The following is a 144179-nucleotide window of genomic DNA, read 5'->3' as shown; positions in this document are numbered from 1 at the left end:
TGATAATACAGCGCGGGAGCAGGTAAATATAAGGGTAAACACGGCACACGACTTGGTCTACGGACTTGGCAGGGTGGCACTTGAGAGGTGCCTGGTGTTTTGTTTATATGTCCAAAGGTTTACATTTTTAAATACCTGCGTACGTTATTTTTTTAAATATATGGCCACGACAGTATGTTCCGCTTCTGGTCATCTGCTAGGGTTTCGGAATGAATATCGTGACCCCGGGAGTCACGGTAATTCGGGTACCACTTGAGGCTGCACAGCCTTAGCGGTGCCAATTTCTTTACTTAGACAGTGTGAGCGAACCAACTAAGTAAAAACCTTTTAAAATGACGAGGTTTATCATCGTTACTTCCCCCCCCCACCCCTCCGAGCGATAGCCACGGGTGAAATGTCTCCGGTCCGGCGCAATGAAATGTCATAGAGAGAGGTGGCACAGGGCAAAAAAAAAACTTTAATTAAAGACTGGAGATGTGACTTAGAAGGTGGAGAAAGGGCAAGCACTTCGTGGGTAAAGATACCTCCGCATTAGCGCGGTTGGCTACGTACGGTGCGAAAGAAATTCAACATACATACAGTTCAAAGCTTACACGAGCCAGGTAGAATCCAGCCCTAGCAGTGGTGTACCAAAGGGATGTTTACTGATGTTTACCAGAGGTAATGCATTCAATGTTTTAGTATTAATGTAGGGTTGTATTTAAAAAGCTTGGAATATCTTGACAAACTCTCCTTGGGAAGTGTCTGCTGTAGATGCGCCTCTGAGCCCTACGTGAACCAACTAACCAATCATCCAAGAGTGCTATCCCTCCGTGGACCCTAAAATAACACTACAGCATAGTTTACAGCCCTTTGTCAAGCCTCTGTTGGATGAAAGCCTCCCCATAACATGTCAGTCATCATCGGGGTTGTTTGACGATACTGCATCGTGTGCGGGTTCGTGAAGAGCAGTCTCTAGGCCTGCTTCCTATATCACTTACCACAGATGGGAGCTGTGGCTGGAAATTGAATTCGGCTCACAGGTTTCAGAGCACAGTGCGCTAAACCACTGCACGACGACTCCATCTACTGTGCCACTGAACCTAACATGAACTTGACATTATGTTAATTAGCCAACCAGCCACTCGTACTAGCCTTCCCAAACACATTAACCAAATAACTAAAATATCTACCAGTACTAGCCTTACTTTTGACCCTAACCAGTGGCGTAGGATGGGGCCCTGGTGCATGAAATTGAAATGGGCCCCCCTTATCCAATTTCGCCCTCTCTCCGTAGGCCCGGTGTCTGTGCCCCGCCAAGCCATGGACTCTTGTGCAGTTGCACCGCCTGCACACTCGATGTCTTCATCACTAACCCATGCATCAGCAGTTTGTCTGTGTTCATTTTTTGTTCATCATTCAGTTTTGGGGTTCACTTCTCATTGGTGCCGACCATGGATCAGTGAGCATACGCAGGCTAAATAAGTAATTCTACTTTTAAAGGAATGTAGGTGGGGTTGCGCAACATCGTGGCTCGAAAGGATGATGGCCGATAATGTATGATGACAGAGTCCAGACCAGTGCTGTGCTCACTCCCACACCTCGGCTGGCTCACATCTTGCCCCACTCACACCTTGAGCTCACCTGCCCTCCCCCGGAGGCTCGTCACATCACGGCTGATCAGGCGGATTCCGTGGCCTCTCTCACTCTAGCCTGGCCTCCCTGGCGGACCGCGAGCCTCGCTTGGGGGATGCTCCAGCCCTGCTCTATTTCTGCTGGCTTAAGCCCCCCGAACTCCCGTGACCCCCTCACTGTCCCTATCACCACCGCCGGCACCACCACCACCGGCACCACCACCACGAGAACAGCAGCCTCCTTGACCCGTGGATAAGTGCAAGTGCATGCACCAGACACATGCCCTCTTGTCAATGCTGCGCGACGCAGTACAGGTCAATCGACACGCGAGGGGTGGTGGTGGGTGGCCTGCACCACGCCCGGCACACATAGCAGCGCACAGATACACAATGGTTCATGACCCTCAACACCACCAGTTATTGCTCGGGATATTACCGCAGTGTCAGCACACACGATCCACACGCCGCCGGCTCAATTAGATGTCCAGGCGCAGCAGCTACTTTCTGAAACAGTGGGGCAAGTGCCCCCAGGTCGGCGCGTGGCGGGGTTAAGTGTGGGTCTCTCTGGAGCTCCCTCGAGTGGAGGCCCTTCCGCAAGCAGCGGCGCTTGCAAGCAATTTCAGGGCTGCGCCTTTAACCTTTATCCAACATCGAGAGGTGCCGAGCAATATCTGACTACACTGTGACCCCAGACGTGCCGCAAGAACACGAATTGATGATCATATTTGGTAAGGTAGATTAATTTATAGGTGGTACCAGCCGTTATTACCTGGTGGTATCGGATCACGATGCATGGCTCTTGTACTCTATCATCAGGTCTTGCACGGTAAGATCTGGGTGGTGAAGTGAGTCTCCGGGCAACCAGGATACACCGTCGTCGTCGTCGTCGTCATCATCATAAGCCATGATCTATTCATTGCTGGATGAAGGCCCTGCCGTCACCACCTCTCACTGTCTCGCGAGGCATCAATCCCCCGAGCTGCTTCGAGTGCTCCATCTGCACAGTTTATGGAACCTCGCAGCACGTCCCCCCAACCACCTCTTTGCCTGCCATTCTGGCGTTAGTCTCGACCAAAGGTACATTCGAGATATCATATTTCCGGTTAAGAACATTGAGCGGGCTTCGAGCAGGACACTTCACCAAGAAGAGATACTAGCCTGTATCTCCACCTCATCAATTCCGATCATCAATTCACCCCCCCCTCCACCCACAACTCATTTTCATCTCCAACTTAGAACAACGTTGATCAACCCACCCCCAAACTACCCAAAAACAAATCGAAGGCACGGGCCTCCTCAAATCTTCTCGACCGTGACACGCATCGCGAAATCCACGGCCACTGTCGCCTGCCCGGGCCCTCTGGGCCATGAGCTCTGTCCGTTCGCCATTCCCCCCTCCCGACGTGGCAAGGAGGCGCTTGGAGCCGGCGTGGGGCACGGCGCAAAGTTTCCCCGTCGGGAGGCCCGCCACCGCAGCCGCGCGTATGCCGTGGTGGGGTGATGGGAGGGCGGCGGAGGAAGCCCACGCGCACCGAATTATGCGCCGTGAGCGTAAATGCATCGCGCTGCGACGAGGCGGCTACGGGACCGCGCGCATCTCCACGCGCAAAGCGAAAAAAAAAATGGGTTCTGGGCCCGCCGCCAGAATTTCACTTTGCATTTGTAGGGACATAGTTCATTGGTGGGCTCGGTCCGGGGAAGGGCTCTCTGCGCGGGGTGAGACAGACAGCCCAGCGCTAATTACGTCTGCAGCTGACGTGCGGAATTTCCAAATGCATCGGGGCTTTCATAAGTGATGCTCTAATGGTTCGTCGGATGTTTCTTTGGAGTGGGGGTGGATTTTTTTTGTTTTACTAGGCCCGAGGGTTACGCGGGATATGTACGCGCAAAGGAAATGTAGCAAATGTTTGCGTACAGTAAGCCCGAAAAATTGATTTGATCCGAGACAGAGAGAGAGAGAGAAAAAAAAACAACGAGCAAAGCGTTGCGGCGTGCGTGAGCGATGGGTTTCTCCGAAAACATTAGGCGGTGTCGTGTAAGGTAATGGGTTTGGTTCTCAATCAGAGGTGGCGTTCGTCTGCGTGATTTGCCTGCGAAAGAACACGGCGTTGTTCGCCGATATTGTACAGCCTGGCTTTAATTTGTTTTTATTTTTGAGGACCGCGTTTTCAGATGCACGTACGTGGACTCGCACTGCGTGTGCACTCCCATTTGACATTTTGTGACCGTGAGCGCGACGCATAAGAGATGTGCGTGACCTATAACTACCGCGCCTCTTCATTCCAGACAGAACACGTGCGTCTGGAGTGACTGTGCGACTGCAGGGTCCCACCAGAACCCTCCTTGCAATGAGACATTCAATCGGTTGTACATCTGGTTAAACGTAAGACACGTGACTGACTGATATATACACGTCCCCGATTGCCGCGCCTCCGATTAGCACGGTTGGCTACGTAAGGTGCGAAAGAAGTTCAACGCACATACAGTACACACACACTAAACGTAACAAATGTAAGCACTCTCTCTAAGTTGAAGAGGCAGAGAGAGAGATAACAAGATCGCGTGCACTTCATAAGCGAATGAAAATGTCATCTTGACATCTCAAAGCATGCGGAGATGGTTCTTTGTTTTAGTTTTTGCACCCTCATTAATTACGCTGCTAGATGAAGGCCCCGACATGCCATGTCAGCCACAGTGGTCGTTACACCATACTTCACCCATGCTGCTCAGTGTAGGCTGGCGAATGGGAGGGCCCAGGACAGGTTCAGATATCACTCGCCACCTACGTATGCTAGCCATGGGCTGGAATACAACCGAGGTTGCCGAGTTCATATGGCAGTGCGCGAACCGCTGAGTCGCCACATCACCCCTTGCCTATAACATAATCACAATTCGACGGAATGATTAACCGGCTGATTATTGAGCAACTATAATTATCGAGTGATAATATACTGGGCTGGATCGCTCCCGAGAAGGAATGATTGCCAGTTGCTTAAGAATCACTTCCAACATCATTAGACCTCCTTTACCAGTACCAAAATGTAATAATAGGGTTTTTCCCCTTTTTCTGGCAATAAAACTGAAACCTTTTTTTACGATTCATGTCTGCATTAACCACAATACCTGCAGTCAAAATGCAAACAAAAAACACACTATGATAATATATGCATTGTCCTTGAAACTGATTGGTCCACACCAAGGGACGGCTTTCTTTTGAGCCTCGACCCAATTGGTGCTCGACCAGATGACGCCAAAAGGCGTCTGGTCGAGCACCAAAAGGCGTCATCTGGTCGAGCACCAATTGGGTCGAGGCTCAAAAGAAAGCCCTCCCTTGGTGTGGACCAATCAGTTTCAAGGACAATGCATATATTATCATAGTATGTTTTTTGTTTTCATTTTGACTGCAGGTATTGTGGTTAATGCAGACATGAATCCTTGTAAAAAGGTTTCAGTTTTGTTGCCAGAAAAAAGGGGAAAAAACCTATTATTATAATCACTTTCAAGTGACGGCCAAATAAGGGAACTAGCCGAGAGAATGTTCACAGTGGAGATGGAGCGATGTAATCGGCTCGTGTGCATGTATGTATGTGTATGTATGTTGAACGATAATCTGAACCAGTCCTGGGCCTCCCCTAGGTCGACTCAGCCTCAACTGAGTACCTGGTGCGATGTGTAAACATCGCCACTAGGTGGACAAAGGCGGCCGGGCGTGGTGCTGGCCACCGGTCCCCTCGTGTGCCGTGCCGGCCTTCATAGGTGTTCACTCACGACACTTGCCCCAAAAGTCTGTTATGGCTATAAGGGGGATATTTGTCTTTTGTATGTTGAACTTTTGTCGCACCGTACGTAGCCAACCGTGCTAATCGGAGGTGCGGGAGGTGGGGGACAAGTAAAGGAAACGTAAAAAAAACAGTTTCTAAAGAGTAGCACCGTGGCGGATGGCGATCACTTGGGGGGGTGGAGGGGGTGTGAGGCTTCATCCGGCAGTGGAATGACAAAATTATAAAATACAAGCATGTCTGGAGGCCTTCATCCAGAAGTGGGTTAGCAAAAGTGGCTGGCTGTACGCGTAGAACGTTACTGTTGAACAGAGTTGTACTCGTGTGAGTTGCCGAACACAGCTAGGCACAAACGTGGCCACTCATCACGTCGTCGGAAGGGACTCATCCAGCAGTGGACTCACAGAAGCTGACACCGCATCGCAACGAATGTCACGTAGCGGCGTCACAGCGAGCCGGCCTTCTCAAAAGGTCGCCCGCTGCTCTGCGGGGAGAGGAATCTTCCTCGTTTATAGTCGTCACGCGGTTGTTCGTGAGGCTTACACTCCCCCCCCCCCCACCTCGGCTTGCCCCCCCCCCCAACCCCTTGCACCCCCCCCCTTCCTCACGCACAGCGCCGTGACAGCAGCTGACCGCGGTGCTCAGGGAAACGGTGAGGTCATGAAACGCTTCGGAGAGATGACACGTGTGACGGGCGTCACGGGACGATGGGCCCTCGCCTCATCAAACGGGCAGCGTCTCGCGCGCCGTTTAAAGGAGCCAGCCCCGTGTGTGTGTGTGTGTGTTGAAGTCAGAATCGGAGTCTTTATGTATACTGGAGGAATCCGATGAGCTTAAAATATCTTTTTTTCACATATTTCCAGTCCGGGCCTGGTCAGAAAATAACAACAACAAACAATACAACCCACGACGGGAGTGCAAAGTATAGGACAGCTAAGCAGATCGCTTAAAAAGCAAATAACTTAAAAACGTGTATTTTTATTTGACCAGGTAAAGCTCACTGAGATATTAGCTTTCATTTTCAGAAGCGACCTGGCTATCCCAAGTGATGAGCTCAACGAAGTGGCCTATCGTGTGCAAATGTATGGCAGCCAAATAATCAAAACCATCTAAACGCATCTTGATTCTAAATTACCTGAGGTGGGACGGGTGGGGGTGGGGTGAGGTGGAGATGACTTTCTCGCAAAAAAAAAAACGTTACTCATGGACGGGCGCAAAAGTTGGTCTTTCTTACCGGTCATAAGGGGCCGTCCATAAATGACGTCACACGATTTTGGACGATTTTTTACCCCCCCCCCCCTCTCGTCACACGGCGTCACAAAGAGTCAGACCTCCCCCCCCCCCTCAAATATGACGTCACAAAGCTCTGCCCCCCCCCCAAAACCATATTTCCATTTTGAAAATAAAACATGCTTCAAATCGCTTTAAACTATTGCCATTGTAGTGCGTATTTAATGTGGCGCAGCACTCTGATGTTGTAGTAGAAAACATTTATTAAAACGTTTATATTTATTTAAAGTTGCGCATTTATACGTGACGTCACATTTCTCAACCCCCCCCCCTCGTCACACATCGTCACAAATGTCTGACCCCCCCCCCCCACCCCCCATAGGTGCGTGACGTCATTTATGGACGGCCCCGAAATTATCGGACAGTTGTCACTTTGCCCGTTCTCGTCCGCCCGTTTGTGGTGTCAAACAAGTCAACGTTTATTATTGGGTTGTATTTATCTCTCTTTTTATTTTTTCTGCCTGCGCAAACGCATTCTTTGTGTTTTTTTTACCCCCCCCCCCCCCCCATACGTCTATGCTCCAAGTCTTCACCGTCCTATACTGACCCGGCGTGGTGAAGTATGGTCAAACAACCCCTGCGGGGCCGGGCAGGTGCTTGAGAGGCCTCTCTACGACCTGCAGTGGCTTCATGAAGGGCCGTGCACGATGCAACCACGAAACATTTTTTTTTATTTGAGCAGGCAAGGCCCACTGGAGCTATATAGCTCTTTTTTTAGAAGCGAACTGCCCACAAATGATTGCGTGATGTTGATTCTAAATGTGGAGAGGAAAACCGGAGGTCTCAGAGAGAAGTCCACGCGATCATGGGGAAAACATCCAAAACTCCAACACAGCAGGCGTCAGATTTGAAGCCACGACCTCCTGTACACGAGGCGAGGTAGTCAACCTCTCGCCACCGTGGCACCCACATCAACAACAACAACGACATCATTATCATCATCATCACGGCAAGGCACCGCGCCTCCGATGAGCACGGTCGGCTACGTACTGCGCGAAAGCAGTTCTAAATAATCTATGGGGTACATGCATCCTCACCGCCGTCAGGTTTTGTTGGAGGAAGTTTCGTTTGAGGAGCGGCTTGGACTGGGAAGACGCCGCGTGATCGAGGCCCGATGTCGGTGCCAGGGAAAGGACGACAACAACAACAACATTGGCAGCCATTAGTCATGCTCTGAATATGAAAAGAGCCATCTATGATATATGTTGTGTCTTTTACGGCACAGACAAACAATGACACTCGCGAGAAAGAGAATTTGAAATGGCAATTTTTAGGTCGATAAACCCCCATAACGGGATTGAAGGGAACCGATGATTTCCACGAACTTTGTTTAAGCAGCTACCTACAAAATACTCAACTCGTTCGTCAATAACACTGTGTTGCATTAACAGAATAAATATATAACTAGGTGACGTTTCGGGCAATGGCCCTTCTTCATAGCTCATGCATCTCTATAGCGCATACATCACATCAGCCGTTTTAATCATGTGCGTCCTATGAGAAGGGCCACTGGCCAAAAACGTCACCGATTATATACAGTCTATTATTTGAAGGTCACTGTGTTGTTTATAAATGTGTCGAGTTGCTTTGTTCATTGTGCTTGAGCAGCGTTGGCAACACCGCAGCATCACCACCACCATTACCACCACAAACCACCACCACCACCAACGAATCCTGTTTACTGACAAATGCTGCACACAAAGTGTGCTCGAAGGACTACCCGCCCATCGCCCTCTCCCTACCCCGCGCGATTCGATGAATTGTCGCGATGCAGGCTCGGAGATTTTGTTGAATAATCGATTAATATTGTTTTGTTTAATGTTGCACTCAATGTAGCCCGGCCAAAGGGGGTGATGGCGAAGCACATTACGTGCGACAGACACGAATTGAATAAAGAACGGTCGATTCTAATAGGCGCCATTCGTTGCGTGTAACCTCGTAGATGAACAAATCGACATTGATCAATGACGTGATGCACTCCTGCCACGTGCCGTTATTTGTGAGCCGTGATCTCTCCACTGCTGGATTGAAGGCCTTCTCGAGCTGTCACCACCTCGCAACACCACAGCCCATTGAGCTGCTGCACGTGAGCTGATGCTTGCACTTTGTGTTTTCACTGTCACATCGCCTTTGTCATTTTCGTGACCCGGGTCACTCTTGCAAATGAGACTCTATCCCCGGTCTCTCGAGTTTTCACCTGGATGCACGAAGATGAATTTAACACTCTACACTTGAATCGTTTCGTGACTATTTAATGTTATTTTTTTTTACGTTTTTCGATTTGTTAATCGGTTTTGTCCGATCTGAATTTCAATCACACGCAGTGCGTGATTTGTGTCTATTCGAGCATTGGAACCGATCTGCCTGCCCGGCACAAAAAAAATCCAATTATAAACCGAACCAATGATCAACTCTTAATTATCCTGTACAATATGTGTATTTAAGAGCTGCGTCTCACTGCAAGTTGCCTAAGTCACCACCAGAGCAGGTTTCGGGTTGCTGATGATTCGGTGTGAATGCCACAGGCTCCGAAAGCCAAACTAAAGCAATGTATCGAGAAAATGAAAGTGGGGAGACACTCCCCACGCAGCAGCACGCGGCCGCAGACTTTTATTTGTAAAAAAATAATAATGAAGGAATTCACGATATCTCTGCATCGTTTTGCTTCGTCTCCGTTTATTTTAAAGTCTCGTGGCCCGTATTTATCTGACCCAATATACGCAAGTACGCAACGTCAATTAGTTGCATTTGTCATGTGTCATGAAGAGCCGTAAATCACGTGGCATTTAAATAAAGATTACAGATTGCACTATTATTGTAAAATGCCATCTCATCCAATGATGCTATTTCTCTGCATTACCGCATGGGTCAGAGAACAAGCGTTTTAGCAAAGCAAGCAAGCCAAACAGAGATAGGGGTATATCAATGATCAGTTCAATTTCACATCCGAGTAAACATTACAAGAGGATTTACGTAAAAAAAGTTAATAAGATCTCTCTCTCTCTCTCCCTTCTACCTTGTCTGTATTTTAATGTTGTAACCCCACTACGTTTCCATATTTTTCTCAGCTCAGTCTAACACGTCGACTGTCGCTATTAATATTATCCTGGTTATAATCACCCAGCGAAACGTCACAGTACTCAAATTGTAAATGTTGTGGGTTTACTCTCCAACATACCGGTGTGCTGAAGTAGTAACTAATTGCCACGTTTTGTTTACGTGACAAACCTTACTAATTGGCAGTGTCGGGTGGTGATGGGTTAACGACACATTTATACTTACGTGGTCAACTCCCCCCCCCAAAGCTTTATTTCTCTCACCTCGCTCCTCGCTACATCTCTATGTCGTGACTGTATCGCTTCTGTCATCTCACGAATGTGTCACCAATTGAAAGAGGAGCTCCCTCCCCCATCCCAATAACAATGTCTTCTTAAAGCCCCAATGGGCCAGCACCATCACTGAGATATACTCTGGGATCGGGCGGTGTGGCGGGGTTGATGGTGGGGGGGGGTCAAGCGACACAGACATTCGGGCCATGAAGTCATCCTCTGAGTGCGTCTGTGCATCTCCTGAAGGGGTCCCGTGACAAGATGACTCACACCCCCCCCGCCCGCCCGCTGCCACCGCCTCCCCCTGCGGGCTTTCAATTTCAATTTGAAAAAAAAAACTCGCACGAATCCTCCCTGGATCCTCGGAGAGCCCCGGCGCACCGCGCAACGTCCACGTGTCGCCGAGTTGAGGCCCCCACGCCGCCGCTGTTGCTGCTCCCTCGCCTGCTCGTGCACGTGGCGGCTTCTCTGCGCGAATGGCGTTAGCGCGGGAGAGCTACGGAGCAGCAATTGGTAGAGGCGCGGCCCTGCAATAGCTACCTCGCGCCACGGCTGGTAGAAGGGAATGCCGCTCTCGTCCTTCCACGCTGACCAGACGCCTTGGAAGAGGTGTGAGACATCCAGGCGTTACCCCCACCACGCGCGACCTGCCGATCGACCAGTCGCGGTTTTTGTTTCCTACTTAGGGTACTGCTGGGTGTGCAGAGGTTGTTGAGAATTGTGTTTAACAAAATAAAAAGTAAACTTGCCCCCATCGTTTTATCTGCCGCGCCGGGAGATAGAATCGAACGGACGACCTGTTTCCCTGTGCGTAATTATAATCATTCAATAGCTCTGCATTAGCGCGCGGATGTGGCAGCTGCCGCATTAATGATCACGAGGGGTCAGATCGATGCGCCGAATACGCTTGACCTTGCCGACCTTTGCTTGCCGTGTAACTCTTCGATGGCGTGGCGAGAACAAAGGGAATGAGCTATGAGGCGCCGCGATCAGAGGTCTCCTCGCTTTCTTGTGACAAGTTCAAAGAGTCACGCCGTCAGATAGAAGTTGCGGTCTCTGACCACTTTACGAAGGGAAGAGAGAGAGAGGGAGGGAGAGAGCACTGTTGTGACATTGAAGACGCGCACCTAATGGGGGTGATTCTGTCATTAAAAAAAGACTAAGACACAGGTTCCTAAAATATAGCGTTGGTGTGTCTTTAGCGTGGGTGGGTTTTTTTTAGGTCTCAATAGCTAAGCTTATACTGGAGTATTATTATAACCACTTAACCTTCGAACTGGGTTTGAATTGAAATAGCATGCAATTACCTAAAATGAGACCATGAAAACCCAAAGGACCTCAGAATAACGTATAACATCCAGCAGGAAAATGATTAGAACCTAAATATCTCTCAAAGATCCTTCACTAATTAGAATCCAGAACGGATTAAAAAAAAATAACTGCTTTGCAGTCAAGCGGCCTCTGAATACTCCCGTGCGCGACGCTGCTGGATGATCTGGCTCGGTTTTTTGTTGTTTAAATTTAAAATGAGATTCTGATTATATTCCGCTTCTAAGAAAACCGTGCGTCTGTGATGCGAGCGGACAGCAACAGCCCTGTGGAAAAGACAGGCGCGTGACGTGCCAGAGCCGGTCGCCTCTTTCCTTTGAAAGGGGCCCCCCCAGAAGGGATTGAACGTTTACTGGGGAGGAAGGAGGCGGGCGTGGCGGGGAGGCAAGCGAACGGCGCGCTCTTCGCCTCGCATTTCCCCGACTCGCATGGAGATGATGTCTCGGTGCCACTGGAAGAGCAGCAAAGGGATAGCCCCGTAAGCCAAGGAGATTGGTCGGTACCACCTGGGGTGACTGATACTACCAGTGTCCACCATGGGCAGTGTCCACCATTGGCAGTGTCCACCATTGTCCGTGTCCACCATGGGCAGTGTCCACCATTGTCAGTGTCCACCATGAGCAGTGTTCACCATGGGTAGTGTCCACCATGGGCAGTGTCCACAATGGGCAGTGTCCACCATGGGCAGTGTCCACCATCGTCCGTGTCCACCCTGGGCAGTGTCCACCATGGGCAGTGTCCACCATTGTCAGTGTCCACCATGGGCAGTGTCCACCATGAGCAGTGTCCACCATGAGCAGTGTCCATCATTGTCAGTGTCCACCATGAGCAGTGTCCACCATTGTCAGTGTCCACCATTGGCAGTATCCACCATTGTCAGTGTCCACCCTGGGCAGTGTCCACCATGGGCAGTGTCCACCATGGTCAGTGTTCACCATGAGCAGTGTCCACCATGGGCAGTGTCCATCATTGTCAGTGTCCACCATTGGCAGTATCCACCATTGTCAGTGTCCACCCTGGGCAGTGTCCACCATGAGCCCACCCACCACGTGGAGTATGCACCAAGGACATCTCGACGTTTTCACCGTCTGCTTTGCATACACGCGTTATATTTATTCCCGTAATCCGTAGACGTTTCGTATCACGTTAGGTTACTCTATTGTTATTGCAAAATATATTCTCTATCAAAAATGCTTTGCCAACCGTTTGACGACACATTTATCATTTTAAGGTATCGCAGTGACCTTGCTTATCCATACGTGGTCGTGATCTAGCGATGCAATTCTTCCTGATCTCGCGATGCAATTCTTCCTGATCTCGCGATGCAAATCTCCCTGATCTAGCGATGCAATTCTTCCTTTGCAAATCGTTGTTCTCGCATTTGCCACCTCCGCGTTGGCACCGATTTGCCACGTTCGTGCCGATGACCCAAGGACCGTCGAGATTGCAGCCTCCCGCTTCGAGACAGACCGCACGATTTCCTCGCCTCACCACGCTCCCGGTCGCGCCGTTCGTGGCAGCGCGAGTGGGCGCAGATGTCTTGAAAGCCACGCCAATCGACATCACCACCACCGCTACCGCTACCACCCCCTACCCCCATATTGTGCCTAAACCCCATTTTAGCCGAAGCTCATACAATTATATTAAGTGGCCAGCCCCACGGCTACAAGAGGTAGTTCGTTCGGTGCAGGCAGACGGAGAGGCAGAGAAGAGAGCGAGAGTGAGAGCAGTAAAAATAATAATAACGGAGTGATTAATATTTAAATGGACTGCAAGTATACATTATTCACGTGCTGTGTGGGGGGAGGGGAGGCAGTGAGTGCTCGGGGTGTCTGACCGCGCGCGTGGGGGGAGGTGGTGGTGGTGGCGGCGGGGGAGATGGTGGTGGTGGCAGGGGAGATGGTGGTGGTGGTGGCGGAGGAGATGATAGTGGTGGTGGCGGGGTAGATGGTGTTGGTGGTGGCAGGGGAGATGGTGGTGGTGGCAGGGGAGATGGTGTGGTGGTGGTGGCGTGGGAGATGGTGGTGGTGGTGGCGGGGGAGATGGTGGTGGTGGCAGGGGAGATGATGGTGGTGGTGGTGGCGGGGGAGATGATGGTGGTGGTGGTGGCGGGGGAGATGGTGGTGGTGGCAGAGGAGATGATGGTGGTGGTGGTGGCGGGGGAGATGGTGGTGGTGGTGGCGGGGGAGATGGTGGTGGTGGTGTTGGCGGGGGAGATGGTGGTGGTGGTGGTGGCGGGGGAGATGATGGTGGTGGTGGTGGCGGGGGAGATGATGGTGGTGGCGGGGGAGATGGTGGTGGTGGTGGTGGCGGGGGAGCGATGAGCGGCCGTGGTTTTGTCGACTGAGCGGAGCGAAGTGGAAGAGGCAGCGCGCTGGCCGGGCGGGTGCCATGTCGCCAATTAGCGGACGGGAGCGCAGATGCGCGGCGTCTTCCAGCGACGCGGAGACTCCGCTGGGGGCTGGAGGCTTCCAGGAAATGAGTCATTCCCTGTTTATTAAGGTGTCTTGTTTGTTTCTGGGTGTTTTTATTTATTTACTTATTCCCTCACCAATGTTTTCTCCTCCCCTCGTGGATACATTTTTTTGAATTGCGGTGTTGTTAAATTATTATTTCATGAAGTTTTTTTTTTTTAAATCTGTGCATCCGTTTACTCTGTTCGGTGGGTACGCGGTGTGTGTCTGTGACGCCAGTAACGATCATTAACTTGAACCGGTCCTCGGCCTCCCCTAGGTCGACTCAGCATAAAATCGGTACCTGGTTCGCTGTGTAAACATCGCCACTAGGGAGACAAAGGCGGTCGGGCGTGGTGATGGCCACGCACCCCCTCGTGTACCGTTCCGGCCTTCATAGGTGCTCGCTCACAGCACTTGCCCCAATGGTCTGTTAAGGCCATACGGGGGATCTTTGTCTTTGCGTGTGGGGAGCGGTGGTGTGACGGTTAGCACGCTGCACTACGAATCCGACAACCCGATTTCAATTCCCTCTAACGGCGAATACCAGCGAATATTATCTGAACGAGTCCTGAGCCTCCCCTAGGTCGAGTCAAGCCTCAAACGAGTGCGGTGTGTAAACGTCGGCCACGGGAGAGGGGAGACAAAGGCGGCCGGGGGCGCTGTTGACGGCAACAGTTTCATTCATTAAGACCGCCGCAGACAGTTTTTACAAGTCCACACAGACTCAAATTCTTAACTTTACGTTTCAATAACATCACGAAACATAAAGCGATTTTTACCGCGTGATTCGTCATAGTCGTAACGCGTCAGTCATGGAGAGCCATGGCCAGCTCAGCAACGTTGTGCGCCCCATTGCTGTGGCCCACGTGTAGCCATCAGTGGTCTGACTTCCATGGACGTTGTAGTCCGGGCTGGCGTTGGTCAGGGTGCCACGGGGTTCCCCGCCACTGCAGAATGTCCCTTGGACCTCGCGACCAAAGGTCTCGCTCCTTAGTGGTGAGTCACTGCTGTAGTTGCACAATGACAACGCGACAAAGGTCCCCCAAGCCCGCCCCCTAACAGCCTTAACAGACTGTTAAGGTGCCCTTAGCGAGCAGCACCAATACACATGCGGAACGGCGCACGAGGGGGTGAGTGGCCAGCGCCACGGCCGGCCGCCTTTGTCTCCCCCCCCCCCCGTGGCCGACGTTTACTCAACGGTGGCGTTCACACACCGCACCAGGTACTCATTTGAGGATGAGTCGACCTAGAGGAGGCCCAGGACCGGTTGAAGATAATCGTCACCGGTGTTGGCCGTGAGTGGGAATCGAACTTGGGTCGCCGGGTTCGTAGGCGCAGCGTAGCGCTAACCGCTACACCACCACTCCTCAGCCCAGGTGCTCGCTCCTTAACGACGAATCACTGCAACAATGCCCCCCCCCCCCCCACACACCAGCTGCAGACGGGCCTGCGTGCAGTGAATGAATAATAAGTCCAGTTTGATGAAGTTTGTGTGAAGCCAATAATTTCACTTCCATCGTTGTATTATTTCGTTCAAATGTTTTGAAACATTGGTCAAAGGCAACGATATCTGTGGGTGCAGGCGATTGTTGGTGTCGTGCGTATGCCGCTATTCTGTTTTCAGAACTGTTTCCCGAAATTTACATAATTATTTTCTTCCATGAATAATAAAATGCACGCTTGCGCGTGGAAGTCGTTTTAATTAAACATTATATGGAGCACGGCTTTCAGTAGAAAGTGGGTTGTAGTTTATAATGGAAATTCTCACAATTGAACAGCCAGCGAGGGCGCTCAGTAAGAAATCATTGGCTGCGTTACCGCTCGTAAAAAATACCGTAAATGTGTGCGAGTGTATGTTGGGTCAACTAGGTCGACTCAGCCTCAAATGAGCACCTGGTGCGGTGTGTAAACATCGCCACGAGGGAGACAAAGGCGGCCGGGCGTGGTGCTGGCCACCCACCCCCCTGGCGTGTCGTCCCAGCATTCGTCAGTCCTCGCTGACAGCACTTGCCCCAACAGTCTGTTAAGGCCATCTCGGGAATCTTTGTCTTTGTAGTCTTGTGTGCTTGGATGGATTTCCTACAACGCAATCACCGTAAATACTCCCCCATCTCATCGGATCTTTGAAGCTAAGCATGATGGAGTGGCGACGTGGCTAATTGGTCATTGTTTGATGCTTTTTGCAGAGGTTTGCAGTTCGAGGTGACTGCCCGCCCCGGTTAATACGGTGTTGAGATGTTAACTACTTTGCCTGGTATACACATCGTTGGTTCGATCTCAACCCTGACGCCTGCTGTATATTTGGAGTGGATTTTTCTCTGGGTCCTCCGGGTTTTCCCTCCACATTCAGAATCATGCTATGACAGTATTTTGCTTCTATACATTCCACACGATGATAAACCACTTCGTAGGGCTATCATTTGTGACCAGGTCGCTTCTGAAAAATAACTATATTGCTTAGTGGGCATAAATTGTTTGTAGTTTTTTTGTGTGTGTGTGTATATACCGCGGGTGCATTAGCCATAAAATGCACGCAGTCTGCTCCACGGTCTACGTTAAAGATCCCGTGACGTTTTTTGAAAAAGACTTGGGTCACGTGTGCCGGCGTCACGGCCCAAACACCCCAACCCCTCCCCCCCTTTGCTGGTAAACAAATGCCGACTTGCAGACCGGTGCTGCGTTCACCTTGTGCCACGCGGGGACAGCTGCCATTGGGAGTCCCCTCAGTCGGACTGCAGCAGTGCACTGGAATTGTTCGGATGAGATGCGATGTTAAGGCGCTTTGGGTCGTTGAGGCATTTCAGCAACCGCTCTATAAAAGCAGATTTCTCACACTTAGGACGTGGATGGGGCCAGGAGATGGTGGTGTTGACTGTTGAGTGGCACCCCCTTCTAAGCGTCGTTGGGTTTTCTCCGAACCCACGTTAAATTAATGGCATTTGGTCAAATGTCCCAATGCAGGACCCTCTTGAAAGAGTCTTGAGACTCAGTGAGGTTTTTCTCAGTAATTAATTGCCAATTATTATTTCTAGACATGAACCATTATATTGGTGTCAACACCATTGTGTCCAGTTATGAATCTGGCCTCAGAATGATCGAGCTTGAATTAGCAAAGGTGGCCGGGAGTTCATGGTGGCAAAGGTGGCCGGGAGTTCATGGTGGCAAAGGTGGCCGGGAGTTCATGGTGGAAAAGGTGGCCGGGAGTTCATGGCACCGGTCTCACCACACTTTGCGTGCTCCATTGGCCTCGGTATGAGCTCGGTGACAGCACCATTACCATAAGAGTGTTCAGGTTATACATGGGGGCATCTATCAAAGCTGTATGGCAAGTCCACATCAATATCATCATCAGATATAGATGAACATCTCCCCAAACTACCACCATCTCCTGCTATGGTAGTAATCAACCGAGCAGGTCCACACGAGCCAATTACATCGCTCCGTCTCTTCGTTGGACGTGCTGTCAGGCGTGTTCCGTTCCTGGGCTGCCACCTCGTCGGTGTTCTTGAACACCGGCCATCGCGCCTTTGGAATTACACGGAGGGAGACAAAGAGAGCCACGTGGATTCAGAAAAACGCGTGCAGGTTAACGACATCGTTGGAACTCCGAAGAAAAGTCAGCGGGCCTGAGAAGGACGTATTGCCGGGAGGCAACATCAATGTACATCCTATTACTGTGACACATTTGTTTTGATATTCATGAAATGTAATTTATCATGAAGCCCAATGCATCGACTAAATAATTACATATTGAGCAAAAGTATTGAGTCACGTAATGTCATAATGGCTTAACACTCAATTATTCTGAACAAAATCACGACCCACCCCCCAAATCCCCCCCTGTCAAATTTGTATTTAGCAATGCTTTTGAAAATAGCATCTGTAAAAAAAAAACCCCTCTAAAACATCCATAATTGATAAGAGATGTATTTGTGAAGCAATGGAACTGATCATTTGGTTTATGTCCTCGTATGTCACGAATACTATAATGATACATGTTACTTGTCAACTTAATCTATGGCCATCTGCTCTCTCATCTCTATCACTCACAACAGCATACACATTCCTACTTTATATGGTTTATGGTTAAACTAAAATTTTAATTTTTGTAACAACCTGTTGCTATCTTCAAAGTATTGTGTACATAATAATAATATATATAAATGCCCTTTACTTATTCACCGACGAACGCCTCAAGTGAATCGCAGGACCCTTACTCAGGAGGGTCCTGCATCGGTTTTCAAAATTAAACTTGTTCATTTGAACTAATTTATTGAAAATAATTTATTTGAAACGAATTTATTTGGTGACGCTGCTGCTGTGTTGGCAGTGGTGCACTGGTGCACACGCAACAGCTCACAACAAACTCAACACACTCATCATCTTCTTGGTTCTTTCGGTAAAGTCACGTAGAAAGGAAACAATGAAATAATAAAAATATAAACAATACAATTCTCACATCGATGTTGGCTCCCTTTTTTCATTTTTTTCCTGCTGTGGTTTTCACACCTGATGATGATTGCTTGTGTCGCAGTCGAAACGTCGTGATAATTTTATTGTTTTATGTTTGTATGATTTTATTGTTTCCGTTCTGCGTGACTTTACCGAAAGAACCAAGAATATGAATCTCTGCAGTCACGAAAGCTCTAAATCAAAGTACAAACATCATCATCATCATCAATAACGACACTGTCGGCTTCAAAGGGAAAACAAATACAATTGCGAATATTTCAGGCAATGGTCCATCCTTTACATCGAAATATAATTGGTACACTGGGTTTGGCAAATTACACAGGTAGGAGGAAGTTGGAGTTCCTGGAGACAACCCATACGTAATTAAAGTTTCAAGAACCTATTGCTATCCTATCACCTCCTGACGGTGCGATACACAATCTGTTATTTCAAAGCAATCTCCCATTAAAGTACAGCAGAGTACTAACTATAACATTCCGTTTCAGCTTTTGAAATCTGCAGCATCTGATTTGATCATCACCATTTATTCAGACTAACGTCCAACGCAGCACTTCTGAATGCATCTGCTGCTTTCAATAAAAAGTTTGCAGTTAAAACTACAGGGGCTGAATGTTGTTTTGATCATTGGCTACATTATTGATCATTCCGCTGACATTTTATAAAGTTTTCCGACTTCTTTGTTGCGTTCAATTGTGTTCATGTGTGCAGTTGTGTTTGCCTCCTGGTCATTTGGTAAGTGATCTTGTGACTAATCAATACATAAATAAAACCAATTGTACGGGGAAGCGGCGACGCGGTGGTTAGTTCGCTGTGCGATGAATCGGGCGACTCGAGTTTCATTCCTGGCCACGGATTACGTTAACGGCGAGTGAAATCTGAACTGGTCCTGGGCCTCCACTACGTTGACTCAGCCTCAAATGGGTACCCAGTGCAGTGTGTAAACATCGGCACCGGGGAGACAAAGGCGGCCGGTCGTGGTTCTTGGTCACAACACCCTCTTGTGCACCACATTGCCTTTAATAGGTGCTCGCTAAGTGTAATCATAGAATATCACCTGGGGGGCGGGCGGGGGAGGGGGGGTTAACTATCGACACATTGTGCAGCAATCTTGGGAAACGTGGGTTCCATTCCTGACTGTGATCCCCGTTATCACCGGTGGCAGTTGGTGCCTGAATCTGGCTTGGGATAGATGCCTTTAGGTCGACTCGGCATAAACTGAGTACGTTGGGGTTGGCGTGTCAACATTAGCGATGGGAGAGAAGTGAGCGTGTGCGTGGCAGTGTAGCGGTAGTGTAGCGATTAGCGCGCTGCGCTACGAACCTGGCGACCCGGGTTCGATTCCCGCTCACGGCCAACACCAGTGACGATTATCTGAACCGGTCCTGGGCCTCCCTTATTTCGACTCAGCCTCAAATGAGTGCCTGGTGCGGTGTGTAAACATCGTCACTAGGGAGACAAAGGCGGCCGGGCGTGGTGCTGACCACCCACCCCCTCGTGTGCCGTGCCGGCCTTCATAGGTGCTCGCTAACAGCACTTGCCCCAAAAGTCCGTTAAGGCTATATGGGGGGTCTTTGATGCCGACCCTGTTAATCTACCGGGCATCTCAATCAGCCAACCCATGGCACCTGCTGGGTCTGTCCCAAGACCTCCTCCTGGCAGCAGCGAGCCTTCGACATTTCACATGGCAGCCTCAAAGTGCACCTAGCCTGGCACAGGCGCCGTGCTCGACGTCACCGTCACTGAGTGGCGAAGGGCGGCGCGGCTGTTGGGGGGCCGTGTGAGTGTTAATTAATAGGCGCTCGCAAACAGCATGCCCCCCGCAATGGCCTCCTAATGCCAATGACCTGGAGATACTTAGTGCACAGATGAGAAGCCGGTCCTACTATTGAAGTTTACGTTTGATTGTAGCATAATTTATGAATATATGCGTTTGCTTGTTTGAACGGCTATTTAATTATTTATTTCAAACGTCGAACGCGCGCAACTGCGGATATAAACCCGAGACATTTTCAACTCCTGTGATAGCGGCACGGAGATTAATGAAATGATTGATTAAGTGCTGCTCACTGGATTTCACGGAATGCACCATTTTCCTAATGAGTTCAGCTGGGTCACGGGGCCCTTTTGAAACGTATCGACAAACCTTAACGGTAGTGTTCAATTTAATCCAACAATGACAAATTCAACTTTTAAATACGAGCCCGCGGGTGCGTCTGAGAGCTTCCCCTTTGACAGATCGTTCTCGGAGTGGTGTCAAACATTCATCCGTTACGCTCCTCGCAATGTTGTGCATTTTTTATTTATTTTACATTTTGGGCGCGCAATTATATTCGAGTGGCGATGAAGCGGCCTCGCTTTTGGGGACGGAGCTGCAATCCGGCAGCGTGGACCTTGCTTCAAGAGGGGTGATGCGGGTGCGTGCGTGCCGCGACACCGTCAATGTTAAACAAATGTTAAATGCTAAACCGAATGAGTAATGATACAATCGGCTCTTGTCTACGGTGCGTCCTGCTCTGCCTCTCACCCCCCGCCCCTTCCCCCCGTGCGTGTGGACGAAAAGGCTGAGACGCGCATCAATTAATCGAACCGATTCTGAGACCCCCACCCCCTCACGGTACAACGTCGCAGAATATCCGACTCGCTGGATCGTCCAGATGCAGGCGGGATTTGTGAGAGAGAGAGAGAGACACACACAATCGGATACGCATCTCTCTAGACAATGACAATCGGATAAGCATCTCTCTAGACAATGACAATCGGATAAGCATCTCTCTAGACAATGACAATCGGATAAGCATCTCTCTAGACAATGACAATCGGATAAGCATCTCTCTAGACAATGACAATCGAATAGCATCTCTCTAGACAATGACAATCGGAAAGCATCTCTCTAAACAATGACAATCGGATAGCATTTCTCTAGACAATGATAATCGAATAGCATCTCTCTAGACAATGACAATCGGATAGCATCTCTCTAGACAATGACAATCGGATAGCATCTCTCTAAACAATGACAATCGGATAGCATTTCTCTAGACAATGATAATCGGATAGCATCTCTCTAGACAATGACAATCGGATAGCATCTCTCTAGACAATGACAATCGGATAGCATCTCTCTAGACAATGACAATCGGATAGCATCTCTCTCGACAATGACAATCGGATAGCATCTCTCTAGACAATGGCAATCGGATAGCATCTCTCTAGACAATGGCAATCGGATAGCATCTCTCTAGACAATGACAATCGGATAGCATCTCTCTAGACAATGACAATCGGATAGCATCTCTCTAGACAATGACAATCGGATAGCATCTCTCTAGACAATGACAATCAGATAGCATCTCTCTAGACAATGGCAATCGGATAGCATCTCTCTAGACAATGGGAATCGGATAGCATCTCTCTAGACAATGACAATCGGATAGCATCTCTCTAGACAATGACAATCAGATAGCATCTCTCTAAACAATGACAATCGGATAGCATCTCTCTAGACAATGGCAATCGGATAGCATCTCTCTAGACAATGACAATCGGATAGCATCTCTCTAGACAATGACAATCGGATAGCATCTCTCTAGACAATGGCAATCGGATAGCATCTCTCTAGACAATGACAATCGGATAGCATCTCTCTAGACAATGACAATCGGATAGCATCTCTCTAGACAATGACAATCAGATAGCATCTCTCTAGACAATGGCAATCGGATAGCATCTCTCTAGACAATGGCAATCGGATAGCATCTCTCTAGACAATGACAATCGGATAGCATCTCTCTAGACAATGACAATCGGATAGCATCTCTCTAGACAATGACAATCGAATAACACCTCTCTAGACAATGACAATCGGATAGCATCTCTCTAAACAATGACAATCGGATAGCATCTCTCTAGACAATGACAATCGGATAGCATCTCTCTAGACAATGGCAATCGGATAGCATTTCTCTAGACAATGGCATTCAGATAGCATCTCTCTAGACAATGACAATCAGATAGCGTCTCTCTAGACAATGACAATCGGATAGCATCTCTCTAGACAATGACAATCGAATAACATCTCTCTAGACAATGACAATCGGATAGCATCTCTCTAAACAATGACAATCGGATAGCATCTCTCTAGACAATGGCAATCGGATAGCATCTCTCTAGACAATGACAATCGGATAGCATCTCTCTAGACAATGACAATCGGATAGCATCTCTCTAGACAATGGCAATCGGATAGCATCTCTCTAGACAATGACAATCGGATAGCATCTCTCTAGACAATGACAATCGGATAGCATCTCTCTCGACAATGACAATCAGATAGCATCTCTCTAGACAATGGCAATCGGATAGCATCTCTCTAGACAATGGCAATCGGATAGCATCTCTCTAGACAATGACAATCGGATAGCATCTCTCTAGACAATGACAATCGGATAGCATCTCTCTAGACAATGACAATCGGATAGCATCTCTCTAGACAATGGCAATCGGATAGCATTTCTCTAGACAATGACAATCGGATAGCATCTCTCTAGACAATGACAATCGGATAGCATCTCTCTCGACAATGACAATCGGATAGCATCTCTCTATACAATGACAATCGGATAGCATCTCTCTCGACAATGACAATCAGATAGCATCTATCTAGACAATGACAATCGGATAGCATCTCTCTAAACAATGACAATCGAATAACATCTCTCTAGACAATGACAATTGGATAGCATCTCTCTAAACAATGACAATCGGATAGCATCTCTCTAGACAATGCAATCGGATAGCATCTCTCTAGACAATGACAATCGGATAGCATCTCTCTAGACAATGACAATCGGATAGCATCTCTCTCGACAATGACAATCGGATAGCATCTCTCTAGACAATGGCAATCGGATAGCATCTCTCTAGACAATGACAATCGGATAGCATCTCTCTCGACAATGACAATCGGATAGCATCTCTCTAGACAATGACAATCGGATAGCATCTCTCTAGACAATGACAATCGGATAGCATCTCTCTAGACAATGACAATCGAATAACATCTCTCTAGACAATGACAATCGGATAGCATCTCTCTAAACAATGACAATCGGATAGCATCTCTCTAGACAATGACAATTGGATAGCATCTCTCTAGACAATGACAATCAGATAGCATCTCTCTAGACAATGGCAATCAGATAGCATCTCTCTAGACAATGGCAATCGGATAGCATCTCTCTAGACAATGACAATCGGATAGCATCTCTCTAGACAATGACAATCGGATAGCATCTCTCTAGACAATGACAATCAGATAGCATCTCTCTAGACAATGGCAATCAGATAGCATCTCTCTAGACAATGGCAATCGGATAGCATCTCTCTAGACAATGACAATCGGATAGCATCTCTCTAGACAATGACAATCGGATAGCATCTCTCTAGACAATGACAATCGGATAGCATCTCTCTAGACAATGACAATCGAATAACATCTCTCTAGACAATGACAATCGGATAGCATCTCTCTAAACAATGACAATCGGATAGCATCTCTCTAGACAATGACAATCGGATAGCATCTCTCTAGACAATGGCAATCGGATAGCATTTCTCTAGACAATGGCATTCAGATAGCATCTCTCTAGACAATGACAATCGGATAGCATCTCTCTAGACCAGTGGTTCTTAACCTGGGTTCGATCGAACCCCAGGGGTTCGGTGAGTCGATCTCAGGGGTTCGGCAGAGCCCCCCCACGGAGGTCCGGACACACTTGAATTATTGTGTAAATTTGTGATGACACACACGGCCCGCTTGGCCATCACTGGCTGCAGATGATCATGCTACACTGCTTGGCCAATCAGCGCTGTGGGGAATTTAGTGCGTACTCAGTAGTCAACGTGTGACTGTTGTTGACGTACGTCGTGTGATTTCTTTAATATTTTATCCATACTAACTATGTCGGGCAAAAGAAGAAAGTGGTCGGACGAATATGTACAACATGGATTCTCATGTATCACGGAACGTGATGGGAGTGAGCGTCCTATCTGCATGATTTGCAACGCCAAGTTGAGCAACTCTAGTCTTGCACCGGCAAAACTAAAGGAACACTTCTTGAAGCTGCATGGAGATGGGGAATACAAGAACACAACACTTGCTGAATTCAGGGTGAAGAGAGCCAGATTCGATGAAAGGGCCACTCTGCCTGCTCTTGGATTTGTACCTGTTAACAAACCGATCCTGACAGCATCATACGAAGTTGCTTACCTGATCGCAAAGCAGGGCAAGCCACACGCCATTGGTGAAACACTTGTGAAACCAGCTGCATTAAAGATGGCGAATCTGATACTCGGAACAGCGGCCGAAGGTAAATTATCCCAAATTCCCCTTTCAAATGACACCGTCAGTGACAGAATAGAAGACATGAGTAAAGACATCTTGGCTCAAGTAGTCGCGGATCTGATTTCAAGCCCGGCAAAATTCAGCCTTCAACTCGACGAAACCACAGACGTTTCTGATCTAAGCCAGCTTGCTGTTTTTGTACGCTATGTGAAAGACGACATGATAAAAGAAGAGTTTTTATTTTGTAAGCCTCTTACAACAACAACGAAGGCAGCCGATGTGAAGAAGCTTGTGGATGACTTCTTCAGAGACAACAATCTTTCATGGGATATGGTTTCTGCAGTTTGTACGGACGGAGCTCCAGTCATGCTGGGAAGAAAGTCTGGTTTTGGTGCGCTAGTAAAGGCCGATGCACCACACATCATTGTGATGCATTGTATTCTGCACAGGCATGCGTTGGCAACAAAAACCTTACCTCCAAAAATGGCAGAAGTATTAAAAACTGTGGTGGAATGTGTGAACTATGTGCGAAAAAGTGCTCTGAGGCACCGCATCTTCAGTGAGCTGTGTAAAGAAATGGGCTCTGAAATTGAGGTACTTCTGCTCCATTCTAATATTCGGTGGTTATCCCGGGGACAGGTGCTGAATCGTGTTTTTGCCATGCGTGTGGAATTAGCCGTGTTTTTGCAAGAGCACCAACACTGCCATGCAGATTGCTTCAAAAATCCTGAGTTCATTCTCATTTTAGCGTACATGGCTGATATATTCGCAGCTCTCAATCATCTCAATCAGCAGATGCAGGGTGGTGGAGTCAATATCATGGAAGCGGAAGAACACCTGAAGGCTTTTCAAAAAAAGCTACCGTTATGGAAACGACGAACAGAGAACAATAACTTCGCAAACTTCCCGCTTCTGGACGACTGTGCAAGTAAGATCGAAGATGTGTCTGGAATCGGAGATATTTCTGTATCCACGGAACTGAAGAAAACAATTGCCACACACTTAGATGAGCTTGCAAAGTCTCTCGACGGATATTTCCCTACAAGAGAGTCATATCCAGCATGGGTGAGACAGCCGTTCACGTTTGCTGTTGAAACAGCAGATGTCAATGATGAATTCCTCGACGAAATCATTGAAATTTAGCAGAGCCAGGTTCAACAGCAACTCTTCAGAACAACAACGCTCTCAACGTTTTGGTGTCGACAAATGAACAAGTATCCAGTTATTGCTAAGAAAGCCCTGGATTTTTTATACCATTTGTTACAACATATCTTTGTGAGCAATCCTTTTCGAGGATGCTGGACATAAAAACGAAGAAAAGGAACAGACTTTGCTGTGAAAATGACATGAGAGTGGCACTTGCCAAGGTGAAGCCACGCATATCTGAACTGATCTCTCAAAGGCAACAGCAGAAGTCACATTGATTTCCAGGTATGTAATTTGTTGTGAGTTTATGCATTGTGTTGATTTTATTCTTTTAACAAGGTAATGTTCATGCACGGCTCATTTTGTGTACCAGTAAAAAACATATCTATGTCTTGAATTTGAAAAAAATCACATTTTATTTTTCACTAAAGAGGGGTTCGGTGAATGCGCATATGAAACTGGTGGGGTTCGGTACCTCCAACAAGGTTAAGAACCACTGCTCTAGACAATGACAATCGGATAGCATCTCTCTAGACAATGACAATCGAATAACATCTCTCTAGACAATGACAATCGGATAGCATCTCTCTAAACAATGACAATCGGATAGCATCTCTCTAGACAATGGCAATCGGATAGCATCTCTCTAGACAATGACAATCGGATAGCATCTCTCTAGACAATGACAATCGGATAGCATCTCTCTAGACAATGGCAATCGGATAGCATCTCTCTAGACAATGACAATCGGATAGCATCTCTCTAGACAATGGCAATCGGATAGCATCTCTCTAGACAATGGCAATCGGATAGCATCTCTCTAAACAATGACAATCGGATAGCATCTCTCTAGACAATGGCAATCGGATAGCATCTCTCTAGACAATGGCAATCGGATAGCATCTCTCTAAACAATGACAATCGGATAGCATCTCTCTAGACAATGACAATCGGATAGCATCTCTCTAAACAATGACAATCGGATAGCATCTCTCTAGACAATGACAATCGGATAGCATCTCTCTAGACAATGACATTCTTGCACCTTACGAAGTCACCGGTGATGCGCGTGGGCCGGTTCATCGGTCAACTGCGGATATGCAACGTTGTACTGTCTTACGTTAGAAGGGATGCGAGGGGGGTGCTGATCTCACGATCGGGGGAGATCCCTTATCTGCAGTACATCCACACGGCACGATCACGAAAGGTGGCGATGGCTTGGGGGTAGGCCTTCATCCAGCAGTGGATTGACCACGGCAGCTGGCGAGGATGAATAATACAATGGCACGAGCTACTAGCCGCATTAGCGAAGGCGAAACGCGGCGGTGTTTGGCAGCTCCTGTAACGCCTTGTGCATTATGGATGTTGGCAAATGCACAGCTACAGCTCAAGAAAGATTTTTTTTGCAAATGCAGGTTCGCTTATATATATGTGTGTGTGTGTAAAGGAAATAGGCTATTACACTATATATAGATACCAGGAGTATTAAAAAGTAATGCTATTCTTAAAGTTTATATTGCTTAAATTTATATACCGTAATAATAGTTTATGGCCCTTTGTTAAGCCACCGCTGTCCAGGGCGGTTATTTGACTATACTTCACCACGCCGGTCAATGCGAGTGGGTGAGGTGGGTGAGCCCAGGACCGGTTCAAGTATCACTCGCCACTGATGTCAGCCATGGCCAGGAATTGAACTAAAAATTGTATTGAGAGTTTTACCAGGTGAGGCCTATTGAGCTACATCGCTCTTTTTTCAGAAGCGACCTGGGCACGAATGATAACTCAACCACTTTGTGGGTGATCAACGGGAGTAGTTGTCCTCTTGATAAACTCGCCCCCACCCTAGGAATGTGGAATTTCCACTGCTGGCAACGGTTGCAAACGGAATTCGAGTACTTAGAATAAAAATAAACCGTGAGTGACAAATCTGGCAACGGATGTCTTCTCTGCTGTCAAGAAGGGTCATTGACTGAAACGTCGCCTATTGTAGTGTAAGGTTTCCTCTTGAAGGCAGCGCTTATTGACACATCCGTTTAGTTTTTGCGTGGTGCTGCGTCCGTATTTATGCATGCTGCGTATTCATCATTTGTGTACCAGGCCCCGCCATTAGCGCTAATGACGTGCGATTTGCCCCAATTCTGTAGCCGGAATGTAAATGAATGAATCCGCTGGGTCGCGGGGAGGCGAGTATTTCCCCAGGTAATTTGCAGCTAAATGGCCTCGCAATGTAAATAAACATATAACCTGTTCATAAACACAATGAATAAAACCCATAGGGTTTTGGTAAACTTGAAACACCCACATGATACCAGGCGTGTGTTAAGCATGTTTCACTTTGTGTTGGCATGTGTGTGTGTGCGTTTCTCAGTTCACGCGTGCCTGCGTGCAATAGATATGTTTTACATTGAGTTAGAAATGGGATTTTAAATTATGCTTTGCATCATTTCAACTGTCACAATTTGAGGCCAAGTTCAGATACCAAATGCCAATCATTGATGGATCATAGCACAGTGTTAGCGCTACAAATACAGATATCTATCGTTGAAGTTATTTGGCGGGTGCTGTTAGTGAGCACCTATTTTGGCCGGAGTGACAAACTAGTGGGTGGTGTGACCAGGACCCATGCCCGCTCACCTTTGTTTCCCCAGTGCTGATATGCGTCCCGCAAGGTGATCATGTAAGGCTGTGTCATCCAAAGTAAAGCTTAGGATGTTGGCCTCAGCAGAGGAATGCAGGTCACTGGGTTCGTCGCGCAGTATGCTAACCACTAACAACCCCACTGTTCTCCACAAAGACAAATAATCCCCCAATAGCCTCAACAGAATGTTGGGGCAAAGTGCTGTTAGCAAGCACCTATGAAGGCCAACACGGTACACGAAGGGGTTGATGGCCATCACCACTCCGGGCCACCTTTGTCTCCCCAGTGTTGATGTTTACACACGGTATCAGGTACTCATTTATGGCTTAGTCGACCTAGGGGATGCACAGGACGTGTTCGTATGTTCGTCGCCGATGTTGGCTGTGAGCGAGTCGTGTGGTTCATAGCGCGACAATGCGCTAACCGCTACACTGCCTCTCCCCCACACACACACCACGCACAGCCCAACAGCTGAGCTGCTGTCCATTGGGTCAGAGCCGGCTGTGATAACAATTTGAAGGCAGAGACAAATAAATAAATAAATATTTCGGCGAGGTCGCACGGCGAAGGACTCAGAGAGCCGAGGCGAGGGGCTGGCAGGTGACGTGGGGTCTGTCGCAGCCTTCACCTAACCCCACCCAACCTAACCTGTCCCCCTCAACCTCACCTGCCCCCCCAATCTCACCTGCCCCCCTCAAGCTCACCTGCCCCCCCAATCTCACCTGCCCCCCTCAACCTCACCTGCCCCCCCAACCTCACCTGCTACCTCTCCCAAACCTCACCTGCCCCCCAACCTCACCTGCCCCCCTAATCTCACCTGCCCCCTCCCCCAAACCTCACCTGCACCTGTGACGTCAGCATTTGGCACGCAGGTTAAAGCGTTGCACCCTCACTTCTAACGGCTCGCATCTCAAGAGCGTGAGCAGGTCAAATGATGATCTGGCCGTAAATCACACACACATGAGAATAGGTTTTCCCCTTTTTTCTAGCAACAAAACAGGTGTTAAGATGTTAAAGCACCAAACTGAAACCCTTTACAAGGAATCATGTCTGCATTAACTACAATACTTGTGGTCAGAATGCAAACAAAAAAATACTCTGATAATATATGTGGCATTATCTTTTAAACTGATTGGTCCACACCAGAGACAGCTTTCTTTCGAGCCTCGTCTCAAACGGTGTTAGACCAGAGGACGGCAAAGGCTGTCTCTGGTGTGGACCAATCAGTTTCAAAGACAATGCCACATATATTATCAGTGTGTTTTTTGTTTGCCTTCTGACCACAAGTATTGTGGTTAATGCAGACATGATTCCTTGTCAAAGGTTTCAGTTTGGTGTTTTAACATCTTAACACAGCTGTTTTGTTGCCAGAAAAAAGGGGAAAACCTATTCTCATATTTTGGTCCTGGCAAAGGAGGTTCCATGATGTAGTTCATCACACACACACGTTTAAAATGTAGACATGGATAAGGCCTGCAGCGATATTGTTCGTTGCACGTGTGTTGCGGGCAATTTTTTTCTGTCGTATCATCGCCATCGATCATTTGACGTGCAGTTTGCAAAAATATAAATAATCACCATCAGCCACGATCTATCATCTGCCATCCTATTTAAGTTTTGCGATGCAGCCGTCCATCTTACTGCCGGTGACAAGCGGATTTCATTGCTCCATCTCTTCCGGTCGACACCATCTCGGGTGCGTTCCCTCCTTTGGCTGTCATTCCTTCGTTAGTCTCGACCACCGCCATCGTCTCTACGAACGACGTGTGCTGGCCCAAGCCCCACCTATTTGTTTTTTTTCATCATCGGTCGATGCGAGGTCTCTGATTTGTGTTGGTTCCCTGGTCCATTGTCTTCATAGTTTCGTATCAGGTTGCAATTTCAGGCGTGTACCTCTCCACGCCTCTCACCCTTTCTTCACGTTTCCTCGTCAATGTCCGTATGCAATTACAGTAATTTTATGCATTTGGAAATGCATTCTGAGAGAAAATCCCCAAAATTGTTGGGCAATAGACCCACACAAACTGAGTTATTCATACGTAGTGCTGTGTAGCAAACATGAAAAGACTGCCATTCACCCAGCAGTCCATAGATACATGGCTAGTGCTTAGATCCAATTACGTATAAGATTAATGTAGTCCTTTTTAGATAGGGTATACTTGTAATAATGTGTGTTTATTTACTTATAGAGAGTCAAAGTACAATGTATCGAGAAGATGCATCGCTATACTTAATGCGAGGATGCCGGGAGATGGGATTATAGCTGTGGGTTCTTGAATCTATCTGTGTGGAGCCTTGTACGTTACCTCTCATAGGCATGGGCTTGCTCCACGTGCTCCAGTTTCTTCTCAACCTGGGGCCAGACACTCGTGGATGAAAACGGACTCAGTACTGCCCAAATGTAACGCTCCTGAAAACAGTCATGCGACGCAGCAAAGCTATCCTTACGTCAATAAAGGGCATTTTTTTGTACGGTGCATTGTTATGAAGTGGAACACTTCTAGAGGCACCCTCGAAGACCTCTCCTCTAGTGCTTCGCCAGCAGCCGCGACAGCAATCAATTGCAGGGCTTGCGCCTTTACCCCTTCACCTGTTTTAAGTGCAAGACTGCAATAACTCCCAACTATCACGCCATGCCTCTTTGCTGTCACGATTGCAACCCATGCCGGCCGTGATTCAGTGGAACAATTCTGATCCGTGAGCCGGGGTTGATGAATGCGCGGCGCTGCTCTCCTGCTGCAAGTGCCACTGCCTGATCCATTCGTTAGCGTGACCCATGAACAGTCTATATCGTGCCGCTGGGGTGGCACAGTGCTTAGTAATCCTCTGTGTGTTAATAACTAGGGCATGATGAATTGTTACGTGGAAGTCGCCGTTAAAGACCTCCTCCTCCACCCCCCCCCACCACCCCCCTCCTCTCGCACGTCCCCTTGCATCGCCGCCCATTTATTTGCAATTCAATTAGCTGCTTTAATTAAGAAATTTCCGCGCGCAATAAACGCTGCTTAACATCCGTGAGCGCGCCGCCGCTTGTTGCTCCGGGGACGTTTCAATCATCCGCATGGGCAAGCGGCTGCCAGTCGGACGACACGCACGTGGTGCATCGGCCCAGTTGGCTGACACCTGTAATTGGGCTGAGAAGGAGGAGGGGTCGGCGGGCCGCGCTAGGATGGGAACGCCGCGCCCGGTTTTGTGTGGATGAAATGACAAACCGGTTCCCGGCGCGGTGTTCGATATGTTCGAACGATGCCATTGGTTTGCGCGTAGAGCGATGAAGGGTCTGGCACCTCCGTCCTACTACTGTGATCTCTTGAAGCTGCAAGGGTCGTTAACAACATTTCTCCGCTTGAACGATGTCAGAAGTTGCATGTTGAACGTTCTCGCACCGTACGTAGCCAAGCAGGGCTAATTGGAGGTGCGGGGGAAAGAAAACAATCTAACACACGGAAAGCTATCGCAGAGGCATCGTTACGGTGGGGTTGATCGTGAATTCACCCGTTATGCGCCGAGTCTTTTGAACTCACTGCCTGCGCGTATCAACAACTCCATGAGTTTTGATTTAAAGCTTTCGTGACTGCAGGGATTCAAATTCTTGATTCTTTCGGTAAAGTCACGTAGAAGGGAAACAATAAAATAATACAAATATAAAACACTCCATGAGTGTATCTGTTCTCGAGAGACGACCTTCTGATTCGGGAAATCGCTGTGTGTGCGCACGTTAAAGAAAGTCCACGATTTACTTCAGACTTCAAGGCAAATCTGAAGACTTTGGAAATCGATGACCGTGCAAATCAATAAGTGTTGGCATCTCTACACGACGAGTCTCGGGGACACTAGAACACTCTTCCTGAGTTCAACACCAAGGCCAACAGTGTTTCCAACCTTCAAGACAACCGAGTTATTGACATCGGCTCTGTCAGAACGATTTCATGTGTGTGAGATCTCGTTAAGGATCATAAACCATCACGCGGTCATTCTCGCAGCGGCTTTTGGATAACCATCGAACAAAGATGGTCACTGCATCGCACGCTTTCAGATTCGTTTCTGCGGCCGTCTGGAACGCTCTTCCTTCCGATATTTGAAAGCCACCGGAGCTATGCACCTTTAAATCATCATCATCATCATCTAGATTGACAAACTCATTTCTTTAGAACTGCTTGTTGTGTTTAGTTTGTCGTCCTTCCCCCCCCCCCCCCCCCCCCCCCACAGCACCTCCCATGAGCACGGCTGGCGACGTACGGAGCCAAGCAAGTTCAACGTACACAAACATGTGTTTACGGTATATCTTGTACTCTATATATGCTGTACTCCGCATGCGAAACATCACAAGGCTCACAAGGGATCGTGGGGCTGCGCATCCAATTACTCACCGTGTACTTTGTATTAATGACCACCAGTGCCGTCACCGAAGCAAGAGCCGTTGCACGTATTTACATGACACACAATTGTTATGCTACCCATAGCAGTTAGTTAGACTTGCGGCCTACGCAAGTGTTTTTTCTGCTTACGCCCAGGGGACCATTGTCGTCTGAGACTTCTGAGCCGGCACCACAGAGGGTCCTGGGTTTGAATCCAGGTTTCAGTCACCCGTGATTACGGTAAATGTTCTTCTCGAAAGGAATGTGTCACGAACGACTGCCCCTACAAATAACACATCTTAATCTTCTTTGGTTCTTTCGGTAAAGTCACGTAGAATGAGAATAAAAGAATAAATTAATAAAATAAAATAACACAATAAAATTCTCACGACGTTTCGGCCACAACACAAGTGGCCTTCATCAGGTGAAGGGACGAGACTCTCTTTGCAGTCACAAAAGCTTTAAATCGAAACACATCTTAATGTTTCATAGTTTTCCTTGAATTCGGCTTCGTATGGCCTTATTAAACAATCATTACAGGACACATGTGCGTTGCATCCCGACCAAGGATGCAAGAGGCTTATTGAGGTAACTCCATACGTATTTTCCTAATGGACATCTATGAAAAACTACTGGACATCTGTGAAAAATAGCTGTGAATAAGCTCATCGGATTCCTCCAGGATGAATACATATTCTGATTCTGATTCTAAATAAATATTTTTTTCACCTCATCTTCCGGTGCCGTTTTCCGACACAAGAAGGTGAAACTGCTCACTTGAGAATTCCAACATCGAAACGTCTCCTCCTCCTCCTCCTCCGCCTTCTCCGCCTTCTCCTCCTTGTGCTCGTCACACGACGCCGACCGCGCGGCTGGAACTCAGCGAGCCGAGCCCCTGGGGGTCACGTGGAGCCGCGCGCGCGGTGTCACGCGGACGAAAGCCGTCACGGCTCTCGCGTCCTTCAAAGGGCCACGCGCGGACCTCGGACCCTCAGCCCTGTCACGCGCGCGCCCGCTGTCACCACCCCCCAGGCACCGACACCCCCCTAGCCCCGGGGGGGGGGGGGTAACGATTCCCCCCGTGGCGGGTGGGGAGTGTCTGAATGAGTCAGAAGAAAAAAATTCGCCCAAAACAAAAGGCGGCGGAGTGCCCCGCAAGCGGAGCCCTCCCCGGCGGCTTAGTGTGCCGAGTCATCGCGCGTAAACGTTTTTCAATACGGCTGAACTTTCTCCGGTGTTGTGATTGTGCAGTTTTCACTTTCTCTTGGAAAGCGGTGGGGCCGAGGGAGGGGGGCGGTTGTTTATGTGTTCGCTTGCCACCGCGGTGGTGGCCACAGCAGCGGTGCGAGTAGGAGCTGGGTTTCTCGGCGGTCAGCGGAGACAAATTGACGGTTTCATTCTGAACCCCACAGCCGCGCGGTATTAATTGCAATTATTTACTTTAATGCATCTTAATGCATTTACCCCCGAGCGCGTTGTTGCTGTCCGCTCTCCGCTAAGTGCCGACTCGCCCAGATCACCCCAAATGCAACCCGATCGAGTCGGATCTCGGAAGCTCAGCAATTCCGTGGCTGCTTTCATAACTTCGATGGAATCCCACGAGTGCACAACGAGCTGCGAGATGACGGCACGCGCGTCGGGCGGGACTCTCCTGTGAACCGAATCGATGAATGCGAAGCACGCGTGTTGGTGCGCGCCTCCGTCGTGCGCGCGAAGTCTGCGGTTTTATTTTTAGATTGCTCCCGCTATCCTCCCGCTCGCGAGACACGGCGGCTCTTTACCCGGGCACACGAATGCTGTTTTGAAGTGGACGTCGCAGACATTAGAGATTGATGGCGGCGATGATCTGGAAAGTACGTCAGTGTGTTCTTGTTGTCATACACAGCCCACGGAGACAGCTCGAAGACGAAAATCTCTCACAACTAATAAAAAAATCCAACCCAATAACCATATATAACTTTCGCTGTTTAATAATATCTCTCTTGCTATAGGAAGTCGTGGAATCTTAGTGACCTATCACCTGTTTAATTAAGCGATATTGACCGAAAGACGAATTGATTAAAGTGACTGTTTGTTGAATCGTCGATAAAGAAGCGTTTCTGTTTCTGTTCATAGGGGGCCGGGAGCTGTGAGCGAATTCCCCTTTGTACTGTCGGCACAAGTCACAATTTCTCAAACAACTTCCGGAACGTCTTCAAAAAGAAACATGAATCGTAATATACTCTTCGGTTTTTTTTTAGGTAAAGTCACGTAGGTAGAAAAAATAATAGATCACGACGTTTCGATCGCAACACAAGCAATCGTCCTTAGGTGAAAAAAAGAGGGGGAATCTGCTGAGGCAGGCTGTTAATAAAGGTTTAGAGATGGGCGTGGCAGCTTATGTTGATGTAGGGAGCGAGCAGGAGAGTGAGAGTGGGAGAGAGGAATTTGCTTGTAAGTGTAAACTCGGCTAGGGCCGAGCTCGGCCAGGGCCCGGAAATTTGAGAGTCGGCTAATATTGTCAGGTAGGAAGGGAACTTCAAAGCAGTTAAAACTTTACCTGGTTGTATTCCCAATTTTATTTCGACTCTGCTTATCATGTCACGCCGCGAGAGAGATTAAGACCCCGTTATGAACGCTGACTGAGCAGTGCATCGCTCCATGTGTTGGAGAACAGCTCACAACTTCTTGTGAGATACCTTCAAGAACAGCTCACAACTTCCTCTGAGATGCCTTCAAGAACAGATCACAACTTTTTCTGAGATGCTTTCAAGAACAGATCACAACTTCTGAGATGCCTTCAAGGACCCTTCTTGTTTTTACCCAAACTCGGAGTGCTGCCCTGCTACAAATAACAGCTTGTCACATGGAAGTCAAACCGATATTTTTATTTTATTTTACCGAGCTGGAATTTAGGCAAATTAAGTACAAAATCTAATTTAACGTGACTTTTTTAAAATTTCTGTGGAGTTATTTAAGACTGGGCGTAGGCCACCATCAGTACACTACACTTGAGAATCTGTTTTAATCACTGGCGTCTGAATCCTGAATTCGAACCCACGATCTCAGCGGTGCCGGATTTGCACTCTGACCCCCGAGTTACTGGGCCACCTGCATTTCAATGTATGCACTTAAATGCAGACGAATATCAGAGCACTTTACGGCACACATAAATAATCATTGCACAATGATGAAAGAGTGGAACAGGGGTGGGGGCAATATAAGGATGGGATTTTAAATGTTGTAGGAAAAACAAATAAATGATGGCCTGGGATGAGACCATTGCATGACTACACTTGAGAATCCTTTTTCATCAGAACTCGGTGATTCGGAGTTTATGGGTCTCTTTGTTAGTCACTTTAGACCAGGCTGAGACCCTAAAGCCCGCTACCCTTGAGAACCCGGTTTAATCTCTCTATATATAAAACAACACAAGATAGTCACTGGCGGTTGAAACCCAAATCTCAACCCAAGATCTCTGGTGGCAGCTCAGTGAGTCTGACCCCAGATCCACCCAGCCACCTTAGACTTCTGGGATTTCAGGGCGAGTATTTTCACCGATGAGGTCATCGTGGTTAATTTTAGAAGAAAAAGCTCAAGTTTAATTTATCTCTTCACCTTGCCCATCCACGGTGGTAGCTGCCCGCCTGGTAGAACATGAACCCGACGCACACCTCCGAACAGCACGGGCACACTTCACCGTTCACCGCCCCCATAGGACACGCGGCGGCTGTTCATACACCGTGCAAGCGTGGCGCAGAGTTTTAGTTTATCGCAGGATGGTGAGAGATGTCAGTGGCTTAGGATGGGGCCTTCGTCCAGCAGTGGATTGGCCGTGGCTGATTATGATGGTGACAAACACTTCAACAGACTTGCAAACTTACATGCGCAATGTAGATGCATATGAGCGCTGTATGAGTGACGGTGTTTTCACTGCATAAAGCTGTGGTACCGTGGTTAACAAATCTACGCTATGAACCCGGCCATTCGAGTCCGATTCCAGGCCACGGCTATCATCAGTGGCGAGTGACATCAGAACTGCTTCTGCCCTCCCCCCCCTCCACCTTCACCAACAACAAAAATACCTCACGACCAGCATGGCATGATGACACATTTTATTCATTGATGGCTTGAGAATGGCTGGAATCTATTATTGTATTTATGCAACTTTCACGTTGGCTACTGTGGCCAATTCTAACATCGCCGCGTTATAGCTATTAATGCTGAGTGATTAATTGTTATTAATGCTGAGTGATTAATTGTTATTAATGCTGAGTGATTAATTGCTATTAATTCTGAGTGATTAATTGTTATTAATTCTGAGTGATTAATTGTTATTAATGCCGAGTGATTAATTGTTATTAATGCTGAGTGATTAATTGTTATTAATGCTGAGTGATTAATTGTTATTAATGCTGAGTGATTAATTGCAATTAATGCTGAGTGATTAATTGTTATTAATGCTGAGTGATTAATTGTTATTAATGCTGAGTGATTAATTGTTATTAATGCTGAGTGATTAATTGTTATCAATGTCGAGTGATTAATTGTTATTAATGCTGAGTGATTAATTGTTATTAATGCTGAGTGATGAATTGCTATTAATGCTGAGTGATTCATTGTTATTAATGCTGAGTGAATCATTGTTATTAATGCTGAGTGATTCATTGTTATTAATGCTGAGTGATTAATTGTTATTAATGCTGAGTGATTATTTGTTATTAATGCCTCCACCTACAGAATTCGTTTTTCCCAGCGAAACTTTATTGTAGAAACTAACCAGATTTTGTGTTGTCTGGTCGCAATCCTTTTGACGAGTGTTAAAACCTGAAGATAAGGATGAAAATGATCATCATGGTGCTGTTGCTGCTGCTTTTAAGGATGCTGCTTCAGTCTATGCTATCCCCCACTGCTGTTGCTGCTTCTGATGCTGCTGCTAATTTGCTGCTGCTGATAATGATGCTGCTGCTGATGATAATGGAAGGGTGTTGCCTTTCAATTCCATTGCACCACCACAAATAATCACCGGTGTCTCCGTCATCTCAAACTGCAGTGCTTTGTTTAAGCAGCCCATGATGAAGTTGAAAATTTATAAACGTTAACTGCACTGTTCACACGCGCATCGCTCGAACCATCACGAGTATCGACTCATTTTAAATTAAACAATGGGACTGTGAGTGCGAGTGTGCGAGTGTGTGGAGAGCAGTGGTGTAGCAGTTAGCGCGCTGCGTTACGGACCCCAGCGACCCGAGTTCGATTCCCGCTCACGGCCATCACCAGGGACGATTATCTAAACGGGTCCTGGGCCTTCTCTAGGCCGACTCAGCTTCAAATGAGTACCTGGAGCGGTACTCACCCATCCCCTGGTATGCCGTACTGGCCTTCATAGGTGCTCGCTAACAGCACTTGCCCCAACAGTCTGTAAAGACTATACGGTCTGTGTGTTGTGCGTGTTGTGAGCGCGCGTTCGTGAGGCTATCATTTCCCGTAATACCCGACTGGGCGATTAGTGCCAAGAATACCGAACGCACCACCCGGTCTCTCGTTCTGCCTCGCAGGGCGCGATCGGCTGCCGGGAATGGCACCGCGGTGAGGCATTTCACGCAGACGTGGACGACAAAAGCGATCTCCACTCGGTGTAGAATGCACTGCTTGGGCTCACCCACCCAAAGACAAAGATTCCCCGTATAGCCTTGACAAACTGTTGGGGCAAGTGCTGTTAGCGAGCACCCACAAAGGGACGGTGGCCAACACCACGATACCGACCGCCTTCGTATCCCCAGTGGCGATGTTTACACACCGCACCAGGTACTCATTTGTAGTGGCCTTATTGACGTCGGAGACTGTTCATTGGAGGCAACACGTATTTATTACAGACGTTTCAATTACAGTACTCTATAGAGGGAACGTTCCCCGAGCCTTAGCCCACGTGATTCATCTATCCTGGTCCTCTCTCAGGAGGCTATCTGACCCGACCACCAGCCACACGAGTCCAGCCCTCAGAAGGACATCGGGCCTCGTGGCTCTGTTGCCGCACCCTGGCTTGCTTTGCAGCGGGCCAAAGGAGTTCCAGGGTCTAGCTAGTCGATCTTCTTTCTTCACTGGCTCTTCATCTTGCTTGAGTCGAACTGCCCCTCAGCTCTCCGGGTCCCACCTTTTATACTGTCCCTCTCTGAGTGGGAGGGATCACAGCGTCCCCCACAGCCCTCCAGGGTGGTGGCCGTAGCGGACGTGTGTGTGGCCACCGCCCTACAAGCGCGTGTCACCCTCCCGTAAGACCTCTACACTATACTACGGCTCCTCACCTACCCAGCCACGTGCCGTGACTCTCGTCGGGCCGAGGCGCATGCAAAGCAGAAGCTTAGAGCCCCACGCAGCTCAAGGTTCATGAAAATTGAAATGCAATTTCACGAAAAAAAATTGGTGTGAACCAAATAACAGCTCTGATTCAAATCCTAACGAGCTATTTAACACATACAAGCCAACTCACCAACCTCATCATTATCTTGTGTGCATCTCTCTTCTCATCTCACGAAATCTCTGTCTCTTGTCTCCCTCGACCTCTCTCTCATTTCACCCAAGCTATCTCATTTCCCAGCATCTCTGTCTAATCTGTATCTCTCTTCTCTTATCTCATTACATCTCTATGTCTTGTCCATTCTTCTTCTGCCATCTCACGAGGAGTTTGTAAATGGAAAAGGTGGGGAGGGGAGGTGCACAAATTATTTCTGCACCCCCCCTCCTCCACACCGGGGGGGGGGGGGTCACCACAACCACTGCCCCATTCCCACCTCTTTCTCCCCCCCCACTCCTCCTCCTCTCCATCATGCCCGAGTCATCATCCATCACCAGCAGCAGCAGCAGCAGAGCCTGATGCACCATTTAGACGGTGGGATTTTGATCGTTTATGTGTCAAGTGTTGCCCTGCAGCAGTTTAGCCCAGCGGGAGCCTTCTAAGCTCGGCAAGGTGGCGTGTATAAGCCGAGCTAAGCGATCCGGAAAGGACGATATGGTAATTGCAGACAGCGGTATGAATTTTGGATGCGACACCATGGTGAAATTGCTTATTTTTGTAAATTATATATGAATAGTATTCTGCCTATATGACATATGGACTCTTGATAGAATTTGTGCCACGCGTATTAAATGAAATAATAGTTTCTGCATAGTGGGGAGAAAAAAACCAATCGCATACATTATTGAGTAATGATTTTACTTTGGTATGGTAATCATAAAAATGAAGTGTGATTTCCAAATAAATGCCCTGCACCTCATATAAAATGGACCTTTTAAATTGACATCTCAAAACGCAAACCGCAATGCTTCCTATGGAGAATCATGCGGCGGTGTTTTTTTTTGTTTTGGCGATGCTGCGTTGCCAGTAGTGCATGAGTACAAATGACAGAAGCTTGACGCATTTGTCAATAACAGTGCCCTATGCAGGAAACACATCTATAATAGGGTGACACTTTTGGCAATGGCACTTCTTCATCTCAGCCACGAACTGCCATTGCTCGAAACGCCGCCTGTAATGCGTTGCACTAGCTTCCCTTCGTCGAGTTTCATTCACGGCGAACAATAATCATAACAACGGCACAACACCAAATGAAAAAGATACAGCAAAAAATAGCCGACCTAATAAATGACTCGTGTAAAGAAATGGGGGGGGAAAAATATCCCGAGATAAAAAGGCCGCCGTTTTTTGTGTCTTCCGGGGGTCGAGCGGGCTTTGATTAACGCACGGTCCTGGGCTTGTTACACACACATCGTGTGGAGTCCAGGGCGTGTGGCAGAGATCTATACCCGTTTAATAACGGCGTGATGTATTCCCGAGAACCTCCAACTGTTGATAACGACGCATCACCAATCACCGTGTCAGACGCGCACTGTTTTTCTCTCAAAGATAAACTAAGTGCGCTAAGTTTGAGTTTGCGAGCCGCCTGACAGAGCGAAAATCAACATAACAAACGGGACCCCTTTATTGCCGCATCTGTCATGATCACACCGCTTCCTCGCTTCACGCCAAAGTCGAAGCTTCGGCCGAGGGGATCAGCAAAGAAAATGAAAATAATAAAAATGCGATTGTAAAAGAACGATACCGTGGAGGTGTGATGCGGAGAGGAAAGTTATATTCCACCACTGCTCCCCCCCCCCAAAAAAAAAAATATCGGCTTTCATTTTATGTTATTTTTTAGTTAAACCAGCGGGCTGGAGTCCATTATTCTTGGCTTTATCGCAGGCTTTGATGGAGCTGCAAGAAAAGGGGGGGGGGGGGGGGAGGTAGTGAAAGGGAGATTCGTATAACTTACAATCTGTCTCCCTTTATACGGCTGGAAATTGTCTCGTCTGAAAGGAAATTTCCCAAAATTGATCAGATTGGGCTGCAAAAGCCAAAATAATACGCGGGGCCGGCACGCGTAGCGCGTCTGTGTGAGAGTGCTTAGCAAGAGATGAAAGACGGGAACGAGATATAAGCGCACAGTGTGTAACTACCCTCGCACGAGGTGCCTAAATAAATGTATAAGGATGACACCACCGGGCACCACCAGCACGTGGAAGTCAAAAACTATAAAAAAAGCCACTTAAAGCGTTAAAGAGTTGAATTATTTATCGTGTTTAATTTTAACACGAGTCACGCTATGGACTTAGCGCAGCTCGCAGAGTTTCTGCGGATTTTTTTTTATTTTTGCCAGACGAGCGGAACCGCTCGCAACGTCGCTCAGTATATGCCCCCCCCCAAATATATTTTATTGAATTTTGTGTGGATTTTAACATCTAAAATATCACCGCGGGTAATTGTGGAGGAGTAGGGGGGGGGGGGAAACCCCTATAAATACTGTTCCATGCCTTGACCCAAAAACAGAAGCGTCTAACGCTGCATTAACATTAAATTTTAACAGTTTCCGTGGGGATGTGTGCCCAATTTGGCCACGCTATCCGCACCCGCGTGCAAACGAACGGCAAAACCTCTCGCATCCCTTCGCGAATCGTGGCGTTCTCGCATATTTACCGGAACGTTCGCCTACAATTTAATGTAAAAACCTACACAAAATGGGAAGATTTGTATTTTTAAAGATGCGCATTTTCATATATGTGTGTATATATGTGCGCGTCTGTTTTACCCACACCAGCACAAGATCGTACCATTTCACTATCCAGGTCAGTGGATGCGATGAGTGACAGTTGCTCTGATCGTCAGCGATATGCGCGTACGAGGGAAAATTCCCCACGGTTAAAGTCTGCACCTGCGCTGTGCTCCTCACCTCTCCCTCGACACTGGCGATTGTCTTGTGATTTTGTTGCTTTTCTCGTAACGCTGGGAGACACGTCCGGCTCACAGCAATGTATCCCCTGCTCGGTTGCAATATTTTGCATTTCCACCGATTAATTTATTTCACTTTCCCTAAAGAAAAATAAAATCGAACCGCGACAAACGCACGGTTGACTTTCGTGCGCTCGTGACACTTCATTGTTATTGCTCGCAAATTAAGGGTGGGGTGGGGGGGGGGGACCCAACATCTCATAAGATTGAATGTTGGTCTGTAAATCTGTGTGTTCAGTTATATTCTCGCGTATGTCACCATCCATGGTGGGGGGGGGGGGGGTTGGGATATATCGTGCGAATTTAAATGTGTCGTTAAAACCGCCACCACCCGACACAGCCAATTAGCAAGAGTGAAAGGTTTACTCTCCAACACACTAGTAACGAATTGGCATGTTTCGTTTACGTGGCAAACATTTCTAATTGGCTGTTTCGGGCGGTGGCGGGTTTAACGACACTTTTATATTTACGCGATCTGACCCCCCCCAAAACCCCCTCGATTATAAATAATATTGGTCGCGAAAGCCTACGTGTTAAACCGTAAGCCAATATGTTTCAGGAGTTATATGTCCATGTCTATGTGTGTCAGCCACGACGAGAGGGCTTCAGGAGAGAGTCGTTTCGCTATTTCTCCTCCTCCGTTGAGGGAGCGCAGACTGCAGTGGCTTTACCACACGGTGCATAGTGTGGCCTGCATGGCCACAGTCGCACTCATGTGGCCTCTGTCTTTAATTTTACATGTATGAAGAAGATGAGCGTATTCGGCCTGCTGATGTTCTCACGCGGTGTACGGTTACACCGGTGTCTTCTCGGAATGTCCAAGCCAGGAGGTGCGATGTTTGGGTCTCGAATAAGGTGCTCATTGGGAGCTGTATGGATGTGTCAACACGGATAGAGTGAAGCGCGCGTTCACAATGTTGGCCAGTCACCACTTTATTCTTCACTCTCAATGCGATGAATGTTCATGATTCGCGGTCGCGATTCTATTCTCTTGAGAATAAGAGCGTCTAGTTGAACCGATTACGTGTGACGATGAATAATAATTATTGTTATGATAATAATTTACAGCCGTTTGTCAACCCGCTGCTGGGTGAAGGGCCTCCCCACGCTGGTGTCGATCGTGGGTGTTGTTTGACCGTACATCCACGTGACAAATAACACTCATGATGCTCCCACACGCATCACTCACACAACAGGGGGGTCCAGGACCAGTTCAGATATGACGCATCACCGACCTGAGCGATAGCCGGGACTATAACTCAGGCCCTTTCATCTCCATTGTACCAGTGCATTAACTACTGTGTTACTGTTCCCTCCTTACAACACAACGCATTTACCGTGAACATAGTAATCGATTTTAAATGGTGAATCCCATTCATCGTTACACGCCTGATATATGCACCCAAACAAATCCACTTGGGATGCTGCCACAGTGGTGTAATAGTCAGCGCAATGGACTTTAGAGGTTCGATTATTTCAAACCGGTGCTTCAGTCGAAACGATGGAGTAAGTTTAATCTAAAGTCTCCCGCCTATGCCAACCCAGGAGCATATACATGTGTACACTACAATCAGGCCATCGGTAAGTCGTGTGCGGTGGGATAACGTGTGGTTACTCCCACCTCTTCCAAGCCATCTGGCCAGTGTGGAAGAGTAGGCCAAATACTCTCTATAGAGTTCTCTCCTCGTGGAGGTCCTTCCACCAGCATTGCCATGAGCCAGCAATTGCAGGGCTGCGCCTTCACACTTGTAGCAGAGTCACGTACAAATACAACAATTCCCCGCATCGCCTTAACAGGCCGGCAAGACACACGAATGGATGGGTGGCTAGCACCACGCCCGGCAGCCTTTGTCTCCACATTGCTGATGTTTACACACCGCACCAGAAACTCATTTGAGGCTGAGTCAACCGAGGGAAGCCCGGAGCCAGTTGAGATATTCTCCACCGATGTTGGCCGTGAGCGGGAATCAACTCAGGTCGCCGGGTTCGTAGCGCGGCGCACGAACCGCTAACCGCTACACCACCGCTCCCCCACGTACACAGGCGGATTTACACACGAACACGACGTTATCCCATACAGCCTTAACAGACTGTTGTGGCATGTGCTGTTAGCGAGCGCCTATGAAGGGCGGCACTGCACGCGAGGGGTGGGTGGGTAACCAGCAGTACGCATCGACTGCCTTTTACACACTCACACACACGTGTAGGTCAACACGTCACAGCAGACCAGCAGAGGTCACAGCCACAAAACAGAGGGCGGTGACGGAGGGGTCACCGTGCAGGAGGAGTTCGAACGGAGATTTCAACGACGCAGTGTGGCGCGCTCGGACCCGCTGGTGAATCCCGCGGGATTGCCGCTGCCTCTGCTCCCTGCCGAACGTCACTCCTCGGCCGCGCTCACGTCCAACAGCTCCGCCGATCTGACAGAGAAAGGGAGAGAGGCCGAGAACAAAAGGGAAGATTTTAATTGCAGAAACTGGAGCCGTAATTGATGTCATCGTGGCGACCCGTTCGGGGGCTCTAACGGCCAAAGAGCCTGAGCCCTCCTTGGCTATCGCACGCACCCTCTCTCGTGCGTTGGCCCCCTATTGCCGGTCCTATTGATTCGCGCCCTCTATGTATTCTCTTCAAGTGGCCAATTAGGCTATGAACAGAAAATTCCAATACTTTCGGCCATTCGTCGTCGTCATCGTCATTGTCATCAATCTTGTTATCAATCACCGTCTTCAAGATCCTCCATGGACCCACTCCCGTCGCCTTCTCTTCTCTCATTCCACTCATTCCACTCCCCCCTACGCGCTCTCCTGCCTCCTCCTCTCATCCCCACTCTCCTTCCCTCCACGCACTCTGCTTCCTCCCCACTCTCCTCCACGCACTCTCCAGCCTCCCCACCCTCCTCCACGCACTCTCCTGACTCCTTCCCTCCACGCACTCTGCTTCCTCCCCACTCTCCTCCACGCACTCTCCTTCCTCCCCACCCTCCTCCACGCATCTCCTTCCTACCCACTCTCCTCCACGCACTCTCCTGACTCCGCGCCTCTCATCCCACTCTGCTTCTCTCGACTCGCTCTCCGCTCCAGTAACCGGGGACTTTCAGTCGAAGGCCCCAGTCCAGCTGTGCTCAGTGGAAGGTCGCTCCTTCTTGACTGCTGCCCCCACGGTCTGGAGCTCCCTCTCCCGGACCGCTCACGCGGCCGGTCCAATTCCTCTGCTCACGTTGAGAATTCACACTTTGGTCTTCTCCTCTGCCTGTAACCGATGATTTCCATCGATGTGTTCCTCATTCGAAGGTATAATTGATCCTCTTCCCGTACCCTCCTATTGCCAATTTCTCCCTACACTTTAACAAGAACAATCCCCAAGTCCTCCCCGACAACCTCGTGCCAACGCGGGGGCTGCTCGCGCAGACATTCTGAAATTCGGTCGCATTTAGTTGTTGCTTTTGTTGTTGTTGTTCAAATTAAATTCGCGTCGCATTCCGCTCGCGACGCAACGTGCGGAGTTGCCCACTCGGCTTTGGCGTGACACTCCGCGAGAGGCGCTTCGGCTTGCTGAGCCTGGTGCTGTGCGGGGTCGCGTGCAGGTCTTTTGTACGCGTGCGGGACTTCAACCTCGCCCCGCCAAACGAGTGAAACCAAACGAGTGAAACCAAACGAGTGAAACCGATCAAACTCTGCGCCGTAATCTTGTTTGGAGGCTGAATAATAGTTAAACCAAAAAGTTATTTTGTGATTTTTTTTTCAATTTTGAGTACAGACTTAAACCGTGTGCCAGATTCAGAATTCTCGCCCTTATCGAAAGAACTTCATTAGAATTTGCATCAGTCACTCCATCGGTCTTCGTTGTCTATATCTGAGATGTAATTACAGCGTTGGGAAATGTTCTCCCCCCTGAAGAAAGCTGCCTCTTCTTCCCCGTGAGAAGCAACGTGGAGAAAAGTAAAAAAGAAGAAGATTTAATTCCCTTAATCGACTTCTGTGCGATCTACAACGTAATGCACCATGGCACAGTCAGGTTATACACGTGCACACACACGGAACACAGCCAAAGATCCCCCGTATAGCCTTAACAGGCTGTTGGGTCAAGTGCGGTTAGCGAGCACCAGCATGCCGAGTCGCCTTTGTCTCCCCGTGCTGATGTTTGCACACCAAACCAGTGACTTGATTTTTTTTTATCTCAGGGGAGGCACAGAACCCGTTCAGGTGTTTGCCACTGCTGTAGGCCATGAGCGGGAGTTGAAATCGGGTCGCCGAGTTAGCCCACACGCACGCGCACGGCGGCAGCGAGAGGCGCAAGGAAACCAAGCGCAAGGCTAGGCCTTCAACAATTCGTGACAATACTTAGGGCCGGCACAGACGACAACCGCAAATTAAACTACTAATAAACATAACGAGCTAATTACACCAAAACAATTCATCTCTGCCGTCTCCCTTGTGCCCGCATCTACTCATATCTCATTGCATCTCCATTGTTGTCGACATTTATCTCATCGCCACGACATCTATATCTTCTCTGTCATCTCACTGGGAGGAGAAATTGAACGAAAATAGTGGGAGGTGGGGGGGGGGAGAAGGGGTGAAGGAGTGGGTGGGTGGGAGGTGGAAAAAATCTGCTTTGGTCTCCCAATTGACCAGCGGCATCGCCTCTGCATCCCGGCACGCGCACGGGCACGCGCGCCCGCACGCACGCGTGTAATCCCACAGGCAGCAGCAGGAGGGTTGTTGTCGCAGTGGGGACTGGGGTCCATTGCCGCCTGGGCTCTGAATCTGTCGCCTGCTCTCACAGCCACCCGAGGCACAGTTTTAATCGAATTGCAGCCCTGTCGGAAGTGAGGGAAAAGATCTATAAATACCTCCCTGCTCTAAACAGTCACGTGTTGCAGGAGCCCGAGATTGTGGTGTGCGCGCGCGCGCTGTGTGTGTGTATGTGCAGAGGTGCAGGGGTTGAACGGCAGAGTAGTGGATTAGCACACTCAGCTACAAACCCGGCAACCTAAGTTCGATTTTCGGACACGGCCAAACAGTCATGATCGGTAGTGGAACTGTTTGCGCGCAGCACTGCGAACCCGTCTTCCCGAGTTCGATTCCCGCTCACGGCCAACACCGGTGAAGATCACCTGAACCGGTCCTGGGCCTCCCCTAGATCGACTGGGGGAGGCCTTCATAGGTGCTACTCGCCAACAGCACTTGCCCCAACAGGCTGTTGAAGCTACACGGGGCTTCTTTGGAGAGGTGAAGGTGTTGATGGGCAGCGTAGTGGATTAGCACGCTGAGCTACAGACACGGCCGTTTCTGGACCTCCCCTAGGTCGACTCGGCCTTTAACGTCATAACGTGGGAGACAAAGGCGGACGTGCGTGGCGCATGAGCCCCACCACCACCCGCTCGTGTGTGTGTGTGTCCGTGTCCTGGCCTTCATAGGTGCTCGCTAACAGCACTTGCCCCAACAGGCTGTTAAGGCTGTATGGGGGACGTTTGTTTTGTTTTGCATTAATAGATAGATGCTCGTGAGCAGCACTCTCCTGGGCAGCCTGGTAGAGGCTACGCGAGGGCGTGGGGGGGGATCTTCGTCTTTGGCTGTGCGAGAGAGGTGGTGGCAGAGTGATGGTTGGTGGCAGTGATGGGTGGCGGCGGCGGCGGTGGGGGTGGGGGGTTAGCCTGTGCTGCGTTCACGTGGAGCCGTCAAGTGTTTTACTTTTAATTAGCGCCCCGGAGCATTTTCTGAGGTTTGGTCGCCGACGATGTGAACCGTTCGTCGTTAGCGCGAAGCGTGTCGCTGCAGAGCGGGCCCAGAATCTCCGCCTGAGCGCTCCGCCTTAGCGCTTTGTAACCGGGTGGAGGTGGTCGCCTGACTGAGTGCCACGGCGCGAAGCAGTGGTGCTCATGCGCAGGGCTTCGACTCGATTTGTAGTCCGGAACCCTCCTCGCAGTTAGGCCGGTTTGTCGTGGGGGATTATTGGCATAAGGCACTACCACTCACGTACAAGCCACGCCGGTCCACAACAACAACAACAATAATAATATGTCATTGTGCCACTACACTGGCGACATAGACGTTTGCTTGAATCTGGAAGAACCCGATTAACTAAGACGCTCTTTTTTCCCACTGGTTTCCATCCCAAGCTGAAGTCGGCAAAAACAAGACGAACACTAAGAGGGAGTTGAAGAGCACGCGAAGCTAAGTCCACGTGCAGCAATCCGACATTATCGTGCATGGCCTGTAAGGCGAGATGAATGCGCCGTGCCAAAATGTAATTCTCAGAACAGCGGTCGCGGACTGTTCGGGGGCCCAAACGGAGCGCCGCGAAAGGCCTGACTCGGACGGCGAACGAGTGGATGAATCAAGAGGCCCCCACCCCACCCCCTTTCTCCCCCTCTCAGCCACCACCCGCGGCGGACTTGCCAACAAAAGCTCTTTTGCTGTTATGCAGCAAATTGACAAAAAAATAAATGGTGTACACGCGTGCCTGGTGTGCTCAATGTCTGGGCAGCTCCCCCCCCCCCCACATTTTTTGTCGGGTGGAAGAGCATTGATTGTGCCCATCAAATTAACGCGGAGTAATGGTGGTCTCCAGCCTCGTGCACGTTCCGCACAAACCTCATGAATCATCTCGTTAGGGCCGTTTGGTCCCTCGCGCTCGATGCGGCGCAGCTGGGAGGGGGTGACTGGGAGGTAAAGGTGAAAGGTGGGGTGCCGTCCGCCGCACGTGCCCTGCTCTAAAGGGTGTGTCCATAAATGTATCATCCATTACGAAAGATATTATCATTAGCCACTCGGACGGCTGTCGCGGTGGTGTTAATGGTCAGCGCGCGATGGGCTTGCAATCTCCCGGCGTGAAAGTTTGAAACAATGGTGCAGGTTTCTCAAAGTCACCCCGCCCCCCACCTCTGTCCATCAATCAGAATAAATGGATGCACCGCAGTTAGTCGATTGGACGGTCGTGTGGTGGGGTAAAGAGTGGGTAATGTCTGGGCTGCGTGGCACGGTCGGTCAAAATGTCCTCTCGAGGGGCCCTCTGAAGCTTCCTCCAGTGGCGTGAGCAAGAAATTGCAGGGCGGCGCCTTTACCCATCGACTTTTAATTCAATAGCAATTCGAGCTATAATTATAGATTTGAAGCTTTCATAACTGCAAGGATTCATCTTCTTTGGTTCTTTCGGTAAAGTCACGTAGAATGAGAATAAAAGAATAAATTGATAACATAAAATAACACAATAAAATGCTCACGACGTTTCGGCCACAACACAAGCGGCCTTCATCAGGTGAAGGGACGAGACTGTCTGGAGGACAGCGCTGGAGCGCTGTGTTATTTTATTTTATCAATTTATTATTTTATTCTCATTCTACGTGACTTTACCGAAAGAACCAAAGAAAATGAATCCTTGCAGTCACGAAAGCTTTAAATCGAAATTCGAGCTATAATTATAGATTTGAAGCTTTCATGACTGCAAGGATTCAAACTCTTTGGTTTTTTCGGTAAAGTCACGTAGGTAAAAAAGAAATAAAATAAAATAAATGAATGATTTAGTTGTTTTCATTTATTTTATTTTATTTATTTTTTACCTACAGTGAGGGAAAAAAGTATTTGATCCCCTGCTGATTTTGTACGTTTGCCCACTGACAAAGAAATGATCAGTCTATAATTTTAATGGTAGGTTTATTTGAACAGTGAGAGACAGAATAATAATAAAACAATTCCAGAAAAACGCATGTCAAAAATGTTATAAATTGATTTGCATTTTAATGAGGGAAATAAGTCTTTGACCCCCTCTCAATCAGAAGCATTTCTTGCTCCCAGGTGTCTTTTATACAGGTAACGAGCTGAGAACCCAGAGTTCACCCGCATATGGATAAACTTCGCTCTTAAGTACAGGGAGTTGATGGTCTCAGCCTGATCGCTGATGGCTGCACAAAACACCCATCATATTGTATTTGATGTTGTCATTAATTGGGTTAAATTCCCAGCCTGAGAATTGATTCAATATTGATTCAACTCCCATGCAACGAAAATGTATTTGCATTCGGTCATGTGGGAACGCGCTGCGGGCGTTTCGGAGTGGTTCTGTCATATCGCTTTCTGCCGGTCGTACTTCGTCACACGTGGTCCTCGCACTGCTCTGCTAAAGTTCGAAACTGAGATGCCTTTGCTGTGAACTTCTCATTGCTGTGTCACAGCATGACACCCGTGTAACCACAGTTGGAATAAACATTGAAAATGGTAAAAAAAACACACACACACAAACAAAAAAGTTACGTGAACACAAACAAACAAACACAGCAGTTGAGATTGACCTCCATAGCGCTATGCGTGTCCATGCGCTCATGGCCCAGGAATGCCGCTCGCTCCTGCGGGAGGACGCCCCGTTCATCCCGCGCCTCCGACAACAACCACCATCACCACCATCACCACCTCCGTTTATAGTCGACACCAATCCCTAGTTTTACCAGGATCGTCCTCTTGGTTTTAATCTTTTTTTTTACGGTAGCTATCCTGCGAAATTCGTAAGGCTTCCCGGGATATTGTGAGTTGCATAATAATGCACCGCTCAAGGCAATGCATTTAGATGTAGTTCTTTGCCATCTTATGCTAATCTAAGATATTATTCCCGTGACATCTCCTGCGGGGTTTCCTTCTTGTAGTAGTTGTTGTTTTGTTTCTCTTGAGGTGGCACGTCTGCTCCCGTCGTAGAAGCAGTAGATGCGTGAACTATCACGCTTACCAGAAGTCGAATTTGAATTCCCAGCCATTGTTAGCGGGATTAAAGGGACCCCCGGTGGCCTGTGACGCACAGCGCCGCGCCAAATTAAAATTAGGTTAGCGTCCTGTGTCCTTCCACTTCTTTATGGGTGGGGGTTCTTTGTGTTATTAAACTGCAGCCATCGCTATAGTTGTGTGTGTCAGACGCCACCCCCCGTGACACATTTATTGACGGAGCAAAGTTCTTCTCTACGCTCTTCCCAGCAACGTCAGTTCCCAGCAGCGAGGGGGGGGGGGGGCGAGAGCCAGGGGGGGCGATAGCGAGGGGGGGGGCGATAGCGAGGGGGGGGGCGAGAGCGAGGGGGGGCGAGAGCAAGGGGGGGGCAAGAGCGAGGGGGGGCGATAGCAAGGGGGGGGCGAGAGCAAGGGGGGGCGAGAGCGAGGGGGGGCGAGAGCGAGGGGGGCGCGAGGGGGGGCGAGAGCGAGGGGGGGCGAGAGCGAGGGGGGGGGACGATAGCGAGGGGGGGGCGAGGGGGGGGGGGCGATAGCGCGCGCGCGTGCTACCGCACGTGCGTCAGACATCAACAGGAGTGTGAGGCGCTTCGCTATAGAAGTCCGGCGCGTCACATAATGCATTCCTCGTGCTGTTCACGCGTGCCCTGGGCCTTCAATGTCGCCGTTTCATCTCACGCGTTTTGCCGCAGCAGCAGCAGCAGCTTGGCAGTACTTACGAAAGACAAAACAAAAGACCTCTGTGTTGTGCAGCCCCTGTCCCGAAATGTTAAATTCGGTAACTGCAGAAGAACGTGTTCACGGTTGAATTAAAAGGCTGCATTTTTAAATATCCATCTGCCTCGCCTCCGTGACTCAGCCTCACTCGACAGAGACGCTCCTGCGGAGGGTTGCCGCTTCTCTGCGGAGCAGCAGGCAACCAGTGACGGTGGCTGTCAGTGCCCTGGTGAAGGTACAGTCGTCGTCGGCTAGAGGACGCTTCCTTGAAATTGGGAAACTGCGTTGTCGCTTTTGTCAAGTTGACGTGGATCAGTTCGGCTCGGTGTGTTCATAACCAACACAGCGGTGATTCAAGCGACGGCTGTGGCGATTCAATTGACCTGGAACAATCCGGATCCTTGTTCCGGGAATTATTTTTGGCATGCCACATCCATCTCCGCCTTACGTTGTCATTAACCTGTTAATAGGATTACGTGGAATATCGGGGTTACAATTATTTGGCATGGCTGGACGACATACTTGGCACTCCTATCGTGCTTTTGTAGTGCTGTTTGTTGTTGTTGTTGTCACGTTCTTATCTGTTCCGACTGGACATCTGTGAAAAAGAGCTTCATAGCTCATCGGATTCCACCAGTATAAAAAAACAAGTATTCCCATTAACCAAAAAATATTCTGAGATTGGTGCCCGGAAGATGTCGCACTACTTTAGCGTATTGGCACAAGACAAGAGGGGAGTGGAAACAAACGACCACATGTGCAGTGGACACCTACGGACTATCTGCGCATGGATCGTGATGATGCATTTGGGATTATTGATAAGCATACCTTATACACGAGTGATAGTGCTTTGTGCTCATTGTCCCGACTCTGAGCCGGCCTAGCAGCACGAAGGGAAAGGCGGGGGAACCATTTGCCCAGTTCCCCCTTCATGGTGGGCATCGGGGAGCACACAGGTGGAACACAGGTGGAACACAGGTGGAACACAGGGGAACACAGGGGAACACATGGGAACACAGGGTAACACAGGGGGAACACATGGGAACACAGGGGGGAACACAGGGGAACACAGGGGGACACAGGGGGAACATAGGGGGAACACAGGTGGAACACAGGGGAACACAGGGGGAACACATGGGAACACATGTGGAACACAGGTGGAACACAGGGGAACACAGGGGGAACACAGGGGAACACAGGGGAACACATGGGAACACAGGGGGAACACAGGGGAACACAGGGGAACACATGGGAACACAGGTGGAACACAGGGAAACACAGGGGGAAACAGGTGGAACACAGGGGGAACACAGGGGAACACAGGTGGAACACAGGGGGAACACATGGGAACACAGGGGGAACACAGGGGAACACAGGGGAACACAGGTGGAACACAGGTGGAACACAGGGGAACACAGGGGAACACATGGTAACACAGGGGAACACATGGGAACACAGGGGAACACAGGGGGAACACAGGGGAACACAGGAGCACACAGGTGGAACACAGGTGGAACACAGGTGGAACACAGGGGAACACAGGGGGAACACATGGGAACACATGTGGAACACAGGGGAACACAGGGGGAACACAGGGGAACACAGGGGAACACATGGGAACACAGGGGGAACACAGGGGAACACAGGGGAACACATGGGAACACAGGTGGAACACAGGGAAACACAGGGGGAAACAGGTGGAACACAGGGGGAACACAGGGGAACACAGGTGGAACACAGGGGGAACACATGGGAACACAGGGGGAACACAGGGGAACACAGGGGAACACAGGTGGAACACAGGTGGAACACAGGGGAACACAGGTGGAACACATGGGAACACAGGTGGAACACAGGTGGAACACATGGGAACACAGGGGAACACAGGGGGAACACAGGTGGAACACATGGGGAACACAGGGGAACACAGGGGGAACACAGGGGGACACAGGGGAACACAGGGGGAACACAGGGGGACACAGGGGAACACAGGAGAACACATGGGAACATATGTGGAACACAGGGGAACACAGGTGGAACACATGGGGAACACAGGGGGGACACATGGGGAACACAGGGGGAACACAGGAGAACACATGGGAACACATGTGGAACACAGGGGAACACAGGTGGAACACATGGGGAACACAGGGGGACACAGGGGGACACAGGGGAACACAGGGGGAACACAGGTGGAACACAGGGGGACACAGGGGAACACAGAGGAACACAGGGGAACACATGTGGAACACAGGGGAACACAGGTGGAACACAGGGGAACACAGGGGGACACAGGTAGAACACGGGGGGGGACACAGGAGAACACAGAGGAACACAGGGGGACACAGGTGGAACACAGGGGGGAACACAGGGGGGGACATAGGGGGACACAGGTGGAACACAGGGGAACACAGGTGGAACACAGGTGGAACACATGGGAACACAGGGGGACACAGGTGGAACACAGGGGGACACAGGTGGAACACAGGGGGGGGAACACAGGGGGAACACATGGGGACACAGGGGGACACAAGGGGACACAGGGGGGACACATGGGGACACAGGGGAACACAGGTAGAACACAGGGGGAACACAGGAGAACACAGGGGAACACAGGTGGAACACAGGGGAACACAGGGTGACACAGGGGGACACATGGGGGACACAGGGGGACACAGGGGGACACATGGGGGACACAGGAGAACACAATTGGAACACAGGTGGAACAGGAGCGAGATGGATCGTTGTATCTCAAGGCCGTGAGAGATGGCCACGTCTTGGGGAGGCCCTCATCAAGCAGTCGATAGATCATGGCCGGGGACGATCCCCTACATTGAGTACCTGTTTGATTGTGATCAGCGTTGCCATTGGGGAGACAGAGACAGAGATGTGTGCATGATGCTAATCCCTTCTATCACTTTCTGTTCGCTAACACCACTTGCCCCTGAAGTCAATAAGGCTAAAAGTGGGATATTTGTCTTTGTACTTTATAGGCTGTGTAGGTTTCTTTGACGGCATCTCGTTGTATTGGTTAGTGATGCTCTAAACACCACAGAATATCGAGACGTATTGAGACGCTTTAAACCAGTAGCGGTGTTTGTGCACTTTTTGGCTTTGAGTTCACTGGAGGCAATTCATTTGGTTCAACGATGATGGGAATTGAATATTTATAAGTGTTTAGAATGACAATATGCAAACCCCAGCTCGTAATTTTTAAATGCCCAAATATTTGCTTATTTAATATTTTGCTGTTTATGAGTATAGACTTGGCAATAATTATTCCAAATTTCAGATGTCTAGCCCATCTAGAGCATCATTAATCGACGACCAAATCGCCATTAATGTGTCAAATCTCACAAAATCTCAGAAACAGAGTTGAGCCTGTTTAGCACCTGGATGGATGACCACCAGGGCTTGCCAGGTGAATCACGAACATCATCATTGCCATCACCAGCCATGACCAATCCACTGCTGAATGATTTGTCAAATTCATCCAAAACTCAGGGAGGAACTCATCACATTTATACGACCCCAGTGCACTTTCACTGAAATCCGCGCAGAGCATTTAATGAAAAATAAACTCTCCGCAGCCCGGAGGAAAGCAACCACAATTAGGGAAACGCTTCACGTTACGTGGGGGACCCCCTCAATTTAAATGAACTTTTTTTTTTTTACCTGAAGCGAGCCGGGGGGTATCGGCATGGGAAATTGCGCACACCGCTCCACCCGCGGATGCGGTGTCTGCGCTGTGCGTGTTTAAGCGACGGGTGGCCCCGCACGCGAGATTAAACCACGAGTGCCGCGTGCCGAGCAGACGGACCACGCTGGACAACAACAAAAGAACAACAACAACAAAAAGACAACCACCAACTCTATCTATCGCCACACTTGGTCAGTTTCCCGCAGAGGAGCCCCTCCTCGTGCACATTTGCAAGAGAAGGAACATCGCCAGTTGCAGCGGAACGGAACGCCGCATTTCCGACCGTCGCACAAAACATAGACTAACATAGACAAAGATCCCCCGTATAGCCTTCACATACTTCTAGATTTGAAGCTTTCCTGACTGCAAGGATTCATACTCTTTGGTTTTTTCGGTAAAGTCACGTAGGTAAAATGCAAAAATAAAGTAAATGAAAACAACTAAATTAAATCACGACTTTTCGGAGGCAACACAAGCTTCCGTCTTCAGGTGGAAACCGTCACAGCAAAATTGCTGTATCAAGTGAAGAGATCTCCAAGAGACCCGAGATGATATACAGGTTAAGGGGGGGGGGGGAGGAGCCAGGAAGGGCCGTGGAGGGGGGGGGGCTAAGTTAAGTCGCATTTTGTTATGCTGCAGGGGGTTAGGGGGACGGAGAAGGAAATGGAGAGCGGATGTCGAAAATGAGAGAAACCAACTGGAAGAAATGGATATGGCTGTACAATTATAAGACAGCTAAAGTTTGACTTGGTTGATGACATATTTCCAATGATTGCTTAATTTAAAACCATCCTCTCGGTTGAAGTTGTGTCTATGTTTGTATATCTGGATGGCTTCATGGACAAATCTTTGGTAGTATCCGGGAGGTTTGCAGAGTACTTTGGTATCGGAGAAAACAATATCATGAGAACCCGCTGTGTTGAGATAATGATCAGCCAAGGCCGAAGAATTCGTTCTGCCGTGTTTCAAATCTGATTTGTGCTCGCAAATTCGGTCAGAAATATGTCGTTTCGTCTCCCCGATATAGCAGTCACCGCAGGTACAACTCAATTTGTAAACACCGGGGTACTGTAAGTCAGGAATTACATCCTTTACGGATGGGATCAGATCACGGATTTCGTGTACTGTATTGAACCGGACCTGGCTCTTGTGTTTGTTTAGAATTTTGGAAATCTTTTTGGTAACGCCTGCTATGTATGGCAACGTGATGATTTTGATCAGAGTATCAAGTGGTTGTTTCTGTATGGTGGGGGAGACAGCTTAGCGGATAGTACGGTCAGAGTATCCGTTCATCTTGAGGGTCAGATGTACATGTTTTAATTCACTGGCCAGGTGGTGTTGGTCAGAAATGCAATGAGCCTTATGGTATAATGTTTTGATGAGAGAATTATTTTGAGCCGGGTGGTGGTGGGAATCAGGCTTCAAGTAGGAATCTGTGTGGGTGGCCTTCCTGTAAACAGAATGTACCAAAGAGCCATCAGACCTCCTCTCATAACATCCAAGAATGGCAGCTTGCCATCTTTCTACACTTCCATGGTGAATTTGATGGAAGGGTGTCTGGAATTTATGTGGTCTAGGAAATGCTTCAATGCTGGGAGGCCATGTGGCCAAATGACGAACGTGTCATCCACATATCTCTTCCACGGGGAAGGACGAAGGGTGGATGTCTGGATGGCGTCTGATTCAAACTTCTCCATAAAAACATTGGCTATCACTAGTGACAATGGGGAACCCATAGGAGTACCCTCATTTTGTTTGTAGAAGGTACCATTCCAGGTAAAGTAGGTGTTGGTGAGGCAGTGCCTAACCAGCGCAGGTACATCAGGGTTCAGTCCATGTTGGACCAAGTCTTCAATTATTGTTATGGTGTCAGGCACTGGGACCTTGGTTAACAGAGAGACCACGACAAAGCTGACGAGGATATCGTCAGGAGACAGTACAATGTCCTTGACCATAGAAACCAATTGGGTTGGGGCAAGTGCTGTTTGCGAGCACCTATGAAGGCCAGAATGGCACACGAGTCGGTGGATGAGTGGCCAGCACCACGCCCGGCCGCCTTTGTCTCCCCAGTGGTAACGTTTACACTGCATGAGGTACTGATTTGAGGCTGAGTCGACCTGGGGGAGGCCGAAGGACCGGTTCAAATAATCGTCACTGGTTGTGGCAGTGAGCGGGAACCGAAGACCGGGTCGCCGGGTTCGTAGCGCGGTGTGCTAACCGCTACCCTACCGCTCCCACACACACACACATACACCCACACAACAACAACAAACGCCATCCGCCACTAAGTGGCGGTGACGTCACCACGACGCTTGTGCCAGGCCATGTGCACCTTGAGGCCACGTGAAGTGTCGAACGCCCGCTGGCAGGAGGTCATGGGCAGACCCAGGTGCCACGGGTCGACTGACTGAGATGACTGAGATGATTGGCTGATGCACCACCTGTGCCCCCTACTGTGCCAACTGGCTGTGCTATAGCTACCCGGCGCTCCGCTCGTTGTTGTGAGCGTCGCTCCTCCGCCCTCCGTTGTTGTTGAAGGGCGACTGCCTCCAACTGCCCAGTAGCGTCCTTCACGAGCCTCCTCCACTGAGGCCGATCTTGACACCGCTGGTACCAGTCATTGGCAAGTCCACTCAGCTGCACGTCCTCCTGTATCACATCACTCCATCTCGTCTCTAGCCCGTGCCAAGCCCGTTTAGCCCCCTCGATCCGGCCGAACAAAAGCTGTTGAGGCATGTGGTGGCTGTACATGCGGGCTACATGACCCAGCCAACGCAGCCTTGCCTGCCGGAGGAGCTCACCGATGGGACTTTGCCCAGATCTTTCAAGGATTTGTGAGCTCCTCACACAATCCAGCCTGGTCAAACCCAGGATGGAGCGTAGGCAGGCCAGCCTAAATGTTTCGAACCGGCGAAGGTGTTCCATTATGGGGGTCCACACCCACACACCCACATCCACACACCCACACACACCCACTCCCAGTAGCAGCGCCTGTGCACGCTGTATCCGTCATATTCTGCAGACGTTCGCAAATCCAACCTTTGATGCGTTTTTAATCTGGCGCACATTCCCCTTGTGAAGCACGGGTCAGGTATTTCCCCGCGCGTGAACGCAGTTTGTGCTCTACGTGTGGCCAGTGACCTATATTGCGGCAAGGTTTAATCGTTCGCATGTCCGCCTGTACATAGTCCCCCACCGAATGGGACACGCGACGTGAGACTGCACCGTCAGAATGGATCTACGAACAGCACTGGTTTGTCCAATGTAGTCCATGGGCTGGAGCATAAATTTGTACCACCTCGAGTGGCCAGACTTCAGTTTTTATCAATGTATTTCTCCCGCCCAATACGAGTTAATTACTGACTAACCCAGCAATGTCAAATGGTTTTCGCACAATTCACCGTTCTTGCCCACATAAAGAAATTGGAACCAGCAACAGGAGCCAGGTGGTACTAACATGTTTAAAAACTGGTCCGGGTCGAACTTCTTTCGCACAGCACGTAGCCGTGATGTGCAGATTGGAATCTACATTTGTTTTTTTTAAAGGAAAAAAAACAGGCGCGTTTGAGATGCGGTGTTACACATGAATACTACGGGCACCACGGACAGAACACGGAACAAACGACTGGGGTGTTGGCAAACGCTCGGCTGTGAAACGGGAACTCCGCGCCGCACACGAATATCGAGACGGCGACCTCGTTGGACAACGTCTCCCGCACAGCTGGAGGTCGTCCCGAAAAGGGCGAGGTACGAGGATGACCACCGGGTCGAGATGCTGGCCACGCCACAGCGGTGTAATGGGCAGCGCGCACGCCGGACTCGCAATTTCAGAGGTCACCGGTGCGGTACTCGAAACAACGGGCACGTTTCTTGAGTCCACCACCACATCCCCCCTTAACAGACTGTAGGCCATAAAGGTACACGAGGGGGTGGGTGGCCAGCACCACGCCCGACCGTCTTTGTCTCCCTAGTGGCAATGTTTACACACCGCTACACCAGGTACTCATTTGAGACCGGTTCAGATAATCGTCATTGGTGTTGGCCGTGAGCGGGAATCGAACCCGTGTCGCCGGGTTCATAGCGCAGCGCGCTAACCGCTACACTGTCCCTCCCCACAGTGCACACACACACACACGGTGACATCACAGTCGATCGGCAGGTCGCGCGCGCGGTGGGACAAACAAAGCGGCATCAGTCCCACGTGGGACATCTGGCCAGCGTGGAAGCGTGGCACCTCCGATTATCACGGTTGGCTACGTACGAAAGAAGTTCAACGTACGTACACATACTATACGTGGCCAAAGTTCCCTCCAGAGGGGCTCTCAACAGCGGGGTCCTCGAGAGCTCCCCCGAGTACGAGACGCTTCTGCCAACAGTGGCGCCAGCGAACAATTGCAGGACCGCGCCGTTACATTTTACTCCCGGTCAGAGATTCAGGGGTGGGCCGAGGAGGCGATGGACGGACGACGGAAGAGAGTGGACAGCGATGCAGATTGACAACGCGGCGGGACTGGCCGAGGACGATGGCGAGGTCGAGGGGGGTGCTGTCGCGAGCTCTCTGGAGAGAGGGGGCAGCTCTCTGGAGAGAGGGGGCAGCTCTCTGGAGAGAGGGGGCAGCTCTCTGGAGAGAGGGGGCAGCTCTATGGAGAGAGGGGGCAGCTCTCTGGAGAGAGGGGGCAGCTCTATGGAGAGAGGGGGGGCTCTCTGGAGAGAGGGGGCAGCTCTCTGGAGAGAGGGGGCAGCTCTCTGGAGAGAGGGGGCAGCTCTCTGGAGAGAGGGGGCACCTCTACACGGCGCCCGCGTTCACACGGTCACGTCAACTGTCGCCATGGCAGCTGTCCCAGTTGCGTGTGTGTGCGTGTGTGTACACTACGATGGAACGGTGGTGTAGCGTTTAGCGCTGCGCTTGCGCTACGAAGCCGGCTACCCGAGTTCGATTCCCGCTCACGGCCAACACTGTTGACGATTATCTGAATCGGTCCTCAGCCTCCCCTAGGTGGACCCAACCTCAAACAAGTACCTGGTGCGGTGTGTAAACATCGCAACTGGAGAGACAAAGGCGGCCGGGCGTGGTGCTGGCCACCCACCCCCTCGTGTACCGTGTTACTCGCTAACAGCACTTGCCCCAACAGGTCTGTTAAGGCTATACGGGGGATCTTTGTCTGCACCAGGATGGAGGCGTTGTTTTTTGTCTTTCTAAATGCCGCGGCACGTGCGGTCCGTGGGGTTTTCGCTCGCGAATGCAGACGAGCGCACAGCGGTGCTCAAATGTGCAGCTCTTTAGACACGTGGTGCCATCTTGACGTCCGGGTGAAACTCCTCTAAACCCATGCTTTGAATATTTTGCCGTCATATGGATTTGTCCAAAATTCTGATTTTCGGATGCTTCCTTTTTACCCGAAGCTTTGCGCGGAGGAGTCACCCGTAGAAGTGGAGGAAAATGAATCGTGTAACCGATGCTTTGCTGTGTAGATTTAGGGATCAGGTTGAGCGGATGAACGCAGCAAATAGGATCTGTCCCATCATCCCCACGTCAGCTCGGATATGAAGCATGGGGAATGTGCCAGTTTCTTACACTATTTTTATTTTTTATTTTACATGAGATAGACGCAGGCATTACAAGGACCCTAGTAATGTGTTTTTTTTGTGGTTGCAAATAATAGCCAGTGAGTTTACTGTGGCAGTCTAACTATTTGCCTCTCTCAGTGGACATAGATAATGTTGAATTAGTAGACTTGCCCAAGGTTAATTTAAACTATTTGACCAGAAATCAAACCTGGAACTTTTTGATTGGGATATTTGCTGGCTCCTGTCGTGTCTTCGCCATCACGTCTCCTTTCAGCGGTGGGGCTAAACGAGCAGCAGCCTTTCCCGCTGTGCTCACACCATTGCTGGAGAGTCCCCCTCAATCAGCGGTGCTTCTCAAAGTTTGTTTGGTCCGCGGACCACCCAGGCAATGCATTTACAAGGGCCCCACAGCCAGCCCCACAGGCAGCCCCCACAGCCAGCCACCACAGCCAGCTCCCACAGCCAGCCCCACAGGCAGCCCCCACAGCCAGCTCCCACAGCCAGCCCCCACAGCCAGCTCCCACAGCCAGCCCCATAGCCAGCCCCCACAGCCAGCTCCCACAGCCAGCCCCCATAGCCAGCCCCACAGCCAGCCTCCACAGCCAGCCCCACAGCCAGCTCCCACAGCCAGCCCCCATAGCCAGCTCCCACAGCCAGCCCCACAGCCAGCCCCCACAGCCAGCCCCCATAGCCAGCTCCCACAGCCAGCCCCACAGCCAGCCCCACAGCCAGCCTCCACAGCCAGCCCCACAGCCAGCTCCCACAGCCAGCCCCCATAGCCAGCCCCACAGCCAGCCTCCACAGCCAGCCCCACAGCCAGCCCCCACAGCCAGCCCCCATAGCCAGCCCCACAGCCAGCCTCCACAGCCAGCCTCCACAGCCAGCCCCACAGCCAGCCTCCACAGCCAGCCCCACAGCCAGCCCCCACAGCCAGCCCCCATAGCCAGCTCCCACAGCCAGCCCCCATAGCCAGCCCCACAGCCAGCCCCGACAGCCAGCCCCCATAGCCAGCTCCCACAGCCAGCCCCACAGCCAGCCCCCACAGCCAGCCCCCATAGCCAGCTCCCACAGCCAGCCCCATAGCCAGCTCCCACAGCCAGCCCCACAGCCAGCCCCCACAGCCAGCCCCCATAGCCAGCTCCCACAGCCAGCCCCATAGCCAGCTCCCACAGCCAGCCCCACAGCCAGCCCCCACAGCCAGCCCCCATAGCCAGCTCCCACAGCCAGCCCCATAGCCAGCCCCCACAGCCAGCCCCCATAGCCAGCTCCCACAGCCAGCCCCACAGCCAGCTCCCACAGCCAGCCCCACAGCCAGCCCCCACAGCCAGCCCCCACAGCCAGCCCCCATAGCCAGCTCCCACAGCCAGCCCCCACAGCCAGCCCCCACAGCCAGCCCCACAGCCAGCCCCCACAGCCAGCCCCCATAGCCAGCCCCCACAGCCAGCCCCCATAGCCAGCTCCCACAGCCAGCCCCACAGCCAGCTCCCACAGCCAGCCCCACAGCCAGCCCCGACAGCCAGCCCCCATAGCCAGCTCCCACAGCCAGCCCCACAGCCAGCCCCCACAGCCAGCCCCCATAGCCAGCTCCCACAGCCAGCCCCATAGCCAGCTCCCACAGCCAGCCCCACAGCCAGCCCCCACAGCCAGCCCCCATAGCCAGCTCCCACAGCCAGCCCCATAGCCAGCTCCCACAGCCAGCCCCACAGCCAGCTCCCACAGCCAGCCCCCACAGCCAGCCCCCATAGCCAGCTCCCACAGCCAGCCCCACAGCCAGCTCCCATAGCCAGCTCCCACAGCCAGCCCCCACAGCCAGCCCCCACAGCCAGCCCCATAGCCAGCTCCCACAGCCAGCCCCACAGCCAGCCCCCACAGCCAGCCCCCATAGCCAGCTCCCACAGCCAGCCCCACAGCCAGCTCCCACAGCCAGCCCCACAGCCAGCCCCCACAGCCAGCCCCCACAGCCAGCCCCCATAGCCAGCTCCCACAGCCAGCCCCCACAGCCAGCCCCCACAGCCAGCCCCACAGCCAGCCCCCACAGCCAGCCCCCATAGCCAGCCCCCACAGCCAGCCCCCATAGCCAGCCCCCACAGCCAGCCCCCACAGCCCACCCCACACGCCCCGGGTGACAAAACGCATTCACTTCTCTCCCCAAACACCAGTAATACAAAATTATTCACATTACCGGATTTTACATATAGTGGGGAATTTAGATCTGAGGGTAGTTTAATCGGGGTAGGTTACCTAACTTTTTATTTCAATTAAATATTTTGAGAAAAATATTTTAAGAAAAATATTTTGAGAAAAATATGAATGTCTGAAACAGTCATATCTGAAACAACGTTGTCATCATTATTTCCGAATCAACCCAACCGGAAAGGGCGATCCTGCACAGATCCCATATTTTCTGTCCCGTCTGCTACAGCAGAGGTGTAGGGAATTCCAACAAGACCGACATCTTTGCTTTATTGACCTGGTCAAGGCACTGCGATACCATCAGTAGGCCTGGGCTCTGGGCTGTTCTTCGTGCTTTCGGGAGTCCCTGACCCTCTGCTCACGATCATTAAGGACCTTCATTGTGTCATCTCTGGCCACTATGGTCCGGAATTCTTCGTCGTTCCCTCCTTGTCCCCTCGTTTGTCCGCTGGTTTATTGTAGTACTGAGTTAGAATGATGGCCTTAATCTAAGTCGTCTTGTGGTTGTTGTTGTTTGACTTGCATCCCACTGGGATTTTTGCACACAGCGTTGGTGGTGTACGGTGCTCTTTCAGGAATATTTTGATGTTTTTATTCCTGGATTTTCTGTTCTGCACAGAGTCACACATAGTCACTTTAAGATGTTTTTCTTGTTCGTGTTTTTGTTTTTGTTGCGGTTGCACCCGATTTAAGAGCCGAATGGCTCACAGGGCTATACCAAATAAATGGAAAAATGGAACTATGCGTTTGCATCACATCCCCGCGGTCCACCTGGGGGATCGTCACGGACCGCTTGTGGAACAACCACACTCTGAGAACCTCTGCCCTAGGAGGTATATTGGCCTACTCTTCCGCGCGAGCCAGATGTTTTGGAAGATCATTTTCGTCGCCATATAAACGAATGGTTACCAAGTTAATACGGAAGAATTGCGGTGAAACCTACCGAATGAATTGCAGGAAATATATTATTTAATGAGAGGAAATGTGGCTGCATGTATTTATGTTTTATGCTACGTACAATGTATTCAGTGAAGCAGCAACAATTGATGTATTAAATGGGAAAAAGGCCAGATACTGTAATTGTAGATGTCTCATTTGGGGATACGAGTTGTTCCGGTATTTTAATAAAAAATTTCCATTGTGATGTTTAATCTAATTCTGTTTTTTTTTGCTGTGTAACAAGGGCATTCAATTGGAGCTGTCCAGCCATGCAGTGCTACCCAACAATTAGCACATCAAACATATATAAAAAGCTACCAAATAAAACCAGAGGAATACTTTTTTTATGCCTTAACCCAGAAAAGCACAGTAGCTCGTTGTGTGCGTTGCTGATGGATTGTGATTATACCCTTACAAAACAAACACCGTGCCTCAAAATTGCTCAAGTTGGGATTACGGTACACAAGGCAGCAGAATCAGAATCTTGATTTATTCTGGAGAAATCCGACGGGCTACAAAGCTCTTTCTCACAGACGTCCAGAAGAGGCGGGTTAACATCGCACCACTCCACACCCGCCCCATCTGTGAAAACCTGGCAGGTACCCCCTGAAAAAGAGTCTTGAGGCTCGGTGAGGCTTTAGCTGGATGATCAATCATAATCCCGATAATAAACCGCAGTAGACAAAATGCAACCGCATCTCAAGGCACTGCACAGAGACAGCGGGATGCTGCGCGTCACGGGGAAGCGACGCTTCTTTAACTAATAGGTGCCTGGAAAGGCGTCCCTGGAAACGGTGACCTATTTTTTTGCGTGTTAGAGTTTCGTCGTTTTATTTGTTTTGTTTAACAAGACAGAAGAGGAACACAATGTGAATAAAGTACGTGTCGCAGGCACAACAGTGAGCGCCGGTCACCTTGGTTTGCGATAGAGGAGCTGGCCCGGTTCGTGTTTATAAGAAGAATACAATAAACTGGAGATCTTGGGGGGAGGGGGGGGATCTAATGGTCATAATAATAATAATCTATATGTGTACCTCGACACTGCAGTATTCGCTCGCTCTCGCCGAGAGGGAGAACGACTGAGAGACGCGAGGAGGAACCAGTCACGAGCTGGAGGGCAGTCATGCGGTGAGCCGGCGTCAATAACTGGCCGAGCTCTGCCGTCCTCGATATAAACTAAAATATAAACTACGTGCTGGCGTTATCGGCCAACTTACGAGCGTTTACAAGTGCGAGGAAACTAGAGCGCTCGGATAAAAACCCCACGCGTGGGACGGGTAAACGCACTAACTCGTGCAAACGGAACAGGTGAAGTCCACGTATGTTGAACTTCTTTCGCACCGTACGAAAGCCAACCGTCCTAATCGGAGGTGCCGGGTACGTTGCATTGTCCTGGCAAGCCGTTGCATATAGCCGCTACAGCACATCCCGGACACGACGCGTCCACGGGAAGTGTGCGTCGCGACATTGTGTGCGATTCACCAACTCTGGCTTCTTCTCCACAGTGCTGGATTGCAGGCCACGTGCAGTACAATGACCGCCGTCGCCCGGCAAGAGTTCGCGGACGCCAGGGCGATTGGGCAACATCGGGGGCTCTGATTTTGAACGCGCAGCAGAGGTATCGTTTTTTTTTTGCGTCGAATGTTTGGGGGTAGGGGGCTTTGCTCAGAACCAGTGGCGTAGTAACGAAGGACGGTCATCGACTTACGAACACAATCCGTTCCTGAGACCCGTTCGTAAGTCGAACGGTTCGTAAGACGGAACACAGTAATCTACTGTATATTTAAATGCTCACACAAACACTCACTTCCAGTTTTAGGCTGACTCATTACATCTCGCGGAGGATCGCTCAGCTGAACAAAAAATAGTGCCGCAGTTCAATTTGCAAGTGAGAGTTCGCGTTTTAAGCCAATGTAAAAAAAAACAATAACAAATCTTTCATGGAACTTAGCTCGTAATTGCGGTTGGCCGTTAGTTGGGCAGTCGTAATTCGAGGACTGTCCGTATATTATCAGTTCGGGGGGGGGGGGGGGGGATGTGGCAATCGGTCAGGTGGTGCCCCAAAATTTGATTTCAATTAAATAACAATACAACGTGGAGCGTGAATGAAATTATTTGCATTGAAAAAAATTGAGACCGCGTTTAAAATAATTGTTGTTGTTGTTCTTTTCCACTGTTGTTGAAAACACATCCCACGGTGGTTGTCAAGAGGGCCCAGCCCGTAGCTGTGGCCACCGCGGTGGGGGGGGGGGGTGGGTGTGGGGTAGGGCACCCCCGGCCTGCTCGTTACGCCACTGCTCCACAGCCTGCTGTGGGGGCTGCGGGCTCGACAGGCGTGAAGGGTGGCCTCTATTAAAAAAAAAAAACATCTTTACGAGACAATTCATCACTCACTTTTAAAATAGCCGCTTGCTTTTTTTTTTTAAAGACTTTCCAAACACATGACGCGCCCAGTTTATGATCAATAAACACCGCCCCAACTTTTCTGTAATGACATTTGACTGTTTAAATCTCATCTCCGGACTTATTTTTGTGCAATGAACCCACCGATAGGCAACCGCAAATACAACGTGATGATTGTGCGAATGACTAAGGCGCGATGGTACGCGCTAAGAGCACGAATCCAGACAGGTATGACATACAGGCACAAATACGTTGTGTCTCCACACTGTCAATGTTTTATGTCTATCGGCTTTTCCAGTGGAATGTTATAAATCAAGCAGCGCGTGTTTATTGTGGACCGGTTTCGAACTTCTGGGTCTCATCAGCAGCACCTCATTTAGGCAAAACAGCATTGCAACCACCGACACAGCAACTTTGTATCACAGTTCCTTTGCCTTGTTTTGCTAAAAAGAACGTTATATTTCGATAATGTTCTGTCAACCGTGACGCTTCGACAACTTGCAGCAATTTGGGGTCTTTTAAGCAATGAACGCTTGTCCCCTCTGAGTCAACCTCAGACGAATAAGCGAAGTTAATTGCTCGGAAATGTTGAATACAGTACAATTGCTCATGATCCCTCTATCCGGTTAAGTTTATACGTTTATACTTCGTATGTATCTGCTAAGTTTAAAGTTTTGCCTCTATCAATCGTTTTAATTTTATAAACACTAATTGATAAAAAAATAAATAAATTAGCCACTAAACTTTCTTGTTGCATTATTTGCTTTGTTTTCATTCTTGAAATGTAATTTGTCTTTATTGTGGGCAGCAGAGGGCAGTGCAGGGAAATCAGACGTTGTACTGTGTATCTATGCTCCCACTGTCGCTTCTAGCCTTCATCAACCCGTATGGACCAGCGTCGTGAAGGGTGGTAACAACACCCACAACGACCCTCGTCCTAGCAGTGGATTGTTTAAGGACTGTGAATTTACTTTTGCACACCAGATCTCCCTTGACAGAGACTTGTGTTTTCAATTGCCTCGCTCTCGATTGCATCTGTATGGTTATCGCGTACACTAATAGTGCCCTATTTAAATCGGTGCATACCCATTCGTATATATTCCAAGCTCACAATGCGTACATGTTAATTAAAGATTGAATATATGGGGTGTTTGTTGTTAAATCGATATCGGTTTATGCAATGGCTTCAACGTGATCACCTCCAGCCACTAGAGGCCGCTACACTCATCACAATGCGAACTAATTTTGAATCGATTCACCGAGTCGAATCACTTCACCGAAAATAGTGACGGACGAGCGCGTGGCTTTTATAAACGCTGCAAATCTGGCACGTCGCGATTATCACGCCTCTCGTGAATAATTAATCGAGACCATCCGGACCAATGGGCACGCTCAACTCGCTGACATATGTTCAAAGAGGCGGCTCGTGAATATAAGTCGCGACATCTGATTGGCCGGAGCGGCCGCGAGACAAGACGGGAAAGGCTTGGGGGGGGGGGAGCTCATTATCATAATTTATTTTCTCCTACCGTGGACAGCGCCCCCAGGGAGACACGTGGACGCACGAGGCTGAATTGCAGAGAGAGAGAGGCGGCATTGGTGGAGGGAAGCATCGCCAACAGCTTATAGCGGCAGCAGGCTGGAACATCATACACCTGCCCCACCACCACAAGGCAAACAGGGGCGAGAAGCAGCAGTCCTCGCCGCCGTCTCTGGCTTCTCTGCCTTCTCATCCTCCTCCTCCTCCTCGCCTATGTTGACAGAGCTGCTCGTGGTCGTGTGTAACCGCTGTGTGTGTGTGTTTGGTGCGCGTGTATTTACTCTCCACGGCTGGCCAAGACAAAAGGGGGACGAGAAAAGTCGCCGCTCTGATTTTTCGCCTGCGCTGGAAGAAGCGCCCATTCCTTCCCAGCACGTGTTGACTCTTGTTACCGAGAACAATAGCGAGAACAATAGCGACAACAATTGCGAGAACAATAGCAAGCGCGCTTATTGTTGCTAGTGTTATTTTTTCCCCCTCCCTCCTTTATATATGAGAAAGTCTAGTAGCTTTCAGATATGATTTTGTAAAAAAAATGATGGTAATAGTCTTAAACAAGTCGTAACACTGTGTAGCAGTTGAGCATTCGGTGATAGTTTAAATGTAATCGTCACGACTTCTAGTTTCCGTGAAGAATCTGAGTGCGTTTCTATGCTGTAGTGGCATTCTGCTAATTGTGTCGGTGTGTAACCACCGCATAGCCAGCGTGAGCTTGTGTTTGTCGATCATAGCGTAGATCCTTGCGTAGCCTCCTCGGCAGGTAGGGTTAGGCGTGTGCATATACACGTCTAGCCCAATCTGTGTCCCTGTATAGATTCTCACACACACAAGGCTACGGCGTCGTGTCGCCGCCTATCATTCTACGCAAGCGATGGATGTGCTGGCCAGCCACAGCATCTTTCACGAACTGCAGCTGGTACACGACACGGGTTATTTCTCTGCTCTGCCGTCTCTCGAAGAAAACTGGCAGCAGGTAAGACGAGAGAGAGAGAGAGAGCGTGAGAGATAGTGCGTGAGCGGCGTGCGTGCTGCCAGTCTCGTGTTGCATATATCATGCGCGAGTGTGCATCGCATGTAAGCTGATGTGTGTACGCATGCATTGCTTCCGCGGTGGCGGTTAGCGCGTTGCGATTTCCCAGACACACGATGAGTTCGAATCCTGGCCACGGCCAACAATCAGTGCCGAGCGATGTATATGTCTTAACTGCTGCTGGGTCTCCCCTAGGTCGACTCAGCCTAAATACGTACCTGCTGCATTATATTATTACGTTGTTATTATGTCAACGTCAGCACTGGGGAGACAAAGGCTGCCGGGCGTGGGGTTTTGCGTCGGTTCAGACCTAAATAGGTGCGCGCTCGCAACACTTGCTCCACGAGTCTAAAGACTATACGGGGTATCTTTGTCTTTGCTCGTGGTTGGTGTGTGTGTGCTTCTTTTGTGCTCCGTACTTATAGGTGCTCGCTAACAGCACTTGCTCAAAGAGTCTGTGCTGGTTATGCGGGAGACCTTTGTTTTGTGTGTGATGTGGGTTTAATGTATGACATGTGATGTGTGTGTAATATGTGAAACATGTGCTGTCTTGTGAGTTATGTGTTTGTATGTTTGTGTGCGTGTCATTTGAGTGTCGTGTGAGTGATGTGCACCATGTGATACGTCTTTCATGTGAGTGTCATGTGAGTGATATGTATCATGTGAGATGTGTGTATGTGCATTATGTGAGTGTCATGTGAGTGTCATGTGCATGTATGTTATGGCACGTGAGTGCTATGTTCGTGATGTATATGTGTAGTATGCAAAGTGTGTCTGTGTGTCCTGAGGTGCTTGTCCATCGTAAGTGATGTGTGTGTCATGATGTCATTAATATCATGCTGTATATCATGTGATGTGTGTGTCTTGTGAGAGATGTGTACGTATGCACCATAAGTGATCTGTGTTAATGTGCGTATTGTGTGAGAAATGTCATGTGACAGGTGAGTGATGTGCGTATCACTGAATGATGTCTATGTCATGTGAGTGACGTGTGTGTGTATGTGAGTGACGTGTGTGTGTATGTATGCGGGGAGCGGTGTCGCAGTGGTTATTGCGCTGCGCTACGAACCCGGCGATCGTAGCCAACATCGGTACAAAAATAATACCTGGTGAGATGTGTAAATGTCAGCATTGGGGAGACAAAGGCGGCCTGGCGTGTAGCTGGCCACACAAATACTCGCATGCCGTGCCGGCCTTCATAGGTGCTCGCCAACAGCACTTGTCCCAAGAGTCTGTAACAGGCTATACGAGGGATCATTGTGTTATGTTTGTAAAGCTACTAAACCCTCATGGCAGAGAACGACATTGCGAGACATTCATCCAGCAGTGGATTGACGGGACTGTAAATTAATATTATTCTTATCATGTGCGTATGTAGACGAGTGATATGTGTGTGTGTGGGTGCGTCTTTGAGAAATGTGTGTGCATGTATCTGTCTGTCATGTGAGTGGTGAGTAATGTGTTGCTTTTCATATGCCTGCCATGTGAATGCTGCCGACATGGAAGACGTGTGTGTGTGTCGTGTGTATGAATGATGTGTGTGGTTGTATGTGCATAGCAAGCCACATCAATTGTAGCCATCTATTGTTGTGTGTGGTTTCTAATCCGAGCCATTGTTCCTGGTAGCATATACAATTCATGCCAAAAATATTTTTGAACAAGGTGGAATTCCATAGAACAGCATTATTGCGTAGATGATTCTGGTAAATTGAAGAATATTATATGCATTATATATAGCGTGTTTGAAAGTGTTCGGTGCAACCTGTGTTCACATTTTAGACTATTATTTACGATGCACTGTCAGTTTTATATGTGTGTGTGTGTGTACGTATTGCAAAGTGTGTAAACACCGTGTACAGAAGACGCTTTATACACATTGACATACCACAGTATTTAAACCCCTACCCTGGCTGTATTTGCACAGAAAGCACATCATCTTGATGTTTGCATTCGAATATCATTTCGCAATGCACAAATCTCGTTTTAACAACATCATGCGGGAAAAAAATGACTGCTGGATTAATTAACTAATGGATAATTATGTTTTTAAACATTCAATCATTTATACGAAATTACAGCCCTTTGTCAATCCACGGCCGAATAGATTTCCCCATCCAGTCTCAGTCATGAGGTTGTTTGGCTATACTTCACCACCCTGGTCAATGTGGATTGGTGGTGAAAGTGAAGGGACTTTGTGTCGGGTGGTAGGGTGCGAGGCATCACTCGCCACTCAAGTTGGTTAGGAGTCGAACTCGTGTCTACTGGTTCCAAAGTGCAGCGCACCAACAAGCTGTGTTACGAGTACCCCTGCCAATTTAAAAGGATCTAAAATAAAAATGTTGTTTGCTCATTAAAGCCAGCACCAGACGAGAGCATGCAGATGCAGCGCACAAACCCACGGCAGCAACAATAAAAAATAATCGCGTGGCTAAAATCACTCAAACCCCGCGTGTTTCTCTACGGAAAGAAAACCCTACTCAATAATTAATGGGCCTAATGTCTGGGCCGCTCCACAAACTACAGTAATAATAAAAATATAACCTCCCCCCTCTACCCACCCACCCCTCTCACACCGAGACACTGCTGGGGGGGAGGTGGAAGCAACCAACCCAAGCCTTGGCACATTTATATCTATACCACGGGGGTGGGCCAGTGCGTGGCATTGAGAGGAAATTTATTCTTTAAAAAAAAGCTTTTGCGGTCGATTGAAAGCTATTTCATATCAAGCCCCTTTTCGCAGCCCATATAAAAAAAAAAGTTGCGTCTGGTTTATTATTAACGTATTGTTATTTTCGCTGGTGTTTCGGCACAATTTGGTTGCTTCAAATGCCCTTGATCATTGTTTCGCCGTGCACCTCGAATGCCCCCTCCCAGCCCCCCCCCCCCCCAGCCTCCCCCACCCCGGTAAACCCATGCACATTTTGCTTTTAAAATAATCATCTCGAGCGGGCGGGGGTGGATGGATGTATTTGTGAACACACTGGCTCCTATGGGGCATGTGCAGCATCGCTCATCTGTGCTGCGTCTTCCCAAATGTGTGACATCGGCCAACCCGAAGTGGCATGAATTGTACACGGGTTAAGGTTGATTTTAAATACGTTGCAACATTGCAATGTGTTAAGAATGCATCTCGACACTTTGTGAATCCACGTCGTATGAATTACATTTTGGATTTTGGAAGTGTCTAAATTCAATCGAATCTCAAGACGTTCGTCTAAAATTTACCGATTTTTTTGCTCTGTACTTATATTTGGTGAGAGCACGCGTCGAAGACGGCGCGTCCAGCCCTTCTGCTTTTAAGGGGGACTTGAACTGAAGCTCAGTAGATGCGACGCAGAAAACTAAATAAATGTAGAGCGGCCACAAAATATCACTCTTATTATTATTATTTGCGAAAATGGTAACAGCGACAGAAAAAAATTCCATCCCTTTTTAAGAGTCGTCAGCAGCAGCGATAGATTCATGTACACGAGCAGCATTCGACGGCCAAGATTGTAAAGCCACGCTAATTTGAAATCTGAAACAACGACGAGCGTATAAGCAGTACCTATGCAAGCCGGGCAGCGGCGCATTCATTTATTTATTGAGGGGGGTGGGTTGGGGGGACCCTCCATCAATAATTGAAGAGGTTTTTTTTGTGTGTGCGCACAATCTGTCACGCTGCATTGAAGTTATAAATGTGAACGTCGCAGTTATTAATTTACTAAACGTTGTTATCCAAATGTATTTGCCAGCAAGCCTGCTTGAGCGCTTAATGAACACTGAGATAAGACCCGTGAGAAGAAACCCAACGGTGGTTTTTAATTTTTCATTCTGGTCAATTGAATGACATTTCTGTTGCATTTAGTGACTGCATTGGCAGTGGTGTGCAAGGAGAATGAATAATTTAAAAAAAACCTCACCATCCCCATCACTGCCTGATAACAGGAAGACATAAAATGCTTTTTGTGGTTTGGTAAAATAACCCCTGCGGCCAGCACAGCATGCAGAGGCCCTTATCCAGCAGTGGATTGACAAAAGGTCTGACCGGGGAAGCGGTGGGTTAGGTGGGTGCGATGGTTGGATTGATGCAGTATGAACCCGGTGATCGGAGTTAAATTCCCGGACACGTCTAACAAAAGTGGCGAGTGATATCTGAACCTGTCCTGGGCCCTCCCATTCAACAGCCTACACTGAGCATTATGGGTGAAGTATAGTTAAACAACCACTATGGTTGACATGGAATGGAGAGGCCTTCATCCAGCCAGTGGATTGGCAAATCGCTGATAATTAAGCTATAGTTGGCTGAAGTTTGGGTAAACGACGTTCATTGTTAAGAAGAGTTATTGCCCAAAACATCTGATCACACTTCCGAATATATTTTCCATTTGGGGAAATACAGTAATAACAAAGTTTGTGAATAGGATAACAGTACATGACTATATATCTACTAGCGTAATAGTATTTTTTAAGCTTCTCTATGACACCCCCACAAAAATGTGGCGATCGTATTTCACCGATTAGTGTCGGTTTACACCTCTGCTTCCATGTCCTCCATCTGTTCGGGAGATTTCAGGACCATCACGAGACAGCCCCAATGACACCTACCCGGAAGGTCACTCTTCAACATTACCGTGCCCGCCGTCAGGCGCAATATCGGCCTCGGATTAACAGCGCACTGGGCCCTGAGCCCAGCAATAATTTGAAATTCCAAACGCTCGTCTCGTGGGCCGGCGCCGTTGCCTAGGCTCCCCTCTGCCGGGCCCCGCAAAGGAGGGCGCAAAAGGCAGCTGCTCACCCCGGCCGTGGTTTAATCAGGTCCTGGCGGAAGGGGACTCGCAAGGGTTTTGTGTCCAGCCAAGAGCTCATCGCGGAGAGGCCCTGCGCCAGACCTGGTTCCTAGCAAACAGGGGGCCCCCCGGGAGAGCTGTCCGCCCCCCCCACCACCGCCGTGGATAATCCGGGCCTGCGTACGAGTGCCACAAAGGGTTGCCCCGTTGAGAGCCTAAGCCAGGCCCGAGACGGACCCCAGCGGTGGATCCGTCTCCCTTGTGTCCTGTTGGCGCCTCTTTCCCCGCATCTCCACTGTGCATCCCCCCGGCCCGCACCTCTGCACCACTCTCCTCCCTCTTGGGCTCCCGTTCAGCTGAGCAGGAGGGCGAATGTCATGGTGACCAGCTGTGGGTGGTCCACTCGTGCAAGCCGATATTTCCAAGGCAGGGTTCGTGGATCGTGCAAGCTTTGTGAACCTATGTTTGTACGTAGTTAAACAAAGAAAAGCAATTTCATTGTAAGTAATCGGTGTAAGTCTTGTCATGGTTTGTTTTTCTCGAAGACTTTTAGCTGGTGGGTCTTGGTAACAATACAGTAATATCTATGTTGTATATACTTCAAATGTGTCATACAGACGGCGGCTTCGTGTTTTTTTGAAAACCGATTCTGCTGCTCTCGGTGCCATGCGATGACATTTCGTAGCACCCTCAATCCCCACAAAGACTCTCTTAAAAAAAATCACAAAGAACACGTTTGTCCGAGGGAGAGAAAAAAAATGAACGAATTCCATGAAACGTTGGTATAGGATCGCTCCCACCAATCGCAGGAATTGTTACGGCGGCAGGCGGTGTGTGCTATTCACGGTCAATGCCATTCACGCACCTGCACACGCACGCTTTTGACACCGTCTTTAAGTCTCAAAGTTGACGTGACAAATCACGTGGTTAAACTTTTCATCAAGTGTCTCTCGAGGGCGCACGTGCTCTTGGCTTTAGCCCCCTTTTCTTTGAAGCGGCAGGTTTTTTGTTGTTGTCAGCTAGCGGCATCTCTTCCTGGCATCTCCTGGCACCCCCAACGTCTAACACGCGAGAGGGCCGTGTGCCCTGTTCACTTTTGCCAGCTTCACTTCTTTTGGAAACACGGCTTGTTAGATTCGCCCCCAGATTTTTTTTTATATTTGTGTGGCAGCCTCGCGTGAGCCTTCCCCCTCCACCCCCCCGCATGTTTTGCGTTGCCAAGGTCAACGTCGTTGTCATTGACGTGCGTCGTGCAGCACTTGAGACTGCCAAGGCTGAGAGGCTCCGGTTCAGCAGTAGAGGTTAGAATAGACGACTCGAAACAACCAAACAGAAAACAAAGATCCCCTCCCTTATATAGGCAAGTGTTGTTAGCGAGCACCTATGAAGGCCTAGACCGTGGCACACGAGGCGGTGGGCGGCCAGCAACAAGCCAGGCCGCCTTTGCCTCCCTCGTGGCGATGTTTACTACACACTCACCAGGTATTCATTTGAGGCTGACTCGACCTAGGGGATGCCCAGGACCCGTTCAGATAATATTCACTGGTATTCGCCGTTAGCGGTAATTGAAATCGGGTCTCTGGATTAAAAGCGCAGCGTGCTAACCGCTACGCTACCGCTCCCCACACGCACATACAGGCGTACACAAGCACACATTAACACGAGCGTGAACCATTTCAAGCTTTATTGACTTTTCCTGGAAATAAAAGTGATTAAAGTGAGAGTCATTTAACACAATTCACACCGTGGCTTCGCCAGTACTGGCTTGAAGGCATTACCAGTCATACACGAACCGCCTGGCAGTGTTTACTTCGCTGCACAATGGATTGCTCCATCGGCATCGATCGCTGCATAGCCAATAACCTGCGGAACGGTCCATTTTATTTTTTCTCCACATGGATTGCCCACCGTGGTGCCCGTCTGCTTGCCGAACTATCGCAGGCGCTCGCACGCCAAGCCTCGAGTGGACAGCGCGTGGAAGGCGGCGCTGCCACTCCATTAGCCTCGGGCAGGGCCGTTGCAAAGTGCTCTGGGCATTCATGCCTGCGTGGATAACTGGAGCTTGATGGTGCGAGCTGGGAGTGCGCGTGTCTGTAGTCTGTTGACGCACACGTGCGGGAGCCAGTGGCGCAGTAGCTTGGACCACTGCGCCACGTATTTAACCCCTGCCACCTTGGTTCGGTTTTCTCAGCCACCGGCTAACCGGCTAACGTCAGTGACGATCATCCGATTCGGTCATGGTGCCTCCCGTGAGGTCGAATCGGTCTCGCGTGAGCCCATTTTGTTAATGTACGCACGAGGTAGACGTAGGTTGTCTGGGCGTGTTGCCGGTCACGCCACCCGCTTTTGTGCACTGTGTGACGACCTTAATAGGCGCTCACAAATCGCACTCGCTCCAACGCATTCTGTATGGCTACGCGGCGGAGTAGGGGGCAGAAGTCTCGATGCGGCTGTCCGGCTCTCCACCCTCCCGTGCCGACTGAAACCAGGTTGCAATCCCTGGGTGCTCAAATGGAACCGGAACCTGGCTTGGGGTTGCTGGTCCCAGGTTGATGTGGCAGTAAGAGAGAGAGGGTGGATCGAGCAATGAACGCCGGTGAATTGGAAGAGGATCACACAACTTCATGACCTCTTGGCAAATGGAGAGAAAAGGCTTTGGGATGTCGTGGTGAGACGGGGGGGGGGAGTTCGGGCGGTGGGTAACATCAAATTTGCACGCATGTCAGCTGACGGCAGTCACGCGGAGTGCATCGCTAGTCCTGTGCCAATCACATGGGCAACCGCGTTCGGACACAAGTCGCTTAATCCAAGGACAAAGCACTGTGCATTGTTTCGGCTCAATTTTCCCCCATCTCAGATCTCTCTTTGTTTTACTTCTCAGCATGTGTCGTATCGCAACCACGCCGTAAAGCAATGAATATTTATTAGCACAGTCTCCCATGTGTTATCTTAATTAGGGTTACAAGGCTTTGCAAAACACCCCCCACCCACCTAATTTGCCGTGCACACTCGTGAGCGTGTGTTTATTGCCAGTGAGCGACGGCGAGTGAGCGAGCGAGCGAACATTTCTCTCTCTTTGTTCCAACAACTCGAGCCCGTGCTCTCGAGTCGGGCCGTCGAAGGCGGCAGAAAAAAAACACTTGGCAGCAAGAAGAAGTCCGCGCTTCGCCCGGTCCGAGTGCTGTCCCGTCGGCCTCCCGTCGGCCTCCTGTCGGCTTCCCGTCGGCGCGCTGCGCTCAACTCCTTAAGAGCCGCACCTGTACAACGTGCGCTGTTGCAGTGCATAACACGAGCGTGATGTGGGATGCAAACAAACTATAATACTACCGTGCTGTGTACACGTAACCTTCGTCGGCAACAGGGAGCTCGTACAGATGACCTTTGCGCGAGCGTGGAGTGCTCTCGCCAATAACGTCTTGGTCACGTGGCATTTGCTGAACAGGCACCGACTCTGGCGATGGAACCCAGGAAGGCCCACGCAGGGTCCACGCTTTGCTTGTCTGCTTGGTGATATTGGTCTGGAAAAAAAATAGGAGTAGGCTCATCGACTAAACAATCTCTTTTTTTTTGGTGTAGAGAGAACGGAGTTCCGCTTGTATATCTCAGGCAATGTCGACCTGAGATAATGGCAATTGAGTGAAAATGTACAGAATGTGGGGTTGATTTTGAAGTGTTATTATTTTAATTGTGTTTGAAAATGTGTCAAGCTATGTTTCTCCGGTAGGTGTTTTGTTTGTTTGTTATTAACGCATCTGCCTCCATCCAATTAACCCCAAATCGTCCGCCTAATCGCGCCAATCTCGGCAGCCAAGCGCAGTGGAGCGGAGCCTGGCGATCGCTCGGATTGGTGATCGCCAGGGCTCGCCTTGTGTTTATAGGCATGGGGCTGTGCGGTGGCCAGGAGATGACAGCGCAGCAGTGGACTTAATCCATCTGTGTGGGGCTTTTGAGTCCTCTTTCCCCCCCCCCCCGTACGTGTGGGGTTTTCTCTCTGGGTTCTGTGCTCTCCTTCCACACGACCGTGGCCCCAAAACTCATTGGTGGCAGTGGCCAAAGATCCCAATGCACAAACGTCCTGAAAGATAATCTTGAGACTCGGTGAGGCTTTTCTTGGGTACGTTTTTGTCATTATTGGTGGTATTGTTTGATATATTTGAAATGTCCCATTTTTTTGGTGCAGGGGTGAGGGAACCCGCAGTTTCAATGGGCCTTCACATGGATTTAAATTAGGGACACTCATTGATTGATTATTGCTTGTGAAAACTTTATACAGCGAAATACCACTCATCCAATTGGATGTGGGGCAGACCTGGGGTCTATTGCAATCACAATGGCATTGTTATCCGAAATTACAATTAGACTGTAATTGCGGTTCATTACGAATAAACTCAATTACAATTATAAATGACCCCGGGTTCTGGATTTCGGTGGTGCTATGGGAGTATCCTATTATCCGTGTATGGATAAACCTTGATAATTTTAGGATGCATTTTTTTTGTCACTTGTGGGGTGACCACCGCTTATCCATGCAGAGGCTCAGATAATCAGCTGATTTTTAACAATCACTCCGGGTGGCACTTCTTATCTGTTGATTGGGACGTGGAAAACGAGGGTTTGTGGATTGCTTAAGGGGCATGGATAATACGAAGAACAGAATTAAGTAAGAAGTGTCGCACCACTCAAGTAGCATGTTAACCAATGCTTAACGTCCCACCACTGAATATTTTTCGGCTCGCTGGTAGGACTTGAGTAGGTGGCATGTGACTAGTATCCAGAGCCAGAGCGAGAGAGGTACACTGGTTGTGGTGGTGTCATGGGTTTACGAATGCTCTCTGTGCCACCGACGGACTCGGCCGTCAGCACGCACCACTTTCACCGGCTCCTTGCGCCGGTTGCGCAGCGTAACCGTGCCTCTCTCCGCGTCGCCCCTCCAGACGTGCTTGGAGATGGAGCGGTACCTGCAGACGGAGCCGAGCGGCCAAACCGCCGAGGCTGGCGCGGACGGGCCGGACGAGGGCCTGTGGGATGAGCTCGTCCTGCAGGCGAAGGCCGCTGGCTCTGCCCGGCCAACGCCACCGCCGCAGCCGTCGCAGCAGCAGCAGCCGCAGCAGCTGCAGCTGCAGGCCGGCGACGCCGCGCCGCCTCCGGGCGTCGCGGCCGCGGTCAAGCAGGAGCCGGCGGCGGACGGGGCCACGGAGCTGGCGGCCTCTCTTGGCGCCGCCACCGAGTCCGTGCAGCAGGTGCTGAGGAGCCTGGCCGGGCACGAGGCCGTGACGGCGCTCACGCCGCCCTCCTCGCCCGAGCTCGCCAAGAAGCAGCACGCGCTGGCCGCCGCGGCCGCCGCGTCGACCGCCGCCCCCGCCGCCGCCGCCCCCGCCGCCGCCGCCGCCGCCGTGAGGGCCGCCCTGCGGTTGGGCCGCAGCCTGAGTTCGCCCGTGGGCCGTGGCGGCGGCGGCGGCGGCCACCACCATCACCACCACCACCATCACCACCACCACCACAGCGGCCATCAACGCCAAAGCGACGGTGACAATCGGCAGCAGAGGCTGGCGGCCCTGCCGCTGGCGCGCAGCGCGGACTCGTCGCCGGACGGCCGCCGGCGGGTTCACCACTGCCACTTCAACGGCTGCCGCAAGGTTTACACGAAGAGCTCCCACCTCAAGGCTCACCAGCGCACGCACACGGGTCAGTGGTGCCTGGCAGCGACTCGCCCGCGTGCCGCGAGAGAGCGCGTTTGGCCGCTGGCTGCGGTGAAATTCCACGGGTCGTGCCGTCTGTGTCACGGTGGGCGTTGAGGAGCCCGTAACGTTATCCGTGTGTGCCGGTTGTCATTGTTCACGTTCGATAAACTACTTTCAGATGAATCGATTGGGGAAACAAGAAGCCACGTGGCATCGCCGTCCCCCGTAGTGACAGACTAATGTCCACCCGCAGGACGGTGCCACGTTCAACTCGTGCCACCCAAGGACAGCTGCCACCTTGAGGGGGGTGGCAGGGGGGGGGGGGGGCTGCCGCAGGGCCCCTCGGGAGGCGGAGCGGTGTAAATAATAGGCGATGATTGTGGCGATGACTGGTGAATGCTGGGAGACACGGCGGTGTTGGGGGGGGGGGGGGGGGTTGGGGCGGTGGTGGGGGCCAGGTGGCGGAGTGACGCTAGATGCGACACGGGCTGCGTGGTGGCCACGGTTCGCACAGCTGTTGTCGTAGCCAGGGTTGGTGGAACCCACGGAGATCCTGGTGGTGTGTGAAGACTCACTCTGCGGCGAGGCTGCGAGTAGGGTTGTTCCCGTGATGGTCGGTACAGCAAGAGTGTTGTGGTCTAAGTTTGAGTGATTGTCTTCGCATGCGTTTGGGTTTCCTCTTAGCAACCCTCTGTGCTACCAACACAAAAAACAAGACTACATTTTTTTTTTACACCACGATAGACAGGGCACCATCCGATGAAATTTTCTTGAGACTGGCTGAAGCTTTCCTAGCCCATGCCCATTCCGCTTGGAGCTGCAGGAATTGCGAAAGAGAGAATGTGCAGGATTGAGCTGGGAGTGCTGCCAGTTATATTGACGTGTCTGAAAAACGAATGGTTAATCAAATATTCAGCAGCTGGTTATCCGGTCGGCATTATGCTTGTGTGCGTACTGTACGTAAGTTTGTCCCGAACCGAAATGGGCTTTAAGCTGCGCTGGCAGATGTCGCATACGCTAGAATGATTAATGTCAATTGTGAGTTAAACTACCGCAATAAGCATTCTTCAATTTATTATCCTAAAGCCAAAAAAAATCTGCCTTTCTGCTGTACGGCTTATAATTGCTAATAACCTTGACTCCCATTCTCCCCCCCCCCCCACTCTTATTTAATGTATTTGCCACCACTGAGCGGGGGGTGGGGGGCTTCATCATTTGTGTGAAAACCGATTACGTAAATTTCTCCTTCCCTGTCCACGGGGAGGGCCCGTGGCACGGTCGTCTCCGTGCCCTCCGCTGTGAACTCGGCGACCTACATTCTTCCCCAGCACAGTTTAGCGCCAGCGGTTAAGGTGATATCTGAAGAAGCCCCCCTGCCTCGCCACACGCACCCATCCTTACGCTGACCTGAACCGGAAGGGTCAAAGTGTGGGCAAACAACCTCTGTAAATTATACCGGTGCTGGTGAGGCCCCTTCATCCAGCAGTGGATTAACATAACGAGCTATACTTGGGCAATGTATATGTACTAATGTGGGGTGGAGCGGTGGTCCCCTGGTTAATGCGCTGCAACTGCCAACCTGGAGACTTGCATTAAATTCCCGGCCAGGCCAACATCAGCGGCGAGTGATATCTGAATCAGTCCTGCGTCCACTCCCCCACACACACCCTTCACCAACCAGCACTGACAAGTACGGCAAAAGTAGCGAAACGACCTCCACGACTGGAGAAGCTTTCATCCAACAGTGAATCACAATAATGGACTGCAAACAAGTTTCAGTATTCTCCTCTGCAGCCTGACCACGGGTCCCCTCTGTGGCTTACGCGAGAAGCGGCGAACCTCGTGTTCATTGCAATGTTCGCCCAGGCGGGTAAGGCAGCACAGTGCTCTCCCCGGGCCAGGCTGCCCGCTAGCGGTGGCTTGCGAGGGCGTTCCCATCGACAGTGCATTGGAGAGGCCGTCCCGATCGTGCACGCGTCGGAGGAGGAGGAGGAAAAGGGCCGCTTCCGGCAACTTTCGAGTGGCCTGGAGGCGACGGTGCCGCTCGTTGGCGTGTGTGCGTGTGTACGTGCGCTCACTCAAAGCGTGATAGATGAACCCGCTAATCAAAAATGTAAATACATAGCGGGACGTGGACAACGCAAGGGAAATTAATGCCTCCTTAACTTTAATCCTTAATTAATGTGACCGCTCAAAACAAATCTGAATGTGCATGTTGTTTAGTGTTGCAAAATTAGGTTTTAAAACGTCTATATACCTACATTTTCTAACCTTGACTTTTAGAAGAAAAAGCTTAATTAGTTTTGCAAATGCGCATTGGTTAGAATACTGGGCTGTGAACCCAGTGGCCAGAGTTAATTTTCAGCACATGGCTAGCACTTGCGGTGAGTGATGGTCTGCACTGGTCCTGGGCGCCCCTTTAAACAACCAGCACAGTGAACTACTGTTGAGCCAAATAATTGACGAGGTGTGGGGAAGTCGGGCCACTGTTTTTAATATAATTAAACCTCGGTTTATGCAGTTGTTTCACGTAAACCCTGCACTTCATAGAGCCTTCTTCCAACAGTGGATTGTCAAAGGGCCGAACATTACCATTGATGTCATTCGTATTTGTTCGGCTATTAGGCAGCGTTGATTGGTTATGACGGCGTTGAAGTATTTTCAGCCCGTGCGTGTTAACAGCCACCGCCATAAGCCGCCCCCCCCCCCCCCCGCCTACTGAATCCCGACTTGAAAACGAAGAGAAGGTAGGGTTAAGAATGGCTGGGTCAGTGGGTGACGCTTGTGTGCGTGCCGGGGACCCGTGGTGGGGACCCGGGCGGGTGCTCGCACAATACAGCACTTGCCCCAAACAGCCTGTTGAAGGCTTATACGGGGGCATCAAGAGTCTGAGGATTCAGGCAAATGGGTGATGCCGAAAAAAAGGCTTCTCTAGGAGCTGGTTGCTAAAATCCGCAGAAGGTGGGAGACAACAGACGGGGGGGGAGGGGGTTTGAGGGGGTGGATGGAGATCGAGGGGGGAGGAGCGGGGTTGGTACGAAGGGACGGGACGGGGGGGCAAGCGTTTTGCAAAGCGTGGCGGCGGTGGTGATGGTGGCGGTGGCCAGGGTGGCTGTCTGCGTGAAGGTTTCCTGCGTTCAGCAAGGCAGGCGGTCCCGGCGGAGTGACTCGTTTAGAACAGCCACCCCGGAGGGACCACGGCTCTGTTGCGTTCTGCTTCTCGCGACGTTTGTGTTGAAGGATTCCGTGAAGGCGGCACATACAGTGTGTGGTGGCAGGTGTCGCGTGTTTGTTGTTGTGGTGGTGGTGTTGGGGAGCGGTGGCGCAGCGGTTAGCGCACTGCACTGCGACCCTGGCGGACCCGTGTTCGATTCCCGCTCTTCCTCCTCCTCCCCCTCCTCCGTACGACTGATGTGGATGCGGAGGAAATCGCTGTATTGCTCACGGCCACCAAATACCGGTGACGGTTATCTGAGCCGGTCCTGGGCCTCCCCTGATCGACTCGGCCTCAAATGAGTGCCCGATGCGGTTTGTGGTAAACATCGCCACGTGGGTGGCTGCTGACTGACGGCACCCGCCCCAAGAGTCACGGATGAACGGGGGTGGGGTGGGGGTGTCTCTGTCTTTGAGAATGAGACGAAATGTTATAACAATAAATTCGTTCGGGTTGGTATTTAAATAGGCGTATATTAATTAGACTTGCTATTTTCGTCGGAATATTTGAACGCGTTACGGCACGCGTCCCACTTCTGCACAGCAGCGATCGTGCGGCTGGAGGTTTTGGCGCTGCATAAATCCAATTTGTGTTGTATAATCTTTGATTGTTTCTTCATGGAAATGGCTCGTGCAGGTTAATTCGATTTATTTTTAATCCGCCACACGTTTGAATGTATGTAACAATGATTATTTTCTCTTTGTATTCGTCTCCGTTTGCACCACTCCACTCTGTGTCGCTTATCTCGCACGACTCGCATTTTGAAGCACAACGCTTTATGTTAATGCATCTCTCGTGGGTTTTGAAAAATAATATTTACAGCTGATTGACAAACCGACGCTGGATGAAGGCTCCCAGCGCTCGTTTGGCTTTCCCGCACTGGCGGCGGTGAGGATTGATTATTTTATATTGATTGATTTTTTATTGATTGATTTTTTTATTGATTGATACATTTTTATTGATTGATACATTTTTATTGATGTATTTTTTACTGATTCTTTTTTTAACCACACTTTCACCACGCCATGTTCTTGAGCCAGAATCTTTTTTTAAACAGATGGTACAGTTGGGCGTGGGTCAGCCAGTCGCAACAACAAACAATACAAGACAAATTTCGATTTAAAGCTTTCGTGACTGCAAGGATTAATCTTCTTTGGTTCTTTCGGTAAAGTCACGTAGAATGAGAATAAAATAATAAAATAACACAATAAAATTCTCACGACGTTTCGGCCACAACGCAAGCGGCCGTCTTCAGGTGAAAGGTACAGAACTGTCGGGACGACAGAGCTTCAATGAACGATGTTAAAATTCGTAGCGACTTTTCCCAACCAGCTTAAAAGTATGCTAACCACTGTGCCACCGCTCCAACCATATTCAGCATTCAAAATTAATGTATTGTAAATGTCTATACGTAAGAGTTATTCTTCCTGCCGTATCATTACTACTTAATTATTATCAGAATGTCCACGTAATTGTAATTGCTATCGCCTTATTGTGACCTGGGCACCCTACTCGGTGACCATTAATATCTCTCAAAACTAAAGAATATATATATTTTTTTAAAAGCCTGCGCCGTAAAAGAAAAAAAATCCATTAGCGGAGACATGTAAGATAGACATTTTTAATTTACTTCACCGTGGGGGGAAAAGGGGAAAATGAAACGAAAAGGGAAACGGAGAGAGGGCCTCGATGCTTTCGAGGTGGGAACTCTGGGGTTTTAATCGTGAGGCAGCCGAGCATGGTTCGGCGTTGGAAGCCACTTGTCTCGACCTAGCGCCGAGCGCACGGCGCTCGTTCTGTTTGTGGCGTGGGGGGGGGGCGGGTTGGTCGTGGGACGGCAGAGCGAGGGGGAGAGAGGGCTGGGGGGGGAGGCAGGTGGAGAAGAGTCGAGGGGATGGGAAGGCGGCGGGTGTGTGGGGGGAGGAAGGAAAAGGGTGAGGCGAGATTATTAATATTTTTTTAGGAGCAGCAGCAGCAGGAATCGTCGTCGTCAGCAGCAGCAGCAGGGGACTGGGAGCGCAGCTTCGTGATGTCCGCCTGAATGTTTTCATTGTTTTTCTGCTTTGCCGTCGTCGTTAAGTTTCCGTGCGTCGACTGGCAGCTTGAGCTGGAGCGGCTGCGCGTGCCCTTCCACCCCAGTGCCTCCACGCCGCCCGCCCGCCCGCCCGCCCCCTCGCAAGCTTCCCCGTGTCCCCTGAGCTCTCCAGCCCTCCGGCATTTCGATCGATACGATGGTCTTGTTGTTCAAAAATGGATCTGGCTTCCGAGCAGCCGTTGTAGCGCTCCTTCAGTACTTCACAGCACGCACCTGGGACGGGGGCTTGCATATTTATTTATTTATTTGGGCCTTATTTACCTCTGCGTTGCTCTCGTTTTGATTCCCCGCTGCGCAATCGCGTTGCGTGCGCCGGTCGTTTTTTTCTGTTTCTTATCAAAACTGTTAGAACACGTCGACTGTCTCCGCGCTAGGTGCCGAGCGGTTGGATTACTTTCAACAAATCCACCACCCGCCCCCCCCCCCGACTTGGACGCAAAGTGCCATGCGGCTAATTCGAACTGCACGTGGCACCAGTGGCCCTGGCTGCTGCCAAGTGTACAGGTGGTGCGACTGTACAGGGCCAGAGGGGGGGAGGATCACAATGCTTGCCCCCACTGACTGTGTGGCGTAGTTATTCACGCGCTGCACTGTGAACCCGAAGGTCCCGAGTTCGATTCCTGACCAGGGCCGACATCGGTGGTCGGTGATTTCTAAACCCCCGGTCCTGGGCCACGTCCTTCACAAACCCACTCTCGATGCCTTTGTCATTTTGGTGACCCCAGATCACTCTTGCACATGGCTCTTCATCCAACAGTAGAATGAGCACAGAATGTAAATTATTATTAAGGCCTTAATGGTCCGCAGACTGCGAAATGAAAGTGGTCACCTGAATTAGGTTTTTCGTTTATGGCCAACATTAATTGCGATTCGTATCTGAACAAGCTCTAATCATCTCCTTTACCAATCAACGCTGGTCAGCCTGGTCAAGTAAATTTAAACAACCCCCATGGCCAACCTGCTAACGGGAGGCCTTCATCCAGCAGTGGAATCTCATTTCATGACTACATTGTTACAATAGAATATCACAGTCATATACAATAATACAGACAAAGGGCTCTTCTTTAGAACTGATTTTTGTGTTTAGTTTGTCCTTCCTCGGATAAGCACGGTTGGCTACGTGCAGTACGAATGAAGTTCAACGAACACAGGGACATTATCGTGACAGAATCGGTTCTGGACACACAGTGACCATGGCAGGAAGTGAGAGAGAGGGGGCTTAGAGGTTAAAGTTTGACGTGGTGCTAAAGGTGGGGGGGTTATTTCCTAAGAGACGAGGCCTTGGAAGCAATATTCTTTAGATAACATAAACACCGTCGGATTCTGATCATATAACAAACGGACAACTCAAAACAATAGTCTCCATATATATGACGGAGACATTGCCTGCTGGTTATAGTTATGTTGTTTTGATTTAAAGCTTTCGTGACTGCAGGGATTCATATTCTTGGTTCTTTCGTGACTTTACCGAAATAACCAAGAATATAGTTAAGTTGTTGTTTATAGTCTCCACCATGATGCGAATGATAATTTTGAGTGATGTTTTACTGGATAATTTTGCAGAGGTGTTGCAAAAAGAGAGGGGGAGGGCCCTTGTCTGTAAGATTGGTTGTTCATCAACATTGATTCAGGCATGCGCGTGATTGTGCTGATGAGATTCTGTATGTCTAAACTGGTCCAGAGTTTGCTTGAATCAATGCTGCTGAAATTATGCACTTGCAGAAAGCCGTGCGGCTGATGAGTTATGTAAGATATACCTAAAACGTTTTACGTGGAGAGACATATATTAAGGAGACTTTTCTGATTATTTATTTTGTTATAGACCAAGCAGACCTCTGTTTCTTGAAAAGCCTTTCATCAATCCAAATGCTGGATGGAGGCTTCCTTCGGTCATAGGGGTTGGTTGACCATACTTCGCCACGCTGGTTAGTGTGGGTTTATGACAGAGGCAGCCCAGAATCGGTTCATGAGTCACTCGTCACTGATGTCGGCCATGGCTGGGATTCAAACTCAGGTCATTGGGTTCACAGTGCAGTCCGATAACCACTGCACCTCTGCATCACTGTTAATTTTCTTAGCATGAAAAAAAACATTCCGCTGGCTTTCGAGGTTTGTGATTACCAGCAGTATTCGATTAATCGGCCAAACTGTGAACTGGTTTTAACCTTTTGGGTCTTATTAACAGTCGGGTCTCTCTCATCAAGAGTTTATAGTTTTAAACATCACAAGCCTGTAAGACCAAGAGGCTCATGGCTAAGACAAAAAATAATGTGGAGATATGGAACGGATGTATATTTTCTTTGTCTATTTTATGACCAAGTAATCTATACAACAGCATAGAATACGTTTTCATACAATATGGTTCTGAATGTACACAGATTTCGTTGGATATATGGAGCTAAGCAGGATTTGGGCCTGCATAGTGCTTGGATGAGCAAGAAACATCCATAATAGGTGTTGTAGGTTGCTGGGCTACGTGTTGGGCAGCAGAGGGCTGTACAGCCAAATCCATTGTTGTACTGTACCTCTTTGCTGCCATGTATGAAATTTGATCAAATATCCGCCTGCGACTCACACAGCGTGGGTAGGCCCTCATCCAGCCGTGGATTGACCAAATGGGGCTGTACATGATGTCACACCAGGTCCCGCAAAGAATGGAACAAACCTAGACATGACAAACCGACGGGGTGACTGAACGTAGCGGCGTGTGCCACACCCACGTGTCTTTTTGGCGCGTTGCCTTTTTCGAGAGCTTTATCCGAGAGGTGTCACTTTGCAGCCACTTTCCGATTTGCTGGGATAATGGATTTGTTGTTGTTGTTGTCCACACTCAGACTGCAGGGAATCTCTGGAGTTCGATTAACTTCCCTCTCGGCCTGAAAACCAACCGCGCTCAGTTCGCGGGAACCTAAAATCTGCTCCTGCGAGCGACGATGCTCACCGACCTTCTTATACGAGAGCCGGGCGACTGTAATGATCGCGCCTTGGCCGTAACTCACGATAAATTGCCTCGAAAGTAAAAAAAAAATCATGAATGGACTGCGGTGCGCGCAGCGGCGGCGGCGGCACAGGCTGTGTTACTGCCACGTGTAATTGCTGTCTTCCCCGTGTGTAAGCGTTATGGGAATCATTTATGAGATTATTTTTTAATGAATAGACATTCTGTCGTGTTGGTATTTTTTTATTATTATTAACCACCGTCCAAATATGGCTGCGTCCAATTATAACGTTCGTTGGTGGAGGGGAGGGCTGGGAGCGAGGGGACCACGATGGAACATTCGCCGTGCAATTATAACGCGGAAGGTGCGCGAGTATTGTAATGATGCTGGTTGTAATCGCCAGCGGACGAGGCCCTACTCTAGATTGTAAATGTTGTGGGTTCGCTGTCCAACACGCCGGCCTGCTGAAACACATCGGCACGTTTTGTTCACGTGACAAACACCTTACCGATTGGCTGTTTGGCTGTGTCGGGGCGGAGGTGGATTTTACGACACGTTTTACGTCTCTGCGATCTTAACCATAAAAAAAAACCGTGACCGTGAATGCAAAAACGTTGGTAAAGGTGCAGTCCCCAAAAGTGCTTGGTCACGCCGCTACTGGCCAAAGGGCCCTCCCGCTCGATAGCGCTCCAGAGAGCCCCTCGAGGGGGTGTATTTGGCCTATGCTTCCATGCCGCCCAGACGTCTTAAGGAGGCTAGAGTACCCACACTTTACCCCGCCACACGCGGCCTGCCGACCTCTGTCCACCCTGCTGGCTGGACAGAGGGTGGGCGGATGGGATTTGAGAAGCTTGCTCCATTGTCTCGACGACCGCGCCGGGAGTTTGAATCGAGCCGGCAGTGACCTCTGGATAACAAGCCCAGTCCACTGTACGTATGTACGTTGAACTCTTTCGCACCGTACGTGGCCAACCGTGCTAATCGGAGCTGCGGGAGAAAGGACACCAAACTAAATGGTAAAAGCAGTTCTAAAGAAATGAGTTCGTCAATGTAGACGATTTAAAAGTGCATAGCTCAATTTTTGCTTCCTCATATCGGAGGGAAGAGCGTTCCAGACGACCGCAGAAGCGCATCTGAAAGCGCCGCGCGATTGGGTGACCACCGTCTTTGTTCGATAGCTAGCCAATAGCCGCTGTTGTGGCAACATCCCGTAATGTGAAGTAAAACAAGTCACATTGTTTCCACATTTCGAAATAGATATTTAAAAAAAACATAAGGTGCCATGATTGGTAGTGGTGGCTGGGCCGTGTTAATGGTGTCACATGTCGGTTATGGCTGTGGCGATTGAAGTGCGGAGTTGTATTACTGGGAGGACCAGATGTTCCTATTAATTGACGCTGCCACCCCAACTACGCTTCCAATGAGGGGTGGAGCAGTGCCTGGAGTCATCGATAATAATCGGATCTTGAGCTCACAATGCATATGCATTGGTGTGGCGGTGTTACTGTTGCGGCTGTGTTTCTGTAGTGAGGCTGTGATCGTTTGGGTTGCTGTGTTTCTGTGGTATGGCTGTATTTCTGTGGTCTCGCTGTATTTCAGTGGTCTGGCTGTATATCCTCGAGTTGATGTTTTTCAACGTTTTATGTTGCAATGTTTCGTGGGGTGGAGCGGCCGCGCAGCGGTTACCGCGCTACCCTACAAACCCGGCGATAGCTCGAGTTCGATTCCCAGCGACGGCTAACGAGCATTGGTGAAGCCTGAACCATTTGCCGAGCCGCACTGACCAGCATGGCGGAGTATGGTCTGGTCTGACAACCCCCACGACTGACATCAAATGGGCCGAGGCCTTCAACCAGCAGTGGATTGACAAAGCGCTGAGAAATGTTGTACTGTATATGCAATGGGTTCTCTTCATCCCGCGAGCCAGGAAGCCGCCGAGTCTTATGAAGAGCATCAAAGTGACAGCTCGTTGGCTTGATGTTGTTACTTTCTCAGAGGTTATATATTTTCTGCAACGCGATTGAAGTCCTGCGTGGAGCTGTCAGCTGACGGTGAGAGTTGTGATTTGAGTTTGAGTTGTTGGGGGGTGCGGGTGAGGGGCGGGGGTTAGAGAGTGAACGGCCTTTGTCTCCCTACCCCGTGGTCATTTTATGCTGGGTGGATCTAGCGGAGGAGGGCCCAGTGCCAGTTTTAAATATCCGCCACTGACGTTGGCCGAGGTTTGGCGTCGGCGGTCGTGGCGGTTTCTGGACGTGGTGCAAGCAGCAACGTTTCACTCCCCCCCCCCCCTACCCACTAGCGATGTGCCGTGCTGCCTTCATTTGTGTCCACGGGGCCGGTGTCGGTCTTGGTACGGAGACGCCGCCGGCGCGCGCGGTCGCGTCCGGTGATTATCAGCGAGAGATTTACGCGCTCCCTCCACGTGCTCGCTCTGGGAAATAATAATAATAATGATACCGATCCCTCCGTTCATTATGCATCCTCGTACGGTTCTTTTGCAGCTGCTGTGAAACACGCGTCAATGTGTGCATGCGGGAAATATGTTCGCGTTTAGCAATTTGTGTAAATAGTACGCACGTTGAATATGATGCGACTTATGTAAATCGGTGATGGGAGTGGAACGGCAGCGTTTTGGCGAGTGCACCTCTCTGTGAACCCGACCACCTGACTTCAAATCCCGGTCATGGCAAACATCAGCGGTGATATTGGATCCAGATCTGTTGAAGTGTGGTTAAGAAACCCCCCCCCCCCCCCGACATGGCATGGGAGGAAGCCTGCATCCAGTATTTTTTTTCATATTTTTGCCAGGTAAGGCCGACTGAGCTATGTAGCTCTTTTTCAGAAGTGACCTGGCCACAAATGATAGCTCAACGAAGTGGCTTATCATGTGGCCATTTTTAGCAGCCAAATACTTTAAATACGCGTTGTTTCTAAATGTGGAGGGAAAAACCGGAGGACCTGGAGAAAAATCCACGTGACCACGTGGAGAGAGACACGCGCAAACTCCAAACATACAGCAGGCGTCGGGGTCGTTATCGAACTCACGACCTCCTGTACACCAGGCGAGGTAGTTAATGTCTCGGCACCGTGGAACCCAAGTGGTGAATTGACAAAAGGGTGCAGCGTCGGTCTTATCGGATGCCGTCCGTCACGTGTGACTGATGGTTCCGGCGGTAACGTGGATGCTCGCGGAGTCCTTTTACGTGTAGCGTAGGCTCCTGCGGTCGGCCGAACAAGATTGGTTTCTGGTCGCGAAGTGCACCAGACATCCGGCGCTTTCACGTACCGCAGGGTCATTTGATTATTTAATTTACCCCCTCTGTCTCCTCCACTCTCTGACCCGTCCAGAGAGCATGGGCCGAATTGTATTCTTGTTCTCCTCGCTCGCTGCACTCCCAGAGATGATAGGTGGCCCATCTCTGATGCTGACAGAGTGGCGCTGTGGCTTTCTTTGTGATCTACGTGTCGACCGGATTGGGGGCTGGTGATGTTTGCGATCGCGGCTTGGATCACGAAGCGGGTCTTGTTTTAACGACGCGGTGAATGCTTCGCGTCGCACGACACCAATGCTACGCGTACAGTACGCCAAACCAGTACAGTACTGTACTGCAATCGATCCGCGCGCGTACAATTTGATGCACGTGTGTGCTTCCAGAACTTTAGGTGAATTGAGGAGGCGGTGGATCATTCGCTGCCTCGCGTAAACACACATAGCAGGAAACGGAAATAACCCACTCTTCACAAGTATGTGGGATTGAATTATTTATAAGTTAGAAGGGGGGGGGGGCAGTGGAAGTAGCCATGGGGATCCCCCACAGGGAGTAGGCAGGGATGCTTGAAGCCTATCACTGTAGGGGGCACAGCATAGGCCTTGCTTGGACAAATTGTTACAACCGATACAATGTGTATTCACATCGCATCCGACTACGACCACATCTCAAGACGCCGTGGGAAAAGATTGGTGACAATTTGTTTCACATAGGGAGGAAATCGGTGATAGACAGAGATAAAAGTGTCAGGAGGGTTTGAGTCTAGACTTCACCAGGGGCGGGGAGTGAACAGCACGGATGGCTGGGGGAAGGGAGTTTTTTATGATGTGGAGGCAGCAGAGGAGAATGTGACCACCCACTGAGCCAATGTTGACCGGGGGCTTCCATAGAAAGCCTTGCTTGCTGGAGTGCAGTGCGCGGAGGGGAGTGAGTTGGAATGAGCAGGGAGAGAGGTCATCCCGGGGTGAGACCATGGGGAGGAGTGCAATCTTGAATTTGAACCTCACCTGAAATTTTGAGCCAGTGAAGGCAATGGATTGTTGGAGTGATGTGTGCGTTCGTAATGCTGCACTGATGATCGGTCGATGTTTTGTTTACACGTCTTAATGCTGCTGCTGCTGATGACGACGGCGACGGCGACGATGATCATGACGGCAGTGCCGGTTGCAACGATGGTTCTTCCGGGCTTTTTCAGTCCCGGCGTCGCTGACGCCTGTTGTTGTGCCCTCCCCGCAGGAGAGAAGCCGTACAAGTGCTCGTGGGTCGGCTGCGAGTGGCGGTTCGCGCGCAGCGACGAGCTCACGCGACACTATCGCAAACACACGGGCGCCAAGCCCTTCAAGTGCAACCACTGCGACAGGTATGCACGCCCCCGCAGACGACAACCCCCCTGTAGCGCGTGACCTTGTCAAATCTGGGGTAGGAAGGGGGCGGTGGGGGGAAGGGGACGTACAAAATCTCAAGGGGGTGGGGTGGCACGGCACGGTTCAATGTCAACAAACAATGGATATCTCCCGTCAGCGGTGATCTCACCTCCTCCACCTGTGTCTCTTCAGACGCGGGGCGGTGACCTCACCTCCACTTGACCCCTGCGACACGGGCTCATGGAATACGGGGAAGATGTTAAAGCACATTTTAAACGCTCGGAGGAGTAATGATTCGGTACGCTGTGGAGACCGGACATGCACGGGCGCCAATTGCGTTGATAGCTTTGGGTGTCTGGCAAACTTTGAAGAAAAGCCAGCACTGGTGATAAATTTTGTACCTAGACTATTTCACTTAACTATAAGAATGTATGGGGGGGGGGGCGTGGTGGGTAGAACCTTCAGAAGAAGGAGGGGGTGTCTCTGCCCCCTCTAGCCCCCCCCCATTCGAGCGGTGATGTCAAAAAGGAGCGAAGAGATGATATCGCTGAGCCACGCGGTTGGCTGAGCGGGGGAGGTGCGGGGGAGTGGGGTGGGGGGGATGGGGTGGTTTGGCTGAGCCGGTCGGCGTTACGTCGTCCTTGGGCTCCGCGAGCCGGCGTCGTCTGATGGAGTCGGAGGAGCGGGTGGGGTAGGAGAGGGAGAAGATAGAACAATAACAAAAAAAAATCCAACTTCAGATTTGCGGGATGAGAGTGGATTTTATCCTTGGGCTGCGGGAACGCAAGGCCACGTTTTTTTCTTTTCAGGTTCGCTGGCTTGAGGCTCGGTTCCAGGAGTGTGGTTTTTAAGGCCGCTCTCGTGGATCAGAAATTAGTTTCTATATATATTTTTTAGATGTCACCAGGAGACTGCTGGTTTAGCCAGCAGCAATCTGAAGATGTGTGCTTGGCCTGCGGCTCAAGGCACTAAGCCCCTGTCGATTGTCGTGCTTCTGGTGGGGGGGGCTCTTATCACAGTGGAAAGGAAAGTGTTAAGAACAACAGCTGGCACCTTTTTTGCAAAAGCAAAGAGGCAAACCCCCCCCCCCCCCCACCCCCTCTAGACCATACATAAAACGGCACTGTGAGCACAAGGCTCTGAACCTCGCTTTGAAGAGTTCACAACTGAGGTATCCTTTTTTGGCTTCTTGGGTATTTTGGGCGCATCGGCTGAAAGTGTTTCGGGCCAGAAGCTCTCGGTGCTTAGGGGCACGGGGGTTTTACCAATTTGCATTTACAGTGGGTCTATAAACAGCTTTCGCTTCACTTTTGGGCTGTTAATTGTTTTCAAGAAAGCCTGGGATTTTGAGTCAAACGCAAACCTGTTAGGTCTTGCTTGAAAGATAAATATATCATTATTATCCCAGCAGCCGCTCGGGGAATCTCAAATGTTTAGGTTTAAAAAAGAAATGTAGCGGTGGGTGGGTCACACAGAGGTCAGGGCACTGAGCTGGCACCGTTGCCATTCTCCGTCGAAATGTGGGCAGCCAACTCATTATACCATGTTCTTAAGAGTAGCACACTGATTGTCCCCAGCCTGATGAACGTTGAACTTCGTTCGCGCCGTACGTTGCCAACCGTGCTAATCGGAGGTGTGGTCGTTGGACGCCAATGACTGCGCAGAAAAACACGGTTTTCCGCTTAATTTGGCTTACTGCAGCTCTGATGTGCAAATATGTTTTGCATTGATTGATATCTGAGAAACTCGGTCCGTTGGGGAGTTAAAAGTTGCGTCTGCTTGAGTGCGGATAAAGGGACCAACTGAAGTGACTTCAGAAGGAGTTCTGGGACGCCATTGTCTGGGTCCATTTCCTGGCACAGGGTGATGCACTGCTAGCTGCGGCGTTCTGAGTGTAAATTTCTCCATCTCATGACGTAATGCCGAAAGTGCGATTTTATTTAAAAACGTGCGAGTGTTTTAGACAAACATTTGTATAACCTCTTTATGAACGAAGTAAGAACGAGAGGGGCACGTGCACTTTAAAGTGACTGCACCGATGCTCAGCTTTTGTGGTCAAAATAGCATTCACGGGCTCAAAGTTCAACGCGTGGAATGTCCCAGTGGCTGCCTTGAGTGTGCGAGACAGCTGTAAACGCGAATGCTAATTAAGGCGATCGCAAGACCATTTGCCTTCTGTTCGCCTACTTGCGCCTAATAGCGCAACAATTTGAAAACTGCTGGCACCTGAGCCCTTGGTGTGGCACCGCGCCCTCCGGCCCTGCCCACTGCCCCTGCTCGCCAACCCTGCCCACCAGCCTTGCCCACCAGCCCTGCCCACCAGCCTTGCCCACCATGCCCAGCCCACCACCCCTGCCCACTCATTCAATCAACACCCTCTCCAATGGGGACTGCCGAGCCGCTCCTCGCGTTGGGAGTCGTGCGGAGTGAGCGACGTGCCAGAAGGCCCAGGCGGTGGCGGGCGATGGCGGTGGGGTGGTGGCAGCAAACGAGCGCCGTGCTCCCCCCCCACGCCCCCCGCCCACCACCCCTTAATTAAGAGCTCGCCTCAGAAGCGTTTCTCCAAATCCACGTTAACGGGCTGGCGGTAATGGCCTCAGGCTGACTGGCCCGGTTAAAATAAAATTTTGCCTTGCTGCGCTCGCCCACCCCCACCTCGCCCGCCCCCTTCCTCGTCCTGGTTAGCGCCGCAATTACTCACCGGCGGCCGGGCGGCCGGGTTGCCAGGCTGCCCGGCTGCCGGATGGCGTGCCGAGCCTGGCCAGCGTGGCCCCCTCCCCGTGCCGTCGGCTGGCCACGCGACGTGGCTCTGATTTCCGGCATGAGGGCGCTCGCGCCCAGACTGGTTTTTTTTGTAGCGCAGCTGCTGAACGGAAGACCCGCTGGATTTTCCCTCTCTCTCTCTCTGTGTCTCTCTGTCGGTCTCTCTGTCGATGGTTTTAGTTTTTTTTCTTTCTGCTTGGCGAAAGGACCGAGTCGTGGTGCGAAACGTCAAATGAAATGCGCTCGCCTCCGTGACGTCGTCGTTGCGTTCACCTGAAGTGAGCGGCGCGACCTCGCGGACCGCTCCGTTCCTCTCGCGTGGGGAGAATTGTGGCCACCGCGGGGTCCAAGCCGCTCGTGGCGACGACGGTCCGCTGTTGCCGCGACGATGCTTCGAATGAAACATCGTCAGCTTCCTGACGCCATGCTGCGGATTCTTGCGCGAAGGAATCCGGTTGTCTCTCATTTGTACGTGGTTCCACTGGAGGCGGTGGCTTCGCCGCCACCCCCGACGCCACTGGAGGAGCTGTATTCGTCGCAATTAACAAAACATAATTCATCTTCTTTGGTTCTTTCAGTAAAGTCACGTAGAATGAGAATAAAATAATAAATTGATAAAATAAAATAACACAATAAAAATTCTCACGACGTTTCGGCCACAACACAAGCGGTCCGCATCAGGTGAAGGGACGAGAGTGTGTCTGGAGGACAGCGCTGAAACGTCGTGAGAATATTATTGTGTTATTTTATTTTATTAATTCATTATTTTATTCTCATTCTACGTGACTTTACCGAAAGAACCAAAGAAGATGAATCCTTGCAGTCACGAAAGCTTTAAATCGAAAACATAATTCATTGCTGTGTTGCAATGCGTGAGCTTGTTTCTGGACGATCCATTACATCGTTGAGGTGGAGTCATTTGCATAATCACCACTGTCCTTTACACCATACTATGGACCTGATATGAAAATATAAATACATTTCTGATTCTAATTGGAGTATCAGGCTAATTGTTGGGATATAATGTTGCACCATCCTGGCACTTGAATGAATTGTTGAAAATCGGCGCTGACATTTGGTTCTAAAGGATTCTTGGATTTGTTTTTTTTCTTTAAGTCTCGGTTCTGTAGTTTCCACTGTTTCATTTGTGCAATGTTCATTCTGTTAGCCTAACAGTGATATTAGCATAACAGTCATATTTAATAAATAGATGTATACACGTGCGTTGATTCTTACACACGCGATTCATTGCCTGTATCATGATGGTAAAAACAGAGAAATCGTCGTCCAAATCCTAAATAAATATGGCCATTCGATGTGTAAAGACATTGTTAAAACAATATATTATGCTTTATAATGCCGCTCTTCATGTAGAGCAAACCTGGTGCTCTTTACAACTCTGACAATATAAAAATCGACTGGCCAATCGACCACCTCTAGGAGCGGCTGATGCAAACAAATGTGAGAGTTTACATTTCACTTAACAGATTTGACTGTGCTGCATTCCTGATATGATTGCAACCTAGCGCACTCGCTCACCCACCCCTCATTCAATCATCTACTCACTCGATCATCCATTCACTCCATTATCTCCTCAAGCACTCATTCATCCATCCACTCATCGACTCAGTTGGGGCAGAGTTCCGAAGGCCCTTTACCCCCTCCAAATTGAAACAACTTCTAGGAGCCACCGAAAGTGTTCCGCATTCGCCCGCCTCCCAGGTGCGGCATTTCGACTGGCGGCCACCGATGGAAGTGGCCATCGCTGGCGCGGGGTGGCAGTCTCTGGCGGCGGCGGTGGCAGCCGCAAGTGATGGCTCCGTGCCCTTAGCGGGGCGGGGGGGAGGGGGGGTGAGTGTTGCGGCGCGGTTGTGGGCAGGCGGGTGGCTCGTAGCCACCCCCACCCCCCCCCCCCCCGTCGCGTGGGCACGGCTCCCGTAAGCTCATCTGCTGCTCGTCTAGACGCCACGTGCCCTGCGGCGCAGCGAGCGCAGCGGGCGGGGAGTGCTGGACCGTCGCTCCACGTGAGGCGCCACGTGTTAAAGGGGAAGGCGCGTGTCTGTGTGTGTGTGTGCATGCGTGCGCGCGAGGTGGTGCTGGCAGCAGCAGGAGGGCTATTACGTTGAGGTTTTATTTTTTGTTGCGTTCCCCCTCCCCCCCCCCCTTTAAATGATGTGTGAGCACGACGCTTTGTAATCCGTGCAACCGCTGCCCTGAAAGCTTTCATGCCGTCGGTTATTAAAATCTCGCTCGGGGGGGAAAAAAAATAAAATGTTGGCTTTTTTCTTTTAAACCAGAGAATTATCTAAACGTCCGCAGAGCGAAACGGAGCGTTAATAACGACCAGTAACGGCCCTCCTTGTGCTCATCTTTGCGTCGAGCTGTGAGCGCGTGCGATTCACCTCGGTGTGAATTATCTCGCAAAATCGTCGCATTTCGCAACGTGCCGTGAAGGAACGCGGCTGAAACGCGATGCGCGCACCGCCAGTTCCGAGCCAATTTAGCCACAGCGTCCACGGTAAATTATTTCTCGCGGTCAAACATTTTATTCCAAAAATCTTTGCCCCCCCCCCCTTCACCGTCGTAATCAACTGATTTGCTGTGGTTGTGCGAGGACCCCACAGGACCCCTCCGCAGCAGCAGGCGTTTCTACTCTCGCCGCGCGTGCTTTCTCTCCAAGGGTCACCCCGGGTTAACGCCGAGTCTTTTCTTAAAATTGCCTTTTAACCATTTGAGACCTCATTGAGATTCATAATCTCCTTTGCAAAGGAGACACGGGCGGCGGCCATTTCTCTCTTAATGCACGTCCCTTGCAGTGTCCACGCACATCAGTCGCGTCATCATCGTGCCCCGGGTTGGGTACATCATAACGGTAATGCAATGTATGCATTCGAATGACATAAATGACATCGTCTATTGAAATAAATTCTGAGCGTGCAAATGCGTTGAATCGTCGATGCAAATGCATTCTCATGCTCCGCAACACGTGCGTGGAATTGCACTTGTGAGACGCCGTTTATGTAAAGTGTGTGCAAATGCTGTGCTCATGTTACATCGGGGCTAATGGGGCAGGTATAGTCCTACAAATGAGACGGGTAATGCGAGCACTATCCAAATGAGATGGATAAAGGGAAACAAAAGTAATTAATTCTTGAATTGTAACCTTGATTCGTAACAATTCACCTATGCACTGCGTGGGTGATTTATTACACATTTACTATGCAAGCGATGAAAGTGATACGCGATTTGTTATGGGCAGGAATTCATTTCTAACTGATTTTTTTCCTCGGGTGTTGGTCGACAGAGGAGCAGCTTGCTTTTTGACTCGTAATAGCAACAGCCATAGCTAAAGGTATACTAGATGTGGTGTGCAGGGTACATACATATTTTCCAGGTTGCCGGCCCAGACAGACCCAGCCAAAATTAAGCTGGGGTGGGGGGGGGGGGTTTGTGGGCAGTTGTAAAACTTTCGAAATGTCACCATGAAACTCCCACACGACCATCTGCTCTTGCAAATGAGGTCACGGGTTCTTTGACGTCCACCTTCGAGCGAATTCATAAATCTCCGCAGAAAATTCTGGGCAACAACAGTGAGATCGGAATCATTGACCCTGCGTGAACTGTGACCGTTAAACAAATTGGAAATTGCTCTGACCCCGCTGGCTCATCCAGTCCCATAAAATAAAATAAATGCTAGCGCAGTAAAACTCCTCGTGTCCACGTACCTGTTAACCGATCTGTTATTTGTGCCTCCGAATTTATCTGCGTGAAATTCTGTTATTCGTGCGATGATTCTTCCTCTTTGAGCCATTGCACGGATGGGAAGAGCCACCGGGAATTTGTGTGAAATTCATCCTATATAACCTTGTTTTTTTCCCTTAAGGAGCAGTCGCACAGCGTTACACTACTGCGCCATGAACCCCGACCGCCTGAGTTCAATTCCTGGCCATGGAAATTGATCAGTAGCAAGTGATTTTTTTGAACTGGTGTTGAACCACCACCGAGATGTAGTAGTGGAATTTACCTCTTAGATTTTAGCATTTTTTTATTATTACACTTGTTTCACGATCAACGCCTCAGCGAGTCAAAACTCTTTTTCATGAGCGTCCTGCCAAGTATGCAGCGTCTTCATGCATTGTTTGCATCGCAAAGCCCGTGAGAGCTGCCGGCAGTTCGGGAGAGGCCTTCATGCAGCGGTGAATAGACCATGGCTGACGAATAACTGATGTTCTGGGATGTCGTACGGTCTGCAATGGGTGTCTTATCTCATGCTCCCCTCCCTCCCCACTGATGTCCTCATCACACGCCGGCCGGTCTAACCAGCGGAGGCTTCGCGGCTTTTGTGGCTCTCAGCGGGAACGGCTGATGAGGCTCGGGGTCATTTTGAGCCTTTGCCACAGGCAATTTCACTTCTGCTGTATTTCAATTTGCCATGTATAAGTTACCAATTTATTTTGGTTCGGGAGTTAAAAAGGTGGCCGTTTTTTTATTCTTTCTGTTGAACGAGCCCCCGGCATGCGTCACGGGGATTGGGCAGGAGATGCGAGGCGTTTTTTTTTAAAGCTGATGAAATACGAGCAGATTGGTAAATGATCGTGAATCGCTAAAAAAGAAACATCCGTTTGTTTTATAGATTGCGTTCTTAAATTATGACCTTAGAAACTTCCGCATTACAAGGAGAGGACGTCGGGATGCATTTGTAAAGGACGTCCATCATGGGGACGGATTGAAATCGGCCTTGGCACAGGAGACGGACGCATTGTTGCATCGCGAGACCGTGAGCGATGGTGGCTCTCTCGGGTAGGCCTTCATCCAGCAGTGGATGGATCATGGATGATTATTTTTCTTCTTCGAATAATAGCAAACGCAATTGTTGTGAAGTTACAAAAACGGAATGAACATTTTGTAACCGTGCCAGAGAAGCGTGTGCAGTGTGCATCGTTCCGTGTTGACATTAGTGGAGGGCATTAAGAGTTTATGATGTTGCCAAGGCAATTGACTCTAACACAGAGAGCTCCTTTGGGGCAGTCGGTTTCCAAACAAGTTGTAAGAAACTTTTGCCCTCTTTCCCACAATCACTGAAAAGTTAGCCGGCCCAATTCACGAACTGGGCAAGAGAGTGGGCATGTCTCGGATTCCCCACGGCAGCCTTGCCAGGCTGAGCCGGCACCAACTGAGCCAAATAATGAACCTTTTCTGGGCTGTGTTGGCTCCGTAGTGATAAGGGAGCTGCCCACTTTTCGCCGGGCCGCCATCAAAGACAGTTCTGATGTCACGGGGTCAACACACTCGAGACACATGTCAATGGCGTCCCTTACCTAGGTGCAGCGGTTAGCGCTTTGCTCCAAACCCGGCGACCCGAGTTTTGAGTCCCGCTCATGGCCAACACCAGCGACGATTATTTGAACTGGTCCTGGGCCTACTTTCCGAGGTCAGCTCAGCCTCAAATCAGTACCTAGTGCAGTGTGTAAACATCGCCACTGAAAAGATAAAGGCGGTCCTGCGTGGTGCTGGCCACCCACCCCCCGTGTACCGTGCCGGCCTTGATAGGTGCTCGCTCACAGCACTTGCCCCAACAGTCTGTTAAAGCTAAACGGGGGATCTTTGATCCTTGTCTTTACCTAGGTAAGCTTCAGGGCCATGCTTCCCCCCCCCCAAGAAAATCTCATACAAATGTTGGGGATGGGGGGGGAGGGGGTAATTACAAAACTAATTTGTCTCAACATGAGAAGGCAAATACCTGAACCTGTGTTAAGGAATATTAAAGGAAGGGTGAGAGACGGTGTGTGGGGGATGAGGAGCACGAGGGGTCGAGGTCACGGCGCGGCGTGGCTCTTGAAGCGTCTGGGGTAAGAAACGGAGCGTGGCCGGCCTGCGTTTAGAACGGTAACGGCTTGGGGCGCCGATGTCAGATCGTCGTGGGAGAGCGCAGCGTCGGAGGCGTTTGTAAGTTGCGGCGTGGGGGGTCTTGCATTTGCTCCGCTGACCAGAGAGACGCAGCAGTAGTTTTTTTTATTTATTTAAAGCTTTCGTGACTGCAGTAATTCATATTCTTGGTTCTTTCGGTAAAGTCACGTTGAAGGGAAACAATAAAATAATAATATACATAAAAAACAATAAAATTCTCACGACGTTTCGACTGTAACACAAACAGTCATCATCAGGTGTGAAAACCAAACGGCAAGAAACATTTGAAAGAAGTGGCCGTCGCTTTAAGTGGGTTACGGCAAATTTCTTACGAGCATGAGTCACGAATACATTTTGCGAGACGTATATATAACAACAATAAACGATTTGCGAGAAAACTCTACGAGAAAAAAAAGTGGGTTATTAATTCCCTTAAGTAGCCATTGCTGATCCCGCGTGGCAGCACGATTAGTGGTGCCATGGCGTGGCGATGGTTTCGGGGCAAAATATCACTTCAAAATGTTAGAACGGTCGACACCGGTAGCAGATTAAGGGTCAAATCTGAATGGGAAAACTGCCAGGCGTGCTCGAGCATCACTTCCTAATGCATCACAGAATGGGTATCATTTGCTTGGTGTGACGCAAAGGTCGATTGGGTTATAGGAAAGTGGAGAATACTGACGATGTCCGTATCTTATGTGGCCGATCTGTGTGGATGTGTGTTCTTATGTATTGTGGGGAGCAGTTGGCGCAGCAGTTAGCGCTACGCTGCGTTACGAACCCAGCGACATGAGTTCAATTCCTGCTCACGGCCAACACCAGTGACGAATATCTGAACCGGTACTGGGCCTCCTCTAGGTCGGCTCAGTCTCAAATGAGTACCTGGCATGCTCTGTAAAGTATCTTTATTTTCTAGGGATTATAGCCAAAATCTTTTCACCTTGTACATTTTTGTAAGAATTTTCCATAAATGGTGATGACAATAATAGAGACGAATACTCTTTGGTTCTATTGGGTAAAGTCACGTAGGTAAAAAATAAAATAACAAAAATCACGACGTTTCGGCCACAACACAAGCGGCCTTCATCAGGTGAAGGGACGAGACTGTCTGGAGGACAGCGCTGGAGTGAAAAAAGCCACGCTCAGATCACGACCGTTAAGTTTGTGATCGCGGCATCACAAGCTTAAAGGTCGTGATCTGAGCGTGGCTTTTTTCACTCCAGCGCTGTCCTCCAGACAGTCTTGTCCCTTCACCTGATGAAGACCGCTTGTGTTGTGGTCGAAACGTCGTGATTTTTGTTATTTTATTTTTTACCTACGTGACTTTACCCAATAGAACCAAAGAGTATGGATCCTTGCAGTCACGAAAGCTTTAAATCTAGAATAGAGACGAATACCTGCAAAATACTAAATAACGCGTGTACTGTGTTAAAAGTGAAGTAGATGCTTTGGTTGTGCTGTGGGAGGCTGGGGTTGGTGGATCACTGGAGGATGGGATGCGCGCCGTACTCGCGCATGCTTTGCGTTGTATCGCTCCGGGCCGGCCTCTCGCTGAATTGAGGAGGCAGAGGAGTCCCTGGGCGCTGCGCCAACCGAGCAGCATGGGGGGGGGGGGGGGTACTAAAACCACGGCCGCCGAGTTTCTCAAACAAGCCGGGAGCAACGGTTGATGCCGCCGGAGCAGTTGGCGACGTCTCTCGGCCCGCGCTGCTACAGCCAAAGGGAGGGGGGGGGGGGGCCTGACTTGAAGTGAGAGCTAAACGGTCTCGTTTAGCGTGATTTGTGCTCGCTCCTCATTCGGAGCTCCCAATGCATCAAACGGTCGTGATGGTGATTAGCGCGTATTGGCAAGCGCCTTATTTTGATGAAATGCCAGCTTTTACCTTTGTAAAATTCGCACGAGAACAACAGCAGCAGCAGAAGCAGCAGCAGCAGCAGCAGCAAAAGCGACAGCATTCTTCAAAGGGTCGCTGGCAATGTCCATGTGTCCTTGCCGTAGAGGTGTGGGTGGCGACGTGGGGTGGGAGCTCATTTTGAAGCCGCCCCACGGCTCGCGAGGAGAAGGGGGGGGGAGGTTGGTGGTGGCGGCTCTGGTGAATTTTGTCCAGGGCCCACGGTGTTTCTGGAATCATTAATTGCCGCTGTAGCGGCGGCTTGGAATATTGATTACACTCACGAGGATTGTAAGCGGATTGGGGGCGTGACTGGCCCTGGCTGCGATGGATGGGGCGTGGGAGTGAGTGGCACCCATGCCCTCCCCCCCCTAATGAATGCACTCCCCACCCCCTCTCCCTGACCCTCACCCGACAATGTGACACCGAGCTCCTCCAGGTGGTGTCTTCACCACTTTTGACGGAGACGTGCGAGCGGTCGTGAGCGTCAAGGCCGGGTTCGGGGGGCCTCTCTGCTAGGGGTGCAATGATCCGCGGGCCCCCTGCTAATCGGTGACTAGCATTGTCTTGGACGATCCATGGATTCAAGAATGCATTTCGTGATTTGATCTGTACGAATACGGTGCATTGTCAAGTGCGGGTTTAATGATTTACCCCTCTGACATTTCAGTTGCCGCGAGTTGTGGTTATTATCCGATTTTTTAAAAAACGGTGCTGTTTTTCATGTTTTAGTGAATGTAGTGGCATCTAGAGGTTGGAGGGGTTCACATGAACCCGTCACATACACAAAATTATATATTAAAAAAACACTTATTCGATTAAGCTTAATTTTTTATGACAGTCAATGAATCCACGCATCTTAATTGTTAATTAATTGTTATACGGATACATGTATGAGATGTCTCGAATTGTTAAGAGTGGCCGTTGCTCGAAACATCGCCTCCCTTGAAAAAGAAACACCGCTGGTCTCAATGGCTTCTCACCCGGTTGTAAAGGCCATCTTTTACTGGTAGGAAACGTAGTGGACTGGAAGCCCAACCGGGATTAATTCGCAGGAGGCAGGGGATTAATTGGGTATGTCTGTGGATGTCTGTCCACGTGTATCCGGACATTCGGATATAAAAAATGGGAGGGGTGGGGCTGGGTGGAGAGGGGAGGGTAGGGTGGGGCGGGGTTGGGTGGGGAGGGTGGGGCTGTGTGAGGCTGGGTTTGGGCTGGGTGGGGAGGGGCTGGTCACCCCGTGGTGCCCTTATAAAACTCAACGTTTAACCTACTCACGCCGGCTTGTGCCCGCCCTCACAGTCGGGCATATTTGCGGAATACACCACGTGGTGCCGCCGTTGACCCTGGCCACTGACCGAGCAACCAACGTTCCTACCAGCCCCCTCCGCAGGAGAATGTGTTTTATTTCTGTTGGATGGCGCTGGTGCTGAGTGTGACGTGGCGTGATTGCGAGCGTGAGAATCGACCGAAATTCGGCGCGTCGATGGGGGCCGCGTCGCCGCAACTTCCGCAAATGATTAGAAGAGAGGCGCCTTGGAGACCGCTGCTTAAAGCCTGCTGCGATATACCTGCTGTTCGGCCGCGCTCGCAAGCGGTGGATTGAAGTTTGTTTAACGCGTAGGCTTTCCCGGCCAATATTATCCACAATTAACGTTTTTTGAAGTAGTAACTGATGGAACTTTTTGGTTACGTGACAAATCTTACTAATTGGCTGTGTCGGACGATGGCGGGTTTAACGACACAACTATATTTACGCGATCTAACCCCAAAAGCCTTAATTATGTATTGAAGTGTGTTAACGTTGTGGCACGCCAAGCAGATTGGCGTGGCGAGGCCTTGTTGAGGGCTGAGAGGCGTCGTGGTTGATCCTTCACTTGTTTGGCCCCCCGACCAGCATTCATTTCAGTTGTAAATGCAGAAAAGTGTCATTGTCCTGCATTCAAAGCTGTTTTTGTATTGGCTTGATAATCACAAAAAGTAAAAATGCAAGTGTGTGCAGCCCTTTGTCAATCCACTGGTGGGTGAAGGCCTTTCCCAAGCCGTTGTCACTCATGAGGGTTATTTGACCATACTTCACCACGCTGGCCAGATGGGGTTGATGAAGGGGGGGGGGGCAGTTTGAATATCGCTCGTCATTGATGTTAGCCGTGGGTGAGGATCAAACTCGTGTTGCTGGCTTCGTTAAAGCGGCGAGCAAATCACCGTGGCACGGCTGCACCCACCGCTGTGTGTGCTGGCTTGTACCAAAAATATGCATTCTGATTTACAAAAAAAAAAAACAACAGAAAATGCCGGAACAATGACCGCCTTGTAGCAAAGATTCCCGCATTGCTTTCCCCGCGGCCAAGCTAAAAATGTGTGACCTTGACGACGTCGGCGGCTCGTCTGGCACCTCTGTCCCCGGGCCTTCGCACACTCGCGAGCCCCCCGCCACTCCCGCGTCAAGCCGGGCGGCACCACACGGGGCCTGGATTCGAAACCCCGGGTCCGTGCTGCGCATCCAGGAAATCGAACGATCCATGGGTAGATGCTTGTGCGGTGGGACATCGTTTGAAGGATGTCGGAGGCCTGCGGCGTGCTTCCTGGGTTATTGCGTTGAAGACGCAGTTGGTGCTCTGACCCTCCCATGCCGTTCACCATCGGCCGTGCAGGACGACAGCGACGACATCATCGGCCGTGCCAGCGCTGCGCACCTCAGAATCGTAAGATGTACTTAAATTGGAGGAATCTGATGAGCTGTGAAGCTCTTTTTCAGAGAAGGTCCGCTCGGTGCTAAACGCTGCAGCTCGTGTGATAGTTTGGGAGGGGAAATACGGCCCGCTCACGACCCCGATATGAGACGAGCTGCACTGGCTCCCTATTAAAGATAGGATTTCTGAACCCAGTATGAATGACCAGAGAACGGGGGCTGGGGTGGGGGTCCTCAGACATTGAGCCCGTGGGGGGGGGGGGGGGGGAAGGGGAATAGAACGTTGATCCGGACATCACGTTTGTTATTTTGTTTATGTAAGTTGTGTTTCGGTGATATCCCCCCCCTCACCTCCCTTCCCTTCTTCCCCTTCCTCTCCCTCCCTGCTTCACCCACTGCCCCCGACCGTTGTCCCTGCTGTTTTAAGGTCGTGAACCCGGGGTGTAACTGTAATCGGTCCCCATTTGTGGGAGATTCACCCTCGAGGTTGCGGCTCAACCTTGGACGTTGTGCACACGTGGAATGTTTCCCCTCTGTGACTCCAGTTCGTGGGGTTCAAGAATAATGAAACCTCGTTGGTGCGGCGATGCCGGCGGCCAGCGCAGTTTCGGGGTCTCCGGCTTCGAGACCCGCAACGAGTTCCTCTCGGCTCACGTCCGGGATATCCATCCCTCGAGCCCGAGACAGCTTTTGCGAGAGACTTAAAACGGCGCTTTCAAAGAGCTACGCGTGATTAGTGCGCATTCATGATGGCCGGACTCATTAAAGTGGGCGATAAGAAATGCTAGGACCTACTTGTCGTTCCGCGCCATGTTATGAATTGTTGAAATTCAGTGTTGTGATGAGATCGAATGCGTACAGTGCTTAATTGATGATTATTTTTTTTTGTAACGTGGTGGTGGTGGTGGCCACTTCGTGACCAGAGGGTCGCATGAACTCATTGCCACCCGATAAAATACAAAATATAAGTAACATTGATTCTCGCGTACGCGATTAAAAAGTATATGGCATTGATTCTTGCGCGTACGCGATAAAGATAAAAAAAAAACTTAACATTGATTCTCGTGTACGCGATAAAAAAAACATAACATTGATTCTCGCGTGTACGCGATTAAAAAAAAAACTTTCATGAGCTTAACAATCAACATTACTTTGATGAATCGATGCGTCGGTACACCCTTTGTATGTGGCTTTTAGAAAGCCCAACATCTACAACCGTTCTCAACACCCAATGCCCTCAGTGGCAGTGTTTGTCGCCGGCCCATTGCGTCCGCAACAGTGGTGAGCAGAAAAGGCGGTCCTGACTTTGTGGTATTTGACATTGGCCCTGTCTCTCTGCAGGTGTTTCTCAAGATCGGACCACCTGGCGCTGCATATGAAGAGGCACCTTTGACCTTTTGAAGGTGAATCGAAAATATCACTGGGAAGCAACACCTTTGCCATCACCTGCTTTGGAAAAGTATCTTTCTTTTCTAGGGATTATAGCCAACATCCTCTTGCCTTATACATTTTTGGAAGAATTTCACATGAGAGTGATGATGATGATGACGACGACAACGACGATAATGATGATGATGAATACGTAGAAAATACAAAAAAAAAGAGAGTACGTTCTTTCGACGGATCGGAGCACGCGAACGATTGCATTTCTATTGAAGATTTTGAAAGAACACGAAGGAAAGAAACCCGAGGGGAAAGGAGCATCCTGTGCTGAAGATAACACGAGACTGACGCGTTGTTTTTTCCCGGAAGGTTGCTTTTTATTTGAAGGCAAAAGATGCGGCGGGGCGTCTCGAGATGAGCGCCGGGGTCGTCGCAGCGGCATTTAAACTTCACGGCGTCGTGCAAAAAGTACAGTGTGCCCGCACAATGACGACGGCGACCCCACGCGCCGCGATGGACTCGCGGAGTTCGGAGGGCACTTGAGGTGGACTTGAGGGGAAAAGGTCTTTGGGATTTTTGTACGGGGGCCAATCGCTGGTTTGCCGAGATCATTTTCGTTACTTTTCCGTTTGTGACGAGAGCCACGTGTCGACAAATAATACTAGTAGTACGTGAGAACGATGTACACTTATTCATACGCGTATCCTCGAATAATTTACCATTGCGGTTACCCCCCCTCCCCCCCCCCCGTGCGTTTCGTCACGTGATTAGTGTTCGTGTCCTAGCAGTGTTCATTGCGTTGTGCGCCACGTGCCGCTTTTTTTTACAGACGCCGAAATAGAAACGTGAACTTTTAGTTTACTTGACACTTGTTGCAGTAGCAGCGGGGACCCGTCATGTTCTGCTAGTTCCCAAGAAGCTCATTTTGTGTGTTGCGATAATGGACGAAAAAAAATGGACGTGCACTTTTAGTTTTATAAATCCTTTTTACCCCCCCCCGCCCCCCCTGCCCACCACCCATCCCGTGACCCCTTTACGTTATTATTTTTTACTTGAAGATTTTCGTTTGTATTAATGCACTAGCTCAATGTCTTTGGTGTGGTGCCTTATATCAAGATATTATTTTTCATCATGCTTTTGTACCCTCCTCTTACCTGCCCCACCCCCCCCCCCCCCGTTTTGAAAGCCACGAAACAATCGAGAAATATTTTTGGTTTTTTTTTATTTTCGGACGGAAATCGAATTGTCCCTAAACGGATTTGCATGTTGCCAGGACTTCGCTTGCAGCGGCCGTCAGATACATTGTTGCCGCCTGTCGTTGTTTCTGCACCCTTAACTGAGAGCACTTTTTTGCCAAAAGTTTCAGCCATCAGAGTGAATTTTCTTCTTTTCTGAAACTTGAGAAAACAAAGAAGCAAATTTGTTTGCAATTCATTTCAAGTGTGGTGCTTGTCACGTCTTGGTCGTTATCATGTTTTGTTTTGTTTCAGGCAGCTATATTGCAGGCGTTCAAACAAAAAAAATATTTATCCTTCTTCCTGAGTTAATTAAAAAAATACGACTAGTGTAGGTTTAAAAAAAAACAACAACAATCCCTTGACATATAACTGTCGGGGCCAATGCTTAATTATGGCAGCGTAGCGAGAAGCGTAGTTGTGTCTTCTCGTGGACTCTGCGTGCTTGGCTGTAAATGTACTGACGGTGTCTGTGTACGTGCACGTGAAGTAGAGCACAGGGGTCCTCAGCCCGGTTAGCGTGGGGGGGTGCCGCGGGAATAAGTTATGAAGTAATTATTATTAATAATAATGATAAATTATTAATAATTAATCATTAAGGTTTCCCACAAAAGGTTAAGTGGGGAAGGAGGGGGGAAGGGGGGGGGAGTCTCCCTCCACGATTCTCCAAAGCGTCAAGTGATCCGTGATGGCAGAGGGACCACGGCAAAGACAAAGATCCCCGTGTAGCCTGAACAGACTTTTGAGGCAAGTGTTGTTAGCGAGTCGCACCTAATGAAGGCGCTACTCGCTAGGGGGGTGGGGGGTGGACAACACCACGCACGGCCGCCCCTTTGTCTCCCCAGTGGCGATGTTTACACACCGCACCGGGTACTCGTTTTAGGGCTGAGTCGGCCTAGGGGAGGCCCAGGACCGGTTCAGATAATCGTCACCGGTGTTGGCCGTGAGCGGGAATCGAACCCGGGTCTCCAGGTTCGTAGTGCTAACCGCTGCACCACCGCTCCCCATACACTCACGCACCCTTTCCTCACGCACTGTTGTCTGCCTTTGGCAAAGTGCTGCACGCAGATATTCCTCCATAATAGAGGCTTTCCGGGGTTAGATCGTGTTAATATAAATGTGTCGTTAAAACCCGTCACCACCCGACCCTGCCAATTAGTAAGGTTTGTGACATCAACAAAACGTGTCAATTCGTTTCGAGTGCAGCACACCGGTGTGTTGGAGTGTAAACCCACGATGATTACAATTCGAGTACTCTCCAACACACCGGTGTGCTGTACTCGTAACGAATTGCTACGTTTTTTTTCACCTGACAAACTTTACTAGTTGGCTGTGTCGGGTGGTGGCGGGTTCAACGACACATTTATATTCACACGATATAACCCAAATACCTCCATTGTGGATAATATTGGTCGCGAAAGCCCACGTGTTAAACTGGTGATATTCCTCTTATCCGCATTGATACCTAGGTACTAATTGGTGGGGGAATCCTGTTATCCTCAAAATATCTGTCCACTTTCCCCCTTTAGATCCGAGTAAGAAAGCACAGTTCGCTCAATGAATTTGCTGCCACTCTCGGATTACTTTTCTCATGCCCCCCCCCCCCACCACCACCACTCTCAAAGTCGTGGTGAAAAGGAAGAATGTTTGCACGGATATTAGGAAGATCTGCAGTATCGAGTCTTGATTCGGGTGACGTGCACAATGCCGCTCGCTGTAGCGGGGGTTTGCGCGAGGTGGCGATCCAATCTTGTGCGACGGGGAGGGGTCTGGTCCGTGATCCAACATGAAGAGGGTTGAGAACTCCTGACTTAGGCGGTACTAGAGTACGTAGCGGTAGACCGTAGATTATTACTAACCCAGTGGGGTAAACACGAGACATTGTTTCATCACGTTACACGATCGGAGGCGGGCGGGCGGGCGGGCGCCAGTTTTCCCCATCCCCACCCGCACGTGGAGCGTGGTGCACGCAGAGTGTTTAAACCAGCAGGCACACGTATGCAAAAAGGAAAGGCAATAAATGAGATTGACGTTTGATATCGACTCGTGCAAAATGCCGTCGCCGTGCGCCGCAAGGCCCGCGCGTTGTTTAGGGGCAGGGAGCGCGGTGCCACTCTGGGGTGTCGGTGACGAAATGGCCTCCCGCGTGAATTGCCGCCCAGCCGCCGGGGTGAGAGAGCCGCGTGCCGATTGTTGATGGTGTTTAATTGGCGTTCGCGATTGCCGTCGTAGGTTCTTTTTTTTCCCACCGGGGAATCTAAATTTACTTAAAGCCTAACTCGAGGTAATCTGCCACGGTGAGATCTTGAGGTTTTATTTTGTTTTTGTTCGTGAAAATGTGCCTTACGAGAGAGAAGAAAAAAAAACCCAAGCTAATTTGGAACATTTGCCATAAAAGGACTTTAAAAAAATTAAAATCTGACTCGGTAGGAATTGAATAAAAATGTCCTTTGAGAATTTGCCAAATTTTGGTGAGGGAGGGGGGTTACAATTTAGATTGCAACATTTGAAAAGGTCAAGATTGGCTGGCGTAGAGGATTACCCGGCCCGCCACTGAGACACTTTGTGCGACATCGACAATTCGATTCCCACTACTGCCCAGCGACGGTTCCTAGAAACGATTATTACCAAAGCGCGCCGTCTGCTACGGAGCGGACGTTAAAAGCCCTGTGGCACCATTTTCAAGATGAGTCCACTGCCCCAGGTTACTTATCCCAAATCTGAAATGAGATTTTTATTCTAAGGTAAAGTGACCAAACAAAAAGTGATTTCCTTCCCAGTGGAAGTAAGTAACGCGTTGTTCCCTGTAAGAGCAGTATTTTATATCGACGGGCCTCTGAACTTGTTTAACCTGGATACGTTGGCCGCATAGAACATTGAGGTCCTCACACATGCTTGCGTTGAGCTTCTACGGCGGCGTGCGGCGATGCCGTCTCTTCTTATTCCCGGTTGCTTTTGCTTCGGGATTTCGTCAGAGGGGTGGTGGTCCTGCCCCACCGTGTGAGTTGCGCGTAAATGCTGAGAGCGGGAACGTGGCCCTGTGCATCGGCGGCACGCTATTTATTATGGGAGCAATAACGAAAGCAGACACGAACACATCTCACGTGCATTGGGGTGGTGCAGGGGGGGGGGAGGCGGGCAGCTATTGTTTGACGGGACACGTGCAACATTAAACTGTAGCAATATCGCCACCAGAAAATGAAACGCGTCACGTTTCCACTCGCGACCGCTTGGATTCCGCACGCGTGCACTGTTCCGGCGAGTTCCGTTTAATAGCCGCCGTGTTATCGTCATCGGCCATTGTCCATCCACTGGTGGATGAAGGCCCTCCTCACTGTAGTCACAGCGACACGCATAGTCACCTGATGCATGAGCCACTGGCACCCTGTGATGTTGAGCACTGGCAGGCTTAATTTGCGTAGGGTTGTTAATGGGTTATAGACTTTGGGATAACCGTTTACTGAATGGATCATTGATTTCAAAATTGAAGGAATTGACGGTGGAGTACGGTTCGATTTTAAAGCAGCTAGTGAACCGATCGGCACGCGAGAAAAGTCGAACGACACTGCCTGTTCTAACGTGATTGGTGATCCTGACGGGTGAAGGCGTTATACCTTGCCGTGTTGGTCATGGGGCTCGCGTGGCACCGTACTTTCGCCACAGTGGCGTGCCCAGATAAACATTTCGTCGAAATGATCGAAGATCGAATGTACGTCAAGAATAAGTATGTACAATTGAGCATTTTTTTTTTAAAAAAAAGCTCCAATGGTCTATGACGTTTCAACCCCCTACCCCACCCACCCGGGTGGACCTCTAATTCACCACGCTGGTCGGTGTGAGTTGGTGAAGGTTGGGAGACCGCTAATTAAGTTTTTTAAACCGTTATTTTGCATTCGAGTATCGACGAAGGCTCAAAGTCAAAAAGTGATTTCCTTCCAAATGAGCATTGATGCAGCGCTCATCTTCTGTTTACAGCCCTGAACCAGCAGTGGCAGGAACAAATAAAACAATCCACACTCCTATGGCAAAGGGCGAGTGTATACATGAGACGACCACCGTTGACTTCCCACAAAGCGGTACTCACTTTACAGACCCCCGGTGGGATAATGGGCTGAGTGAACCCCTCCACCCCCCGCAAACAAGAATTTGAACTCGCAACGATTTTTGCGAGCCGCTCGCTTTCTGCCACAGAGCCGCCGGGGCCAGATGGCGAACGGCGACAGGGACGGGAATTAACGCTCCTCGACGTGTTGCGAGCGCCGCTCCGTTGTTTTTTGCGTTTTTGTTGTTGTTGTCCCCTTGCTCTGTGTGAGGCTGCGCGGTAGAGAGAGAGAAAGGCCTAAGCTTGGGTGTACAGACTCGCTCGTTGAGCTCTGCTAACTGCGCCTGTGAATATTGACTCGAGAAATTTATTTTTGTTAAAGCTCCGTTTTTGTAATTTTTTTCTCCCCCCCCCCCGTTTCTATATATGAATTTGGGAGAAAAGAAGAAAAAATGTATTATAGCTATGCAAAGTTTACGTTTGTAATACACACGAAAAAATTAAGCTATTTTTTGATTTGTGAACTATTGTACTTTAAATAATGTTAGTGCACTGACTGTGCAACAGGTTGAAAGACATAAAGAAAATCTTTGGCCGTGTTGCCCGCCCCCCGCCGCGTCTTTTTACAAAGAAAACGAACAGAAAGAGAGAGAGGAGAGAGAGAGAATAGAGAGGAAGTGAAACGGCGGTGCGGGAATTGCATTCTGCTGGCCCCGGTGCGGATTGGTTTGGTACGAATTGATCCCCTCTCCCGCTCCGCCGCCCTCCCACGCGTTGTACAACTCTGTGACATTCGCTTGCCCTCCTTGGTTCATTTGGGATCGATCAATTAATGCCCCTTCCTGCGACAATCTTGCTGACACCTCCACCCACCATAGCCCACCCCCCATCCACCCTTTTGCGACGCTGCATCTCACAAAACTCTGTGCCAGGTTTTTTTCTTTCCGTTTTGCCCGCGCCGTTCAGATCGCACTTTGATTTACCATCGCAAAAAAAATGCGTGCTCTACATTCCATTTTGATGTTCGGCGTTGGCACGTCTAGGATTAATCTTTCACACCCGTGGCTGCAGTTAAAGAACAAAAAAAAGTGGAGTAGACTTTGTTGGGGTTTTTTTTTCACTGCCTCCCATTGCTCCCCACAATCGAGTGATGTGTGCGTGTGTCCATCACTCCGTGACGGCGGTCACGTCTCCTGCGTCAGCTGTTTCAGACTTCAGACCCGCGCCTCTGACTTATTGCTAGCAACTCGCCGCACGAATTTTGTGCGCGTTATAAATGGGACTGATTATTCGTATTCTTGTTATTATACAGCAGCCTCGATGCCTGTCAGTTTCTAGAGCGGGGGGGATACGTTACCCACACCAGACGACGTTCTGAGAGCATTTTTAATTAACACCGTAATGCTATGACACGTTTAGTTATTTACAGCGTTTCCCACCAGAAGGTTCCACATTTGCTGCTTGGTTTAAATACATGTTTTATATATAATATATGGAAAAATTGGCTTCTTGTAATTGAAAAGGTGCTGCATCTCAATGACTTAATTAAGTCGGAAATTCTCCGCAGGCCATTTCATTTTCAATTTTCATGGAAGCCATTTGGGCTTGTCGGCTCTTGTTTTGAACTCTCGCCACCTCAATCAAAATCCGCTAATTCTGGACCATGCGGATTCATGCGGGGGGTGAAGCAGATGCGCAGACGCCTCGTAATCAGTGGCGTAGTTTATCGTGTGTGCAGGCAGTGCAACTGCACCTGGGCTGACGGGGCCTCGGAGGGGTCCAGGCACCAGGCGATGTCGCGGCAGTGGGGTGGGCGGGAGAGACTTAATTCCTTGCACGAGGAGGGCCCATGACAGCCACGTTATGCCACTACGGATCACGCGAGGGAAACTAATCGTGCTTCTGGGCACCTACCTGGTTTTTTGTCCGGGTGAATGTGAAAATTGCTGCACCCCAATCGGGGACGTGTGTTCGAGCAAACATTCATAAAAAATGTTTTTTTTTGTCGCTGTTGGTCAAAGTGTGGCGGCGTTTGCTTACGAACGTGAAGAAGTATCAAAATAAATAAATAACTAGATAATAATTACACTTCCTAATTACGGGCAAGTGTCGTAGCACAAAAGCAAAAGGATTACCGAATGTTAAGCAAAGAGAGAGAGATAATTGCACCTGAAACGAAACGGATCCTCCATGAGAATGAGCTTACGTGTGAAGGCTTTGCAGAATTGACACTCCACAGTTCTTTGAAATATCTTGCATGGCGGTTGTACAGCACCGTAAGTATATGCATCAGCCTGATGTTTAAGTGTAAAATTTATTTGGGCTCAATGGTTAATAATTTTGTTAATTATTCTCAGGTTTAGCATAGAAATGACTGTGTTCGCGTGTAGACTACTGTCTGGCGTTTGAAACGTCACAGGCGACACAAACCGCCGCTTTGTCTGAAGGAACAATTTTGGCTTCTTAATGACGTGGGCATTTGTCGTCTCGCGTATTGATGATGATGATGAAGATGATGATGGCGACGATGGTGACAATGATGAAACCAGTTGTAGAGGGGACTCCTGGACTGTCGGAATCGTACACCGTTCTGTTCCCACGTGCATTGCGCAAATGAACGACAGGCTCGTGATCGTTATCGGTAAGCAGGCCACACAAGTTTGTTTCTATCGAGCAAACACACACGGCTTCGAAACACTCATGTTTTATTGGTCTCTTTCCATCTTGCTGTCTCTCTTTCCAAGCCTCTGCTCTCATACCTTTAAAATAAAACCACAAAGAGACCAAGATCAGGCCACCTCCGGTTTAGCGTCGTAAAATATTTGGGCAAGTAGGTGCTATCAGCGAGCGCGTATTAAGGCTGATGCGCGTGGCACGGGCGTTGGCATGTTGCGGCAGCTTCTACCGCTTCGTCTCACCGGAGCCGACGCCGATGTCAACATTCGCCCGGCTCGACGTGCTCGACCAACTCCACCAACTCGCGCGTGGCGCAAACGCTTTTAACGTGTTCAGATACGTCGCACAGCGTCCGCCACAGTTGCAAAGATGTTCTGCATGTCAATGATTAATGATACAAAAAAAAACACCCATGGAAACCTAGGATATCCAGTAGAATGTCTGTGTTAGAATAGCTTATTTATGGTATTAGATGCTCTGGGTCATAGGAATGTAATAATTGCCACTTAACGAAGATTTCGCCACATCCTCCCCGGACGATTTTACAAATTGTCACATTGGGGCCGTGATTCGATAACAGGAATCCAATGTTTTACTTTGGTTCATTTCCGCATATCCCGTGACCCTAGGACTCCCGTAAGCCACGTTACACGCAGCGTAGCAATTAGGGTAATAATTTACAGCGTTTATTCAATCCGCGTTAAGGCCCTCCCCATGCCATGAAGATTGAGCAGGCTGTTTGACCATACTTCGCCAAGCTGATCAGTGCAGTTTGGTGCAGGCGGGGTGGGGGAACCTGCAGGGGATCGGTTTAGATATTCCTCGCCCCCTGATGTTAACCGGGGCCGGCCTAATAGCACAACGCGCCAACAACTACGCCGCCGCTGATACCGCACAGCGTGCACCAATCGTGATCGACCGGCTCTCGCCCGCACGATTCGATGCATGCGTTATCATGAACGTTGACCCACCGATTTTTAAATTCCCTCAGTGGGTGCATCCGCTGCATGCCTCGACTCCGTTAGGTATTCACTGGCTGCCCCAAGCTAAACTGTGTCACCCTGATGGGCAACACCTTCATTTCTCGTGGAATATATTTTCTAGGGACTCCAAAACCCCCGAAATTGAAAAAGTGTGGGGGGTTGGATTTTTTCTAGAGCTCGGCCACAGACCGCTCCCACTGAAGTCAAGTCCTGGTGAGGGGTGGGCAGGGAAGGAAGAGCTGTTCGTAAAACATGTGTTAATCAGAATCTTTATTTAGGCTGGAGGAATCCGATGAGCTATAAAGCTCCTTTTCGCAGATGTCTAAGTATGGGCGGGTCAGCAAGTTAAGGCCGTGGGCAGCACGGGCACCAAACATCAGAAGCGGGCCTCGCGTTTTCGAGCGCGGCAATCGCTGTCTCTTCCCCCGCTTGTTTGTGCACGCCGGATGCTGGCCAATTGGCACTGCTTTAATTTAGAATCGACCGATGGCCAGGGCGGTGTCGTGTTCATACTCTAATTACTGTCGTTACTTTTCTCGCTAAGAAGGTGCTGTGTTCGGCGATCGTTTATGAAAAGCCGGCTAGCGAGGATGTTTAAAAAAAAAATTAGTTGTTGATTTTGCCGTCGCTGCGAAGTTTGGTTCGCGGTATCGAGCGGGGAGAATCTGTTCGGAGGCGACGTGGGTGTGTGTGAAGTGTACAACGCCTGCGTGCGTGCGTGCGCGTTGTTTGTGATGACATCGCTACATTCGGTGCAACGCGTTTCTCGCCCAAAGCAAATTTATATTCGGAAATAGGTTTTCAAATGCTGATAAAAAAAGAAACCCGACAATAATAATGGTATTAACGGGTTTGGAATTGTCAATTAACGTGTGCAGTGTTATTGCTGAAATCAATGTGAATCTGGGAAATGTGGTGACACAATTGGAACTGCACAAATGTGTGCCCTTAAGCGCTGGCTTTTTGCGACGACGATGATGATGATGCTTATTGTTTGCCAAAGATGATCTGAAATGAGGGTCATTTCCCCACTTGATTCGTTTTTGTTGTTGTTTACGCACAAAGCGCGTGTCGGGCGGGGCTGCACGTGCCTGCGGTCCGGGCCACTGAGAGTTGTCGTGTGACGCCTGCGAAAAGGGAAATGGTTTAGAAAGACAAAACCGTTGCTGTACAGGGTACGTGAGTAGGACGCGTTAGTCGTTGAGCGCCAATAGCTTTGAGGCCCGAACGCTGGTCCACCTGATCTTGCAATCGCCTCCCAGAATTTAACAACACTTTTGAACAATTTTTCAATTCAACACTCGCATAATAAACAAAAGACACGATGCATTACACAGTCGGTGCCCTTTGTCAGTCCACTATTGAACAAAGGCTCCCGCTTAAGCTTCTTTTTTTCATGTCAGTCATGGGAGCGGTGTGGCTATACTTCACCAACCCACGCTAGCGAGGGTTGGTGAAGAGGGGCGGGGGGGAATCTCGCTCGCTCGCTCGCCACTGACGGTCGCCTTGGGTCACCTTGGGTCACCTTGGGTCGCCTTGGGTCGCCTTGGGTCACCTTGGGTCGCTTTGGGTCACCTTGGGTCGCCTTGGGTCGCCTTGGGTCACCTTGGGTCGCCTTGGGTCACCTTGGGTCGCCTTGGGTCACCTTGGGTCGCCTTGGGTCACCTTGGGTCGCCTTGGGTCGCCTTGGGTCGCCTTGGGTCGCCTTGGGTCGCCTTGGGTCGCCTTAGGTCGCCTTGGGTCGCCTTGGGTCGCCTTGGGTCGCCTTGGGTCTCCGGGTTCCTCGCCCAGCGCGCGAACCGCTGCGCCGCAACTCCTCCCTCGCGCCACGAGGGCGAAGAACAAATCACGTGACGGTAATACGGTAATGCAGTTCTGGTGAGATTAAAGGACGAACAACCCCTGGTTGTTATTCTCACTTCTGAGTCAAACTCATTGTAATTATCACCGAAGCGGCCAAAACGCGGCTTTGGCGAACGTTCACATTCCGCGACGCGCCGTGGGTGTTCCACTCGCTGTGAACGGCTTCTCTGCGCCGAACGAAGCGAGTTTGAACTTTGGCCCGAACTTAACGCCGAACAACGTGACGTGAAAGTAAGACGAGAAACTTAACCAGAAGTTGCATTCACCAAAGATGTTGGAGACCACACGCGCTACGCACGCGCACGCGCTACGCACGTGCACGCGCACACACATTTTTACGAAGCCGCATCTGTCCGTAACAAGTAAACCGACTCGCTTCCAACTTTAAGCTGAAAGCATTGCTATGGGGGTCTTTTGTTTTCTTTTTTCTATAATGGGACTCGTGTGTAGCTGTGCCGGTAATATATGTGCAAAAATTTTTAAGGTGTGTTTTTTGAAAATGTACCATATCTGTCACGACGCGCTGTGTCCTATGTATTGTAATGTATATGCTCTCAAGATAATAGGGAGAATAAGAATTGCATTGTAGACATCTGGAGTATTATTTTTCATTTCATAAATGTCCACGAGTGTGCTCAGCATGAATAGGCAATTAAGTAAGGGCCATGTTTACAACCAGCTTGGTTTTTTTCTCTCCTTTATTTATTTGTAAATTAAAAAAAAAGTTCCGTGAAATATTCGTCTTATTTGAATATGATAATGGACACAGGCGAACTCTTATTGCTGTCGGTAAATTCTGCCTTTAAACAGAATTCATTAAAAGTAATTGCCGATGAATATTACATCTTTCGTATTTCTCTATTACCTTTTTTGAAAGGGAGGAATGAAGGCGTTAAATGGTGGACGTAACTAACAGCCGAGCTCTATCCCGCAGTCCGCCAAAAAGGCTGCTCTTGCCACCGGCACGCGGTTTTTTTTTGCGCTGGGGCAGCGAATCGTTTAAGATGTTTTATGGGCATATGAATCCGTTAATTACCGGCTTGTTCCCAATCAATTGCCATAAAGGCAAGTTTATTTATAATCAACGAAGCAGCTGGGGGGGGGGGGTTGCATTCTGCGGACGAGTCGAAGGTGTGCTGTAATTACCCCCCTCCTCCACCCCATCGTGTTCCACCTCTGGGACGGCTGCTACGGGGCCAGAGACGGCACCGCCGCACGCGAAATCCACCAGCGCTTTTTGCTTGGGAGCGCCAATTAAGGAAGATTTTGCCAAGCCCCCTGTGCAGCGTGCAGAAAATTAACCCCCAGCCCAGTCCTCCCCCTACCTACCCAGCCCCCCTCCCCCTACCTACCCAGCCCTCCCCCTACCTACCCAGCCCTCCCCCTACCTACCCAGCCCCCGTCCCCCTACCTACCCAGCCCCCCTCCTCCTACCTACCCAGTCCCCCTCCCCCTACCTACCCAGTCCCCCTCCCCCTACCTACCCAGCCCCCTACCTACCCAGCTCTCCCCCTACCTACCCAGCCCTCCCCCTACCTACCCAGCCCCCCTCCCCCTACCTACCCAGCCCCCCTCCCCCTACCTACCCAGCCCTCGCTCCCGAAGCTACCCAGCTACCGGCTCCTCGCCTGCCTACCTCCAAACCCGGCTCCCAGCTGGGTCGATTCTACGGGCGCATCCACGTTGCTCTCCCCGCCTCGGCTCGCCCGCTGATTTGCGGTATTGATTTTTTGCAATGTGTCTTGCAGCCTTAAAGGCCGTCTCCGAGTATGATTCGGAATCAAATTGCCTCCTAATACGCCACGGGGCGGGTCTCGGTAACGTCCCGAAACGCCCGCGCCGGCTACGTCGTCTCGCTCACCCCCTCCTGACTCACCCCCTCCACCTCACCCCCCACCACCTCACCTCTCCCGCCTCACCACCTCACCCCCCCCTCCCCACCTCACCTCCCCCCACCTCACCCCACCCCTCACCCCCCTCCGCCTCACCCCGCTCTGCCTCACCCTCTCACCCCGTACACCTCACCCCCCCCCCACCTCAACTCCCCCCCACCTCACCCCCTCCAACCTCACCCGCCCCCCCCCAGCTCCACCTTTATCGACGACGCTGCGGGCGATCCACGACATTCGTGCAGCCGCGGGTGACGAAACAGCAAGCGGCGAAAACGACAAAAAAACCAAGCAGAAAATTTTGATTTTCTAATAAACTTGCCCGCCCATTTTTTTTAAATTCATGCTTCTTGTCTGCCTTGGTTTCCTCTTGACAGTGCGTGCATTTGATTAACTTTGCCTTCAGAGCAGCGGTGAATCTTGAGACCGAGGAAATTTAATTTGGCAAATTCGCCCGCGACGCTGACGGGCGGGTGGCTCGTCCTCGTGATGAGTGTCCCCGCCGTCTTCCTCGTCCGCAAAGAATCGGGACGAGGTCGGACTTGTGAGCATCCCTTTTGGCAACGGCTCGGCCACCGACGGTGCACCCACACGGCTCATAACCGCGGGCGCAGAGATAAGAACCTGCAGTGGGGTGTGACCTTTGCCCCGAGAGTGGTTCATCATTGCAAACCTCCAGCAAGATGCAGCTGAGCGATCGTGTCCGGTTTAATTACTTTCCTACTGGCACAGTTCCTCACCCCCACCCGAAAGACAGAGACCCCCCAGTGTAGCCTTCACAGACTGTTGGGGCAAGTGCAGTTAGCGAGCACCACCTATGAAGGACGGAACGAGCACACGAGCGGGTGGCTTGCCAGCACCACGCCCGGCCGCCTTTGTCTCCCGAGCAGCAATGTTTTTACACCGCACTAGGTTGTCGATCGAGGCTGAGTCGACCTAGGGGAGACCCAGGACCGATTCAGATCAGTGTCACCTGTGATGGCCGTGAGCGGGAATGCAACTCGGGGTTGTGGGATTCGTAGCGCAGCGCGCTAACCGCTACACTGCCACTCCCCATTCCTCCCCCCTCCAGTGAGACACGCGCAGACTGCCATGAGCTTGAAACAGCCGCCAGCATGCGTGCTCCAGCCAATTAGAAAATATGAATTTCAACGGAAGCGTTGGCGATGAACCCCACATTAACTGGTGCGCAGCTTTCTCACGGCTGTGCTGTGCCGCTTCTCCGATGCGGTGTCCCGGTTGCGTCTGTGACGAAACGCAGAGTCCATGCATGATTGTCATCCAGCAGCGCGTCGCCGTGTAGCCGGGGCACGTATTCACAGAGCCTCTTCTGGAAGAAGAAAAAGAAAATATCCCTACAAGTGACCTTTGCATCTTCGCACGCAACTCTGTTTCGGGATTGGTGTTTGTCGCACGAGAGTCCAACTAATGCTGTTGTTTTTCGTGTTTTCAGAGCTGGCATTTAGCCGCATGAAGTGAAAAGCCCCATGTTTAACGTAGCGGTTTATTGTGTGCTGTCGTTGGTGGCCAGACCGAGCCCGTCAAGGCACCTCTCCTTCGGAGCCCAGTTTAATATCGATGCCTTGAGCCCAGGATCTCGGCCCGGCACTCTGACCCCTGAGGCTCCCCGAACACGTGGATTTGAATTTATTGCTCGCTTAAATACGGAACGCGGAATAATCTCGGAGCGCTTTACGACGCACACCAAGAATTGGTTTCACAGCGACGATGAAAGGGGGGGGGGAAGGGGGAACGGGCGTGTAAGAATAATGGAATTTGAAATGATGTAGGGGAAACAATTAAATGGCAGCCTAAAGGGATGCAAAAGACCGCTGGGAGCCCTAAAACTCTGACAAATCTCACGGCGTAAAGAGCCGGATGTGCGCTGCTGACCTGCGATATGTGTGCAGACACACGAGTGTCATCTCCTCGGCAGAGTGGGGTTTCTTCCGGACTCCATTTGACTCCCACAATTAAATTTAACAAAACATCCTTTAATGAACTCACGCCAACGTTCCCCCCCCCCCCCCATGCAAGGATCCTCCTGACGCTTTGCCGTGTGCGCGTGAGGGCTGCCCTCACCAACAACACCACCAAGAGACTCGTTACAGGTTGACTCTTTTCCGAGCACAGCCTGACAACATGATACGAGGAGGACAGACGGACGGGTCGACGTGGTGGGGGGTAGGGGTGGGGGGGGGTTTGAGGGGGTGGGGGCTTGTGGGCACCCAGACGCGCAACGCAGAGACACGCGTCACCGCAGAGACACGCGTCACCGCAGAGACACGCGTCACCGCCGCGATGACAAGACGTGGCAGCCGCCGTTGTGTGGCACGGTACGCGAGAAAAAGCGGCGGCGGCGGCACGATTTAAATGCCACCGGCCGTGCGCCGGGCTGACGCGCGCGCGTCCGTTCCACGCGCGCGCCACCCATCATGATCCGTGCCGTGGGGCCGGGCGTCATGATCGACCGATAGCATCGCTCGGCTTGCCGATAGAAAGAGCAGTGCCCAGCGATAGCGCCCAGCGGGTGTTGGGTTGCGCGCGTCGCCCGGCCCGGTCCCACCGCGCAAATTGCACGGCGCCCCCCACCCCCCCCCCCCCCCCTCTGTGTTGGTGACGGCTTCGCTGCGGTGAATGTTTTTTTTGCTGTAGGAATTGCTAAATGCGACTATGGCCTGGGCCGACCTTGAGGGTACGAACACATGTAATTGGTGCTGGTAAATGATGAAGACCGGAAGAACGGCGGTGATTTTTTTTTGTTGTTGAAAGGGATTGCTGTAATGAGATTGGAGCCGCGCCTGAGTGGTGCAGCTTTGCCGCGTGCGGTTTGCAATGCGCCGCTGGATGGAGGCCTGCCCTACGCCGCATTGGTCGTGAGCGCTGTTTGACCATACTTCACCACTCTAGTTGGCGTGCGTTGGTGAAGGGGCGGCCCCGGGACCGGTTCATGAATAACTCGGCGCTGGTGTTTGCCGTGGCCAGGAGTTAAAGTCAAGGCACTGGAATCGTAGTGCGGTGCGCTCACTGCTGCACCACCGCTCCCCCCCCCCCCCGCTCCCTAGAAAAAAGTGTCAATGAACAATTAGTGGATGATGGCTGTGTTATAGTTTGAGAGTGCAGTGGCGTTATTTGCAGACACAACCAACATTCCGTGTAACTGAAGCACTGCGCTTAAAATGTTTGCTTGAGCAGGTGCAATTCAAAAATTGGTCCGTTTCTTGCATTCCTGCTCGGCGCCTTCCTCATCATCATCATTATAACAACAACAACATCATCATCAATTATTACGGAACACTAAGCAAAGCGAAGTCCACACCGCGATGTAGGAATGCAGCCTCCGGCGTGTGCGAGCGACTGGGGCTGCGAGATCGCCCTCCTCCCTCCCCCCCCGGCTCACAACCCCGAGGCACGCCCACAGAGCGACAGCGCGAACCTCGCCACGGATTTAAAATTTCGAAAAGCGGCGTTCTCGCGGGGGGATGGTGGGGGGGGGGATTGCTTCCTCCCGCAAGTTCGCGATTTGCGGTCCGCGTGTCGGTTGGGGAGTCGTGCCGGGTGACGATGGAGCTCAGCCACCTCCCTCCCTCCACGGTGTCGGTGTCCACAAACAACGAACAACTTCACTACCATTGTTTGTGTTTAAATCTCTCTCTCGTTCTCTCTCTCTCTCTCGTATTGGTGTCTTGCTGGTCTCGTCAAGGAGCGTGGGCCATCACGCGAACTCCGCTTCTGCGGCCGTCTGGAACGCTCTTCCATCCGATGTTAGGAAGCCACCGGAGCAATGAACTTTTAGTTCTGGATTGAAAACTAATTTCTGTAGAACAATTGCCTTTTGTGTTTAGTTTTTGTCATTCCCCCGCACTTCTGATCAGCAAAGGTTGGCTATGTACGGTGTGAAAGAATTTCAACATGCATACATTGTGTGCACAGTAGAACCCCTCTTAACGACGATAATTGGTCACACGAAACCGGTATTTAAGTTATTTGGTCGTTACGTGAGTATAGGTAATACATGTTAAAGGCTTTATTCGTTCCGATAGCATCGAACGTAACCCTTTTTCACCGAAAAAACGTACTTTGTAATCTTTCAATAAAGTTTATTAACACACAAAGATACTTACAACATTATAAACACGTGATATATAAAAAACGGGGTTAATCAATTCATTATTTTATATTTACCGAACCTACATCAGCCCGTCGTTAACAGGGGAATGGTCGGTAAGCGAACACATTGGGCTCTATGGAGGCACTGCACTACTATACACTATACACTACACTATACACTACTATACACTACACTATACACTACACTATACACTACTATACACTACACTACTATACACTGCACTACTATACACTGCACTACTATACACTACTAAACACTACACTACTATACACTACACTATACACTACTATACACTACACTACTATACACTACACTATACACTACACATTGGCCTCTATGGAGGCCCGTCGTTAAGCGATTGGTCGTTAACAGGAGTGGACGTTAAGAGGGCTTCTACTGTATACCAATTTTGACGTGCAGTTATACATCCATGTCTAAGTTGGACATCGAGTTGATGGCTTCAGAGGTCGGCGAGTGTGAATACAACTCCTGCACCCGGTGTGGACATGAGTTCGCACACACGCATAGACTTGCATAGAGACCCACAGAGACCCATAGAGACCCATAGACTCGCAAAGAGACACAGACTCGCAAAGACCCATATAGAGGCCCATATAGACTTGCACAGACACCTAAAGACTCGCGGTGTGCTCCATTGTAGCGGATGCGCTTCAGTCGCATTTGGGCGATTTTTGTTTATTCTCCCCATACATGGAACAGGTGAGTGCACCTGCCGTGACCGCTTGTTGGGATGCGTCGTGTGGCAGCCAAATGCTGCGGGGCGGTGAGCCATCCAGATGGCTGGATGGTGAGATCCGCGATGATGGCGCCCACCAGCCTTCGATGCTGCCCGGCACGACGGCGGTGTTTAATGCCGGCGTCCGTACGCATACGCCGCTGACTACGCCAGTGCCTGATGTTTTGTTTGAAGCTGTTGGGGGGGGGGGGGGGGGTGGGGAGGGGATAAGGACGTGCTAATCGGGTGGCGTGTGGTGTGCGAGCGAGCGTGTGCCGTTCGGTGTTGATTGGTATTCGTGCTAAGGCGCGTTGGCGGTTGAGACCCACTGAGCCAGACTGGCGCACGTTTACAATCTCGCGGTCGTCGTCGTCATGTATCGCCCTCGTAACCGAGGGTTTTTGTGCGTGACCGATGCTCTCCGTGATCTTTCAGCGGCTCGTGCATCGTCCGTGGCCCAGCTGCTCGCATTGGCCTCCCAGCCGGTGCCTCTTCCTCCTCTCTTCCCTTCGATGTTTCCTTGCAGGCTCAGCGTCATCAGTTGTCCGGCTGCACCTCTAACGACGTGTCCCACGTGTGTTGCCTTAATTCTCGTCCATCGAGCGCCAAGTGATTTTCTGCATTGAGGCGTTTCTCATCTTCCGTTTACAGCTCTGAACCAGCGGTGGAAATTCCACGTTCTCAAGGCGGAGGGGGGCGAGTTTGCCCACTGGACGACCACTGTTGACTTCGCCACGAAGTTTGCTTTCAATTTTACCGACCACCAGAGGAATGATGGTATGAGTCAATGCCCAACCCACGGTTTCAACTCGTGACCTTTCCAATTTCGTGGCTTACCGCTCTGTCGCTGTGAGCCGCTGAGCCACTCAGCCGGTCTCTCTCTTGGCGGCTCTCCTCGTGCCTCTGTGTGTGTCGCCAACTCACTCTCTCAAATGTCTCGTAACGCCGCGTTTACCGGCGGTCAAATAAAAGGCAGGCAACCAAAATGTATTTAAGAGACGAGACAAAATAAACAATGGAAGGCCCGTTGCCAACAACAACAGTAACAAAATGCGAGGCGGAATGACAAATGTTCTTGTCATTATCTATCATATTTCACTTGGTCAGCAAAAATGAGGAGTAGCGAGCCGGGGAGAAGGAGCACGCTCTGTTCTCATTGTGTGTGGGAGGCACGGGCAGAATTCCTTTCTGCCGCGCGTTTGGCTTACGTCTGTTTGCTTATCTCTTTAAAATGACGAGGTGGAGCGGTTTTTCTGACAGTGCCTCCCTCCCCTCCTCATCCCCCGTCCCCAACTCCCAACCGGGTTTTGTGTGCGCACAAAGGGATTGCACTTGAGATGTCTACGAATCTAATTGACTCAAGAAAACCATCAGCTGGAATTTGCCCTTTCGAATTCCTGGAAGGCGATGGTAGTTGGTGTCTGACTTATTTTTTACGCCACAAAATAGGAAGAGGAGAAGAATTAGAAGGAAAGAAAGTAAAGCTTTGAAAAAAACAATAATAAACAGAAGGGAATTAATGTGATTTTGCTGAGAGGGCCAAAGTATGGTTTGGTTAATCTTCATCAGGGCTGGTGAAAGGTCCCGCACAGTTAAACACCTTTGTGTTTTCGGGGGAGATTTTGGAAAGACTGTTCCAGAATCGCTCTCACTAAACGGCAAGGGCTCCCAATCACGAGATTACAAGTTGAACTCTTGCCTGGGGTCAACTGCTTCATTTACAGCAGTGCTCTCTATTAGTTACTGAGGAGAGCCTCGATGAGCGTCAAGGCTCTCTGGAGAGGCCTGCGTTGGGATGTGCGAGGAAAGCCGAGTACCTGGGTAATGCCCCACGCATGCAAAGGGTTAAAATATTACGAAAAGATAGATTCAGGAATCCATTGCTTTGGGGAAGAGGTGACTCGGGCATCAGAGTGCAGCCACTTGTGGTTACGCCACTTGTGATTCAGGCACTTGTGGTTCAGGAACTTGGGTTAAGCCACTTGTGGTTAAGCCACTTGTGATTCAGGCACTTGTGGTTCAGGCACTTGTGGCTCAGACACTTGTGGTTAAGCGACTTGTGGTTAAACCACTTGTGGTTCAGGCACTTGTGATTCAAGCACTTGTGGCTCAGACACTTGTGGTTAAGCCACTTGTAGTTCAGGCACTTGTGGTTCAGGCACTTATGGTTCAGGCACTTGTGGTTAAGCCACTTGTGGTTAAGCCATTTGTGATTCAGGCACTTGTGGTTCAGGAACTTGTGGCTCAGACACTTGTGGTTAAGCGACTTGTGGTTAAACCACTTGTGGTTCAGGCACTTGTGATTCAGGCACTTGTGGCTCAGACACTTGTGGTTAAGCCACTTGTAGTTCAGGCACTTGTGGTTCAGGCACTTATGGTTCAGGCACTTGTGGTTAAGCCACTTGTGGTTAAGCCATTTGTGATTCAGGCACTTGTGGTTCAGGCACTTGTGACTCAGACACTTGTGGTTAAGCCACTTGTGGTTCAGGCACTTGTGGTTCAGGCACTTGTGGTTAAGCCACTTGTGGCTCAGACACTTGTGGCTCAGACACTTATGTTGTTAAGTTTAGCGAGTTCATGGTCTCAGCCTCTTCATCAATTATTGGAAGGAAAAAACCACCCCACCATATTATACAACTTAGTATTGCACTTAATATGGCAGGATTTTCTGCCTCGTTTTGAAAAAAAATCGGTTCGCTTTTCATGCGACAAACAATCTCAAAGCTGCGTGTGTGGAAAAGTGCGCACCCTACCGTGTGAACGATTAAAGGCCACTTGATAGGTTTTTTTGGGGGAGTGGTGGGGGGAGGAGGAGTAGTTCTGTTTAAAATATATTCCGCATTTGTTCCCTACCACGCGGACAGGCGCACTGCTCTTGGAGACTTCCAAATGGATTTTACATCTCATGACACAATACGGCTCGCGCGGATGGAATAAATCGGGAGACCAAATTAAATGACAAAACGGGGAGTGTACAGGGGACCCTTTGCACGCCTTGTTATATCTCATAGTGGCCCAGGTAGTGCTTTCATCGGCCACGCTGCTCAGGGGAGCATTTGCAACTGCGGGCCGGATTTAGCATCGGTGTTGCAGCATCGCATAAGACGGGGACACTGGAATTGTGGGCTTCGTGTCCCCTCGAAGCCGTGCCCAGCAGTTGTGGTCTCGCGATGAGCGGACGTCCAAATAATTATATTGCTTGGGCTGCTACACAAATGTGCAGGATTGGTGTTTGTCTTTCCCCAATACGTGTCTCGATACAGTGCGTTCGTTTTGCATGGCACTAACAGGGCCCCCGTCGTTTCGAGGGAGTGCTCTCACCAACAACAGCAGCAAAAGCGATCACAACACTTTGATGACCGTAACTACACCACCACTTTTAATAACCCCCACTCTTTATTTCAACCACTCTCATCTTATGTGCAATTGCATAAGTATTGTAAAGCGCTGTATAAATCTATATAAGATCAAGACTGCCCAAGAGAGGAGAACGTATACAGCAGCTGACGTTTCAAGCATTGACCCTTCCATCGCCGAGAGCGGAGCCATTGCCCAAGACACCACCTAATTGATGACTCTTCCTCTTGTACGGTGGTGCAATTGAAAAAAATGTTGAGCTTTTTGCTCGTTGTGTTTGTGCGTCACTGTCAACACAGCAGCACGATGTTACGTGTAAACCTCAGCAATAGCATTTGCTAAACCAGCGGCATCTGTTCAACACGCCTGAAACTGCCAGAAGGCTACAGAACCGGTCTTTTGTTTGTTGAAACAAATGCCTGTAGTCTTCTGCAAACCCTAGCAGGCGAAAAAAAGCCCGACAAAAACTGAAATATATTTTCGTCGATAATGACATCTCGCCATTGTGAGAGGTTGCAACAGCTTGGGGGGGTGGCCTTCATGCAGCAGTAGATCGATCACGGCCGACGACGACGACGACCGTGGCGGAGGTACTGAACGGCGGAGGCCGCTTTATTTCACTTCGCTGCAGTGAACGGGAACGCGCCTGGGTTCGAGGGCGGGACATGCCTCGCACTACCTCCGCGCCTGCTGCCGACCCACGCAGAATGCGATACCGACTTCTATTAATAGCCCATGGGGCCATTCAGCAGTCGAATATCCGAGGGGTAGATGTAGTCCGTGGATGCACACAGGCGTGTTATTCTCAAGATGGAGCGGCCTTCCTCCTGTGTAATATATCTCGCGATCCTGTCCCGCCTGGGATAATGCATGCGCCCGCAAATAAAGCCCCACTCTACCTGCCAACCGCGTGGGAGCAGTTTTTTTTAGCTTTCCGTGTGTTGTTCCTTTTGTCGTCCTCCCATGTAGTGTTTTCGTGCCGTGCCGCGTGTTGTTCAACGAGATGCACCCTTAATTCATCGCTCCACGAGCCGGGAGTTTGTTCTGGTCCCGTAGCTCGGTTTCTCAATAAGCTGCCGGCAAGTTGGAGGGAAACGTCGGACATCGTGCCGAGCAGCACGCGGTTGCGACCCCGAAAACACATCGGAGGGCCGTACAGCAACAAGGGCGACAACCACACACGCGCAGCAGCTGTACATTTTTTTCAACGTCTGGCCAACCGTGATCGGGGAAGACTAAAACACCCCTTAGACTTAGACGGTTCTCCAGGCCTCCTAGAGGGAGGCCCTTTCCGCCCGCGGTGACGTCGGCAAGAAATTGCGGGGCTGCACTGTTTAGCCTATTTTAGTGGGCGCCACGGTGGAGAGATGAAAACTACCTCGCCTGGTACACAGGAGGTCTTGGTTCGATTCAGACCCTGATGGGATGTCAACTACCTCGCCTGGTACACAGGAGGTCGTGGTTAGATTCAGACCCTGATGGGATGTCAACTACCTTGCCTGGTATGCAGGAGGTCGTGGTTAGATTCAGACCCTGACGCCTGCTGTATATTTGGAGTTTGCGTGTCTCTCTCCCCGTGGTCGCGTGGATTTTTCTCCGGGTCATCCGGTTTTTCTCTCCACGTTCAGAATGAACATCGCGCATTTAGAGCATTTGGCCGCAGGAAATTTCCACACGATTGTGAGCTATCATTTGTGATGGCCAGGTCGCTTCTGACAGTGGGCCTTACCTGTTAAAATGAAAAAAAAATGTTTTACAGTGTTTAGTTTTCTTACCCCTGAGAGAAGCCATAGGACTGCCTGAAAAACGCGGAAGGGGAGGTTTTGGCTTCGCTGGGCTCGCTTCAGAAAAAGAGGCTCTGCCATTTTCCTTGAGGATAAATGTGCGGTGATTTTTGTGTTTTTTTCTCTCTCTCTCACGTTTTTTTTGGCCACGCGTGCGGTTGCTTGTTTTGTGTGATGGCATAAATTCACCGTCTAAAAGCTTATATGTATGCACAGTCGATCCGTGCCTGGAGCTTGATGGTAATGCCTCGGTTATATTGTTAAGTCAATATCGCATTACAATTGTTCGTTATAAGAAAGTCTGGAGGGGGAGGGGGCAGAGTAGGAGGAGAAATATCATTGTCTTTTACGCTAATTGGGCTATGTACCCCTTAAAGAGACAACCGTTATGGGCCTAATTTGCTATTATCCGGCTTTTAACTACGTGAGCTGATTTTTGTGTTGTGCTCCCGTGGCAATTACGTGCACAATGGCGGCTACGGCTACATGCGTGGGGAGGGGGGGGTGTTGTTGTTTGAATCCACGGATAAAACTGCGCAATCGCCTAAAAACAAGGGGTTTTTTGGACTTTCACGAGTCGTCCAAATGAAACGCAACCGACGAGATGCGGCCGGCAAAAAGGTCACTGTGCATTTCACGACCAAAAAAAACCCCGTAGAGCCACGTTGCCATCGCACAAAAGGGGGGTGGGGTGGGGGGGGGGGCAATGAATGCCTTTTAATAGCGGGCATGCTTCATGCGGCGGCGCACACTTTTGCTGAAAGAAATATTTCAGCCGTATCTCACTTTGCTGCTGCGGGGCTCGCGATAATGCATAAAACCTCTATCTTAAAAATGCTAAAATACAATTTTTATCCCTTTTTCGGGAGGCATCCTGTCAGATGTTTTAAAGAAATACAAAGGCAGCCGATGACATTTTAATTCTGTTCCGAGGCGCGTAGCTCGCGCGCAATAAATGGCAGGCGGGCGATATCGTGGGGGGGGGGGGTGGTGGTGGGGGGGGGCACTCTCGATTGCTCCTCGTCAGAACGCAGCGGACGTGCGGGTCACACCGCGTCACGCACCGCGCTACGAACCCCGGCTGCAAAACCGAGTTCCGACTCCCCGCTCGCGGCCGCCAACGCCGGCGACGATCGTCCGAACCGGTCCCGTGGGTCTCGCCTCGGTCGACTCGGCCTCAAATGAGCCCCCGATGGGCGGTGTGCGGCGAGCATCGTGCACGTCGGTGAGACGGAGGCGGCAGGAGGTGGTTGGTTGGTCACCCGCCCCCTCGTATGCCCTGCTGGCCTTCGCTGGTGCTCGCTAACAGCACTTGCCCCAATAATATGTTAAGGCTATAGGGGGGATCTTTGTCTTTATCGGGTTCCGAGAGGATGTGGGCAAAAAACGCGACTGGACATTGTTGCTCGGGGTTAGTCTTATCGTTGCGGAGCCTATTGGCGCGGTGCATCTTCATAATAACCATTTTTTGGAAATCAATCATACCTGGGCTACCAGCGGTGGATGATTTTAATCGCGAGGCCGATATGGATCTTCTTCTCTTTCTCTTCACGGCTGCCGCTGGGATTGTGTTGCAGAGGCGCGTCGCAGTGTGTACTAGCTGTCGGTGCCAGCCTCGTAAAGACTGAGTTGCTCTCTACGGCGCACACCACGCAGGCAAAATACAAATATCTGAAAGTTACGTGGTGTGCGTGCGTGTGTACCTGCGTGACATTTGCATTCGGTTAAATAACGGTGCAATTACAATTTATATCGTATTAGCCTAGAATATCAGTGGTTCTTCTTCTTAACCTGGGGGTGCACGCTGCACCCCCTGGGGTGCGAGATGCCCTTTCTGGGGGTGCGAGACATGGCCAGATATTTTTTCTAAGGTAAATCATCCGAACACAAAATTAAGCACGGGCACTTAGGTACAACTACTTTGTTTCATCAACTCAAATGCATATTTTAACACTGCAAAAAATAATAATTACGATTGAGAACCAAAGGGGGGTGCAAGGCTGCAGTTAAGGTTAAGAACCACTGACCTGGATGCGTGCAAAGACGTCTGGCCCGTGTTGAAGAGTGGGCCAAATTCCCTCGAGTGAGGCTGTCTAAAGGTCTCTCGAGTTAGAGGTCCGTCCACCAACAGTGGTATCAGCAAGTAATTGCAGGGCTACCCCTCAAACCTATCTACGTAAATAATTGCGCATACCATATTGATGACTAGGTGAGAGCTCCCTGAGATTCAGGGTCTTACTTTTCGTGGGAGACGTGGGGTGCACGTCTGCAAATGCCAAAACAACTACAAGTAATCAGCAGAAATTGCACAACACAGAAATGTCAAATTCCATTCGCGAACAGTTACAACGTGAAGATGTCTTCACGTTGTCCACGTCGACTCCTCACGGCAAGCCTTCCCCGCCCGTATCCATCTCTCGCAGTCCCACGATACAACAACCCCTCTCGCCCACCTGCACACCAAGAGACGTACCACTTGGAGTATTTGGCTTGCTGTGAATGTCCACGTGATAAGCTGGTGACCGTCTTTCGAAAGATGGCCACTGCATCGCGCGCTTTCAGATGCGCTTCTGCGGCCGTCTGGAACGTTGTTCTCCCTTTTAATATGCGGAAGTCACCGAAGCTATGCACTTTTAAATCATCTACATTGACAAACGCATGGTGTTTTACACTAAGATAGTGGTAAAGGCGTAGCCCTGGAGTATCTTGCTCACGCCACTGCTGGCGGAAGGCCCTCTGCTATCGGGAGCTCTGGAGAGCCCCTTGAGCGGGTTATTATTTTGGTCTACTCTTTCACGCTGGCCAGAATAGTCCTCGTAGGAATACCCACACTTGACCTCCACCCACGGGCGGCCAGCTTATCAACCCATTGATTTCAATTGCCGCGCCGGAAGATCGAAGCGACCAACCCTGGGTTGCAAGTCCGGTGCCCTGCTGACCGTCACACCACCGTGGCAGCGTTTGGTTTTGCTTAAACGTTGACAAATGTCAGAATCAGAATCTTGATTTAGACTGCGGCCGGAATCCGATGAGCTATGAAGCTCCTTTTTCACAGATGCCCAGTGTGGGCGGATCACCACGTGACAGCACGTTACGACACAATTAACGCGCCGGTCTTTAGTGCGGTCGCTGAGCGCAGGCCCTCAAAAAACGTGGAGCGGCCAGCAACGAGCAGCACCGCTTGAAGTCGCGGAAGCTATCTCACGAGCACGCGAAGTTCGCGGCGGGTGTGTTTGCCACCGCCGTGCAGAGCTTTGTCATTTGCCAAACGCTGATAACGCTTGGCCACTGCCCCATCATTTTTCTTCCCTAACTTTTTTTTTGCCACCGCTGATCAATTTCTGCTCAGACTGTCCCTCCCCCCCTTCCTCTCCCTTCCCATCCTCTGCCTCCCTTCTCTGCCCCCCCACCCCCTGCCCCCCCCCCCGGGTCTCTCCACCCCCGCGTCTGGTCTGAGACGTCCTTGCTTGGCAGGTGAGTCGGGGCCTCTTGACCACCTGTTCAGGCGTCGTTATTGAGTGCGCCATTTAATTACATTCAAATTAAAATCGACATTCATTAAACTTCGCTCAGATTTACTTTTTTTAAATTACTTTATTACCGATTGTCCTATCGGAGTTGAATCACGAAGTGCAGAAAACTGCTTTTGGAATGTCTGATTTCTGACGATCCGCCATTGTCATGATGTCAGAAAAGTGCCCGGTTTAATTTGTGATGTTACAGCTCTTTGTCACTCCACCGCTGGATGATGGCTTACTCCACACCCTGAAAGCTGTGGTGGGGGGCGGGGGGGATGTTTGACCACATTTAGAAACAACATCACGCCTTTAGAGTTATTTGGTGGCTGCTAAAGATGTTCACGTGAAAATCAGCCACTTCGGTGAGCGATCGCTTGTGGCCATGCCACTTCTGGAAAAAAGAGCTGCGTCGCTCAAGTGGGCCTGACCTGGTGAAATAACACCAAAAAAACCAGTTCGTTAAGCAGTTAGTTTGGGCACGGTGGTACACGGCTTCGCATGTTTGCTCAGACTCAACCGGGGAAGCGGTCGCCCTTCGTGGAACACATCAAGGACTTCCAGCGAGGTAGAGGCTAGGGGGGTGGGGGTTGTGGGAGACACAGGACGTGATTGTAATTTTCACTTGCGCGCCGGTGAACCTGGGTGACAAATGGGCAGCTGCCTTTACCCCTCCCCCTCCACCCTCACGCCCCACGCCAATTCATAAAACTCTGCTCGCAGCCACTTAATGGAGCGGCCTGAGCGAGTGATTTACTCGGGAGATGGATATTATTCCTCCCGCTTGACTTGGAGGCTGCAGGTGTTAAAAAACGGGCGGCTGAGAAGAAGGGAAGAAATTACATCCGCCCAAGTCCTTGTAATTAAAAAGGAGAGTTGGCACGGACGCACACGAAGATAGAAAACGCACTCGATTTTTATTTAAATGAAAAAAAGGAATGAGCATTCAAAATAGGGGGTTGGAGCGGTGGCACAGTGGTTAGCACACTGCGGATGTTAAAATATGTGTTTGTATTACCTGTGATTACATGGGGGGGGGGGGGGGGGTGGGGATGGTAGAAGGGGTTACTGGTTTAGAAAGACCCAGAATATATTAAAAAAAACTAAACTTTGACCTTTTTAACTGATAAATGAAGGGAGCTGCTACAGTGGCGAATTGGTTCGTGTCCTGGAATTGCAATCCAGTGGTCGCCGATGCGATTCCATGTCCTGGTTGCGGCACTTGTGAAGCTGGGGCAAGCATCTTCAATTGCCTCCGTCTCTGTCCACCTAACAGTAAGATGGGTTCACTGCAATTACTCGATCCGCCTGTGGTGGGTTAAGGTGTGGGTACACCTACCTGATTCACCACGTCTAGTCACCGTGGAAGAGCAGACGTAAATACCATCAAGGGCTCCCTTTAGTAGTGGCCCTTCCTTAAAATTGCTACTCCGAGCCGGGTGCCCTAAGTGAGATTCCCGGCCATGGCGAGAGATATTAGAACCGGTCGTGCCCACTACCACCCTCGGACATGCAATGCGGTGATACAAGACATGCATGTCAGGCAACAGAAACAAAACGAAATTATCTTTTTATTTTACTAGGTAAGGCCCACTGAGCTATGTAGAGTTTTTTTCAGAATCGACCTGGCCACAAATGACAGCTCATAGAAGTGGCTTATTCACGCGCGTGTGGAAATGTATATCAGCCAAATACTCTAATCGCATGTTTCTAAATGTGGAAGGAAAAACCGGAGGACCCAGAGAAAAATCCACGCGACCACGGATAGAACATGCAAACACTCCAAATACACAGGCGTCAGGGTTGGGATCGAATCCACGATCTCCTGTATACCAGGCGAGGTCGTTAACATCTCGCCACCGCGGCGATGGGAGATGTGCCTTCCTACTCTCAGTGCCTTCTGTTCTCACGGACTAAGATGTGCATCTGAGAGAGCAGGATGGCTTTGTGATCACACCTGTGTGCGGTGTCAAACCACACTGGGCGGCCCTCCAGACTCACGGCAGGGAGGGGGGGGGGTCCACGCCACCTCGGTGCGTTACCACGACGACGGAGGGATGGACGTCTCGCGGCTAAATCAGCGCCGTGACTGATGCCCTCGCCTCCGGAGACACAGACAATGCTAATGCTCCCAAAGCCAATCACATTACATTTGCGGAGCCCCAGCCGCGAGCAATTTCCAACCCTGCACTCTCCCGTGCCTCCTCCGGCCTGGAGAACTGCCAGCGTGTGGTTTCCAGCCACGGCAGAAATACCAGGCAGGCACCATTTGCAGAGGAAATGTTATCCCTCCTTTCTCTTGCTCTCTCGCTCCTCCTCCTCATGCCCTCGAGTCTCTCAGCTCTGCACCATTCGTCGCAGAATTGAGCTGAAAGTAATATAATTATTTCGTTCCGAGCAAAAAAAAAACTCAAGCCCTTTATCATTTTTATAAATCCGCCGTAGCTTGCCACACATCGGGCGAGTATTTTTTTTGAAGCAGCAAATCTTTCATTGTCCCTCTTATAACTGTGCTAAATTCTATAACGTGTTTAATCACTAGGTCTAATTACTACATTCCATGCCATTGGCAGCTTGTCCATTAAGCTTTTTAACTCTTTTCGCGCGCGTGCACTGCTTGGATCTCACCCCGACGCTCAGAGACGGCGTAGGGGAGGCTCGCAAGGAACATCACTGACGGCCAGTGCCCGACTGGCTAATGCGAAATAAAAACGACCCTTCCTTGCCATCCCAAGTGACGAATTGAGGCACAGAAACGGAATAATGATACTTTTTTCGTATTATTATCATCGTGCTTTAAAACGTCCAATTGCTTCAAGACGTCTCCGTTCCCTGCCGTCAAAATTGCCGTGGAGGAAAAGCGTTAATGAAGCTTTTGTATTTAATTTACCTCGCTGGTGACATTTAATTACACTTAAATCTAAGTGTGTTGAATGTTAGTGCACCGATTGCGAGAGTGAAATATTTTAAATTAAAAAAAAGTAATCATTTGAAACTGTACGCACTGGTGAGGGCTGTCCTGGCAGGTTCACGCGACCTTTGAAGGAACCGAGGATGAACCCACACAGCGGGACACTGGCCCGTGAGCTGCCCAGTTATAGGTTCATGTCTGTGTTGGTCCTAATGGACTGGTCGCCTCAGCTGTACATGGTGATACACTCTACATTTGAGCCCTGAATGCAAATGTACAAGTACATATACTAGGCATGTAATAATGTGGTGGGTGGAGTGGTGGCACAGTGATTAGCGCAGTGCGCTGTGAACCCATAAACCCTGGGTTCGATTCCTGGCCACGGCTAACGTGAATGGCGAACCGGCCCCAACTTCACCAACCGTGCTCACCGTTGTGGTGAAGTATGGTGAATGAACCCCCATGAGTGATTCCTCATAGGGAGGCCTTCATCCAGCATTGGATTGACAAAGGGCTCCAATTTGCTCACCCGACTGGACATCTGTAAAAAAGAGCTTCAAAGCTCATCAGATTCTTCCAGTTTAAATAAAGATTCTAATTCTGATGAATGATGAAGGTATTTAAGAAATTAATTCGCCTTATTTTATCAACAATTTTTGTTAGTGTCTTCATTGGATGACATGATTTTAGGATACAATAATAGAGGAAAATGAAGGATATGCGTACCCTGTACTCTCGTGGTAGTGCCTTGCACCACTAATCCCTGTTACAAGCCAGGGATAGGAGCATCGCGTAAAAATAAGTAGCGGGGAAACTGCGTTCTGTCGTCGAGGAAATGATGAGATAGACCCTTGAACGGTACCGGGTGACAACCTTAAGAAGCCACGGTCCAGGCCGGTCTGAATCGTGACGGCACGAGGCACGTGGAGTGAGACCTCGAGAGCGCGGGAGAGGGGAGCGCTTTGCTCTGCACACAGACGCCGTTGTTGGCGTGGTTGGCCCAGAATTTGGTGGGGGGGGGGGGCTTGGAAATGTGAAAATAAACAGGCAATAATAAACTACATGGCTGCAGGCCGTGTTTAATTTGAAATCTGTCATTTTTGCCGTGGTTGACGCGAGGAATTGAACCCCTTAATGGAAACCAACCTGGCTCAGACCTCGTAACAGATTGCCTAGACCGCAAACAATCTGTTTCCTGCCGCCCGCACGCGATGGTCAGTTTAATCGTACGGGTGATTCTTCAGATCCACGGCCTGTCATTGAGCCACTAACGTTGACTCCCTAAGAGCATCTGGCGTTCTGCGGTTTCCTTCTACGACGAGCAGAGGGGGTCACGCCAAAGTAAGGGCAGGAGGTTGAATGTCAATGTTTAATGTCACGCAGCACAGTGTCCTTGACCTGCGGACTATCCAATACCTCTGCAGCTCAGGCTGCGCTCCTGCTCCTGCAGAGGTATTGAGACTTGGGGCGAGGGTTTGTAAACGGAACATTTTTAATTGACGTATATTTGCCTTCCAATCCGTGTGCTCGTCTGTCTGTCTTTCACCATACGATGAAAAGACAGACAGGGGAGCCATGGTGGCTAGGAGATGTTAACTACCCCGCCTGGTATACAGGAGGTCGTGGGTTCGATCCCGACCCTGACGCCTGCTGCTGTATATTTGGAGTTTGGATGTTCTCCCCGTGGTGGTCGTGCGGATTTTCCTCCAGGTTCTCCGTTTCTTCCCTCCACATCGATAAACACGCGTTTAGGGTATACTTGACTGCTCTACTTTTGCGCGTGAATAAGCCGCTGCGTTGAGCTGTGATTAGTGGCCAGGCCTATATATCTCAGTGGGCCTTCGTCGTTTTTTTTTTCAGAGGGATTGTTTGCTGAACTACATTCGCATCGCACGTAGCCAGCCGTGCTCATCGGAGGTGCGGACTGCTAAGAAAGCTGCGTTGGGGCTTGAGCAAGGACACAGTCGACTAGAAGGGGTGACGGCCGACGGTCGAGTCTCACGACAGAGTGACAGTTCACGGCGGCCGCGACGCACACGAGGGGCCGCCCATCGTGGAGACGCAGTGGACAATTAGACCAGTTCAACACGTAGGAGGCTTTCGCGACCAATATCATCCATAATAGAAGTTTTTTTTTTGGGGTTAGATCGCGTAAATATGAAAATGTGTCGTTAAAACCCGCCACCACCCGACACAGCCAACTAGTAAGGGTTGTCACGTTAAACAGAACGTGGCCATATTCTTAGTTTTTTCGGTAAAGTCACGTTGAAGGGAAACAACAAAATAATAAAATATATATAAAACAATAAAAAATTCTCACGACGTTTCGATCATAACTCAAACGGTCGTCTTCAGGTGTGTTGGTTTGCATAAATTTATTTTTAAACGGCGCATTTATTTATTTATAAAAAACGTTAGCGCCACGCGCAACGATTTGGCAGTTTATTTAGGACTAGTCCATCTATATTCTGAAAAGAGGAGGGGGGAGACGAAATTTTTTTATAATGTATGCTGTCTGAAAGCCACTGTAAGCGTGAACAATCAATTAAGACCTGAAATGATTTATCAAATCTTTCCAATGATTGCTAAGATAGAATCCATCTTCTCGGTTGAAATTGTCTCTGTGCTTGTATATGTGGATAGCCTCATGAACGAATCTCTCATGGAAGCCAGATGGCTTACAAAGAACCTCTGTCTTGGAAAAGTCAATGGCATGTGAGCCTACTGAATTAGAACAATGATCTGCCACGGCCGAGGTGTTGGTCCTACCGTGTTTAAGGTCTGCTTTATGTTCACGAATGCGGTCCGAGACATGGCGTTTGGTTTCTCCAATGTAACTACTACCACAGAGGCAACTTAGTTTGTAGACACCAGGGTATTGTATGTCCGGAATCACATCTTTTACAGACGGAACCAGATCACGGATTTTATGTAATGTAAATCAAAATTTAGAACGTGGCCAATTCGTCACTAGTACAGCACACCGGTGTGTTGGAGAGCCAAGCCACAACATTTACAATCTAAGTCACACGTTTCGCCAGTATAAACAACCAGCTTCATCAGGCGACAGCCAGATTTGTGGAGAAGTCTACCTGTTTCGTTTCTTAAACAGAGGCGTAGATGCGGTGACCACACGCGATCTAACCCTCCAAAAAAACCTCGATTATGGATTAATTAAACCAGACGGCCGCGCAGGAAGTCAAGGAAATGTTTGCATCGCAGGACCGTGAGGGATGATTGCGGCGGCTTTGGGCAGCCTTTGTCCATTGGTGGATTGATCATGGCCGATGAAGATGATGATGATGATGCGGAGGATAATGACGATAAATATTATGATATACGCTTGTTATCTCACAGATGTATTAGTCCGCACGTACGCCAAGACAAGTGATTATCTTGTACTCGCGCCAGACCGCTGGGCAGCGTTGAGGGGCGCCAGGTCATTTGAAAGGTCTCCCTCTCTCTAATTAGATGCATGACCTATCTGTGCTGACAACCTTCAGCCCACCCTTGATCTTTCGCCAAGTAATCGTGAAAGTATATTTAGAAGAAAAAAATGTAACGCAAAGGTTTATTTTGTATTATTATCGTCCTCCGGTCCCATTCAATTTAATTTTGCCCGAGGTTTTTTTTATATTTTGTTCGTGTTGTTTAGTGCTACAGTTGGTTATGATATGCCTTACGTTCTGCTGGAAATTTAGTTTTACTCGTTTTGTGTGTTTTTTACTTTGTTGAGTAATTGCACTTCTCAGTTCTGGATGTTTGACCTGCGATGTAATGCAAAGCTTTGATTTAAAGCTTTCGTGACTGCAGGGATTCATGTTCTTGGTTCTTTCCCTTCTACGTGACTTTACTGAAAGAACCAAGAATATAATGCAAAGCCGTGATTTCTTAACCCACATCGTCGTCATTATCATCAGCCATGACCAATCCATAGCTGAATGGGGATGTGGAGAGATAGTTAGGCCTTTGTCCTCCAACTATTACTTTCCAAAAAGCCTCGGTCTTCCGAAGGTGTCGCCTTCCACGTGGTGCTACACCGCGCGTTTCCAGGTGCGCGCCTGCAGCCGTCTGGAACGCTCTTCCCTCCCATATTAAGAAGCCAGTGGAGTTATGCACTTTTAAATCACCTAGATTGCAAACTCATTTCTGTAGAAACTTCTTGTTGTGTTTAGTTTGTTGCCCTTCCCCCGCACCTCCGATTAGCACGGATGGCTACATATGGTGCAAAAGAAGTTCCCCATAATACATACATAACAATTCAGAATCAGAGTATTTATTTACACTGGAGGAATCCGATGAGCTATAAAGCTCTCTTTCACAGATCTCCAGTAGTATTGTCGCCGAGCGTCTGCCCACGAGCTGTTTTCATCGCTTCATCTCGTCGGTAAACGCCCTCTCGAACACGTTCCATTCCTTGGCTCCCAATTCGACGTTCCGTTCCGTTCCGCGTCGCATTGCCACATTTGGACACAGTGAATGCGTATTTATGCTACATTCAATTACGAGGAATTTACATTTGTTTATTTTGCACGGCAAACACCGTCGTGATTATTTTTTTATAAACCCGTAAAAATAAATCTGCATATCAACAGCGTCGTAAAAAAAAACACTTTAACAGTTGCGCGCCTTTGAAGCACTTTCAAAATTAAAAATGAAAATTATTTTTTTTCAGAGTGACTGGAACTGCTGCACGGTTTCCCTTCACCCTCATTCCACAGCCCCTGGTTTCCCTTTGAATTGCAATCAGGCATCCGTTGCCATGTAATTTATGCAAATGAACGCGAACAAAGTGGCCCCGTTTTGTTTTTTGCAGCCTTCTAATTAACAGCGATGTTATCCCTTTGGCGAAAGGGCGAGGAGCTCTCAAGAAGAGGCTGCCTTGGAGCAGAGGTGCCTGCGCCCCAGAAACACGACGTAGTAGTCGTAATCCTTTCTAATTCCATTCTCGCCGTCGTTAAGTAGTTCTGTTGAGTGGCCCATTCGACGGGGTTTCTGTCCGACGAGCCATCCGACTCCCCCCCCCTCCCACCACCCGCTAAAAACCGCATGCTCAATGCGCTGTCATTCACCACCGATTAGGACGGTTGGCTACGCACGGTGCGAAAGAAGTCCAACGTACACACGTGGAGTCGCATCGCTATCCTCCACAGAGATTCGCAATCCAACGACGCAAAGCAGCGCAGCGCCATACGCCCGAGACATCGGTGCGCAGAGCTTAGTAATGTCAGCTCCATCTGTCCTCTGATTAGCACGGTTGGCTACGTACGGTGCGAAAGAAGTTCAACGTACATACATGATACATGCTTACGGTCCTCCGTCAATCCATTGCTGCTCGGTCCAGGGTGGTTGTTTGGCCATATTTCACCACGCTAGTTCATGTGGGATTGGGCGACAGGGGCTTGAGGACCCAGGACCGGTTCAGATATCGCTCACCCGCTGATGCTAGCCGTGGTGAAGTATGGTTAACTATGTATGCTGAACTTGTATCGCACCGTACGTAACCAACCGTGCTTCTCAAACTACCCCATCCCCCTCGCTATGCCTGGTGCGGCACAGAGGAAGCTTTCATCCCATAGCGAGATGACAAAGGGCTTTCAACATTATTATTTTAAACAAAAAAATATATATAAATATGAAAAAATATATGTCGTTTATTAATTTCTTCTAAAAAATTCCTGGGTGAAAGTCTGAGAGAATTCTCGTGCCGCGCGGAGCGTGCGTGCTCATTGCTTGCCATGACGATGCCTTTCCTCCGCCGACTCTGTTGCCATTTCTTCCACTAATGAGAATATATCTCACGCCCTCATTGCCACGCGCTGTGTGTGTGTGAGTGCCGCCGTGCTGTATTTCCCTATTACCTGGGTTGACTCAGTAACTTCGTAAGAGATCCTTTCAAATCAACCCACACTTAACATCCATACATTCCCTAAGGATCATACGTCTAATTAATTTGACACAATGAAAGCACGTGAAGGGAACATTGTCACTGTTTAGGTTGGTGCAATTATAATTGCAGTTGATGACTTAATAGTATTTAGCATTATTATTACCTTCCAGAAAAACAATGACTCTTGTTTGGTTTTGGTAAATGCTCTGTGTAGGCCTCACGAGGCCATGTGGCCGTTGTTTGTTCATACTTCAGCACACTGCTCAGTACGAGTTGGTGAAGCGGCAAGGAGGCAAACCCAGGACTGCTTCAGATATCACTCGTCACTGGCACGAGCCGTGGCTGACATGCAACCTCAGGGTTCATCGAAACAAAGACGGTCGCCGCATCGCGCGCTTTCAGACGCGCTTCTGCGCCCACCTGTAGCGCTCTTCCTTCCGATATGAGGAAGCCACTGGAGCTGTGGCACTTTAAAATGTAGATTGGAAAAAAAAACTAATTTCTTTAGAACTGTTTTTTTTAATTCAGTTTGTTGTCCTGCCCCCACACCCCCGGTTAGCGCGATTGGCTAGGTATGGTGCGAAAGAAGTTCAACGTACATACATAATTAATGTGCTAACCACTGCGCCACCATTCCACCCCTCTATAGGATAGAGAACACCACTTCTGTTTGGATTGTCCAAATCTTTTTTCATTGAACCTGTGCTATAGAGTGGCTTCACGAGAATCGGCATGTACTTCACTTATTTATTTTAAACCAACAAACCACTTTTCACGGAGACAATTCCTCTCTTAAGTATTTCTTCGGCTCGCTGGTAGCATGGAGTAGGCGACACGTGACTAGTCGCCCCAGTCATGGCACAAACGGTATACTGGATGTGGTGTGCCGGATGCAGAAATATTTTTGCGTGTCGCTGGTGGACTGGAGTCAGTGGAAAGTAATCAGCATCCACAGCCATAGCGCGAAGCGCACCGGATGTGGTGTGCTGGCTTAGGAAATGTTATCTAGATCGCTCATCCAGACAGGCCATGCTTCGATACATTCCTGGACATCCATGTATAAGTGAGTGTCGATATAAACAGGACGTCTTCTTGCATGTTCATGTTCTCAACATTGCGCTGTTGTTTTGCTTGTGGCCAGCATCGGAGTGATCGTTCTATGCGATGGCGATAGTTCGCAGTGTGTTTTTGTTAACCCATTACGCATTTAGCCTTGCGCGTCGACTCGGGTCGACACGTATTAGTTGACCATTAATTTTTCGTCCCCATTCATTTGCATTCATTTAATCTGATACACGTTTCGCCTGGGGAGGCTTTCGATCCCCGTGAGCCCGACCCGCGCAAAGCGAATTTTAATCGAAAATGTGTCCGAAATCTCTGCAACGCTGTACTGGAGAGAGATAAAGAGAGGGAGAGGGGGGGGGGGAGGTGGTAAATCGACGACGACAGACTTCATGCCAAACGCTGCCCGGTCTCGACTCGTGCCTGACAAAGCAACATTTCAAACCTCCTTTGTAAACAGACTGCTCAAAAAAAACCTCACGATTCTAAATTTCCTTCCTTTTGTCTTCCTCTTGGCAAGATTGATATTGTTGAGTGAGCTGGTGGGTTTTTTTTCTCTCTCTCTCTCTCTCTGTTTTCTCGCCGGCTTTATTTAACCCTTTTTTTGCGGCTTCACCCGGGCGATGCGCGTCCGCCTGGCACGGTCCATGTGCGGCAACGCAGCTGCCCAGCGTGCACGGCAGCGCGAATGCACCGGGACCCACGGTGCACCAGCCGGAGCTACCAAGGCTGCTGGGGCGGCAAAGAGAGACAATTAACAGTGGGCCCTCATTTAATTCCTTGCGAAGGTGCACCACGCCAACCACGCCACGCCGACTCGTGTTCCCGGGCAAGGAAGCCCCCACATTGTCCCTGGCCCTCCACGTTAATCACGGACAGCGCTGCCCTGCACGCTCCCTCGGTCTGCCACGCCGGTTTTGACCGTAACTCAGCGCTATTTACCAGGGCGATGAATCAAGGTGGCGGCAAGTGGGCAGGGAGGACAGGCACAACAGGCGTCATTTCTGATGCAGACGCCACCTATTCAATTACTCAGGAGTGCTTGCGATCGCGCCAACGAAATATTTTCTATGGGGGGCCACATCGGGAAACGGGAGCTTGAGACGTGTGTGTGTGTTGGGTAGTGTCCTCGTGTCTCACGTAGTCAATAGATTTTAATAATAATATACCACGGCGTGGTCCTTTGCTTAGGCCACAAACGCTTTTCCGATCCTCAATATTCCTCGTCGGTGTGCGGGGGGCAGGGGAAGGGCGTCTTGTGTTCTTACTGCAGCAGTAAAGCT

The 144179-nt window shown here is 50.0% G+C and overlaps 1 protein-coding gene and 1 long non-coding RNA gene across 3 annotated transcripts in view; both read left to right on the top strand.

Moving 5' to 3' along the window:
* The window catches only part of LOC142929781 (uncharacterized), a 10130-nt gene extending 792 nt beyond the window's left edge, over positions 1–9338 (top strand). Inside the window, exon 2 of the long non-coding RNA XR_012945940.1 lies at positions 7209–9338. This is a non-coding gene — a long non-coding RNA (uncharacterized LOC142929781). The remainder of the gene's footprint in view (positions 1–7208) is intronic.
* A 58335-nt stretch (positions 9339–67673) lies between these two features.
* On the top strand, positions 67674–128640 carry LOC116948545 (Krueppel-like factor 6). 2 transcript variants are annotated; one of them, XM_076071707.1, is made up of 6 exons: positions 67674–68796; positions 78557–79307; positions 92057–92180; positions 92377–92482; positions 106780–106841; positions 125029–128640. In XM_076071707.1, exons 1-5 carry the CDS (start codon positions 68695–68697, stop codon positions 106837–106839), a joined length of 1143 nt encoding a protein of 380 aa, XP_075927822.1. In that variant the 5' UTR covers positions 67674–68694; the 3' UTR covers positions 106840–106841; positions 125029–128640. The 2 variants fall into 2 exon arrangements, with proteins under 2 accessions (XP_075927822.1, XP_075927823.1); XM_076071708.1 differs by lacking the exon at positions 92377–92482 and having other exon boundaries at positions 67681–68796.
* The last annotated feature ends 15539 nt before the right edge of the window (positions 128641–144179 follow it).

This window comes from Petromyzon marinus, chromosome 34 (genome assembly GCF_048934315.1).
Source record: "Petromyzon marinus isolate PM22_M1 ecotype Great Lakes invasive population chromosome 34, UKy_Petmar_22M1.pri1.0, whole genome shotgun sequence".
In the NCBI taxonomy this organism is placed as follows: Eukaryota; Metazoa; Chordata; class Hyperoartia; order Petromyzontiformes; family Petromyzontidae; genus Petromyzon; species Petromyzon marinus.
Note: the sequence above shows the minus strand (reverse complement) of the source record. Positions and strands in the feature narration are given on the sequence as shown.

Excerpts from the sequence above, each read along its gene's own strand:
- LOC116948545 (XM_076071707.1), top strand. The coding sequence starts at position 68,695 with ATGGATGTGCTGGCCAGCCACAGCATCTTTCACGAACTGCAGCTGGTA. Across the intron at positions 79,308-92,056 it reads TCACCAGCGCACGCACACGG|GAGAGAAGCCGTACAAGTGC; the intron begins GTCAGTGGTGCC and ends CCCTCCCCGCAG. Across the intron at positions 92,181-92,376 it reads AAGTGCAACCACTGCGACAG|ACGCGGGGCGGTGACCTCAC; the intron begins GTATGCACGCCC and ends GTGTCTCTTCAG.